Here is a 108,847-nt window from a genome sequence, read left to right on the forward strand (position 1 = left end):
GGACGGAAATTAGAATTAAATTAAAAAATCATAAAACAGATTTTAAAAAGTTTAAGAATATAAGAATGGCAATACTGGGTCAGACTAAAGGTTCATCTAGCTCAGTATCCTGTCTTCCAACAGTGGCCAATGCCAGGTGCCCCAGAGACAATGAACAGACCAGGTAATCATCAAGCGATCCATCCCCCTGTTGCCCATTCCTAGCTTCTGGCAAACATAGGCCAGGGACACCATCCCTGTCCATCCTGGCTAATAGCCATTGATGGACCTATCCTCCATTAATGTATCTAGGTCTTTTTTGAACCCTATTATAGTCTTGAACTTCACAACATCTTCTGGCAAGGAGTTCCACAGATTGACTGCATTGTGTGGGAATACCATCTGCTCCTGGTGACTTATTACTGTTTAGTTTATCAATTTGTTTAAAAACCTCCTCTAGTGACACCTTAATCTGGGACAGTTCCTCAGACTTGTCACCTAAAAAGAATGGCTCAGGTTTGGGAATCACATCCTCAACCATGAAGACCGATGCAAAAAATTCATTTAGTTTCTCCGCTATGGCCTTATTGTCCTTGAGTGCTCCTTTAGCATCTCAATCATCCAGTGGCCTCACTGGTTGTTTAGCAGGCTTCCTGCTTCTGATGTACTTTAAAAAATTTTTACTATTACTTTTTGAGTCTTTGGCTAACTGTTCTTCAAATTCTTTTTTTGGCCTTCCTAACTATGTTTTTACACTTCATTTGCCAGAGTTTATGCTCCTTTCTATTTTCCTCATTAGGATTTAACTTCCACTTTTTAAAGGATGCCTTTTTGTCTGTCACTGCTTCTTTTACTTTGTTGTTGAGCCACAGTGGCTCTTTTTTGATTCTCTTACTCTGTTTTTTAATTTGAGGTATACATTTAAGTTGAGCCTCTATTATGTTGTCTTTAAAAAGTTTCCATGCAGCTTGCAGAGATTTTACTTTTGGTGCTATACCTTTTAATTTCTGTTTCACTAACCTCCTCATTTTTGTGTAGTTCCCCTTTCTGAAATTAAATGCTACAGTGTTGGGCCATTGTGGTGTTTTCCCCACCACAGGGATGTTAAAATTTAATTATATTATGGTCACTATTACCAAGAGGTCCAGCTATATTCACCTCTTGGACCTGATCCTGTGCTCTACTTAGGACTAAATCAAGAATTGCCTCTCCTCTTGTGGGTTCCAGGATTAGCTGCTCCAAGAAGCAGTCATTTAAGGTGTCAAGAAACTTTATCTTTGCGTCCAGTCCTGAGGTGATATGTACCCAGTCACTATGGGGACAGTTGAAATCCCCCATTATTATTGATTTTTTAATTTTAATTGCCTCTCTAATCTCCCTGAGCATTTCACAGTCACTATCACCATCCTGGTCAGGTGGTCGGTAATATATCCCTACTGCTATATTCTTCTTATTTGATTAATTACATTTATTAATTAAATAAAACTGCCTTAAATGTTCTGGATACATAAGAAAAAAATACATTTATCAAAACATGTCTTGCATTTAAAATTAACTAATTTATTCACCAAAGGAAGTATTATCTGTTAGTGAATTGAACTGATTGTTTTTGGTCACAATGTCTTTCAAGATTTTAGATCTAGTTTTCATCTCCTCATATCTCATTTTTATCTGTAGACTGAGAGAGGAAAACCAGCTTTCCTGTTTTTATTTATGTCTCAGTCAGTTTCTCGACTTTGAATGAACTAGTCATTAAACTGAACTAGTTGAATAAAGTAAAGTGAGGAAAATATTCTCCATGTACTGCAGAAGAGGCTACTGCTGTCCAAAACTGGTTTAGCACATCAATAAACTTTGTTCCAAGTACTTAGCCAGGGACTCCCCCAGTTCAGTGACTAGACTGTCTTTAGAACTTTGGCAGAAAACTTGTTGCTTGAATGTTATGTTTTATTTAATTTAAATGATGTTAATTGACCATAGAAAGTTTAGATCTTAATATAGGTTGTCATAATTTCATTTCAAATAGGTTTATTTTAAAAAAGAATAATGTAATTAAAAAAAATCCAATATTTTTTAAAAATAGCATTTTTGTGTGCTGCATGTGTGGGACCAACAAGCAGCCCCCAAGGTAAGGCGGAGGATGATTCTCCCCACCTTCAGGCATGGTAGCAAGATGTTTTAGGTTAACCTACCTGCCTTTCAGCTTTGAACAAACAGGTGCATACCGTGCAAGTAAGAGTCTGAAAATCTGGCTCAGAACCAAAATTTGCAAAAGTGGCCCCTGAGTTTTGGTATTTTAATGTTTGGTACGAAACTTGAAATGCTTGAATGTGACTATAGTCAGGTGGTGGCACCATTATAGAGACGAGTGGAGACTAGTTCACTGTTCAACAGTCAGTTTTTCTCAGTGCAAAATCCACAAGTGCAGATTCAGATTTTCTTTACAAAACTTGACATCTTCAGCGGGATCTCGAATAGCATTAATGGTCCAAACTTGAGGTCATTTGAGACAGGGGTTCTAAACATACAGCACCCCTAAAATAATCATGTGACATCAAAATGTTAGTTATTACTTTTTTTTGTCCACACTTGAGGTTCAAACTCCAGCTCTGATCCTTTCCAAATTGGAAAGTCTCCAGTAATACACTGCATCCACTACCCCTCTGAGGAAGCAACACGGTAAAAGTTGGACTTCCATTGGGGCCCAAGCCACGCTGAGGAGCCAGTGAAAGTCATTTGCATGGGAACCAGAGGATGACTGGGGCTCTAAGCCAGAGAGTTCGTGGACAACCTGACACCAGAGTCAATGAGTGGCTGAAGGTGGCATACTATGGCCATTGAACCTGCCCAGCACACAGGCACTGCATGAGTCCTGCCCTTCACAGCTCTCTGAGGATGTGTGTTATGCACACTAGTTGCTCTCTGCCTCTGTTCTGCAGGGGCTCATTCTAGAAGTTTTGCTCTGACAGCAAAGCTTCTGGGTTAAGAAACAATATTTCAAAGTGCTCCCCACATTCCCAGATTTTGTATTACATGTTTGGCCAAGGCAAACAGCATTAATTAGAGGAGGGATGAAAGATTCTAGGAAGCAGAAGTGTTCAGGGGCTATAATTATGCCTTGTGCTCCTTCCTCATTTCCTGAACAATGGGACTGAGTGTGATAAAAGAAAACCAAGTAGCTGCGACTCATCAGAGTTGGCTTAATCACACAGGTTGTTGAGCAACAGAAAATGTACCCAGAATAGAGAGCCCTATTGTAACTGACGCAAGGTCAACATTGACTATAATGAAAAGGAGTACTTGTGGCACCTTAGAGACTAACAAATGTATTAGAGCATAAGCTTTCGTGAGCTACAGCTCACTTCATCGGATGCATTTGGTGGAAAAAACAGAAGAGAGATTTATATACACACACACAGAGAACATGAAACAATGGGTTTATCATACACACTGTAAGGAGAGTGATCACTTAAGATAAGCCATCACCAGCGGGGGGGGGGGGGGGGGGGGGGGAGGAGGAGGAAAACCTTTCATGGTGACAAGCAAGGTAGGCTAATTCCAGCAGTTAACAAGAATATCAGAGGAACAGTGGGGGGTGGGGTGGGAGGGAGAAATACCATGGGGAAATAGTTTTACTTTGTGTAATGACTCATCCATTCCCAGTCTCTATTCAAGCCTAAGTTAATTGTATCCAGTTTGCAAATTAATTCCAATTCAGCAGTCTCTCGTTGGAGTCTGTTTTTGAAGCTTTTTTGTTGAAGGATAGCCACTCTTAGGTCTGTGATCGAGTGACCAGAGAGATTGAAGTGTTCTCCAACTGGTTTTTGAAAATGCATCCGATGAAGTGAGCTGTAGCTCACGAAAGCTTATGCTCTAATAAATTTGTTAGTCTCTAAGGTGCCACAAGTACTCCTTTTCTTTTTGCGAATACAGACTAACACGGCTGCTACTCTGAAACCTGTGGTTTTTGAATGTTATAATTCTTGACGTCTGATTTGTGTCCATTCATTCTTTTACGTAGAGACTATCCAGTGTGGCCAATGTACATGGCAGAGGGGCATTGCTGGCACATGATGGCATATATCACATTGGTAGATGCGCAGGTGAACGAGCCTCTGATAGTGTGGCTGATGTGATTAGGCCCTATGATGGTATCCCCTGAATAGATATGTGGACAGAGTTGGCAACGGGCTTTGTTGCAAGGATAGGTTCCTGGGTTAGTGGTTCTGTTGTGTGGTGTGTGGTTGCTGGTGAGTATTTGCTTCAGATTGGGGGGCTGTCTGTAAGCAAGGACTGACCTGTCTCCCAAGATCCGTGAGAGTGATGGGTCGTCCTTCAGGATAGGTTGTAGATCCTTGATGATGCGTTGGAGAGGTTTTAGTTGGGGGCTGAAGGTGATGGCTAGTGGCGTTCTGTTGTTTTCTTTGTTGGGCCTGTCCTGTAGTAGGTGACTTCTGGCTCTGTCAATCTGTTTCTTCACTTCAGCAGGTGGGTATTGTAGTTGTAGTCTATCATGCATTCCTACAACTACAATACCCACCTGCTGAAGTGAAGAAACAGATTGACAGAGCCAGAAGAGTACCCAGAAGTCACCTACTACAGGACAGGCCCAACAAAGAAAACAACAGAACGCCACTAGCCATCACCTTCAGCCCCCAACTAAAAGCTCTCCAACGCATCATCAAGGATCTACAACCTATCCTGAAGGACGACCCATCACTCCCACGGATCTTGGGAGACAGACCAGTCCTTGCTTACAGACAGCCCCCCAATCTGAAGCAAATACTCACCAGCAACCACACACCACACAACAGAACCACTAACCCAGGAACCTATCCTTGCAACAAAGCCCGTTGCCAACTCTGTCCACATATCTATTCAGGGGATACCATCATAGGGCCTAATCACATCAGCCACACTATCAGAGGCTCGTTCACCTGCGCATCTACCAATGTGATATATGCCATCATGTGCCAGCAATGCCCCTCTGCCATGTACATTGGTCAAACTGGACAGTCTCTACGTAAAAGAATGAATGGACACAAATCAGACATCAAGAATTATAACATTCAAAAACCAGTTGGAGAACACTTCAATCTCTCTGGTCACTTGATCACAGACCTAAGAGTGGCTATCCTTCAACAAAAAAGCTTCAAAAACAGACTCCAAGGAGAGACTGCTGAATTGGAATTAATTTGCAAACTGGATACAATTAACTTAGGCTTGAATAGAGACTGGGAATGGATGAGTCATTACACAAAGTAAAACTATTTCCCCATGGTATTTCTCCCTCCCACCCCACCCCCCACTGTTCCTCTGATATTCTTAAGTTTCAGAGTAGCAGCCGTGTTAGTCTGTATTCGCAAAAAGAAAAGGAGTACTTGTGGCACCTTAGAGACTAACAAATTTGTTAGTCTCTAAGGTGCCACAAGTACTCCTTTTCTTTCTGATATTCTTGTTAACTGCTGGAATTAGCCTACCTTGCTTGTCACCATGAAAGGTTTTCCTCCTTTCCCCCCCCCTGCTGCTGGTGATGGCTTATCTTAAGTGATCACTCTCCTTACAGAGTGTATGATAAACCCATTGTTTCATGTTCTCTGTGTGTGTATATAAATCTCTCCTCTGTTTTTCCACCAAATGCATCCGATGAAGTGAGCTGTAGCTCACGAAAGCTTATGCTCTAATAAATTTGTTAGTCTCTAAGGTGCCACAAGTACTGCTTTTCTTTTTGCGAATACAGACTAACACGGCTGCTACTCTGAAACCATTGACCATAATGTAGCACCTGGGTCCTGTCCTCAGCCCAAACAGTAATTTATGTTTGTCATGAAAAGTAAACAAAATAATTTGCAGCTTTTTACAATAATTAATCCCATCTACACAAACCAAAGGGTCATGCCTCTGCATGGCCCCCTCAAAATGTTGGAGCTTCTGGGAGTAAGGGTTTGAATGAAATGTTAGACTAGAACAATGTTAGTGATGTGGAATGCATGCAGGTACTTGGGCATTGCAACGCTGAGTGTCACTGTGCCTACACAATCACAGGAACGACAAAGCCTGAGTTAGGTGCTCAGGCTCCTTATACAATCAATGAGGAGAGAGAGGCACCTGAGAAGGTGATCGACAAAGCCAGCACACTGGGCAGGGAGCTGCCTAAGCTAGCCAATCAGAGGGGGCATCCCTCAGAGACAGGTGCTTACTTCCAGGTGGTAGGGAGGCATCTAGGTCTGCTAGTGAGCCATGAACCAGGGGAAGAAAGGAGTCTGGATGAAGTGAGCTGTAGCTCACGAAAGCTTATGCTCAAATAAATTTGTTAGTCTCTAAGGTGCCACAAGTACTCCTTTTCTTTTTGCGAATACAGACTAACACGGCTGCTACTCTGAAACCTGGCTATCTATGTTGCATGCCGGGCCTGAAACAAATGGCTGGGGGTGGGGAGAAGCTTTCCCTTGCAATAATTAGCACAGGGGATGAGGCACTCAGCCAGGATTACACCCAGTTCAAGTCTCCCCTCCTCCTCCTGAGGTGGAGAAGGGGTTTGAACAAGGGTCTGACCACTAGGCTTTAGAATGAGTTTAACTCTTTCTCTGGCCCAGTTAACATCGATTTATTCAATTGTTTAATTAAAGTGGAATGATTTCAATAGGTGAGATTGAGAGAGACCCATATTGGACTACCCCGTAGAGCCGTGTGGGCACTCACCTGCGGGGGCAGATCACTGCTCAAATCCTTTTGCTTCATCAGGAAGAGGGGGGACTTGCCCTAGGGTCTCCCATGTGCAGGGTGAGTACCCTAGTCATTCAGCTAAGGGTTATAAGGAAGGGCCTCCTACAGCAGCCCTGCCCTGCAACCTTAACTCTGCCCTTTGCCTATTAATGGCCTTGTCATCACTAGATTTTACCTTGTGTTAGTTACCATGTAGCATTAGCGAACACGACATAAGAACACCTCCTGTTACCTATGTCTGGCCTCGACCACTTCACCACTCTGCACAAAACTGCCCTGTGTTCCCACTCCTTGTCCTAAGGATCCTCTTGAATAGCTTCCCTTCAGTGCACTGGCATGGCTCCCACTGTTACAATGTACCCATGACCACTGACCATTGTGCTCCTCTCTTTGCACAACCCACATAGGTCAGCCCAGACCTGCAGGGGGCCAGGTGCAGATACCCCACTTTTCACATCGCAGCAAGGCCACCTACTGCAAGCAATCCCTGACCAATCACTGCAGCCATCCCTAATGCAGCAGGGGACATTTGGAATGGCTGCAGCGAGAATATGCCCGTGGGGCACACATCAAGGGCACATTTCCTCTGCCTTGTTACAGGGCAGCGCATGCAGGAGCCCACATGCGGTACATTCCCTGTGGCTCGGGGCAAAGTGAAGGTTGCAGTGCAGGGCTGATGTACCAGGTGTGATGAAGTTGGGGATTTTTGTAGTGTTTTACATGAATAGTGTGTGTGCCTCAGTTTCCCTTTGTGCTGCATGTTTAACAAGGTGGTGGGAGAGGGTTTGTTGTTGCAGAGGACCAGGTGTGACCTCACCTAGCAGCTGGGGCCCCGGCAGTCAGTTCTGGCCAGTGGGAAGACAATGGGCTGAGGAAAAAAGACTCCAGTGACCTCACCAACCAGGTCCAGCAGAGGAGGAGAGAGGGCCCCAGCAACCTGTTTACCTGGGGTGGAAGACAAAGGACAGGGGAGGAGCGGTTGGGGCCAGTGATATAGCATGCCTTGGCTGGAAGGAGGAGGCTTCTGGACTGGAGAGAGAGCAGCCAGAGCCCACCTGGAGGCTGGACAGACCTAGATGTACTGTGCTGAGGGAGGCTAGGCCCGAGGGTCCGGAGAGTTTCCTATGCTTTGTTCAGACGTTCAATAAGCCCTTCTGTTTTACGCTGGCTGAGAGTCACTCCGGTCTAGAGATCATGATTGCATTATTCCCTCTAGGTGTGGAGGCCTCAGGGGTTCAGAGTGAGTGGACTCCCCAAGGGGGCCCACGGCGAGAGACAGGTGTGCTTAGGGTTCAGAGAGGCGTGGTTCAAGGAAGTGGCGGGGCCTACGGTTTAACCCCCGAGACAAAGTTGAACCCCCAGAAGGGCTGTCCCTCTGAAGGGGGTTCCTCCCAGGGACGTATGCAGCCGAGAGAGAGCATGAGTCTGTGACATCAGGACTCAGTGTCCCCTGGGTTTCAGAGGGTTCAGGCTGGGTGCATTTGACATTCCAGACAGGTATGAGATGCTGCTAGACAACTCTAACTCTGCATTAATGAAGTTTCAGAGGTGCTGAGCACCCAGCTCTCCCATTGGCTTCAGCTACTCAACACCTCCAAAAATCAGGCTCAAGATTTTTCAAGAGGGGCTGGCAAAACCTGAGACTGCAAATCCAGCAACCAGCAAATCTGTTGCCTAAGGAGGTGGAGCAGCCCAGTTGTGCTCATTGTAACCACACGAGCCACTCCTGGACTTCTTCTCCCTCCATGTAGCATCTGCTCCAGTTTGAACAGAAATTCATTCAGGGGAGTTACGTGACCTATGTGAGGTAGGAGATCAGACTATATGAGCACAGTGGTCCCTGCTGGGCATAGAATCTATTAATATTTTGTGCCTTGTTCTAGATGGTAATGAATGCTTCAGGGCAGGGACTGTGTCCTCTGTGTGCCAGTACATAGCCCAGCCCCTTGTTCTCTAATGTTTTCATAGCACGGGCCATGTTTTAGTAGAGTCTCCCAGGGATCTCCCTGCCAGGGCCCATTCGGTGACTCCCTGTGGCAAGGGATTACTCTGGTAGAAAAAAAGAACAGGAGTACTTGTGGCACCTTAGCGACTAACAAATTTATTTGAGCATAAGCTTTCGTGAGCTACAGCTCACTTCATCGGATGCTGTAGTTCACAAAAGCTTATGCTCAAATAAATGTGTTAGTTTCTAAGGAGCCATAAGTCCTCCTTTTCTTTTTGCGGATACAGACTAACACGGCTGCTACTCTGAAACCTGTCCTTCTGGTAGAAAAGGAATGGTAGGAAAGCGCTTGCATATTTTTAGATTCTTTTAATGCAAATTTGTAGCACCTGGAAACAAAATGGGAAGTTGTGGCAGAACCATGTCACCTGCCTCCTCCCCTGGCCGGACCGTGTCACCTGCCTCCTCCCCTGGCCGGACCGTGTCACCTGCCCTGGCCGGACGGTGTCACCCGCCACCTCCCCTGGCCGGACCATGTCACCCACCTACTCCCATGGCCGGACTGTGTCACCCGCCACCTCCCCTGGCAGAACTAGTCACCCGCCTCCTCCCATGGCCGGACTGTGTCACCTGCCACCTCCCCTGGCAGAACCATGTCACCCGCCTCCTCCCATGGCCGGACTGTGTCACCTGCCACCTCCCCTGGCAGAACCGTGTCACCTGCCTCCTCCACTGGCCGGACCGTGTCACCCGCCTCCTCCCATGGCCGGACCGTGTCACCCGCCTCCTCCCATGGCCGGACTGTGTCACCCGCCACCTCCCCTGGCAGAACCGTGTCACCCGCCACCTCCCCTGGCCGGACTGTGTCACCTGCCACCTCCCCTGGCAGAACCGTGTCACCCGCCTCCTCCCATGGCCGGACTGTGTCACCTGCCACCTCCCCTGGCCGAACCGTGTCACCCGCCTCCTCCCCTGGCCGAACCGTGTCACCCGCCACCTCCCCTGGCCGGACCGTGTCACCCGCCACCTCCCCTGGCAGAACCGTGTCACCCGCCTCCTCCCCTGGCCGGACCGTGTCACCCGCCACCTCCCCTGGCCGGACCGTGTCACCCGCCACCTCCCCCTGGCCAGACGGTGTCACCCGCCACCTCCCCTGGCCGGACCGTGTCACCCGCCTCCTCCCCTGGCCGGACCTTGTCACCCGCCACCTCCCCTGGCAGAACCGTGTCACCCGCCTCCTCCCCTGGCCGGACCGTGTCACCCGCCACCTCCCCTGGCAGAACCGTGTCACCCGCCTCCTCCCCTGGCCGGACCTTGTCACCCGCCACCTCCCCTGGCCGGACCGTGTCACCCGCCTCCTCCCCTGGCCGGACCTTGTCACCCGCCACCTCCCCTGGCAGAACCGTGTCACCCGCCTCCTCCCCTGGCCGGACCTTGTCACCCGCCACCTCCCCTGGCAGAACCGTGTCACCCGCCTCCTCCCCTGGCCGGACCTTGTCACCCGTCACCTCCCCTGGCCGGACCGTGTCACCCGCCACCTCCCCTGGCAGAACCGTGTCACCCGCCTCCTCCCCTGGCCGGACCGTGTCACCCGCCACCTCCCCTGGCCGAACCGTGTCACCCGCCACCTCCCCTGGCCGGACCGTGTCACCCGCCTCCTCCCCTGGCCGGACCGTATCACCCGCCACCTCCCCTGGCCGGACCGTGTCACCCGCCACCTCCCCTGGCAGAACCGTGTCACCCGCCTCCTCCCCTGGCCGGACCTTGTCACCCGCCACCTCCCCTGGCAGAACCGTGTCACCCGCCTCCTCCCCTGGCCGGACCTTGTCACCCGCCACCTCCCCTGGCCGGACCGTGTCACCCGCCTCCTCCCCTGGCAGAACCGTGTCACCCGCCTCCTCCCCTGGCCGGACCGTGTCACCCGCCTCCTCCCCTGGCCGGACCTTGTCACCCGCCACCTCCCCTGGCAGAACCGTGTCACCCGCCTCCTCCCCTGGCCGGACCTTGTCACCCGTCACCTCCCCTGGCCGGACCGTGTCACCCGCCACCTCCCCTGGCAGAACCGTGTCACCCGCCTCCTCCCCTGGCCGGACCGTGTCACCCGCCACCTCCCCTGGTCAGACGGTGTCACCCGCCACCTCCCCTGGCCGGACCGTGTCACCCGCCACCTCCCCTGGCCGGACCGTGTCACCCGCCTCCTCCCCTGGCCGGACCTTGTCACCCGCCACCTCCCCTGGCAGAACCGTGTCACCCGCCTCCTCCCCTGGCCGGACCTTGTCACCCGCCACCTCCCCTGGCCGGACCGTGTCACCCGCCACCTCCCCTGGCCGGACCGTGTCACCCGCCACCTCCCCCTGGCCGGACCGTGTCACCCGCCTCCTCCCCTGGCCGGACCTTGTCACCTGCCACCTCCCCTGGCAGAACCGTGTCACCCGCCTCCTCCCCTGGCCGGACCTTGTCACCCGCCACCTCCCCTGGCAGAACCGTGTCACCCGCCTCCTCCCCTGGCCGGACCTTGTCACCCGCCACCTCCCCTGGCCGGACCGTGTCACCCGCCTCCTCCCCTGGCCGGACCGTGTCACCCGCCTCCTCCCCTGGCAGAACCGTGTCACCCGTCACCTCCCCTGGCCGGACCGTGTCACCCGCCACCTCCCCTGGCCGGACCGTGTCACCCGCCTCCTCCCCTGGCCGGACCTTGTCACCTGCCACCTCCCCTGCCAGAACCGTGTCACCCGCCTCCTCCCCTGGCCGGACCTTGTCACCCGCCACCTCCCCTGGCAGAACCGTGTCACCCGCCTCCTCCCCTGGCCGGACCTTGTCACCCGCCACCTCCCCTGGCCGGACCGTGTCACCCGCCTCCTCCCCTGGCCGGACCGTGTCACCCGCCTCCTCCCCTGGCAGAACCGTGTCACCCGCCTCCTCCCCTGGCCGGACCGTGTCACCCGCCTCCTCCCCTGGCCGGACCTTGTCACCCGCCACCTCCCCTGGCAGAACCGTGTCACCCGCCTCCTCCTCTGGCCGGACCTTGTCACCCGCCACCTCCCCTGGCAGAACCGTGTCACCCGCCTCCTCCCCTGGCCGGACCTTGTCACCCGTCACCTCCCCTGGCCGGACCGTGTCACCCGCCACCTCCCCTGGCAGAACCGTGTCACCCGCCACCTCCCCTGGCCGGACCGTGTCACCCGCCACCTCCCCTGGCCGGACCTTATCTCCCGCCACCTCCCCTGGCCGGACCGTGTCACCCGCCACCTCCACTGGCCGGACCGTGTCACCCGCCTCCTCCCCTGGCCGCACCGTGTCACCCGCCACCTCCCCTGGCCGGACCGTGTCACCCGCCTCCTCCCCTGGCCGGACCGTGTCACCCGCCTCCTCCCCTGGCCGGACCTTGTCACCCGCCACCTCCCCTGGCGGAACCGTGTCACCCGCCTCCTCCCCTGGCCGGACCTTGTCACCCGCCACCTCCCCTGGCAGAACCGTGTCACCCGCCTCCTCCCCTGGCCGGACCTTGTCACCCGCCACCTCCCCTGGCCGGACCGTGTCACCCGCCTCCTCCCCTGGCCGGACCTTGTCACCCGCCTCCTCCCCTGGCAGAACCGTGTCACCCGCCACCTCCCCTGGCCGGACCGTGTCACCCGCCTCCTCCCCTGGCCGGACCGTGTCACCCGCCACCTCCCCTGGCAGAACCGTGTCACCCGCCTCCTCCCCTGGCCGGACCTTGTCACCCGCCACCTCCCCTGGCAGAACCGTGTCACCCGCCTCCTCCCCTGGCCGGACCTTGTCACTCGCCACCTCCCCTGGCCGGACCGTGTCACCCGCCTCCTCCCCTGGCCGGACCGTGTCACCCGCCTCCTCCCCTGGCCGGACCTTGTCACCCGCCACCTCCCCTGGCAGAACCGTGTCACCCGCCTCCTCCCCTGGCCGGACCTTGTCACCCGCCACCTCCCCTGGCAGAACCGTGTCACCCGCCTCCTCCCCTGGCCGGACCGTGTCACCCGCCACCTCCCCTGGCAGAACCGTGTCACCCGCCACCTCCCCTGGCCGGACCGTGTCACCCGCCACCTCCCCTGGCCGGACCTTATCTCTCGCCACCTCCCCTGGCCGGACCGTGTCACCCGCCACCTCCACTGGCCGGACCGTGTCACCCGCCACCTCCCCTGGCCGGACCGTGTCACCCGCCACCTCCCCTGGCCGGACCGTGTCACCCGCCTCCTCCCCTGGCCGGACCGTGTCACCCGCCACCTCCCCTGGCCGAACCGTGTCACCCGCCTCCTCCCCTGGCCGGACCGTGTCACCCGCCACCTCCCCTGGCCGGACCGTGTCACCCGCCTCCTCCCCTGGCCGGACCTTGTCACCCGCCACCTCCCCTGGCAGAACCGTGTCACCCGCCTCCTCCCCTGGCCGGACCTTGTCACCCGCCACCTCCCCTGGCAGAACCGTGTCACCCGCCTCCTCCCCTGGCCGGACCTTGTCACCCGCCACCTCCCCTGGCCGGACCGTGTCACCCGCCTCCTCCCCTGGCCGGACCGTGTCACCCGCCTCCTCCCCTGGCAGAACCGTGTCACCCGCCACCTCCCCTGGCCGGACCGTGTCACCCGCCTCCTCCCCTGGCCGGACCGTGTCACCCGCCACCTCCCCTGGCAGAACCGTGTCACCCGCCTCCTCCCCTGGCCGGACCTTGTCACCCGCCACCTCCCCTGGCAGAACCGTGTCACCCGCCTCCTCCCCTGGCCGGACCTTGTCACTCGCCACCTCCCCTGGCCGGACCGTGTCACCCGCCTCCTCCCCTGGCCGGACCGTGTCACCCGCCTCCTCCCCTGGCCGGACCTTGTCACCCGCCACCTCCCCTGGCAGAACCGTGTCACCCGCCTCCTCCCCTGGCCGGACCTTGTCACCTGCCACCTCCCCTGGCAGAACCGTGTCACCCGCCTCCTCCCCTGGCCGGACCGTGTCACCCGCCACCTCCCCTGGCAGAACCGTGTCACCCGCCACCTCCCCTGGCCGGACCGTGTCACCCGCCACCTCCCCTGGCCGGACCTTATCTCTCGCCACCTCCCCTGGCAGAACCGTGTCACCCGCCACCTCCCCTGGCCGGACCGTGTCACCCGCCTCCTCCCCTGGCCGGACCGTGTCACCCGCCACCTCCCCTGGCCGGACCGTGTCACCCGCCTCCTCCCCTGGCCGGACCGTGTCACCCGCCACCTCCCCTGGTCGGACCGTGTCACCCGCCACCTCCCCTGGCCAGACCGTGTCACCCGCCACCTCCCCTGGCCGGACCGTGTCACCCGCCACCTCCCCTGGCCGGACCTTATCTCCCGCCACCTCCCCTGGCCGGACCGTGTCACCCGCCTCCTCCCCTGGCCGGACCGTGTCACCCGCCACCTCCCCTGGCCGGACCTTGTCACCCGCCTCCTCCCCTGGCTGGACCGTGTCACCCGCCACCTCCCCTGGCCGGACCGTGTCACCCGCCACCTCCCCTGGCCAGACGGTGTCACCCGCCACCTCCCCTGGCCGGACCGTGTCACCCGCCTCCTCCCCTGGCCGGACCTTATCTCCCGCCACCTCCCCTGGCCGGACCGTGTCACCCGCCTCCTCCCCTGGCCGGACCGTGTCACCCGCCACCTCCCCTGGCCGGACCTTGTCACCCGCCACCTCCCCTGGCAGAACCGTGTCACCCGCCACCTCCCCTGGCCGGACCGTGTCACCCGCCACCTCCCCTGGCCGGACCGTGTCACCCGCCTCCTCCCCTGGCCGGACCGTGTCACCCGCCACCTCCCCTGGCCGGACCTTATCTCCCGCCACCTCCCCTGGCCGGACCGTGTCACCCGCCTCCTCCCCTGGCCGGACCGTGTCACCCGCCACCTCCCCTGGCCGGACCTTGTCACCCGCCTCCTCCCCTGGCCGGACCGTGTCACCCGCCACCTCCCCTGGCTGGACCGTGTCACCCGCCACCTCCCCTGGCCGGACCGTGTCACCCGCCACCTCCCCTGGCCAGACGGTGTCACCCGCCACCTCCCCTGGCCGGACCGTGTCACCCGCCACCTCCCCTGGCCGGACCGTGTCACCCGCCTCCTCCCCTGGCCGGACCTTGTCACCTGCCACCTCCCCTGGCAGAACCGTGTCACCCGCCTCCTCCCCTGGCCGGACCTTGTCACCCGCCACCTCCCCTGGCAGAACCGTGTCACCCGCCTCCTCCCCTGGCCGGACCTTGTCACCCGCCACCTCCCCTGGCCGGACCGTGTCACCCGCCACCTCCCCTGGCCGGACCGTGTCACCCGCCTCCTCCCCTGGCAGAACCGTGTCACCCGCCACCTCCCCTGGCCGGACCGTGTCACCCGCCTCCTCCCCTGGCCGGACCGTGTCACCCGCCACCTCCCCTGGCAGAACCGTGTCACCCGCCTCCTCCCCTGGCCGGACCTTGTCACCCGCCACCTCCCCTGGCAGAACCGTGTCACCCGCCTCCTCCCCTGGCCGGACCTTGTCACTCGCCACCTCCCCTGGCCGGACCGTGTCACCCGCCTCCTCCCCTGGCCGGACCGTGTCACCCGCCTCCTCCCCTGGCCGGACCTTGTCACCCGCCACCTCCCCTGGCAGAACCGTGTCACCCGCCTCCTCCCCTGGCCGGACCTTGTCACCCGCCACCTCCCCTGGCAGAACCGTGTCACCCGCCTCCTCCCCTGGCCGGACCGTGTCACCCGCCACCTCCCCTGGCAGAACCGTGTCACCCGCCACCTCCCCTGGCCGGACCGTGTCACCCGCCACCTCCCCTGGCCGGACCTTATCTCTCGCCACCTCCCCTGGCCGGACCGTGTCACCCGCCACCTCCACTGGCCGGACCGTGTCACCCGCCACCTCCCCTGGCCGAACCGTGTCACCCGCCACCTCCCCTGGCCGGACCGTGTCACCCGCCTCCTCCCCTGGCCGGACCGTGTCACCCGCCACCTCCCCTGGCCGAACCGTGTCACCCGCCTCCTCCCCTGGCCGGACCGTGTCACCCGCCACCTCCCCTGGCCGGACCGTGTCACCCGCCTCCTCCCCTGGCCGAACCTTGTCACCCGCCACCTCCCCTGGCAGAACCGTGTCACCCGCCTCCTCCCCTGGCCGGACCTTGTCACCCGCCACCTCCCCTGGCAGAACCGTGTCACCCGCCTCCTCCCCTGGCCGGACCTTGTCACCCGCCACCTCCCCTGGCCGGACCGTGTCACCCGCCTCCTCCCCTGGCCGGACCGTGTCACCCGCCTCCTCCCCTGGCAGAACCGTGTCACCCGCCACCTCCCCTGGCCGGACCGTGTCACCCGCCTCCTCCCCTGGCCGGACCGTGTCACCCGCCACCTCCCCTGGCAGAACCGTGTCACCCGCCTCCTCCCCTGGCCGGACCTTGTCACCCGCCACCTCCCCTGGCAGAACCGTGTCACCCGCCTCCTCCCCTGGCCGGACCTTGTCACTCGCCACCTCCCCTGGCCGGACCGTGTCACCCGCCTCCTCCCCTGGCCGGACCGTGTCACCCGCCTCCTCCCCTGGCAGAACCGTGTCACCCGCCTCCTCCCCTGGCCGGACCTTGTCACCCGCCACCTCCCCTGGCAGAACCGTGTCACCCGCCTCCTCCCCTGGCCGGACCGTGTCACCCGCCACCTCCCCTGGCAGAACCGTGTCACCCGCCACCTCCCCTGGCCGGACCGTGTCACCCGCCACCTCCCCTGGCCGGACCTTATCTCTCGCCACCTCCCCTGGCCGGACCGTGTCACCCGCCACCTCCACTGGCCGGACCGTGTCACCCGCCACCTCCCCTGGCCGAACCGTGTCACCCGCCACCTCCCCTGGCCGGACCGTGTCACCCGCCTCCTCCCCTGGCCGGACCGTGTCACCCGCCACCTCCCCTGGCCGAACCGTGTCACCCGCCTCCTCCCCTGGCCGGACCGTGTCACCCGCCACCTCCCCTGGCCGGACCGTGTCACCCGCCTCCTCCCCTGGCCGGACCTTGTCACCCGCCACCTCCCCTGGCAGAACCGTGTCACCCGCCTCCTCCCCTGGCCGGACCTTGTCACCCGCCACCTCCCCTGGCAGAACCGTGTCACCCGCCTCCTCCCCTGGCCGGACCTTGTCACCCGCCACCTCCCCTGGCCGGACCGTGTCACCCGCCTCCTCCCCTGGCCGGACCTTGTCACCCGCCACCTCCCCTGGCAGAACCGTGTCACCCGCCACCTCCCCTGGCCGGACCTTGTCACCCGCCACCTCCCCTGGCAGAACCGTGTCACCCGCCTCCTCCCCTGGCCGGACCTTGTCACCCGTCACCTCCCCTGGCCGGACCGTGTCACCCGCCACCTCCCCTGGCAGAACCGTGTCACCCACCTCCTCCCCTGGCCGGACCGTGTCACCCGCCACCTCCCCTGGCCAGACGGTGTCACCCGCCACCTCCCCTGGCCGGACCGTGTCACCCGCCACCTCCCCTGGCCGGACCTTATCTCCCGCCACCTCCCCTGGCCGGACCGTGTCACCCGCCTCCTCCCCTGGCCGGACCGTGTCACCCGCCACCTCCACTGGCCGGACCGTGTCACCCGTCTCCTCCCCTGGACGGACCTTGTCACCCGCCACCTCCCCTGGCCGAACCGTGTCACCCGCCTCCTCCCCTGGCCGGACCGTGTCACCCGCCACCTCCCCTGGCCGGACCGTGTCACCCGCCACCTCCCCTGGCCGGACCTTATCTCCCGCCACCTCCCCTGGCCGGACCGTGTCACCCGCCTCCTCCCCTGGCCGGACCGTGTCACCCACCTCCTCCCCTGGCCGGACGGTGTCACCCGCCACCTCCCCTGGCCGGACCGTGTCACCCGCCACCTCCCCTGGCCGGACCTTATCTCCCGCCACCTCCCCTGGCCGGACCGTGTCACCCGCCTCCTCCCCTGGCCGGACCGTGTCACCCGCCACCTCCACTGGCCGGACCGTGTCACCCGCCACCTCCCCTGGCAGAACCGTGTCACCCGCCACCTCCCCTGGCCGGACCGTGTCACCCGCCACCTCCACTGGCCGGACCGTGTCACCCGTCTCCTCCCCTGGCCGGACCTTGTCACCCGCCACCTCCCCTGGCAGAACCGTGTCACCCGTCTCCTCCCCTGGCCGGACCGTGTCACCCGCCACCTCCCCTGGCCGGACCGTGTCACCCGCCTCCTCCCCTGGCAGAACCGTGTCACCCGCCTCCTCCCCTGGCCGGACCTTGTCACCCGCCACCTCCCCTGGCAGAACCGTGTCACCCGCCTCCTCCCCTGGCCGGACCGTGTCACCCGCCTCCTCCCCTGGCCGGACCGTGTCACCCGTCTCCTCCCCTGGCCGGACCTTGTCACCCGCCACCTCCCCTGGCAGAACCGTGTCACCCGTCTCCTCCCCTGGCCGGACCGTGTCACCCGCCACCTCCCCTGGCCGGACCGTGTCACCCGCCACCTCCCCTGGCCGGACCGTGTCACCCGCCACCTCCCCTGGCCGGACCTTATCTCCCGCCACCTCCCCTGGCCGGACCGTGTCACCCGCCTCCTCCCCTGGCCGGACCGTGTCACCCGCCACCTCCCCTGGCCGGACCTTATCTCCCGCCACCTCCCCTGGCCGGACCGTGTCACCCGCCTCCTCCCCTGGCCGGACCGTGTCACCCGCCACCTCCACTGGCCGGACCGTGTCACCCGTCTCCTCCCCTGGACGGACCTTGTCACCCGCCACCTCCCCTGGCAGAACCGTGTCACCCGCCTCCTCCCCTGGCCGGACCGTGTCACCCGCCTCCTCCCCTGGCCGGACCGTGTCACCCGCCACCTCCCCTGGCCGGACCTTATCTCCCGCCACCTCCCCTGGCCGGACCGTGTCACCCGCCTCCTCCCCTGGCCGGACCGTGTCACCCGCCTCCTCCCCTGGCCGGACCGTGTCACCCGCCACCTCCCCTGGCCAGACGGTGTCACCCGCCACCTCCCCTGGCCGGACCGTGTCACCCGCCACCTCCCCTGGCCGGACCTTATCTCCCGCCACCTCCCCTGGCCGGACCGTGTCACCCGCCTCCTCCCCTGGCCGGACCGTGTCACCCGCCACCTCCCCTGGCCGGACCTTGTCACCCGCCACCTCCCCTGGCCGGACCGTGTCACCCGCCACCTCCCCTGGCCGGACCGTGTCACCCGTCTCCTCCCCTGGCCGGACCGTGTCACCCGCCACCTCCCCTGGCAGAACCGTGTCACCCGTCTCCTCCCCTGGCCGGACCGTGTCACCCGCCACCTCCCCTGGCCGGACCGTGTCACCCGCCTCCTCCCCTGGCAGAACCGTGTCACCCGCCTCCTCCCCTGGCCGGACCTTGTCACCCGCCACCTCCCCTGGCAGAACCGTGTCACCCGCCTCCTCCCCTGGCCGGACCGTGTCACCCGCCTCCTCCCCTGGCCGGACCGTGTCACCCGCCACCTCCCCTGGCAGAACCGTGTCACCCGTCTCCTCCCCTGGCCGGACCGTGTCACCCGCCACCTCCCCTGGCCGGACCGTGTCACCCGCCACCTCCCCTGGCCAGACCGTGTCACCCGCCACCTCCCCTGGCCGGACCGTGTCACCCGCCACCTCCCCTGGCCGGACCGTGTCACCCGCCTCCTCCCCTGGCCGGACCTTATCTCCCGCCACCTCCCCTGGCCGGACCGTGTCACCCGCCTCCTCCCCTGGCCGGACCGTGTCACCCGCCACCTCCCCTGGCCGGACCTTGTCACCTGCCACCTCCCCTGGCAGAACCGTGTCACCCGCCACCTCCCCTGGCCGGACCGTGTCACTCGCCTCCTCCCCTGGCCGGACCGTGTCACCCGCCACCTCCCCTGGCCGGACCGTGTCACCCGCCACCTCCCCTGGTCGGACCGTGTCACCCGCCACCTCCCCTGGCCGGACCGTGTCACCCGCCACCTCCCCTGGCCGGACCTTATCTCCCGCCACCTCCCCTGGCCGGACCGTGTCACCCGCCTCCTCCCCTGGCCGGACCGTGTCACCCGCCACCTCCCCTGGCCGGACCTTGTCACCCGCCTCCTCCCCTGGCCGGACCGTGTCACCCGCCACCTCCCCTGGCCGGACCGTGTCACCCGCCACCTCCCCTGGCCGGACCGTGTCACCCGCCACCTCCCCTGGCCAGACGGTGTCACCCGCCACCTCCCCTGGCCGGACCGTGTCACCCGCCTCCTCCCCTGGCCGGACCGTGTCACCCGCCACCTCCCCTGGCCGGACCTTGTCACCTGCCACCTCCCCTGGCAGAACCGTGTCACCCGCCACCTCCCCTGGCCGGACCGTGTCACCCGCCTCCTCCCCTGGCCGGACCGTGTCACCCGCCACCTCCCCTGGCCGGACCGTGTCACCCGCCACCTCCCCTGGTCGGACCGTGTCACCCGCCACCTCCCCTGGCCGGACCTTATCTCCCGCCACCTCCCCTGGCCGGACCGTGTCACCCGCCTCCTCCCCTGGCCGGACCGTGTCACCCGCCACCTCCCCTGGCCGGACCTTGTCACCCGCCTCCTCCCCTGGCCGGACCGTGTCACCCGCCACCTCCCCTGGCCGGACCGTGTCACCCGCCACCTCCCCTGGCCAGACGGTGTCACCCGCCACCTCCCCTGGCCGGACCGTGTCACCCGCCTCCTCCCCTGGCCGGACCTTATCTCCCGCCACCTCCCCTGGCCGGACCGTGTCACCCGCCTCCTCCCCTGGCCGGACCGTGTCACCCGCCACCTCCCCTGGCCGGACCTTGTCACCCGCCACCTCCCCTGGCAGAACCGTGTCACCCGCCACCTCCCCTGGCCGGACCGTGTCACCCGCCTCCTCCCCTGGCCGGACCGTGTCACCCGCCACCTCCCCTGGCCGGACCGTGTCACCCGCCTCCTCCCCTGGCCGGACCGTGTCACCCGCCACCTCCCCTGGCCGGACCGTGTCACCCGCCTCCTCCCCTGGCCTAGCGGCAAGAGCTAGTCCGACAACTTGTCCTCTGCAGGAGCCTCTGACCTAGCACCTACTCAAAGCCAGTGAACGGAATAAAGCTGGGCCCCCCGGGCCCTCCCCGTAACTCACCGACGGGCTCCCCCAGGGCAATGGGATCAGACGAGCCCCGCCGGGACCGGGTCCCAGACGGCGGGCGCTGCAGGGCCCTGGGCTTGGGACTGCTCCGGGTGCTCGCCACGCCCACGGCCGGCCCGGGCCCCCCGCGCTCCTGGCCCTGGCACCACGTGTCTGTCGCTTCTGGCCGAGCCGCGGGCCCCAGCTTCCGGCGGCCGGGGGAGAGTCGGCGGCCCCCGCCCGGCCTCTGCAGGTGGCCGGAAGCGCTGGCGAGCCGGGAGCCGCGGCGGGCGGGTGGCCCGGGGGGGGGCGACGCCGGCGCTGGCGGGTAAGGCCAGGTTCGGCCCGAGCTTCCGCCCGCCCGCCCGCGGGGCGCGAGTCCCACCGAGGCGGGGGCGCGGGCGCCCGGCTGGCGGGGCAGGGGGGCTGGGGCGGGGCCCGGGCCGCCTTGCCCAGCGCGGGGCTTTCCCGTTCCACGGGGGATGAGCTCACCAGGGCCCGTAGCCAATGGGGCGGCGGCCGCCGGCGGAGCCGGGGAATTCCAGAGCCGTCGCCTCCTTCGCCGCCTCCCTGCCTGGGCCTTTGGGGGAGCGAGCCCAGCGCGGGGAGCCGAGCGCCAGGCCCCGCCATGCGGGACACCAGGGGACGGCAGCCGCGGCCGGAGGAGCTGGCTCTCCCGCGGGGTGAGGGGTCGGCGCTGCCGGCGGCTCCTGCCCGCGTTGGGGAGGGTCAAGGGGGGGATTGCGGCTTGGCCCCGGGCGACCCTTAGGCCTGGGGAGGGGGGCAAGCGACCCCTGGGAGCGAGGGGGGCGTGCGGCAGGCGCCCCGGGGGATGGGGAAGGCGCGGGGGCGACCCCGGGAGGGCGCTGGAGACGGTGCCTGCGGCTTTGCCGTCCAGCGCAGCCTCCCTCGTGTGAGCATCTGGGACCCTTCAATCGCTGCTTGGTGCCACCGGGCTGGCTTAGGCCCTCGCCCGCTCTGCCTGGCGCCTGGGACCCGGTCCCTAGCGCTGGGCTCTCTGAGTTGGTGCTTGGCTGGGGTTAGGGTCTCTGCTCACGGCTGGTGGGTGGGGGTTGGGGGTTGCCTCCTTCTGGGCCAGGTGCTTGCAGAGCTCAGTCTTTCTGGAATCTCCCTAAGCACCTGCCACTGCTGCAATCGGCAGGAGCCACCTGCTGATTCCCCTGCCAGGTGCTGTGTGGGGCGGCAGTGGGCGGGGCACAAGGCTAGTTGCTGTTGGTTGATGGGGTAACAATGTGTCCTGTCTTTTTAGGTGCTGCTCTTCCAGACCCCGGCCTGGTCATGGCACATACAGCACAGGCCTCTGGTAAGGGAGCTGCAATCTCAGATGAAGATAATCCCCTTCCCTGCTAAAACTGATAATGCTTCTGCCTTGGCTAGCGCTGTCCGTGGTCCGGGCATGGTACAGGAACGAGAGCATAAATCTGTCCAGCAGCCCCATCGCATGGGCAGCATCATTGCCCCCATTTTACCGATGGGTAAACTGAGGCACAGAGAGGCCAGACCCCCATGTGGGAGGGGATGGGGGGACATGGTGGCAAAGCCAAGTTAGAACCCAGGAGTCCAGGCTCCTGGCCCCGGGCTCGTTTATGCCAACTGTACAGCCTCCCCGCTCCCACGTCTGTAGTCTCCTTCCACCATGCCTGGCTTGGGCCTGTTGGTGCTGCTCTTCCTCCCTTGATAGCATTGTCTCACTCTCTACCCTCTTCTCCCAAGGGGGCTTGTGGAAAACATGCATTGCACTCATGTCCCTACATTTCCTCCCACTCCCCCGCAGTGGGGAGAATCTTGCACAGCTGCAGGAGTTTTTGACTTCAGCACTGTCCCTTGTGCAGCTCGCTGGCTAAGGCAGTATCTCTGCAGCCTGGCATGGACACCTTCCCCCACCCCCCCATTCCTCTCATCTGCGTCGGCACCTGCTGCTCAGCTCTCTGTTTCCTCGGGGAAGGGGCAGCTCTTGCTGGTTAAAGGCTCAGTTTGTACTTTCACTGCAGGATGAGCGGTGCCAGCAATCCCACAGAGCTGAAATTTCCACATTGCTCCCATCTCCCTGGACCCCCTTGAAGTCGGAGCGCCCCCCCAGCATAGGGACCACCACAGTGCTCATGCACTTTCTCTGGGCTCTGCTGTTGTATGTCTCCAGCAGAGTGGATGGCAGCCTTTACTCAGCCCCTCTAGTGTGGGGAGGGGCTGGTTTGAGACGTAAACGTTTAAACATCTGAATTAGAAACACTCTTGCTTTCTTTTTCCTTTGCAGATGAATTAGGTGAGTGGACTCTGGGAAATGGGGATACAGCAACCTCAGGTAAGAGCAAGTGCTCTAGGCACATGCGAGTGCAGACTCTGTGCATAGGACCCTGGCTGGAGCAAAGGGGGCAGATATCATGTAAGTGTGGTCTGCAGGGGGAGGGGCAATGCAAGACAAATCCTGCAGTCCTTCCTCATGCACCCTCCCCATTAAGTCAATTCCAGGGCTTCAGCTTCAGCGTTTGGGCCCAAAGAGCAGATAAGGGAATACCTGGGAAATGGGACCACATACAAGCCAACAGCTTGCAGGCATGCCTCCTGCAGCATTCCAGGGATCCACCTGCACTCTTTCCAAACCGCCGAGGGGCCTGGCGGCCGGGAGAACAGTGAGCGTGGTACAAAGCTCACACAAAGCTGAGAAGAGTTACCATTCCATACATCCAACTTCTGCCACTAGGAAAACAGTGGGACGTCCTGGAATATTGAGAAGCAAACAAGTACGTTAAGAATGCTTGGCATTCACCTCTGCTCCTGGCTCCTCAGCCAGCTTTCTGGCCATGGTACGATGTTTGTAGCCAAAAAGCCACTGCCCTGAGCAAATACCAGCTTCGAGCTCATGAGAGAAAAGAGGCAGTTCTTTACCCTGGCACAGGCTGTCTCTTTAAAGCAGGACCCACAGTTAAGGGGGCTCTGTGAGACACTGGGTTAGGACTTAAAAAAAATTAAATGGTTAGTCTCAAATAAAGGGAGTTAGTAATGTCCCTTGAATGGGGGCTCTGACCTAGTGGTGAAGCAGAGTGGAAGGTCTGGCGTTGTTCTCTCCTTTTACGCTCTCTGAGGCTGATGCTTCTCAGGAAGGCCAGGTCCATATGCAGAGTTGCACCAGTTTAGCTGAAAGCGTGCCACAAAGTGCAGTGTTTGTGTGGGGACACTTATGTCAGGTTCTACCTGGTTTAGCTTGCACTGATGCCGGCCATGTTCAGACTGAGGGTGGAAGACGGTCTGCCCGCAGAGTTGCACTGATGTCTCTAACCTGATATAGCGTCACACCTTTACCTGAACTGGTGTGACCAAGACCTTTTTCATAGATTCCAAGTGCAGAAGGAACCATTGAGATTGTGTAGTCTGACCTCCTGTATACCACAGGCCAGAGACTACAAGGCGCCCAGGGTGCTAGGGCTGCAGGGAGGTTGGGCGGGCAGTTCTAGTGGGGGAGGTGCCTGAGTGTCAGGGCCATGGGGTGGGCAGGTGGGCAGGCCAGCTGATTGGGTGAGGGACCTGGGTGCTAGGGCTGGGCTTGGCAGACCTCGTTGGTAAAGCATCAGGGCAATAGGGCTGTGGGGAGGGTGAGCCCATCAGGTGAGGCACGTGGAGGGCGGGCTGATCGGGTGAGATGCCTGCATGCTAGGGCTGTGGGGAGGGTGGGCCCACTGGGCGAGGTGCCTGAGCACCAGGGCTGCGGGGAGAGCAAGGCCCATCGAGTGAGGCACCTGGGCATCAGGGCTGCGGGGAGGGCAAGGCCCATCAAGTGAGGCACCTGGGCATCAGGTGGCTGTGGGGAGGGTAAGGACCATCGAGTGAGGCACCTGGGCATCAGGGCTGCAGGGAGAGCAAGGCCCATTGAGTGAGGCACCTGGGCATCAGGGCTGTGGGGAAGGCGGGCCGACCTAATGTGTGAGGTGAGTGAGTGTGGGGCAGGGATGCCTAGGTAGGTGCTGTGAAGTACCTTGGCCAGATTTCCTGCTGCTTGGCACGTGAGCAGTTGCTGACTTCAGTGTAATGTGACCAAGTGTTATTCTTCAGTCAGGACCAGGGGGTTTCGGAGAGACCTGCTCTAGCTCGAACAGGAATGAATTCAGGGAAGCCCTGTGGCCTGTGGGAGGTCAGACTGGATGTGTAGGATGGTCCCTTCTGGCCTCACGCTCTTGGTCTCTGTGAAGGCGGGTGTGAAATACTCTGAGTTTCAGAGTAGCAGCCGTGTTAGTCTGTATTCGCAAAAAGAAAAGGAGTACTTGTGGCACCTTAGAGACTAACAAATTTATTTGAGCATAAGCTTTCGTGAGCTACAGCTCACTTCATCGGATGTATCTCTCAGAGTGGAGCAGGAGCACTCTGCCCTGGTGTGTCTGGTGCAAGCCCTGCAGGGCAGCGACGAATCGGGCCCATTGCTTTTTGGTATCACCTGTGTATGTCCACTGACTCGCACACGCGTACAGAGTCAGTTAAAGGGAGAAAGCTCGCAGTACAAACCTCTGAACCCTCCAGCCCTCGCCTGGGGATCTGCTGCCTTGTTTGCCTGGGCTGGCCCAGTGGTGGCCCTGCAGTGGATCCAATGGATCCTCTTGGAGGGTAACCTCTTCCTGCATGTGCACATGGAGACTGGGCATTCGGAACAAGATCAGTTTAGGCCTGCCCTTTCCCCGGGGCTCGCTAGGGCACTAGTGAGGGTGGAGGTTGGCCCGCCATGGCTCTCCTCCAGCCCGCTCCTAGCAGGAGGCCAGCCCGTCCCCAGCCTCACCCTCTGGCTCTGTCCCCGTCCTGCAGAAATCATTGAAGAGTTAATTAAGGAGGATGGATTCCAGCCACAAGCCCTACCCTTCCTCTCCAAGGCGTCTCCCAAGGGCACGGCCAAGCTGGTGCCCAGGGGTTCAAACCCAGCCGTGCCCACTGGGATGTTGAGGCTAATGGAGCCGACAGGACCTAGCCCACTGCAAGGCGGCTTGCCCTCCTTTGGCAGCTCCCATCCCGCCGCGGCTCACGTCCTGCCACTGGACTCTCAGCCTCCCCTGCTCTCACAGAGCCTCAGTAGCCTGCAGCTGACACCCAGGCTGGTGCCCAGGGGGACGACTCCACCCCCTGCCAGCCGGCCCAAGTGGCCTTCGCCCATGCGCTCGCCAAAGGAGCAGTTGGAAGACATGCTGGAGCCTCCCAGGCTGGTGATCACTGAGCAGCCGAAGCAGCGGGGGATGCGCTTCCGCTATGAATGCGAAGGCAGGTCAGCAGGCAGCATCCTGGGCGAGAGCAGCACAGAGGCCAGCAAGACCCTGCCAGCCATCGAGGTGAGTGTGGGGCAGGAGCAGGGGCCAGTCTCCTCACAGCAGGGAAAGGGGCCAGGAGAGGGTCAGGGCCAGCCTTGTGCTGCCTGTGCCTTGTGTGGCAGGGCCGACTGTTCCTCTATCTGTCCATTAGTGCCCCCCTCACAGGAGAGGCAGGGACCGGGGACTTGCCCCACTCCCCTCGCTCTCTTCCTGGTTCTTGGCGCCCCACCGAGGTTGGGGGGAGGGTGATGGGAGGGATACCAAGGGCCCTGGTCGCCCCTGCTGAGTGCCCATGCTGCAGCAGTGCCAGCACCTTTGGGCTTGGAAGGGCCCTGTGACTGCCAAACCCTGCCTCTCTCTGCACAGTCCTGGCCAGCCTAGCACCGCAGCTTGTGGTGGCCATCCTGGGCCCTTCGCTCCCAGTGGCCAGGCCCTACCTTTGGATTATCTCTGTGGGTTTTGTTACCATTTCACGCTGTGGCAGTCAGGATCTATGGCTGGAAAGTGGAGCTGGGCAGCCCAGCGGGCGCAGGGTTGCTTGCGGGCTCTGAGCCGCTGAAGGGAGCGGCCGTGCCTTGAGCCTTGCTTCCTGTGGAGAGGAGTGGGCAATTTACTGGGCAGGTTAATTACACATAGACCAGGCTCTGGGTTCACTCACCCCCATGGCGTGGCAGGGGAATCCCAGCGTGGCCTTGGCTCTGATCTCTTGCTCTTTCCCCAGCTGCTGAACTGCCAGAAGATCCCTGAGGTGAAGGTGATTGCGTGCCTGGTGTGGAAGGACTGGCCCTACCGCATCCACCCTCACAGTCTCGTGGGGAAAGACTGCAACAATGGGCTCTGCGAGGTCACCCTGAGGCCCCAGGCCAACCCAAAACACAGGTACCAGCTCCCTGCTCAGCACAGAGCCTCCAGGGCCATCGCTGGGGGTGCTGCTGCGGCCCCCCATGCAGTGCAGCGGGCATGGCAGCTCCTCTCCATGCATGGCTGAGACCCAGCTGTGAACTGGTGCTGACAAAGCTCACGTGGGGACAGGGCCTGCTGCTCGCAGCTGGTCACTGTGCTCCCCCTCGCCCTCTCTGCAAGGCTGAAGAGCTTTGAGGAATGCACGCACAGGTGCTTTCAGGGTGGCAGTTACTCCCCGGAGTGCTCCCCCCATGATCTCCCCCCCATGTGATCAGCACCCAGTGTCCCCTTGGGGCAGAGTGGGACATCTCAGGCCACATCAACTGAACCGCTTCGAACCTCTCAGTTACTTCCACGTAAGAACGGCCATACCTGGCTCAGACCAAAGGTCCATCTATGATGGAGTCACAGGTCTGATGCTCTGGAACTGCTCTGTATGAAGTCAGCCAGGACTTTGGGTAGCGTGACTCCACTCAGGGCACGCTGTCCAGGGCAAAGAAGCCCCCTCGACTATAGCCTTTCTGGTCTGACCTTGGAGCATTCAGCATCCCTGTTCACACCATACACTCCCCCTTGGCAGGTCCACCTGGACGGGACCCCTGGGGAAGCCAAAGGGTCCGGCACCCCCACTCCACAGTCAGCAGTGACTCTCAGCCAGCATGTAAAACAGAAGGTTTATTAGTCAACAGGAACACAGCGTAGAACAGAGCTTGTTAGCACAGAAATCAGTGACTTTCAGCAAAGTCCATCTTGGGGGGGACCCCGGGTCGGACGTCCTGGACTCCCCTCTCTGATTCCTAAACAGGAGACTGCCCAGCTTTCAGAGACGCCCCCCCACCTCCAACACACCCATTGCCCCTTCTTCGGTCTTTGTCTCGCTTTCCGGGCAAAGTGTCAGCTGGTCACATCCCCCGCCTGGGTCTCAGGTTACGAACGGCATCGGCCATCACTTATATGCAAGCAGCTGGAGCCTCTTCACCTGGCCCCGAGGGTCTCAGCAAAAGTCACACACCCTTATTCCCACCACCTAGGCATTGGTGCAATACGCAGGGAAACTGAGGCACACACAGTATTCATGCAAAACAGTAAGACTTGCATAGGCTCACATGCAACATGATAAAGGAGGAAAACCCCACTCTGTCACACCATCTATTCCAGTATCCTGTCTTCCAATAGTGGCCAATGGCAGGTGCCCCAGAGCGAATAAACAGACCAGGTAATCATCAAGTGATCCATCCCCTGTTCCCCATTCCCAGCTTCTGGCAAACAGAGGTTAGAGACACCATCCTAGCCCATCTTGACTAATAGCCATTGATGGACCTATCCTCCATGAATAGACACTGGTGCCCCTAAGCAGCTCGGTAACCTGATTGTGGCCAATGGGTCAGCTGAGGTGAGATCTCCCCACCCTATGTCTTCTGCCATTGTCCTGGTCTGGTGACAGAACAGTCCTCTCCCTGCCCCAGAGCCCACCATGTTGCCCCGCCCTCACCACATGGGAAAACCGACCCCTAGCACAGCAGTTCTCAACCAGGAGTCTGGGAGACCATGAGCAGGTTTCAGGGGGTCTGCCAAGCAGGGCCAATGTTAGCCTTGTTTGGGTCCAGGGCAGAAAGCCAAAGCCTCACCGCATGGGGCTGAAGCCTGGGGCCCTGAACCCCACCACCCAGGGCCCCATGCCACAGGGCCACCACCCTGTGGCATGGGGCCCCTGGCAATTGCCCTGCTTGTACCCCCTAATGCTGGTTCTGATTTTTATATGCAGAAAACCAGTTGGTGTGGCACAGGTGGGCTGTGGAGTTTTTAATAGTGTGTTGGGGTGGGCCTCAGAAAGAAAAAGGTTGAGAATGCCTGCTCTAGCAAACTGCCCTGGAGCTCGGGGGGAGACTTCATTCACTTCAGAGGAAGTTAATTAGGCATCTATACAAGCTAAGCCAAAGTGAGGTACCCTGACATGACACCAGAGAATCCACATGAGGACTGCTCAGATCTCAGTGAGCCATGTGCCCACAAGAGCACTATGAGGACCATTGGCACTGCCATGCAGGCATATCCCTCCTCAGAGTGGATGCCCTGATTCTGGGACAAGAGTGGCCTAGTCCTAGGGCAGTCACACCCAGAGCATCCTCTTGTGGCAGGCCCTGACACAAGTGCACCTGCTTCAGTTTCTCCTCTCCGGTAATCCAATAACTTCACTTCAGGCTTTTCTCGCTCAATAATACTCATCCTTGGGGCTAATCTATTACAAAAACCACAATTAGTTGAATCCCCAACAGAAATCCCATATTCCATTTACCATACCCCGGGGGGGAGGGGAGGGACAGACATCTGCAAGCCTCTGTCTCTGTTAAGGTTCAGGCCGCACCCTGCAGGCTCTGGACACCATAAGTGAGAGCCTAAGAGAAGCAGGGTCGTATCAATCTCCTGACCCCGATGGAAGGGTTGCTTTGGCTGAAAGGGGGGTGATGCCCAGGCCCTCCCGGGGCTGTGGTCCCAGGTGGTGGCACTTCCCGTGCAGAGGTGGGGTTCCTCTTGCATGGCCCCTGGCAAAGCGTTGCATTGGCCATGGCCTTAGCCCCAGCCTTGCCCGCAGCGTCCCCAACACGTCTCTCCTTTGGTTCCCGGCAGTTTTAACAACCTTGGCATCCAGTGCGTGAAGAAGAAGGAGATCGAGGCAGCCATAGAGAAGAAGCTGCAGCTAGGGATCGATCCATTTAAAGGTGCGTGGCCCCAAGGAGCCCTGCCCCCCCGCTAGCCAGGCAACTCCATTGTGGAGTTAGATGGGTCAGGTACTGGATCAGGGTGTGATGGGTTGTCACCCCTGGGGTGCAGGCTGGGAGCCATTGCACCCTTTTAACCTCCCGGCTTGGCTGCCCTTTCCTAAACGGCTCTATTGGTGACTCACAGCCTCTTCAGGCCCTGTGGTCACCCAACATGACAGGAGGTGGCGCCACACACCCAAACTGACTTACCTGAGAGCCTTGCTCAAAGACAGGCAGGGAACATCCGCCAGTTTCCCAGCTTCTTCACCCTGCACCCTTGCTGGAGTATAAATCTCAAATTGTATCGTCTTGCACCGCACAGGGATGTGTACAATGTAAGCTCATAAAGTTTGCTCTCCCCTCAGTGTGGGAAGGATATGCACAATACGCTTGTGTTAATGAAGCTGAGATTGTTCTCCAGACATTTCACTCAAAGGTACACTGGCTTAGATAAAGCAAAAGCAAATTTATTAACTACAAAAAGATAGATTTTAAGTGATTATAAGTGATAGCAAACAAATCAAAGCAGATTACCTAGTAAGTAAACAAAACCTCAAATGAAGCCTAAGATACTAGAAAGATTGGATATGAATTAGCAGTTTCTCACCCTGACTGATGATAAGCAGGCTTGCAGATTCTCAAGGCACAAGCAGCACTTGCTTTGCAGCTTGGGCTCCCCACCCCGTTCCAAGTCCTTTTCTTTTGGAGCTTCTCTCCAGGGTTGAGTTGTGGGGATGTGAAGAATGCCAGATGATGTCAATCCTTGCCTTATGTAGCTTTTCCAAATGGTGGATACCCTTTGTTTCAAACTTGGTTCCCAGACCAGTTTGTGGAAAAATACAGGTACCCAAAATGGAGTTCAGAGTCATGTGATCTGGTTACATGCCTTTGCAGAGTCATAGCAGCCATTACTTACAAGCTGGCCGAAATGTTTACAGGACGGCTAAGCTATTCCACAGCCCATTGTCTTTGCTGATGAGCCATTAGCACTGCCTGGCTTCATTGTTGTACCTGAAAGGCTGGCTATGGGTGTTTTCCAAAGTAACCCCATTTGAAATACAGATCCATAGTCAATATTTGTAACTTCAGATACAAAAATGATACATGCATACCGATAGGATAATCATATTCAGCAAATCATAACTTTTCCAATGACACCTCACATGACCTAACTTGTACAAAATGCATCATAATTGTGCCACAATCATATCTTAATAATATTACTATGATGAACATGGGATGCAGTGTCACACTCCGTGCCCCCTAATTCACGTGCCCAGGCTGGCCCCCAGAGCTGCCACCCCCAATGCTTGCTCCTGCCCCACCCCCAAAGCTTCCAGAGCTGCTCCCCCAACACGTCCCACCCGGAACACCCCCAAGCTCCTTCAAGTCCCCCAGGTTCCCCTCCCCAATGTACACACCCACCCTGCCCTGCCTGAGTCCCCCTGAGTCCCCATACGCACCCACCCACCCTGATTCCCCCCAAGTTCCCTCCCCCACACACACCAGAATCCTGCAGAGCCCCCCACCAACACTCTTGTTCATCCTGTCTCCATTGCCCCCAGAGCCCCCCCCACACCAAGTCCCCCCAGGGCCCTCTCCTCAAACACAGACACTCACTCTGACTTCCCTCCAGCCCAACCACCCCACTGTTTCCAATGGACTAAAGGGCTGTCACAGAGCCCCAGAATCAGGGTACACCCCCAGCTTTGGAACAGCCTCTTGGAGGAACCCGTCAGTGGGCTAGGCCCCACAGGGGTCTCCCTCATCCTCCAGGGCCAGCCATGTGGCCTCCTTGCCTCCGAGACGGAACTTCTGACACCCCCAGCAGCATTTGCAGGGATGCCTGGCAGAACAGTTGGGTTTATTGGTCCCTGGAGCCCAGCATGGGACATCCCCAGGTTATTGCCAAGACATGGCGCTTAAAGCATCGTCTGGCCTGGTCAGCCCAGGCCCAGCCAAACTGGAGTGATCCCCATGGCCAGGCTCTGTCTCTCTCCCCGTCTGATCTCCTTGGTCAGTCCCCAGATGAGAGCCCCATCTCCTTCCAGAGCCGGCTCTTACCCCCCACCTCACCATCCTTTGTTTTCCAGCTCAGGGTTCTGCTCAGCTCCCCTGCTGAGAGGTCGGGAAATCCAGCTCTCTCTGGGATGCTGGCTGTTAGGTATCAATGCCCTGATGACTGGATTTGCCATTATCCTTTTGGATTCTCCATTGATACAGAGTTGGCTTTAGCCAGTCCTTTTCCAATGACCTGTTCTCTGTGTCTCCGCAAAAAATAAACACCATTTTCCCCCCGACCCAGTTAACTATGCAGCATATAGGGCACACCCATTATTCATACAAAACATTATGAAAAATTCCCACTTTGTCCCATCTCTTCCCCTTAGAGACCGAACTGAGTGGGGTCACTGGCCAGTGACCTGGGGAAGTTCAGATACCTCTTTCAGTGACAAAACATCTGCTATAACATTGGCACTCCCACTAACATGAATCACTTCCTTATCACAATCTTGGAGGATCAGACTCCAGCTCAGAAGCGTGGCATTAGCCATTTTCATTTGATGTAGCCACGTTAGAGGACAGTGGTTAGTATACATGGTAAAGTGCCACGCAAATAGATACAACTGCAGCTTTTTAAGGGCCCATCCAATGGCCAGGCATTCTTTCTCCATGGTAGCGTAGTTCTGCTTCCAGGGCAGCAGTTTCTTACTCAGGTATGCAGTTGTGTCTCTCTCCCCCATAGCATTGGCTTGCATTAGCACCGCACCCAGCCCCGTGTCTGAGGCATCTGTGAACACCAGGAAGGGCTTGTCAAAGTCTGGGTTTACTAGAACTGGATTCTGGCTTAGAGCCTCCTTCAACGAACAGAGAGGTCCCTGGCACTGCTTGGTCCAGACCACCTTGTCTGGCTTACCCTTTTTTGCACAGTTTAGTGATGGGAGCTGGTAGGGAGCTAAAGTGGGGTACAAACCTTTGGTAGCACCCCATCATCCCAATAAAGGCCTGGGCCTGTTTCTTGGTTTAGGGAGCAGGCAAATCTCTGATCGCTTCCACCTTGGCCAGTTCTGGCCTTATGCAGCCACTCCCCACCTTGTGGCCCAGGTACAACAGCTCTGCCATCCCCACTTTACGCTTTTCCACTTTTACAGACAGTCCTGCCTCCTTGAGGCAGTCCAGCACCCTTTTTACTTGGGACACAGGTTCCTCCCAGGTCTGGCTCAAGACACAGATACCATGAATGTAAGCCAGGGCAAAATCCTCCATCCCCCTCAGTAACAAATCCACCAGGTGCTGGAAGGTGGCAGGTGCCTCCTTGAGGCTGAAAGGTAAGACCAAGATCTCAGAGTCCTATAGGGGTGATGAGAGCAGATTTCAACCTGGCATCTGGGTCCAAAGGCACCTGCCAATAACCCTTGGTGAGATCCATAGTAGTGAGGTAATGCCCCCCCTAATTTGTCTGAAATCTCATCAGTCCTGGGCATAGGGTAGGCATGAGACATGCTGATGGCATTAAGATTCTGATAGTCTGTGCAGAATCTGATTGATCCATCCTCACAAAAGATGAGGCTCATGGGCTGGTGGACCCTGGATCACACCTAGGGCCAGCGTGTCCTTGACCTCTCTCTCCAGGGCCTGGGCTGTGTTCCCAGTGACTGAACAGGGGAACACCTGATGGCAGGTTTGGCTCCTGTCTCCACCTGGTGGACCACTAGGTTAGTGAGCCCAAGTCTGCTAGAGAACAGCGGCTGATAAGAACACAGCACCGCTCCCATCTCTGCCTGCTGGGCCCGAGGTTAGCTGGTCAGAGAGAGGAATTGATTCCAGGCAGGAGGCTGGTTCTTGTCTCAGGGAAGAGATCCACCAGGGGATCGTCATCCTTCTCCCATTGCACGCACACGGCCAGTACCAACCTCTCCCTGTCAAAGTACGGCTTCATCATGTAGACATGGTACACTGGTGGCTGTTAGCCTGGTTGGACAGTTCCACCTCATTTAGCTGCTTGATGGAGCTTATTCTTCGGCACTGGGATGAAAACCATTCCCTGGTGCCATAGGAGTCAGCACACACTCTGTGGTTGTACCAGACCTCGTTTCCCTTGGGCCCTGGCTAAGTTCTCCCTGGCCAGACCCATCAATTCAGTGAACCTTTCCCTAGAGAGAGATAGGACATACTGCACCACCAGTTCTCCCTCAGGGGAGGCCTTCCCCTCCCACTCATCCCTCATCAAGTCCAGAGGTACCCTCACTCTCCTCCCATACAGCAATTCTAAAGGGGAGAACCCTGTGGCACTTCCCAGTACGCAAACAGCAGGTGGGGTAGGTACTTGTCCCAGATCTGCGGGTCCTGGTCTGTAAGTCCTCAGCATCATCTTCAAAGTCCCATTAAACCTCTCCACCACCAGATTGGATTGAGGGTGATATATAGAGGCCCAGGTGTGCTGGACCCCACATTTCTCCCACAAGCACCAGAGCAGGGCAGACATGAAATTGGACCCCTGGTCTGTAACAACCCCCCGGGGAACCCCACCCTGCTGAACATGGTCAGAAGCACATCTATCACAGTGTCTGCCTCGGGATAGCGAGTAGCGAAATCTACCACCACCAGAATGTATTTCTTCCCTGACTGGGTCACCTAACTGAGGGGCCCCATTATGTCCATAGCCACCTTCTGAAAAGATTCCCCTGTGAGTAGCAGGGGTCTCAAAGCTGCTTTACACTTGTCCCAGCCTTTCCCATCCTCTGGCTGGGCTCACAGGACCTGCAGTACTGCGTCAGTCTTCGGGCCAGTAAAAATTCTGCAGCAGCATTTGCTGGATGCGCGGGGTCTCCTGCTGTCACAAGAGAGGGACATCGTGGGCTATGTACAATAGCCTGCGGCAGTACTTCTGGGGGACCACCAGCTGCCTCCTGATGCCCCACGGTTCCACTTTCCCTTGGGAAGCCCATTCCTAGCATAGACGCCAACTTTTCCCAGCACCAGTACGTGCTCACCCCCGCCCCGGCACCACCCTGACTCCGCTCCTGCCCCGCCCCGCCTCCATTCCAACCCCTTCCCCAAAGTCTCTGCCCCAACTCCGCCCCATTGGACCCTTTCCCCAAATCCCGACCCCAGCCCTGCCTCTTCCCTGAGTGCGCCACGTTCCCCCTCCACCCCCCTCCCTCCGAGTGCTTGCCGCCACAAAACAGCTGTTTTGGGGGGCAAGCACTGGGAGCTAGGGGGAGAAGCGGAGTCGTGGCACGCCCAGGGGAGGAGGCGGAGCAGAGAGCTGCCGGTGGGTGCAGAGCATCCACCAATTTTTCCCTGTGGGTGCTCCAGCCCTGGAGAATCCACAGAGTTGGCACCTATGATTCCTAGTACAAGAATCCCGTCTCCCACAGGAATCTTTTCCTGCAGGACTCCTTAAGGTGGTTTGCAGCACTGTGGCCAACAAGGTCCCTCAGCTTCTCTAAGGAAGGATCCTTCTGCAGCTCAGTCTGAAATTCAGCTGCTGGGGAAGGGAGTGGAACCTGTCCCATCTTGCTCACTGGGGCTGACTGTGCCTCAGTTTCCCCATTTTGGGACAAAGCTCTTTCCCCGGTTGGAAGCTCCTGAGCCCCTTGCTGGGTAGTCTGCCTGGCACCAGGGCAGGGTGGCCCTCTCTGGGTAAGGACCAGGGCACTCTGGGTGCTGTCCAACCAGTCCTCCAAATCATTCCCCATCAGCACCTCCAGTCGTTCCCACATCAGGTCCCAGACAGCTAAGTGTCAGTCACACCTGGATTTCTGGAAAGAATAAACAGCCTCCCCCATCCCCCCAAAGTTAACCATGCAGCACAGGGGAAACTGAGGCACACAGTAGTCATGCAAAACATGAAAAATTCCCACTTCATCACAAATACATTTAAGAACTCAAGCCACACTTACAGGATAGGGGACTCTATCCTGGGAAGCAGTGACCCGGAAAAAGATTTGGGGGTCATGGTGGAGAATCAACCAACCATGAGCTCCCAGTGCGACGCTATGGCCAAAAGGGCTAACGCAATCCTGAAGTGCGTAAGCAGGGCATGTCGAGTAGGAAAGAGATTATTTTACCTCTGTATTTGGCACTGGTGCAACTGCTCCTGAGATCCTATGTCCAATTCCGGTGTCCACAGTTCAAGAAGGATGTTGATAAATTGGACCGGGGTCAGGAAGAACTACAAGAATAATTAAAGGATTAGTAAACCTGCCTTAGAGCTCCTTGAGTCTATCTGTTTAGTTTAACAAAGAGACGGTTAAGAAATGCTTGATCACAATCTATAAGTACCTACATGGGGAACAAATTTAATAATGGGCGTTTCAGTCTAGTAGAGATGGGTCTAACACGATCTGATGGCTGGAAGTTGAAGCTAGACAAATTCAGACTGGAAATCGGGGTATGTTTTTTCACAGGCAGGGTAATTAATCATTGGAACAATTTACTGAGGGGCATGATGGATTCTCCGTCACTGGCCATATTTAAAATCGAGATTTGATGTTTTTCTGAATAATCTACCCTAGGAATTATTTTGGGGCAGTTCTCTGGGCTCTGTTCTACAGGGGGTTGGACTCAATGATTGTGATGGTCCTGTCTGGTCTTGGAATCTAGGACTCTGACAGGTGGGACTTTAACTCCCCTCCCCCCAATCTCACAAGAGTTGGCAATCCTGATTTTGCCCCTCCCCATTGGCCATTGCATGGGGTGGGAACTGTGTGGGAGGAGGTCCCCGCTGGCCAGTGGGAATGCATCATTGGACCACTCTAGGCTAAGGATTGGTGTTGTTTGGTTCTACCTCCCCTGTGGTGAAACGGTGGCTGGAGGAGGGAGTCTCCATTCCCTAGCTGGCCTGGCTGTTTGTTTAGTCTTTGTTCTCCCATAATACCAAGGGGTCCCGGTCATACACCAGGAACCAGAAGGTCCTTCCCCAAGGACCTTGCAGTCTAAGTACAAGCCAAGAGGCAGCCTGTGGATACAGATAGACGGTGGAGCACAAGGAAATGATGAGATGCTGTTGGTCAGCAAGGCAGGCAGGGGTCTTTGAACACCCACAGCCTAATTGGTGTCCATTGTCTGTAGGCATCACGGCAGAAGAGGGATTAGCAGGAGGACAGTGAAGGAGCTTTGGGGATGTGTACAGGGACCTGCTCCCATGGGAGGGGGCAGCAGGCAAGAGGGTAGGAAGGAGTTTGTCTGAAGATGTCACCAGTTGGGGATGGAGGCTGGCATCATGGGCCGGTAGGAAGTGAGCATTGACAGCTCAGCAGTGAATGAGGGATGATAGTTGGGGGGGGGGGGGCAGGCTGGGAAAGGCCTTGGTGAAGACGAGCAGCATGTTGGAGGCCATAGAGGCAGCCGGTGGAGGGATGCCAAGAGAGGGGTGATGAGGGAAAAGCGATGGGCTGGGAGAATGAGCTTTGCAGCCACATTCTGCACTGCACAGAGCAGAGCGAGGATGCATGTGTCAAGGCCGGAGAGAAGGATGTTGAGGTGTTCAGGACGCAAGATGCTGAGAACCTGAAGGAGTTTTAGCTCTGGAGGGATGGGAAAAGCCGGATCTTCGAGATATTCTCCAGAAAGAATTGGCAAGACTTGGACGCAGCCTCGCTTGGCTCAGCTTGGGGCATAGCTCTGGGATGGCTTTCCAAACTCTGCAGGGGCGCCCTCCTCCTGGAGCCTCAGGATGCTGAATGCCCCACTCTCTCTCTGCAGCTGGCTCCCTGAAGAATCACCAGGAGGTGGACATGAACGTGGTGAGGATCTGCTTCCAGGCCTCATATCAGGAGCCCTCAGGACAGATCCGGCACCTCAACCCCGTCCTCTCGGAGCCCATCTTTGACAAAAGTAGGTAGCTGGGCTGTGGCATGAGAGGGTGGGGCGGAGCGGAGCGGAGCGATGCAGGGGGCCATGGTGATGCCAGAGGAGGGAACATGGCCAAGCCCACTTTCCCTAGGATAAAGTGCTGGACAGAGGGCAGGGTCAGCACTGCAGCTGTGTCCCTGCACATCTGGACACGCAGCCTGGGCTGGGGACTGTGGGGTGTTTCAGAGAAAAAATGAGGGAAAGGAGACTCACTGCAATAGCTCAGCCTGCCCTGGCTGAGTGAGAGAACAGCATCACTAGGCTGGAGCCTGCCAGGGTCCTGGCTGAGAGAACCAGGCTGGGCAGTCCAGCTGTGTAGGCTGTTTGTATTGCCATGGTGGGTGTGCCAGGTAACCTGCCGGACGGGCCATTTGGGACAGGGTTGGTATTGCAGCGGTGCCCTGGTAGGACTGGGCAGACCTGGGCCGGACGGGCCATTTGGGGCATTGTAAGCTTTCAGACTCACCCAGGGGCACATCCTGCTGGTCATTCTTGGGAATTAGCTCGATTTCCAGCCCAGAGCACCCTCTGCAGGCCAGTGATCCACCATACCACTGCCCCCCCCACTCCCACCAGGACCCAGTGCCCTTGCCTTAGGTGCTGCCCCCCTGGCAGTACCCCCACCCCCTGGGTCTCCCCACCCCACAGAACCCTCACCCACTATCCCCACATCACAGCTACTGCCAGTCACCATCTAGCCCCATGCCCTAGGGCCAACTGCAGTGTAAAAGTCAATCATCACAGGCAACAAGGGGTTTGGACTGGCTGCCTTTACCCACCCTCAGGCTGCCCCTCTGCAACCCCAATACCTATATGGGCCTGGGACTAGGCCCTACAGCTGGGGAGTTGCTGGCCTAGGGCTTCCCAGTTCCTGAGGCCTTTCCCCAGCCCTGCCTCACTCTAGGTCCCCCAGAGCCAGGCCTGTCCCTGTCCCTGTCTCTGTCTCTCTCTCTCTCTCTCTCTCTCCCTCCCCCCCTCCCTCCAGTCAGAATCATAAATATCAGGGTTGAAAGGGTCCTCAGGAGGTCATCTAGTCCAACCCCCAACTCAAAGCAGAACCAATCCCTAAACAGCCCCCTCAAGGATTAAGCTCACAGCCCTGAGGTTAGCAAGCCAATGCTCAAACCACTGAACTATCCTCCCACTCCAATCCTTCTGGCTTCCAGCCTTTATAAGGGCCAGCTGGGCCCTGATTGGGGTGTGGCCCAGCTGCAGCTACTTCCCCACTCAGCCCAGCTTCTAGCCCACAGCCCTCTCCAAGGGCTAGCTTTTCAGCCCTTCAGGGCAAGAGCAGGTGACCGTCCCACTACAGGCGTGGCTGGTATTGCAGCGGTGCCACGCAGGGGTTGGGAAGCCCTGTGCCGGATGGGCTGTTTGGGGGCAGGGCTGGTATTGCAGCAGTGCCATGCAGGGGGTGAGCAGCCCTATGCCGGATGAGCTATTTGGGGCATGGTTTGTATTGCAGTGGTGCCATGCAGAGGGTGAGTAGCCCTGTGCCAGACGGGCTGTTTGGGGCATGGCTGGTATTGCAGCAGTGCCTTGCAGGGACTGGGCAGCCCTGTGCCGGATGGGCCGTTTGGGGGTAGGGGTGGTATTGCAGCGGTGCCATGCAGGGACTGGGCAGCCCTGTGCCGGATGGGCAGTTTGGGGCCTGGCTGGTACTGCAGTGGTGTCATGCTTGGTCCTATATGGACCAGTAGGAAGAGATGGTGTCTGCACTTGAGAGCTCACACTAGGGATGGGACATGTGGAGGGGCTGGGAGTGATTGTTAGCGCCACATTTTACACGGTGTATAGGATCTGTTCCCAGTGGCCCTGGCCATCTCCTGTCCCCATGGCAGACGGGGGCTCCTGGGGGGATCTGAACAAGGAGACGGGAGTGGCTTACAGGCCAATTTGTGGGCAGCTGCCAGCCTATCCACTTGTGTGCATTAGTGCATTCTGCTTGGAGGATTGGTAGCCCACTTCCTGTGTGTCATGGGCCCTGCACTGCCAATGGCTGATGGAGGCTCTTGTGGGCATTCGGAGCAGGCTGCCAGCACCGTGTGGTTCTGGGTGACTGTGGGGTGCAACACAGTGACCATGTGAAGTCTGAGATGGCTGCAGATTTGTGACTGGCATAACCTAGTGCTTGCCTGGCAGCAGCACCATGTCTGTTCCCTGGCAAAGGGCATCCCCACCTGGCCCCAGAGCCGATACCACCCAGGTCAGGCAAATAACCAGAATGAATTTTTGAAAGTGTCAGCACAGCCCCATTGGCCTTTTCAGAGGCTGCGAGTCCCCCGTGCCTGCTGGCCAGCCTTGCATGGTAGGGCAGGGATGGAGGTGGAATGCCCCATTCCTGCCAGCCAGCCCTGCATTTTGGGGCAGGACTAGAGGGGGGATCCCCCATGCCTGGCCAGCCCTGTGTGGCAGGGGAGGGATGGGAGGGTCCCTCATGCCAGCCAGCCAGCCCTGCATGGTGGCGGGTAGGACGGGGTGGCTCCCTGATACCAGCTGGACCCATGTGGCTGGGGAAGGACGGAGCAGGGCGGGGAGATCTGTGCGGTGGCTGAACTGAGTCTTGGCATGTGCAGAATCCACAAACACATCCGAGCTGAGGATCTGCCGGATGAACAAGGAGTACGGGCCCTGCACGGGCGGGGAGGAGCTCTACCTGCTCTGCGACAAAGTCCAGAAAGGTAACGTAGGGGAAAGGGGTTAGCAGACTGGGGCAGTGGGAGAGGGTCTGCTAGAATGGGGGGTGGAAGGAGGCATGGAGCTCTGGTAGAAGGGGTGGGGGGGGCAAATGGGCTGGTTCTGAAGCGGTGCTAGATCAAGAGGCGAGAGGAGGTGATGGTGTGGGGCCTTTGGGGGGCACATGCTTACTCAGACGTTTGTAGAGCTCAAGGCCAGGAGGACCCATTAGATTAGCCAGTCTGACCCCCACATCGCACAGGCCATTGCATTGCATGGAACTGCCCTGTGTGGAGCCCAAAGACATAGTTACACCAGAGGGTTTCAGTCCTCGGACATTGTGCTGCTGACAGCCATGGGCAGAGGACTGGCTAGACCCAGGTGCCCCCAGGGCCCAGGCCCCTGCCACGGCAGAGAGTTGATGAGATGAGACATGGCCAGCAGATCTATACCTGTCAGCCGGGAAAGGCGAAATGCCCCAAGGTCCTGTCAGTCTCACCTGGGGGGAGGATTCCTGCCCTGCTCCAAACCTGGAGGTTAGCGTGACCTTGAGCAAGTATGTGAGACCCAGCAGCCAGACAAGTAGGCAGGGAATTCTCTGTGCTACCATACTGTGTGGGCCTGGAGTCTCCTCCCCTTGCAGCTGGATCTGGGCCCCAATCTGCCCTTCGGGGCTCTGTCCCCAGCTCCTCCCACCCAACCCAGTCTCCTGGGGCACCCCCTTGCCTGCCAGTCAACTCCCCAGCCCTCATCCTGCGTCCCCTGCAGAGGACATTGCTGTGGTCTTCCGGAGGGATGCATGGGAGAGCAAGGCGGACTTCTCGCAGGCCGACGTGCACCGGCAGATAGCCATCGTCTTCAAGACACCCCCGTACCAGCACCTGGACATCCTGGAGCCAGTGGAGGTGGAGGTGTATCTGCAGCGCCTGACAGACAGTGTCTGCAGCGAACCCTTCCTCTTCACCTACCTGCCCAAGGACCATGGTAACTGCCACCCCATAATGCCCTTCACAGCCCTTTGGGGAAAGGGGAGGTCAGGGGAGGGCCCAGAGCAGCCCCTCAGGGGAAGGGGCATCAGGGGAGCCCAGAGCAGTCCCCGCCAGACACAGCCCCTCATGGGTAGAGGGGTCAGGGGGCCCAGTGACACCCCTGCCAGTCACAGCTCCTGAGGGCGAGGGGGAGGACTGGTCAGTCCTTTGGGGGTAGGGAGGGTCAGAGGGGCCCAGCACAGCCCCTGCCAATTACAGCTCTGTTGGTGGGGAAAAGGGGTCATGGGACCCCAAAGCAGCTTCCGCTGCTTGCAGCTCTTTGGAGGGGACCAGAGCAGCCAACACCAATCACAGCCTTGTGGGGGGGGGGGCATGGGAGTCCAGAGCAACCACCATCAGTCACAGCCCCATTGCAGGGGAGGGGGAGAACAGGGGCCAGAGCAATCGCCACTAGTCACAGCCCCTTGGGGGAAGGGGGGCTCATGGGGCCCAGAGTAGCCCCTGCCGCATGCAGCCCCTCAGGGAAAGGAGGGGTCGCGATGTCCAGAGAGCCATCGCTGATTATAGCCCTCTAGAGAGGGTTGGGGGAGGGCAGAGCAGCCCCAATGGACACAGCCACATCGCATGGGGGAAAGGGCAGGTCAGGGAGCCCAGAGCAACCCCTGCTGCATGCAGCCCCTCAGGGAAAGGGGGGCCTAGAGTAGCCCCAATGGACACAGCCACATCGGGGAGAAAAGGGCACGGCAGGGGGCCCAGAGCAGCCCCTGCCGCACACAACCCCTCAGGGAAAGGGGGCTCAGAGCAGCCCCAATGAACAGTCACATCGGGGGTGGGAAAGGGGGGTCAAGCGGGCATAGAGCAGCCCCCACTGGTCACAGCCCCTCAGGGAAAGGAAGGACAGGGAAGCCCAGAGCAGCCCCCGCTGGTCACAGCTCCCAAGGGAAAGGGGGGTCAGGGGGGCCCAGAGCAGGCCCCACTGCACACAGCCCCTCAGAAAAAGAGGGGTTGGGGGTCCCAGAGCAGCCCCCGCTGGTCACAGCCCCTCAGGAAAAGGGGAGTCAGGGGCCCAGAGCAGCCCCTGCTGGTCACAGCCCCACAGGGTGGAGTAGGGCACGTGCCCAGCTGGTGTCAGGCAGGTTTTGGGAGCCTGTGGGCAGAGATCTGTGTCAGTTTCCCGTGGTTCAGGCCACACCCTCCTCTGCCTCAATCTCTGCAGACGTGTATGGGGTGCACGTGAAGAGGAAGCGGGGGATGCCCGATGTCCTGGAGGAGCTCTCAGCGTCAGGTGAGTGTGTGGGCCTCACACCAGGGCAGGCTGGGGGGCTGTGGGGATCAGGCTGGCCTGGGCCATGGCCCTTGCAAGAAGCTCTTGGCTCCTGGGCCGGCTCTGCCCATGCCAGGGATGACTGATGACTCCAGCCTGGGCGCTGGAGTTACCGGTGGGATGGGATGAGGGCCTAGGTTCCCAGCTCTGCCTCTGGCCGGCTGGGGAGTCACTCCCCTCGGTGTGCTCCCATCTGCAGAACAGTACCGGAGATCTGATTCCTTGGCGGAGCACTTGAAAAGGTAAAAAGAACAGGAGTATGTGTGGCACCTTAGAGACTAACAAATTTATTTGAGCATAAGCTTTCCTGCGCTACTGCTCACTTCATCGGATACATGCAGTGGAAAATACAGTGAGGAGATTTATATACACAGAGAACATGAAACAATGGGTGTTACCATACACAGTGTAACGAGAGTGATCACTTAAGGTGAGCTATTACCAGCGGGGGGGGGGGGGGGGACCTTTTGTAGTGATAATCAAGGTGGACCATGTCCAGCAGTTGACAAGAATGTGTGAGGAACAGTATGGGGGGGGGGGAATAAACGTGGGGAAATAGTTTTACTTTGTGTAATGACACATCCACTCCCAGTCTTTATTTTGCAAACTGGACATCATTAAATTAGGCTTGAATAAAGACTGGGAGTGGATGTGTCATTACACAAAGTAAAACTATTTCCCCACGTTTATTTCCCCCCCCCCCATACTGTTCCTCACACATTCTTGTCAACTGCTGGACATGGTCCACCTTGATTATCACTACAAAAGGTCCCCCCCCCCCCCCCCCGCTGGTAATAGCTCACCTTAAGTGATCACTCTCGTTACACTGTGTATGGTAACACCCATTGTTTCATGTTCTCTGTGTATATAAATCTCCTCACTGTATTTTCCACTGCATGCATCCGATGAAGTGAGCTGTAGCTCACGAAAGCTTATGCTCAAATAAATTTGTTAGGCTCTAAGGTGCCACACATACTCCTTTTCTTTTTGCGGATACAGACTAACATGGCTACTACTTTGAAACTTGAAAAGGTAGAGAGTGTTATTGCCTGCCACACACTGAGCAGATCAGTGAGGGTCGCTGCTGCCCCCACCCCCACTCAGTATGAAGTCTTGATCCCCCACATGCCCTCACATCAAATGGGGGTGGCTGATCCCTCCCCATCCACACTGCTCAGCATGACAGCCTGCTCCCCCCCACATCCACACCACTCAGAGTGACGACCTGATCCCCACCCCCATCCACACTGCTCAGCATGAGGGCCTGATCCCCTCCCTCCCCATCCACACCGCTCAGTGTGATGATCTGATCCTTCCCACCATCCACCCTGCTCAGCATGGCAGCCTGATCCCACACCCCATCCACACTGCTAAGCATGACGGCCTGATCCTGCATTCCTCCCCACCGCCGGCAATCCACACTGGAGAGCGTGATGGCCCGATTTCCCCCCCACACACACACACACCACTCAGCATGATAGTCTGATCCCTCTCCCCCATCCACTGGTGAGCGTGATGGCCTGATCTGCCTCCCCCCGCACCCACACGCTCAGCATGACAGCCTGATTTTTTTCCTCTTCTTCCCCCCCCCCCCCCTTGCACAACCACACTGCTCAGCATGACAGCCTGGTCCCACCCCAGTCCACACTGGAGAGCATGATGGCCTCATCTCCCCTAATCCACACTGCTCAGCATGGCGGCCTGATCCTGCCAATCTACATTGCTCAGCATGACTGTTTGATTCCTCCACCCCATCCACACCAGTGAGCATGACGGCATGATTTCCCCCCCCCGCAACCACACCACTCAGCATGACTGCCTGGTCCCCCACCCAGTCCACACCGCTCAGCATGACAGCCTGATCCCTCCCCATCCACACCGCTCAGCATCATGGCCTGATCCCCCCCGCACATACACACCGCTCATCTTGACGGCCAATCCCCCACATCCCCTGCTCAGAGTGACGGGGTCGATGGAGTGCAGCCTTCAGGCACCTGCTGTCTGAGGGGACGGGGGAATCCTGCAGGAGCTGCTCCCATCAGGCTTGCTGTCGCAGACATAGGCGGCTTTTGGCTCCTTTGGGTGCCCATTGTGGGGCTAGGTTGTGCCCGTGCTAGGGCACTGTGAAGTGCCTTCTCTTCTTGTCCCTTAGACCCTCATGGGATTGAAGCCAAGAAGAGGAAGAAGAAGCCAGGTTACATGGACCATTTCATCATGCCCCAGACAGCAGGTCAGTTGTCTTGTGTCAGGATGTGGATGGGCACGTGGCTGGCTGGTGCCGCTGTGCAGGGACCCCCCATATGGTGTATTTGTCTAGGGGGGTGCAGTGTTCCCTTCCTACACATGGGAGAGGAGCAGATGGGGCCCAGGGGTGCTATGACCCTCTCCACACTGGGCAGGAGGAAGGTGGGGGCATCCAGGGGTCATAGTGACTCCCTTCACATGGAGGGGCAGGTTGGGGCATCTGGGGTTGGCATAATGACCTCCTCCACATGGGGGAAGATGGGGGGAGCCTGAGGGGTCACACTGATCCCCCATGTGAGGACCTGGGGTGCAATGATTCCCACACTTGGGGGCAGTGGGGTTCTGTGGAGCCCCTTTTCATAGGTGGCAATGATGTCAGGGCCTCAGCTCCCAGTAGAGCCAATGTGAGCTGGGGTGCTCTGGCCTCCTGAGAATTAGCCCAAAGGTGTCCTGATCTGGGCCCCCTCTGCTGGAGCCCCCAAGGCATTGCCCTCTGCCTCCCCAGGCCTGCAGCACTGCAACCCAGCTGGCCAGGTACGTCCCCAGGAGCCCTCTAGTGACTACACTCCCATCGCTGGGGTCACTCCCCACTGTGACGGGATCCCCAGCGTGCAGGCTGGGACTGTGGGACTGTTGTGCCCCCTAACTCTCTCCAGCCTGGGTTGTCTCTCACAATGCTTTGCTAGCGACCAGCAGCAAACCCCTCCAGGCACTGTGATCACTCAGCACAACTGCATGTGGAGCCCCGACACCCAGCTCCAGTGCATGAATGCTCCCAGAGCCACTCATGAATCACACAGAGAAAGTCAGCAGCCCAATCCCCCCAGCTCCCAGAGGAGTACCTTGGGACTATACCATCTTGCACTGCTCAAGATGCTTTCTTGAGGAATGCAAGTATATTAATTAGTTCCACTCTTCATCAATGGAAAGTGGATATACACCAGCCTCTCTAAATCTGAGCAGATTTACCAAACACTTCAGGCAAATACACTGGTAAAGATAAAGAGTAAAACAAGTTTGACTACAAAAGATAGGCAAAAAGTCAGTTACCGAAATAAAATAAAATGTGTAAACACAGTCTAAACTCTCAACCCTATTAGTCTGGGCAACATCTAGATTAAGCAGTTTTTCTCACCCCACTGGATATTGCAGTTCATAGTACACAGATTTCACCTTTGAAGCTTGGGCCAGTCTCCTCTTTTGGAGTCTTCAGTCTTCTGAGAGTCCCTGTTGCTTGCAGCATAGGTAGGGGGAGGAGAAAGACCAAGCATGGTACCACTGTGTTCTGTTTTATGCCGTTAATCCATGTGCTTGGAGGACACAAGTGATGACTGCATGGCTGGTGGGCACTGCCGAGTCACCAGGCAAGGTTGAGCAATTCCCCTAGTGTGGCCTTGTGCAAGTGAGTCATTGCATTGTAGCTCCCTTACTGGACAATGGCTGGTAATGGTAATGTCTGGTAATGTCTGTTCAGAACCCCTTGGGTGTTGGTTACGTCCTTTGTCATTGTCTCTGGAGAGCTAGTATCTGGATGCTTCCCAAACCCGCAGCATATTTTAGTGAAAACCATACAAGACAATTCTTATAAATTTTATATGCATTAATGATACACACAGTTAGATGGAACAATGGGTTTCAGCAGGTCATAACCTTTCCCATGATACCTCACAATACCTGTTTTATATGAACTATGGCAGTTATATACAAATGATGAATATGAGGGTTACAGGATACTCCCCCAAGATATAGAGTGTCACACACATCACGTCCCTGCCTTGGACCAACTCCGGGTATTGACTCGCTGCAGCCCAGACTGGTGGCTGGACATGCTAGCAAGGTGCAGGCTGTTCCCCTTGGGGGGCCTGTCTGGCCACACCCCCACTGCCCACCCTCTGCATGGCAACCTGGCCTCCCGTCGCTCTTCCCTGTCATCCCCAAGGCAGCCTGGGCACCATGCTGCATTCCTAGGGGAGCAGGGCTCGCTAGCTGATTGAGCCATTCCTGTTCTGATTGCAGAGGAAGGCTTTGCCCTCCACCCCAGCCTGGAGCACATCACAGTGCCTGAGCCCTTTGATTTCTGCCTGGGCCAGGACTACACCCCCTACAGCTGCCTGAACCAGAGAGACATGCTGCCCGTCGCCTGCTCTCCCATGGAGCTGCCAGGTTGCCTTAGCCCAGAGTTCCTGTTGGATGCGTACAGCCCCGTGCAGAGCAGCCCTGCCCCGTTCCTGGCACCTGGGGACAACTCTGCGGGGGACATTGAGGGTACGGCCAGTCTGGTTGGAAGTAACATGTTCCCCAGTCAGTACAAGGAGGCCTATGAGCGGGCATAGCTGGGCATGAGCTTGGGAGACGTGTGAGGAGCAGTCGAGCCTCATTTCAGACCTGCCCTGGCAGGGAGCCCCTTGCTCTAGCCGGGCAGGGCCTGGAGATGGAAGGACTGGGCCACTTGGCTTGTTGGCGGAGCTTCCTGGGCCTCCCGGCAGCGAGCACAGAGGAGACTGCTTGTCACTGCAGGGCCCACCTCCAGAAGACCAGCCGAGACCAAGGGGCACGGAGAGAGAATGACAGCACTGCCCTCCCCTAAGAGGGTGGGCCCTGAGGAGTGTGGCTGCCTGGAAATGTTCCCCCTGCAACTGGGGGAGTTCCACATCCCAGCCTGTCTGATTCCACCTCCTAGCAGCCTCCTCACTCTCAGCATATTCACTCTGCAGTTCCCCTTGCTGAACTCCCTCCAGGGGCTGAGGTGCTGGCTTGCTGGGGCAGGGCCTGGCCAGAGGGGCTCTGCGGGGCACCGTGCCCAGGGTTTGACTGCATAGGCTGCTGCAGGGGTTCACGCTTTGCACTATATTTATAGGGGTTAGTTGTAGGCAGCACTTCCCTGCCATAAATGAGGCCACCTCAGGGCAAAGGCGGGGTGGGGCAAACAAATGTGTGTGGGGGGGTACATAGTCACTGTCTGGCCCCCAAATCCTGGCTGGTCAGGGCTGAAGAAAGTTAAAGGTCTGCTCCTGCTCCTGTTGTAGCCAATGGCCAGGCTCCCCTGGCCAGAGTGAGGACAGCTGGGCCCTTGGCTTTGCTATTGATAAGGGGACAGTTCAAAGATCTTCCTGAAGGCCATGCCTTGTGCAGGCTGGATGCCCCCTCCGCAGCAGTCCCTGCACCTGCTGACCTGAGGAGGGTGGGACTAGAGCACAGCCTCACACCTGGCAGTGCTGAGATGCCAGCTGGAACAGAGCCACTGGGAGCCAGGACACATGGCGTCTGTCCCCAGCTCCACCACTGACTCACTCTGTGGCCCTGGGTAGGTCACTCACCTCTCTGTGTCTGTTTCCCAAGTTGTAAAATGAGGGTGATGCCGCTCACCCACCACCCAGGTGCGTGGTGACGGATGGTAATAAAAAACAATACAAATACTTCTCTACTGACTCACCCTGAACCAATTTATGAGCCCATATATCACCTCTAGACGGGGGGGGGACATTGCTATCACTACAGTGCACCCAGCTCTAGGGTGCAACGCAGCAGACATCTCATAGCAACAGCATGTCGCAACTGAGGGCAGGACGTTATTTAACTGCGGGGTGGGGAGATATAGGGAGACCGAACAGAATTACCCAGGCTCTGGGCATTAATATTACTTATCTCACATGTCCTCCACCCAAGCAGCAGTAGTACAATACTGACACGGAGGGCAGAGTGCCCCACACAGAGCAATGAGGCCTGACACCACTCAGCCTGTGAATGCTGAGAAGCTGGCAGCACCAGGTGCTAAGTCAGCAGGTGAAGTGCCCAGAAACCCTATTGTAGCCCGGGCTAAAACTGGTCTGTGCCCCCGTAGCAGCTAGCTCACATATAGAGATTTGTGCTGCTGCTGGTCCTACTAGAGCACTTCCCTGCAGGCTGCTAAAAGTTGCATCATTGCCAACTGGGTACAACATTCTGCTCGATAGTAGCTAAGTCTCGTACTGTTAGCCCAAAGTGAATTCTAGGTGGCTTTCCCCAGTCAGAGCCATTAGAGGGCCTGCTCCCCCTGTCCTGGGGAAACCCGTGCCCACAGCTACCCTCTGGGACATGCCTGCAGGGAGTCTGTGACCACCCCCACTTTTCAACCTGGCTGCTGCCTCACTGCTCAGGTGCCATCTGGGGGCCCCATGGCCTCTCAAGCTGTCATCTCAGCTTTGACCAGCATCTACTGGGGCAGCACTGGCCCCCAGCATGCGCTCCTACCCTCCACCCATGGGCAGAGTGGCTCTGCCCGCCTCTCACTTCCCTTTCCAGCTGTGGCAGTGAGATGTAGCACAGGGGTGCCCTTTCACCAAGTGGCTGGTAGGTCTCAGTAGTGGCTAACGCTCTGCCTGCTGGAGCAGTCCATCCTCTGGCTCTGGCTCCTTCCAGAAGTCTCTAGGGCCACTCCATGATCCCTGGGTATCTGGATGCTTCCTACCAGGAGGAAACCTTTTGGATATCAAGCCTAGCTCAGGCAGAGAAGAGCGAGTTGTGGGCTTCCCACTGACAAAGCACCTAGCATCACAGTTACTGTACGGTAAGTACTTGCTCTATATTGGAGTCATTGTCCATGTGGCGCCCACTCCAGTGACTAGCTAGTAGCTCTCAGACTAACCAGAGGAGGGTGTGAGGAGTCCTGCAATCCTTATTTAGTCGGCTCTCGCTAGAGCTGTTCTCCCAAATCTGGCATCATAACTAGTAATCAAACCCCTGCTGTAATGCGTGGTGAAGGTGTGGACTGCACTCCATCCGGCTGCCCTGGAGATCTCCGAGAGGAATACTTCTGAGGAGGTTGCCTGAGCTCTAGTTGAGAGGGCCCTGCTGCCTGAGGCCAGGGGCACATCTGCTAGCTGGTTACAGATTGTAACCAATGGAGTGAGCTCTGAGAAGAGATGGCCAAAATAACCCACTGCTGGGCCCTAGACAAATGCGCACATCTGGGCCCCTGCTTTCTAATATGAACACCAACAGCCGTACAGGACACTCTCTGCAGCCAAACTTGCCTCGCTGTGGCTCTGCTGGGCCCGGCTGTTCATCTCACTGCTCACCATGATGGAGGCATAGCCTGGCCAAACCGGGGGGGTGCTACAACCCCGTTGGCCAGGTCACAATGCCACTCACCTCAAGTTTGACCCAGCCACCCCTCTGTCATGGTGAGCCTCACCCCAAGCTGCAGCAGGATGAGCAGCTGGTCCCAATGGATCCACAGCAAAGCCAGACCAGCCACAGGCAGCATCCTGTACAGCTGTTTGTTGGGCCTTCCCCTCCACACCCCTCACAGCCCCTACCTGCCTGGGTCCCAGGTACATGCCTACTTTGTCTATGTGTTAATCCAGCCCTGAGAAGAGATGGCCTGACCTTCCCCAATGCCAACAAAATAAATTAGGTGATTTCCTGAATGGCTCCATGCTGCCTAGAGCCCTCCTTGATTACTTGAAATGAGGAGCTTGGATTCTCCCAGGTTCAAGTGCAGCTTGGGGAAGAAAACGGTGGGGTTGATGGTTTGGTTTAAATGAAAAAAAATCAGACACCACCTCGATGAGGTGCTTAGGGTGGGGCCTCAGCCCCATCTTCTCCCTGTGGAAGACAGTATAATGGAGCTGCTATTAGTGCTTGGCTCTCGCAAAGCCCCCTAGCTGGGGTGACAGCCACCAGGAAGGCTGTTTGGATTCATAGATACTAAGGTCAGAAGGGACCATTCTGATCATCTAGTCTGACCTCCTGCACAACACAGGCCACAGAATCTCACCCGCTCACTCCTATGTAAAACCTCACCTATGTCTGAGCTATTGAAGTTTGGAGAGTGAGATGGTGAAGATGGTACCTGGATAAGGGTCAAAGGAAGTTCCTACCAGGCTCCAGTTTACTACATTAAGGGTCTAGGAAAGAGGGGCTCATGGACCAGGGTTAGGTGTGGACCAGTCCTTTTAGAATGTTTGAAACAGCCAGACAGGAGAATACCACACAGTCTTGCACTGGAGCATGGCTAATGGTGAGGTTCAATAGCTTGAGGTGAAGGATGTAGTCCAAAATCTTGGCATCTCATGGGCTGACATTGTAATGTGAAGGAAGCCCAGATAGAAAATCTCTCACTACTCTGATCCATAGACTGATTGTGTGCTTCCTCCTCTCTATAAGGATTTCTTGGTCTTCTTTAAAGCAGTCCCTGGCTGTAGTGCACAGCCAGTCCATTTTCAAGCCACGAGATATAAAGAGATTGGGTTTGGAAGGAGAATTTTCCTCTTCTCTGAGAGAATAGATCTGGAATACTGGAGCCTTGCAGACAGTGCAGTAGGTTTGTGAGGCATCACTGATGCTACAAGTATTACTGTGGTCACATCCTGCTTGATCTTTATGACCCTGGATAACAGAGGAATGGGAGGAAAGGGATAAAGGAGGCCCTGAGACCAGGATATGGGGGAAGCGTTCTGGAGGGAGCCTGGGCTGATACCAGCTCTGGAACAGAAGAGAGGGCATTTGCTGTTCTTGTTAGTGGCAAACAAGTCTACCACAGGGAAACCTCAAGCCTGTGTTCCATAGAGGGGAACAGAGACCATTGGTAGCTGGTTGAGTACTGTCATGGAGGAAATCCACCAGATTGTTATTTGCTCCTGGTTGGTGAAGGGCCATGGAAGTTTTCCTGTGCAGGTGGCTCTGTTTCCACAGTTGGATTCCCTCCTCACAGAGCCCCCCCGCCTGTTGATATTATACATTGCACGGGTGGCGTCTGTCAGGATCTGTACTGTGGTCCCTTCCAGCACGGTATTTCTGCTGCTACTACCAGGCATTTTGTGAACCCTCCTGGGGTATAAACAGGCTAGACGATCGTACCCAGTATCGGGTATTGTGTCCCACGGGAAACTGGAGATATTTTCTGTGGGCTGAATGAATCACTGTGTGAAACAAGCATCCTGAAGGCTGAGGTGGTAGAGACTGTCCTGTATGCCCTAGTGTGAGGGACACATGGACATGCAGGGCCCAGGCATGGACCCACTGGACACTACTGGTCAAAAGATTCCAATCTCACACATGCGAGATGCATATGCACCATAATGGATCCAACTGAACAAAATATCTATGTAACCCTTCTGCCCAGAGTTGGCAGCAAAAAGGGCTGGGTTCAGTATCTAGTGGTTCTGTTCCAATAACGCAATGCAAAACCGGCTTGAGCCCTCATCCAGTGACCTGGGATAAATATACCCCCCCCCCCCCCCGACGCCTCTAAGAGGCAATACTTCCACTCTTGCAAGCAGAGTCTGAGTGTAACAAAAGCCTTTTAATAACAGAGAGAAACAAACAATGTGGCATTATGTTAGGGAAACAGCACCAACAGGATTCATAACACAAACCATGAGCAAAAACACACCCCAAGCAAATTGGGCCGTGTCCTTTCCCTTTGGTTCTTGAGTCCAGCAACCCAAAAGTCATCCAAAGTCCCAAAAGTCCAGCAACCCAAAAGTCTCTGTCCTTGGTGAACTTTTGAACTCTGGATTCATCTACAGAGTTTTAACCCCACCATCACCTGTGCTGAAACAATGAAGAAGCAAAAGGGTACCTTACACGCTCCGCACTCCTCTCTGCCAGCTGTTCCTCCCTGGTAGCCATCCTGTGAGCCGTTCACCAGCTGCTCCTCTCTAGTAGTCATCCTGCAAGCCACTCACCAATATATCTTCACGCCCCCTACTATTTTTAAACATAGTACTCAGTGATTTCAGCTCATAGTAGGAGAGCCCCAGTACTGGTGCACCATTGACCCAAAGCAAATTCAGTTCTGCAATCTGTAATCAGACTCCTAAAGAAATCTAAATTAGCTCTGCTATTACATATTAGAAAAGATGCAGTTGGTATTTAGGAACCTTCAAAAGAACCCATACCACAAAGTGCCAATGCCTATTCCCAACCTCTCAATTCATTGGGTTTTGGAACCCATGACCCTTGCCTAGCGAGTGCTGCTTAGGTGATGGCGAGTCCCTCCATCATAACAAAAGGCCAAGTACAGTTCCACTGTCCTTGATTCATATAATCAGGACAACAGTTTATTTTTCCTGTCCCAATAAAAGAGAAACTGAGGCTCCTACAGCAGCCAAAGTCACCATCTAGACAGGGTGGGTGTGCCTATGCAAATGAGATCAGCCCCTGAAGTTCGTTTCCACAACCTGCCACAACTCTCTACCAGAGAGCAGGTCCGTGGCGGCCACCGAGGGGGCAGATCTCCTCGCGGAGCCCCTGCTACACAACCCCCAGCTCCGTTTGCAGGTGGCGGAGTCCCGCTCGGTGCGCCAGAGGTTGGTCCTGGCAGAGGTCACAAGAGTCGGAGACCTCCTGGACTATGACCGGGGAGACTGGCTGGATCCCCTAACCTTCGCTCAGCGCATGGGGCTTTCCAGACCTTGTACTCCCCAACGCATACTTCAGGAGGTGAAGGCCGCTTTGCCGCCCGCTGCTCGGGTTTATCTCGACCGGGTCCTGCACGAGGGCACGCCCCGCCCACCCACTACCCCAGGCCCGCCGGACCTTTTAATTGGACCCCTGCCCCGTGGACCCAACCGATCCCTTCACTAGAAGCCGGCTGCACGAGATGCAGCCGGTCTGTTTTCAAACCGCGCCAAGAAAACATCTCTACACACTCGTGCTTCACACCCTTCACGCCCACACCCTCGTGTCCCGCCCCGATACAAAATGGCGGGACCTCCTGCCACCTTTGGAGGGTGAAGAGCCCCGGTGGGCCAGCCTATATTCCATCTTAGTCCCAAAGCCCGCCGGGGATGTCAGTTGGCGGCTCCTTCACGGAGCCGTGAGCACGGGCATGTACTTGGCGCGGTTCACCACAATCCCAGACACCTGCCCCTTTTGCGGTGTGAGGGATACCCTGGCAATGTCTACTTGGAGTGTGCCAGGCTGCAGCCCCTATTCCGGCTCCTCACCAGTATCTTATTATGTTTTTGGTTGCACTTCTCCCCTCACCTTCTCATTTATGCACTCCCTATCCGTGGCCCCACAAAGTCACGAGATCTCCTGGTCAACCTCCTCCTGGCCCTAGCTAAAATAGCCATCTACAAAACCAGAGTGAGGAGGTTGGCCGATGGAGTCTCCTGTGACTGTAGGGCCTATTTCCGATCCTCGGTCCGTTCACGTATCCGGGCAGAGTTCCTCTGGGCGGCATCCTCTGACTCCCTTGACGCCTTTGAGGAGCAGTGGGCGCTGTCCGGGGTTCTCTGCTCGGTGTCCCCGTCCGGTTCCCTTCTTTTGACCCTTTGACCGCACTCCTGTCCCTGTTATTTTATTAGTTGTCCCCTGGAATTTTTTGGGTATCTAGGTCCTGTGGATCCCCCTTTTAGGCTGGGGGGGATCCTTTAGCAGTGGACGGGCTTCGCCCGCCCACTTCCCGGATCCCAATAAGACAACTCTCTACCAGATGTCAGGGTAGAGCTCATCCTGACTCTGCTTACATCTAGAAGAGCCCCACTTCCTGCAAAGGACAACAGAACCTCAATTTTACAAACACCAGCCTTGGGAAATGATCCTTTTCCTGACTAGGAAAAAAAATCTTCACATAACAAATGATGTTGAAGACGACTAAGTCAACATCCCTTTACATTCCAATGCCTTCAATGCACTAGAAATGGCTCTGTAGTGGCATGAAGGACTGGAAGAAAGCAATGTAGTGCCCTACATCACAGATCCACAGGGTCTGGTCTAAGCCCTAACCTGTAATCAGTCCCTTGGAGTGACCCTTTTAGAGTGTTGGGCCCCCAGCATCCACACACTTCCACAGGGGTAGGCCTGTGGACTCCATAACTGAAACTTGGTCTTTGGGTACCAGGGATCCCTGTGGTTCCCTGCTGCAAGTCCAGACTCTTGTGGGAGGCTTGTACGGTGTCCCTTCAAGACACCGTGCTCCCAGTAAGCATTACAATGACACCAGACAGCCTTTTCAAAAGAAGGTAATCTATTAGTCACCTGGCCTACAGAATCCGAGTCCTTAGAGAAGCAAAGGGTGGGACAGAGTTCAGCCTGGCCATCATCAGGTCTCTACCCCACCAAGCTGCTGTAAGATCCATTTTGACTCTGTCTCTGTCCCTTTGTGTTTGGTTCCACGTGCGTGTGCGCGCTGTAGGTATCTACGAGTTCAGCTTTTAACATGGCCACTGACCACTTTTCCCCTTTGTTCTCTTGCTCGGAGCCCTTGCTTGGCTTCCCTGCAGAGAGGTGAGGGGAATCTCCTTCCTCTTGCTAGTTAGACACTCGCTAGGTAGAAATGTCCTGGCCATTGGGGTTTCCATTGTCTCTTTCACTCACCCCTGTAGACTTTATTATTGACTCTGGTTTCCAACCAGGCTGCTGAATTAACACCTCATCCCTTCTCTTTACACTCAATGCAAGGTAATGTAAAGCCCAAGAGGAAACTGAGACACACATAGGTATTATAAAAATATTACCAAAATTCCCACATTTGTCACACTAAATACTGCCACTCATGCACCAGACTGACTCTTTTTGAGATATTCTATTTTAGGAACTTTTCAATCCCTGATTAGTTTATAAGAACACCCATACTGGGTCAGACCAAAGGTCCATCTAGCCCAATATCCAATTTTCTGACAGTAGCCAATGCCAGGTACCCCAGAGGGAATGAACAGAACAGGTAATCAAGTTTCAGAGTAGCACCCGTGCTAGTCTGTATTCGCAAAAAGAAAAGGAGTACTTGTGGCACCTTAGAGACTAACAAATTTGAGCATTAGCTTTCGTGAGCTACAGCTCAAGTGATCCATCCCGCATAGCTGATTCCCAGCTTCTGGCAAACAGAGGCTAGGGACACCGTCCCTGCCCATCCTGGCTAATAGTTCTTTTATCTAGTTCTTTTTTGAACCCTGTTATAGTCTTGACCTTCACAACATCCTGACTTATGAGGAGAGGCTGAGGGAGCTGGGATTGTTTAGTCTGCAGAAGAGAAGAATGAGGGGGGATTTGATAGCTGCTTTCAACTACCTGAAAGGGGGTTTCAAAGAGGATGGCTCTAGACTGTTCTCAATGGTAGCAGATGACAGAACGAGGAGTAATGGTCTCAAGTTGCAATGGGGGAGGTTTAGATTGGATATTAGGAAAAACTTTTTCACTAAGAGGGTGGTGAAACACTGGAATGCGTTACCTAGGGAGGTGGTAGAATCTCCTTCCTTAGAGGTTTTTAAGGTCAGGCTTGACAAAGCCCTGGCTAGGATGATTTAACTGGGACTTGGTCCTGCTTTGAGCAGGGGGTTGGACTAGATGACCTTCTGGGGTCCCTTCCAACCCTGATATTCTATGATTCTATGATTCTATGATCCTCTGGCAAAGAGCTCCAGGTTGACTGTGTGCTGTGTGAAGAAATACTTCCTTTTGTTTTAAACTTGCTGCCTATTAATTTCATTTGGTGACCCCTAGTTCTTGTGTTAGGAGTAAATAACACTTCCTTATTTACTTTCTCCACACCAATCTCTATCATATCCCCCCTTAGTTGTCTCTTTTCCAAGCTGAAGAATCCCAATCTTATTAATCTCTCCTCATATGGAAACTGTTCCACATCCCTAATCATTTTTGTTGACCTTTTCTGAACCTTTCCCAATTCCAATACATCTTTTTTGAGGGCAACCACACCTGCACACAGTGTTCAAGATATGGGCATACCATAGATCTATATACAGGCAATACGATATTTTCTGTCTTATTATCTCTCCCTTTCTTAATGATTCCCAGCATTCTGTTCCCTTTTTCGACCACCCCTGCCCATTGAACGGATGTTTGCAGAGAACCATCCGCAATGACTCCGAGACCTCGTTCTAGAGTGGTAACGGCCAATTTAGACCCCATAGACGTCGTTGGGACTGTTTTCCAACGTGCCTTACTTTGCCTTGATCGACACTGAATTTCATCTGCCATTTTGTTGCCCAGTCACCCAGTTGTGAGAGACCCTTTACGTAGCTCTTCGCCCTCTGCCTGGGACTTCGCTATCTGGACTAGTTTTGTAGCATCTGCAAATTTTGCCACCTCACTCACCCTTTCCTGAGGTGGTTTATGAATATGCTGAACAGGGCTGGAGCCAGGACAGAGCCCCCTCCCTCCCCCCGGGGGGGGGACGCTCCCCGGAGCCAGGACAGAGCCCCCGGGGGGGGGGGGACGCTCCCCGGAGCCAGGACAGAGCCCCCGGGGGGGGGGGGACGCTCCCCGGAGCCAGGACAGAGCCCCCGGGGGGGGGGGGGGACGCTCCCCGGAGCCAGGACAGAGCCCCCGGGGGGGGGGGACGCTCCCCGGAGCCAGGACAGAGCCCCCGGGGGGGGGGGGGGACGCTCCCCGGAGCCAGGACAGAGCCCCCGGGGGGGGGGGGGACGCTCCCCGGAGCCAGGACAGAGCCCCCGGGGGGGGGGGGGGGACGCTCCCCGGACCCAGGACAGAGCCCCCGGGGGGGGGGGGGGGACGCTCCCCGGAGCCAGGACAGAGCCCCCGGGGGGGGGGGGACGCTCCCCGGAGCCAGGACAGAGCCCCCGGGGGGGGGGGGACGCTCCCCGGAGCCAGGACAGAGCCCCGAGGGGGGGGACGCTCCCCGGAGCCAGGACAGAGCCCCCGGGGGGGGGGGGACGCTCCCCGGAGCCAGGACAGAGCCCCCGGGGGGGGGGGGCCGCTCCCCGGAGCCAGGACAGAGCCCCCGGGGGGGGGGGGACGCTCCCCGGAGCCAGGACAGAGCCCCCGGGGGGGGGGGGACGCTCCCCGGAGCCAGGACAGAGCCCCGGGGGGGGGGGGACGCTCCCCGGAGCCAGGACAGAGCCCCCGGGGGGGGGGGACGCTCCCCGGAGCCAGGACAGAGCCCCCGGGGGGGGGGGGGACGCTCCCCGGAGCCAGGACAGAGCCCCCGGGGGGGGGGGGACGCTCCCCGGAGCCAGGACAGAGCCCCCGGGGGGGGGGGGACGCTCCCCGGAGCCAGGACAGAGCCCCGGGGGGGGGGGGGACGCTCCCCGGAGCCCGGACAGAGCCCCCGGGGGGGGGGGACGCTCCCCGGAGCCAGGACAGAGCCCCCGGGGGGGGGGGGGGACGCTCCCCGGAGCCAGGACAGAGCCCCCGGGGGGGGGGGGACGCTCCCCGGAGCCAGGACAGAGCCCCCGGGGGGGGGGGGGCCGCACCCCGGAGCCAGGACAGAGCCCCCGGGGGGGGGGGGACGCTCCCCGGAGCCAGGACAGAGCCCCCGGGGGGGGGGGGACGCTCCCCGGAGCCAGGACAGAGCCCCCGGGGGGGGGGGGACGCTCCCCGGAGCCAGGACAGAGCCCCCGGGGGGGCTCCCCTAGTTACCTTTCTCCAACCTGGACAGCTCACTGGCCCGCAGCCCCGAATGGGCCGCGCCGAGGGCCTGGCGGCCAGGAGGGAGGCCTCCCCCCCCGGGGGCCGTCGTGCTCCGGCTCCCTCCTTTCCCCCAGGGCGCCCTCCCGCCTAGCGCTCCACACCTCGCCCGCCCGAGGCCCCTTGGAGCGACTGCGCAGGCGCCCAACAAGCGCCTCTCTTTTCCCGCCTCCTCCCGCCGCCTGTTTATCCCAGCCCGGCCCCACTCCGCGGGGCGGGCCCCAGGGGGGAAAGGGCAGCCATTGGCTGAGGAGGTTGAGCCACGTGATCGGCACCAGCCAACCGCCGACGGGCGAGTCTCTCCCTTTTCCGGTTCCGGGTCAATTTGCCGCGCCCCTTCGCAGGTGAGTGGTTGATGGCGCCGCAGGTAGGAAGCTTGGGTGGGGTGACGGGAGCTGGGCATGTTCCCCCCCCCCCCCATCTCCCGCGTGCGGGGTGGCGGGAGCTGGGCATGTTCCCCTCCCCCGGGTGGGGGTGGGGGCCGGGCATGTTCCCCCGCCCTCCCCTTGCGGGGCGGGCAGGCTCTGGGGCTAATGGTACCGGGATACGTGCGCACGTCCCCCACTCCCCCCCCGCTTGGTGTGGGGCAGGCTGAGGATGGGGCGATCCGTGGCGGGGCGGGGGCAGTACCGCCACAATGGAGGAGCTGCCTGGACTGGGCACTGGCTCCTGTGGGTAGCAGCCCAAGCCGCTGCTGTCACTGCTGCAGGTTCCTGGTAGAGCCCTGCAGCTCCACGGGTCTTATTTGTATCCACGGATATCCGTATTCACAGATCTAAATTTTGTATCCACGCAGGGCTCTAGATCAGCGTTTCTCAAATGCCACCGCCATGGCTGCATGTAGCTGCCAGGGGCTTTTGCGGCCACAGCATCCTGGGCAGGGATGGGGAGGGGGGGGCTTACTCCATTCTTGAGCCACAAACGCCGGATGAGCAGACAGCCGGTGTGAGTTCTCCGCCTTCCCAGTGCCGGTGGGGCTCAGGCTTCCAGCTTCAGCACTGGTGTGGCAGGCGGCAGGCTCCGGCCACTGGCTCTGAGCGTGAGGCTTCGGGCTCTCGGCTTTGGCTGCACAGCAGCGGGCTCCATCCCCTGGCCGCTGGTCTTCGGGCTCATCCCCTCCTTATCACCCCTGGCCCCCGCTGTTGTCTCTGGCCCCTCACCCATCCACCCCATCACTCCTGGCCCCCATTGCCTCCCTACCTATCTCCCCATCCAAGGCTTAATTTGTCCCCTGGCTTGCCAGGGCTGAGTAAGTCTGCTGTGAAAAATGATATTTGCATGTTTGTTAATGTCACTTTTCACTGTCTCCCAGCTAGCTAACAAGTCTGCTGTAAAAAGTGATATTAACAAACATACCAAGCAGGCTTACTAGGTAGTAAGTCTAAAAAAAAAAAAAAAAAACACGACAACCCAAAAAGCAAAGGAAACAACAACAAAAATACAAGAACGTGCAAAGCACCCTATCTGGGTTTCTACTCTCTAAAGAATAGAGACAAGTGTAGTTACTACTGAATCTGTAAAAAAAAAAAAAAAACAAAAAAAAAACACCTACATAAATAAATTACAATGATTTGGACAGGGAAATGTGCATATTTATTTGTTTTTTCCTAAAGTTAGTTAAGCATTTTACAAAAAAATGATCAAAGCAGCCACCAGCAAGAGTTGGTGGATGCACTCTGAGGCCACCAAAAAACGTGTTGTGAGAACTCCTGCAAGACATTAGGAAAAACTCCCTGTCAGTGTGGTTAAGCACTGGAATAAATTGCTGAGGGATGTTGTGGAATCTCCATCATTGGAGATTTTTTAAGAGCAGGTTAGACAAACAGCTGTCGGGCTGGTCTAGATCAGTGATTCTCAACCTATTTACCATTATGGGCCACATATGCAGCCCATAATGTGTTATGTGAGCCACATCCAATACTACCTGTATGGCCCTGAGTGTCACGTAGGCCACGGCTGTGTGCTGATTGGGCCGCAGGTTGAGAACCACTGGTCTAGGTAATATTTAGAGAGCCCTGGTGCACTCTTCTGATTTGTGTGTCATGTTCCTAAAAGTTTGTGCATCCGGGCTTCAGCCAGCTGCCTGCTGCGGTCAGAAAGGGATTTTGTTTTCTTCAAAGTATTCTGAGCTTTTTTTTTTTTTTTGGCCTCCTTCCTTTGATGCCTCAGGCATGGCTCTAGGTGGAGAGGGGCTATTTGGTGAGGTGACACTGAGCACACTCTCAAGTGCTTGGCTGGCTGGTTCTTGCTCACAGGCTTGGGGTCTCACTGGCTGCCATATGTGGGGTGGAGGAGGAATTTTCTCCCGGGTCAGAGTGGCAGGAACTTTGGGGGTTTTTTCATCTTCCTCTGCAGCATGTGGGTGTTGGTCACTTGCCAGGATTATCTGGGTGTATCTCACGGAATCATTTCCCTGCCATTGTGGGTGCCCCTTAGTCCCTTCTGTTCTCTACCTGTGACACATAATAGTCTCGTCTCCTGTGGACTGCAATGCTTAGGTTTAATTTCAGTTGTTAGGTTTTGTGGTGTGGGTGGTCTGTGACACACAGGAGGTCAGATTAGATCATCTGGTGGTCCCTTCTGCTCTTAAGCTCTATGGGTCCTGCTGCCCCCCTCCCACCAGTGTGGTGGGGGATGCAGGGTGCTGATATCTGGGCACTGTCTCCCTGAGTGCTGTGGGGCAGGGTAGAGGGAGTTGCCAGTGTGTAGGTGCTGCCTCCTCATGTGGGGCAGGGAATGGGGGGTGCTGGTGTTGAGGTGCTGCTCTCCCACCATGCGGGGCAGGGAATGGGGGTGCTGGTGCCTGAGTGCTGCCCCCTGGTGTAGGATGAGATGGGTGCTGCTGCTGTCTAGGTGAAAGCTACTCAGCTTTAACTTCTGCCCATCCTATGCCCTTTCCATGCAGGAGCTTGTCAGCTTTTTCAAAGAGAAGATCAACAAGACATGATGTAGCTGCTGCCTCTCTTGGATCGGGAATATTTCTTCAGTAGGTCCATTAACAGTGAGGAAAGCCTTCTGCCCTTAACCCTCAGGCTAGAGATGGCAAACTTGGAGCTCACAGAGCTGGGCTTCTCGGGGGGTTCCCGAATAAGCTTGGGGTAGAAGCAGCAGCAAAGACTGCTCTGCCAGTGGAGCTCCTGGCTAGCCTGACTCTCCTCATGTCTTGGCTGTGATATTGAGTGTGAATGTGTGGACCGGGGCTCATAGCAGAGACCTTTCCCTGAAGAGTTGGAAGAACTCCTAGCCCATTTCTGCGGCCCCCCCCAGGTTGGGGGCAGCGCACCTCCTGTTCTGTGCTGCGGTCAGTCAGGTGATTCTAGTGAACCTTTGTGGAGGACAGAGCTGCTCCTGCACACAGTATGTGTCCCCTTGAGGGAGGAACCCCCATGCCCCCACACTCGGAGACCTCTGGCCTTCGCTCTCTTTGTTGTAGCCCCTCTTTGTTGTGGTGTGCCTGCTCAGGTCGCTGACCTGCAGTGTTCTCTTTGTTTAGGCTCCTCTTCCCTTGGCTCATGGGCTGTGCTGAGTGAGCACGCGGCTGCTGCTCCCAGGTCTCCACGCTGCTGTCCTGTGAGTATCGCCCTCCTTCAGCTTGTGACTTCTCTGAGGTGTGTCTTGTGATTAACCCCCCACCCCTACCCACCCTCATTCGGCTGTGCGCTCAGAGTGTCTCTGCGGAAGGGCTGGGTAACTGTTCCGGGGGGAATTTGTGGGCGGGGAAAGGCCTGAACGTGTGGTGTGAAGTGGACTGGAAGGGAGCTTATGGGGCTTTTCAGTCCTTTGCCTCCAGCCCAGGGCTCTCGGGGCTTGTCCTGATGTAAGCGCAGCCCACGTCTGCAGGGTGTCTTTGGGATGCTCACAATGCAAGCACCTGTCTGGCTTGCTCTCAGCCTTCAGAGGAAGGATGGCCCAGCAGCTACAGCACCAGCCTGGGCTGTGGGAACCTTGGGGTCAATTCCTGCCCCATCACAAACATCCTGTGCGGTTCTGGGCAAGTCACTTATTCTCTCTGGGCCTCAGTTCCCATCTGTGAAATGGGGGTAATAATCCTGCCCTGCCTCACTGGGGCATGGGTATAGGTACATGAAAGACTGACATGCTCAGATGCCATGGTGATGTGGGTGAGCAGAGGGGTATCCTGGCTGAGTTGGTGTTCCTGCTGCCCCGCTCGCTCCCTCTTGTGGTGTACTTCCTTTGGAATAGCTATCCCTGTGCTAAGATGTTTTTCTCCTTTCATTTCATGCTCGTCTCTCTAATCTCTATGCATTGTCTCGCACCTCCTCTCCGGTTGGTGATCTGTGACTGCAGTAACCTCACTACAGTAACCTGACTGGCCAGTCTCAAAGCCAAGAGGCTGGTTTCTACCTCCTCAAGTACAGACCAAATAGACCCCTTGCTGCAGTTATTGCCAAAAGCTTGGACTGGACAACAAGGGATGGGTCAGTCAATAATTGCCTGTTCTGTTCATTCCCTCTGAAACGCTGGCATTAGCCACTCTCAGAAGACAGGATTCTGGGCTAGGTGGACCATTGGTCTGACCCAGTCTGGCCGTTCTTATGTTCAGCCCACTTGTCCAGGATGCTCTGACTCTCCTATTCATGGCCCTTGCCTGATGCTCTCCTCTGTACCCTTCTGCCTAAGACTTTGTGCGCTTGGAGTCTCTCAGGGTGGGTGCCATGTAGCCGATTTTTCCTTTTGATTATGATCTCTTACAGCCTCCTGGTCCTGGAATGAGGAGAGCAGTGTGATGCTTTTCTACCCTAGAATACTTGGCCTGGTCTACACTACAAACTTGCGTTGGTATAATTATGTTGCTCAGAAGTGTGGAAAATTCACACCCTTGAGTGACGAAGTTCTACTGACCAACCTTCTGGTGTAGGCAGAAGTATGTTGATGAGTGGGCTTCTCCTGTCAATGTAGCTACTACCACTTGGGGATATGGAGTAGCTACGCTGACAGGAGAATCTCTCCCATCGGTGTAGGTAGTATCTTCACTAAGTGCTTCAGCAGCGCAGCTGCACCGGTGTACGTGTAGACAAGCCCTTAACATCTGCATTGTGTGATTGGTCCCCTGGGGCTGAGGCTTGGGGGAGTGTTTGATTGTAGCTGTTGGTGATGGCTGTGGCATCCACTGTAGCTCTCTGCAACAATGTGTGTTCCTGACTTAACCCGTAACACTCAGTCACTGAGCTTGTTGGTGTCTGTGTGCAGAGTGGAGTCTGCGTTTCTCTCCTCGGCTGTGTGCACACATCCTAGAGTGCACCCCAGTCTCTGGGAATGCTGAGAGGTTGTTGCTTCCACTCAGTTCTGTGTTCTCTCCCTTTGACAGCTTGCAGACAGGAGGATGTGGCACGAAGCCCGGAAACATGAGCGCAAGCTCCGTGGGATGATGGTCGATTATAAGAAACGAGCCGAGCGTCGGAGAGAATACTATGAGAAAATAGTGAGTGCCCCTGCACAGTCCTAGCCCTGCCCCTGCCATCCCAGACTGTGGCCCTTGTGTCGGGTTGGGTACTGCTCCCGTTGTTTTCTGTTCCCATGTCTGGCTTTAGGCAGCTTTACCTATTGCTATTCAGTTGCAAAGCACACACAGGAAGCGTCCAAGGTGTGTGTCTGCTACTGCTGGGATCTTTGGCCCTTCTTCATTTCTGTGACTTTACTCTTGCATTAAGTTTTTGCCTTTAATGGTAGTTAGGCCTGGACAGTTAGTGCCAAGTCTGTTTGCCTCGGGCTAGAGACACCTCTGTGCTGTGGGGTTTTGCTGTAGGTCAGGTGACTACAAACCACATTATAGTGTCTCGCAGGGAAAAATTAAAGGGTCTCTGAAAGTATCGGCTTTCCCTGTGCACAGTGTGGGCCTGCACTCTTGGTGCTCTGCTGTGGCAGGTGCAACATTCATTGTGCCTCCCTCCAAAGCTGAGAAAGGAGAAATGGAACGAGGCCTTGTGGCAGCCACTCCTATTGCTTTGGGAGCTCAGCCCTCACCTGACAGCTGCAGTCCCCCTCTGCCTAAGTGAATTGATACATATTGAATCCCACACCAATGTCTGACTTCCTGAGCAACCTCTGTTTCAGCAGGCAGAACTGTCCCAGAGGTGCCGTGACCACAGAGCAGCATGCTCGGCTGCTCCAAGGAGAGGGATGCAGAGTTGTGATGCTGACTGGCAGGCTGTGTGGTTATCATGGTTTGTTGGCCTGCTGTGCTCTTGTGAGGCATTATGTAGAACTGAATTCTTGCAGGTTCAGTTTCCTTTCTGGAAGAACAGAGCAGGATTACAGGAAACACTCCACATGCAGGAGTGCCTGATCTGCAGCTTGACTCTTGGATCAGCTCTTTGGCCTGCTTCCCTGTGGTGTGTCCCTCTCTAAGATGCAGTCCTGCTCTGAGCCATATCAAGTCTGCTCAGTTTACAAGTAAAATTTTTTTTTTCTAGCTGCCAGCATCACAGAATTCACCTGGGATCTGTGAGCAAACCTTGATTCTTTTGTTGCACAGCAGCGCCAGTAACAAAGGTTCTGCAGGCCAAGCCAGCTCTGCTGTACCACTTGTGCAGTCCCTCATCCTTTCTTGGATGTGCTCAAGTGCAACTGCCTGCAGCGTAGGAAGCAAACTGGTTGACACATACGAAGGAATCGAATCCAGCTCCTTCCGTCTCAGCTGTACTGGCTCTGCAGGGCTAAGAACAGTGAAAATTTTTGTCAGTAAAGGCATCAGGCTTGACCCCGATAAGTGCATGAAGCAGATTCAAGTAAGCAGGGGCTGCTCCTATTGTGCTTTTCAGTGTAGCTCAGCACTTTAATTGCTGCTGCCTGAGATCCCCAGGATGTAACACCCCCCTGCATATGGTACTGTCAGACTCTCTGCTCTGAAGGGATTTCACTTGTAGCTTTAATGATTGCTTAAACCCCTTACAATGGCTTTGGATTCAGCCATTCAGTGTCTGCATAACTTGGTGCCTTGCTCAAACTGACCAGATCCCGTAAAATGCCAGCCTTATACATCTTGTTGTTTGTGCTTCTTCCAGAAAAAGGACCCAGCTCAGTTCCTCCAAGTGCATGGCCGGGCGTGTAAGGTCCACTTGGATTCTGCCGTTGCTCTTGCAGCTGAAAGTCCTGTCAACATGTGAGTAGCTTGAGCGGGCCCTGCCTGCTAGCTCCGCACTGACAGGCAGGGAGCATAGTGAAGCAGATGGGGATTGTGGCTGGAAGGCCCTCGAAGGGGCACCATCAACTTGCTCTCTCTTCGGTGTGTCTGTTGTACTGCTAGTGGGATCCCGTAAGGTGACCAAGTGAAGGAGAAGAGGGGGAAGGTCTGGAGCGTTCATGCACAAAAGCAGACAAACAGGGTCAGCGATGCTGAGTCCCTTCTGTGGCCAGTTTCTTCCCCTCATGTTCACACAGCACTGTAGAAATCTCTTTAAAAGGTGGGAAGAAATGGCTGTAAACCCCCCAGAATTGGTGGGAGGCTTGGTGCAATGAAGCTCCTTTGCTGTCTGCACTTCAGGCTGACTGTCCCTTGAGCATGCTACCTGTGAGCTCGACTATGCAAAGGTCAACGTCGGCTTGGCAGGGGCATGCCATCTTGTGAGTACAGTTCTGTACCCTAGGGAGTGACCTTCCCCCCTTTCCCCCCTATCCTCAGGGCATATGATCAGCATCTCAGCACAGGAACCTTGGGTCCAATCCCCAGAAACAGTGGAGACTGTGGAAATGGCTAGTTCTCCCCGTAATAAGTCAAGGTACATGAGTAGGGCCCTACCAAATTCACAGCTGTGAAAAACGCGTCACGGACTGTGAAATCTGGTCTTTTGTGTACTTTTACCTTATATTATACAGATTTCACAGGGGAGACCAGCATTTCTCAAACTGGGGTCCCGACCCAAAAGGTGATGGGCGGGGGGGGGGGGGGGGCGTTACAAGATTATTCTAAAGAGGTGGCAATATCACGACCCTTACTTCTGCGCTACCTTCAGAGCTGGGTGGAGAGAAGCGGCGGCTGCTAGCCCGGCACCCAGCTCTGAAGGCAGCACGGCCAGCAGCAGCGCAGAAGTAAGGGTGGCAATGGGTGGCCAGAGAGTGGCAGCTGCTAGCTGAGGGCCCAGCTCTGAAGGCAGCGGCTAAGAAGTAAGGGTAGCAATACCATACCATTCTCACTTCTGTGTTGCTTCTGGCAGTGGTGTGGCCTGCAGAGCTGGGCTCCTGGCCAGCAGCTGCCACACTCTGGCTGCCCAGTTCTGAAGGCAGTGCTGCCAGCAGCAGCAGCGCAGAGGTAAGGGTGGCAATAACACAACCCCCCGACAATAACCTTGTGACGCCCCTACTGCCCTCCTTTGGGTCAGGACCCCTACAGGTACAGCATCGTGAAATTTCAGATTTAAATATCTGAAATAAGGAAATTATGATTTTTAAAATCCTATGACCATGAAATTGACCAAAATGGACCGTGAATTTGGTAGGGCCCTATACATGAGGCAGGCAAGGCCTTAGCCAAACCTCTCTGTGGAGCTGGGGTCCTGCCGCAGGTTTGTGTTGGGGGATGGGAGACCACAGGGAGCTGTTCTCTCTGGCACAGGCTGACTGTTGGACAGTGGTTTGAGGGGAGACTGTCCAGGCTCAGACCCTCCCTCCTCATGGCTCCTTCTGACTCTTTATCCTCCCTAAGGCAAGTTGGCCTCTTTTCAAACTGAGGCAAGTTCAAAGCTGTCTCCCATTCCCCACCCCAGGAGTGGGGCAAGTGCTGCATCTTGGTGGATAGAGGTGCCTTCGAAACCATCCTCTGCCTGTTGTTTACCTTTAGAAGAAGCAGGAACATCCAGTCGGCTCTTCCCCATCTTGCAGGGCGCTCATTGATGGGTGGGCAGTCAGCTGGACTGGCTGCGTTCTCTGCTCTTCATTGGAGGGACGGGCATGAAGGATCTTTCTGCCAGCTGCCAAGTCTGAGTGAAATACACAGGAACAAGGAGTTCTGAGGTGTCTGGCTCCACCTCCTTCCCCTCCTGAGTGCTCAGTTTTCACTAGTGTTTTCCAGCAGAGAGCACGCTGTGTGGACAATTCCTAATGTTAATAATGAGCAGAGGCCCCTCCCTTGCACTTTATTTTAAAGGATCCCACAAGCCCCAGGAATTTCTTTTGGCAGCACCTCTGAGGAGATACCCGTTACACATAACAAGTTCATTGTCTTCCTCCCCACTGGGGTGGTGAGTAAAGTATGAAAGTCCAAGTGCACCAGTGTTTTTATGCTTGACTACTTCGCCCTGCTGAGGTGAAGAACAAGACTCTCAAAGGGATGGCACTAAGGCTCAGGGTAACAGGTGGCTGCTTGTATTAATTTAGGGGGAATAAATTAGTCAAAGAGTCAAAGACGGTCACGTGACCTGGTCAGAGTGTTAAACAAGGTTCAGGGTTTGGTATACAGAGACCTCAGCCAGCTTAGTGCCATGGCAAACATACAATTAAAAATCCCTCTAGCCTTTTATTACAGATACAGGAGAAGTAGAATCCGTTGAAGCATTCGAAATGTAAAGTATTAAGTAAGACTTTTATTGCAACAACATCCCTTGTTCCCTTTCTTTAGCTGGAGACCATTTTTAGAAGGGGAAAAAACCCTTGTGTGACAGTCTCTTAGATGATATCAAAGATAACTGTTCTTTTTGGGGAAAAGAGGGGCTGGAGCTGTTGTTGTTAAGGTCTATTCCTGTTTCCTAGAAGACAAAACAAACACTGCTAGAAAAACACAGGCCCCTTTAAGACCTGGCAAACTTGTATCAGCATCAGGCTGTTTAGGGCCGAGTCTTTAGTTGCCTGTCTGATCACAGGCTTACAGCGGTGTTTACAAAATATACAGTCTTCGCCTGCTAAGTCAGACTCTTATTAAATAGAAGGCAAAGGGAGAGGGAGAGGAAAGAGAAGAAATAAGGCAGAGAAGGACAAAGGTGCACATGGAGGTGCAGGATAACAATCTCGCATTCCAGATAATTTTCAGGATTTAGCCAGTGGAGGTGGCGCTGTCATCTGGGTCCCTCTCTTTGGCCTGGTTTGGTCTGGACTTCTCTTGGGATTAGAATGCCCAAGGCTTAGCAGTGGTATGGTGGATACCAATGTTTCAGAAGATGGTGGGGTAGCAGCCATCACTCCTCCTTGTTTTAGTCACCCAGCATTGTTCTTGTTGATTTTTTCCCCCCTAAAATCTTTCCTTTTGAGGATCCCAAGACAGAGTGATGGAAGGAATAGCACACTCCTTTGTTATTTTGTTCATCAGTTAGGCTTAGTTTTTGACACACCAGTTTGGGGTTATTGATTTCCGATCCCACGCTTTTCTGTTTACCAGGCATGATGTCCATCTCACATACTTGAGTTATATTAGGAGGTCTTTCTATTTAGACTCACTTAGTTTTTCTGTCTCATTTTGCCACCTTTTCCCATTGACAGTTATTGTTATAGATTATTGTGACATTTGATGAAGTTTTATCCACTTTCCTGCAGTTAGGCTTATACCTAGGGTAGGCCTACTAGGCTCCGATTGTCACTACACACTGGCTCTGGCTAAGAGCGTGTCCCATTGTGTACCATGCAGCAGAGCCAGTGCACAGATGTCACGGGACTGAACTGCGTTGGGTCTAGACTGAGTGCCCCAGCACCTCTGAGTTCCTCTTCATAGCAGCTTGTCTCTCTGGCAGGTCTGTCATTTGTATCCAATTGAAGTGCTAAATGACCTTGGTTTGTCTTTTGCTCTCTTGCTGCAGGATGCCCTGGCAAGGGGATACGAACAACATGATCGACCGGTTTGATGTGCGAGCTCACCTGGACTACATTCCCATGTACACCCCACCACTGCTCAACCCAATGTAAGCCATTTCTATGGAGTGCTGCTTAGGAGCAATGCTCCAGAAGACCCCAACCTCGTCCTTTCTCGCAGGGCATAGAGTGCTGGGTGATCAGTGCAGACCAGTGGGACTCGGGAGCGTTCCATGTTGTTGCTGTTGGTATCCCTTAGGACATAGGGTTGGTAAATGTAACCTGACCCCGACTTTCCAGGCTGTCCAACACTGGTGATGATGGGGCGCTGGAGAGGGTTCTCCAAGTGTGGATCTGCTTAACATGGCTCTGAAAGGACCCTGTGGCACTGGGATTCCATGTTTCTGATTGGTTCTGGGTTGAATGTGCTTGGCTTCCAAGTAAAAAGACTGTTTCCTCCTACCTCCCCCATCTACCGGCTCGCAGACCTGACCCAGGCTCAGAGTCATACCAGGGTCTCTTTTCACATGTCATTGCTATAATATTCTGCCAAACAAATAAGGGGCCCAGGGCAGCTCCATTGGCTTGCCCAGGTATGGCTGATGGGAACAAAGCAAGCAGGACTTCTGTGGTTGAAGCCTTTGCTCTATTGGCTCTGCAACCCTAAGAAATCCAAAATAATTGATGAGGGGAGGCCATCGGTTCACATATGGAGCAGAGCTAAGTAGAAAGATCCATTTACAGAGTCCATTTTGGAACAGAACTTCACTAAATGGGGTTTTCCCTTGAACATCTGATCTCTGGTACTTCCAGCTCTGACCCCAGCACTAAAGGGAGCTGGGATCTCCCTTAGTTTAAAAATTTGGTAAGAATTGCCAAGGCAGTTGACTCTGGAGTCTGCCAGATCAAAGGAGCAGGTTCTGTCCCTGCACGACTCTGCCCATGTGGCTCCCTGCTTCCCATCCTGGTGTAGAGAGAGCTGCATTGGGTGGACTGGACTGGAGGTGGGTTTATTTGGGAAATGGCCAGGAGACTTCTAGATGGGTTCCCTTCCTGCCCATCCCCTCCATCTGCCGCTCCTCCCATCCAGATTCTAGACTCTGCAAAGTCTCTACTGAATCCTGCAGAAACAGCTTCAATAACTAAATTTCACCAGCCAGCTCTCCCCTCTCAGAGCTCGTCTTCTCTGAATTTAATGTTTCTAAGCCAAGTCAGCTGTAAGTGGGGACGACCCTGCATATCTCCCAAGCACACCAGATTTCCAGGCATGTTGGCCCCTGTGAAACTTTAGGCCAACTGGGTTTCAGGGGAGGGAGAGTTGCACCAGGTTTGTAAAGGAGAGCTAGCTTCAGCCTTGCCTATGAAGACTCCCGTGCAGCCTCCTGCTGAGCTCTGTTAATAGCCCATGGAAGTCATTGATGCACGGGGATGGCCACCAAGGGGTTAATGTCGTACTATTTGAACAGTGGAGTTAGCAGAATGCAGCCGCAATTGCTTTAGAGTCCAATTTCCATAAGTGTTTTGCTGAGATTTGACATGGGAGCCTGAATCTCACAGGAAGTCACTTGTGGAAATGGGCCATGGGCTGCTAAGTCACTGAAGTGCTTCTGAGCTGGTCACCTTTAGTTCTGTCCTGTCTGCCCAGTTGTCTCCTGGTGCCAGTGTGTGTTCTTGCTTCTCAGCTCTCCTGAGCAGGAGTCGGATGAGAGGAAGTGTAACTACGAGCGCTACAGGGGTCTGGTGCAGAACGACTTCGCTGGCAGTAAGTGTCTGTTGGAGACCACTGTCCTCTGGGGCACGGAGACATCCTTGGGGGCGATGCTGTGAGGAGAAACTGGCTCTGGTGAGAGGTATCAGCTGGCAACAGCAGGGCATAGTTCCTGACACCACTCTGTGAACTTCTGCTCTTCTGTGCTCTGCCAGGAGGAAGGGGAGGAGGAGGGACCCTCCCTCCCCCTCATGGCCCGTTCGACTCTTGGGTTCTCTGCCAAGAATAACACTGAGGGGGCAGTTAGAGCACTATTTGGTAACTTGCACATGTCACCTAGCCCTTCACCTAGGAGTCCTCAAGCAGTCATCAGCTGGTAACAGCTTTCAGCTGCTCCTGGGCAAGGCTGCATTCCAACCAATGACTTCTAGGATTCAGGATCAGCAATCCATCCCTGTTCCCCTACGCTCTCCCGGCTCTTGAGCAGGGATCCTGCTCTGCTCATGTGGTTTGATGATGCATACAGGAGAGACTCCCTCTTACCTGTGTCACCTCGAATGAGCCCCGTCACTCAGCTGTAATCAAGGCCTGTTGGCATTGGTGTTTGCCCTCAAGCTGGCATGTAACTCCCTTGTCTGTCTGTCTCTCTGTCTGAAGTCTCAGAGGAGCAGTGTCTCTATCAGATCTATATTGATGAGCTCTATGGGGGACTCCAGAAGCCCAATGAGGATGAGAAAAAGAAGTGAGTATGGGGGAAAAGAGGGTCGGTGCTGGTCCCCAGTGGCGTGCGTGCTGAGCTGCCCCTCTAGGCATGCTTTTGGAGGAGACAGAAGTGAATGCATTTGTGCCCCAGGTTGGATCAGAATGAACAACCACTGCCCCCTGAGCCCCATCTCCCCGGGCCTGCAGGGCATCAGTCCTTCCTCTCTGCCCTGCCTCAGAATTAGGCTTTCCAGGGAGTGTGTGAGTGGCTGATACCTGATGCTGCAGAGGAAGTCCTTCCCTCCTCTTCCTGAATAATAAAGCTGCTGGACAGGAGTAGCATTGGGGACAATTCCTTCCTGACCCTGCGGTGCTCAGCTTGTCCTGAAGCCTGAGACTGGGTTATTTCTGCCTCGGTGCCAGTATTCCGACCAGTCAGACTGCATGCGTAGCACCGCCCAGCGGTTGGGAGAGATGGAATACGAAGAAAGGGAGCCCTTTTTCCTTGTGCTCCTCGCCTGGTGCCTCAGCACGGCTTCAGAGGAGGGCAAGGTGATGTGCTTATGTGTCTGGGGCCGGGGGGAGGCTTACAGGGCTCTTTCTGTAGTGGTTCTCAGTTAACTATGCTTTGGGTTTTCAAAGGTAACTGAGGCAACGTGGGGGTCAATGAGAGAGCAGGGAAAGCTGGTGCTGCAAGACTCCAGGGACCTTGGGTGGGTGCCCTGTGCCCTTGCCCTGGCAGTACACGTTTACAGACAGTGTTTGTGCCCAGGCTTGCGGAGAAGAAGGCATCAATTGGCTACACATACGAGGACAGCACCGTGGCCGAGCTCGAGAACTCCTTGGAGAAGCGGGGAGACGAGGAGGATTCTGAGGAGGACAGCAACACAGATGAGGATGAAGTCATTCCGGATATCGGTGTGTCTTGCTTGCCCAGGCAGTCCTGCCTCGGGATATCGCCTGTGCAGGCTGTGTTTGGGTAGCCTCCCCCCGACCCCACACGCACAGACTGGCTTTCCCAGACCTTGTGCTTACGAGTTCATCCTTCAAGTGCCAACTCCCCAGTGTGTTGGGCACATATCTGTTTTATGTGGTGCCTGTGTGTATCTCTAGGGGAGGGGTGTGGGGGAGCAGTGTGTTGCAGTGCAGTTGCTGTGGGGAGTCCTGCCTAACATGGCCAACCCTTCCCAGTCCCCTCCTCCCTTCATGCATCGGTGGGTGCTTGCAGGGGTCTTGGATGCTGGCTAGGGTTGTGTTCTCTTCCCCCACCATCACCCATTGCAGACCTGTCCCCTGCTGCTGCCTTAGGGCTTGTAAACAGCTCCTGGGGAATGGGAGTCTGGTGGCTGACCTCAGAGCCCTGGGTTGGGCGGGAGCTGCTGTCCCTGCTTCCCCAGCTGAGCTCAGGTAAAGCTGCTGCCATGTGTTCCAGTGGGGAGGGTGAGAGGGGCTGCTCCCCAGCTCTACCCTCTCAATCCTGTGAGCAGTGGGTGGAGGACCATGTAGGGGTGGAGGGGGCATGTTCACTGAGCTCAGCACCAGAAACGGGACTCCTGAAAGGCCCAAGAAAGTCCTGTGGCCCCCACATTTCAAATCTCAGTTGCACTATGGTGCAGCAGATACTCCAGCAACACCCCAGCTGGCTCCGGGGCAGCTGGAGAGCAGCCCAGCTCAGCTGTCTGCCCTGAACACTGGTGAGGCCTGCAGGCACGCTGACACCGGTACTCTGCTTGCAGATGTGGAAGTTGACGTGGATGAGTTAAATCAGGAGCAGGTGGCTGACCTGAATAAACAGGCGACCACATACGGGATGGCTGAGGGGGACTTCGTCAGGTACGGCCCGCGTGTGAGCCAGGGCTCAGAGCCGAGCTCAAGGCACACCACCAGGTGCTCTGGGGGGTTGGATTGCCATAGTCACGAGCCACATAGGGGAGCTATAGCTACTGAGGGATGTAGGGGGCAGATGTACCCACTGTGGCTTGGTGTGGGAGCTCTCATGGCAGCAGGCCTTTGGCAGCCCTGGCTTATGGGAAGTTGCTGCTGCCCCTCTGCCCACATGCATGGAGAAGGTTGCTTTGGGGCAGATGTGTGCAGCTGTCTGGATGCTGCAGGTATCGGTGAGAGGCTGGTGCAGCCTCAGGGCAGCCCCATGTGTTTGACTGGCTGCCTGCTGCATCACCTACCATACATGTGAAGTGCCAGCCCTCGGTGGGGAGGAGCGTCCAGCTCTGGCATCAGCACTGCTCCAGTCGAGGGGCAAAGCATCTGACCCAGGTGGCAGGAGAGCCAGGGAGAGGTGCAGAGTTAAATGCAGCTCCTCTCTTCACTGATGCACCTGGGAGAGCAGTGGCTGCTTAGTTAATTTTAGTGTAAGACCCTTTGGATGGCACCCGTCCTGCTTTCCGGGGCAGCCCTGACGCTGCTTCTGTGGACCGCTCCAACTTGGAGCTTCCTCCCGTGTGCCCGTGACACCCTGGTACCACTGGTACTGGTCAGTTTTAGACCCAGCCCCAGCTTAGCCCCTTGACTCTTCCGTTGAAGGCCCAAGTGCTCTGGTAGCAGTCCCTGTGCTAGAGGCAGATGCTGGGGCTGCATCAGGGTAGAGGCAGAGCAGAGGCTCTTGCTTGCCAGCACTTGTTGTGGTAGTGAAGTCCCTTTGTCACAGTGCATCCATGCCCCTGCTCTGTGTACCGCCATCCAAGGGCTGAGCAGGGCAGGCTCTGGAAGCAGCCACACTTAGCCAGCTTTCTTTCCTTTTCCGGAAGGATGCTGCGGAAGGACAAAGAGGAGGCAGAAGCCATTAAACACGCCAAAGCCCTCGAGGAGGAGAAAGCCATGTACTCGGTAAGGCGCAGCCCTGGGGAGGGCTGTCCAGCCAGGCCTCTTCCCAGCCCTGCTCTGATCTGCCTGTATTTCCCAAGCCTGACGAAGCCACTTTCCCCATGGGTCAGCGGTGCCCTCTGGAGAGCTCTTCTGCTTTCCAGCTAGGCCCTGCTTCCAGAGGGTTAGCAGTGGGATGCAGAGGAGGTTTTAAAAGACCTGGCCATGTTAGCCAGGACTCCCCACAGCTGGCCTGTACCTAGACTGGGGCAGCTCAGCCCAGAGGAGCTCGATGGGACAGACTGTCATTTCCCATCTCCTAGTACTGGGGTAGAGCAATGGAAGTGCTGAGCCATGGGCTGGGTGTTCCTGGTAGGCTTTCTTCCACCGCTCAGTGCTGGGCCTTTCTCATCTAGGGCCGTCGCTCTCGCAGACAGAGGAGGGAGTTTAGAGAGAAGCGCTTAAAAGGAAGAAAAATCAGTCCTCCCAGGTAAGGCGATGACGATGCAACGTCCCCCTGCAGCACGCTAGTCAGCCAGAGGGGCTGGCGAGCAACAGGGTGCTGGGGCGGGGCCTCTGGCACTAGTTGTCCTGGGCGCAAGGACTCGTCTCCCATGTCTGGCCCCTGCTGCAGTGTCAGGGCAGCTCCCCCAGCCCTGAACACAGCGACTCCTGGAATCATGGTTATTTCAAACAACTGGCTCTGAAAAGGCTCTGTCCACATGGATTCTGCTAGTGCAAGCTCGCCAAGGGGCTGGGCAGTATGATGCTTTCTTTGGCCAGGGGTCTGTGTGTAAGGTAGGGAATCCTCTGCTCTCACACGAATTTATAAGACAGTGATCTGGTAAATTCACTAGCTCTGTCCCTCAAGGTCTAAGGGCGGCTGGCTTAGCTCCAGATGTTCCATGTGCTTCCATCTCTGCCTCTCCTTGTCTGGACTCCTCTCCTCTGAACCCCTTTAGCAGGGAAGCTGGTGTCACCATTTGTTCGTGGGTCACAACTGAGAATACCAAATGCAGGACAAACTTCTGAGAAATAGGGCAGACACACCCCAAAACTGGTGGTTATTCTCCTATAAGATATACCAAACCAGCAACAAAAGTAAACTTTTTCACCACACTGGCTAACAGTCCTTGTATCACCACCAAAAACACTAAACTCAATGAGTGGTTATTTAAAATTAATTCCATCAAACAAAGGGCTCTTTACCCAATAGTCACACTGTTGCCAATCCTTTAGTATCTAAAATCTAAAGGTTTATTTATAAAAAAGAAAAAAAGAAAAGTGAGCGTTAAAATTGGTTAAAGGAATCAAATACAGTAATTGCCAAGTTCTTGGATCAGGCTTGTAGCAGAGATGGAATAAACTGCTGGCTTAAGTCAAATCTCTGATTGCTTCCAAATCATTGGAAGGTCCTCGATCCCTTGGTTAGAATGCTCCCATTAGTATAAATTCATAGTCCAGAGGTTTTAGCAGGAAAGAGGCAAAATGGAGATATTTCTAGGGCCGTTTATAGCTTCTGCCAAGTGAAGGGAAACCCATTGTTCTCACTGGAAAATTACAGGGAACAAGATGGTGTTTGGAGTCACATGGGCAAGTCAGGTATCCATGCATGCTTCGCTTAGTCATAGTAGAGGCCATCACAGGAAAAAGAAAAGGAGTACTTGTGGCACCTTAGAGACTAACAAATTTATTAGAGCATAAGCTTTCGTGAGCTACAGCTCACTTCATCGGATCACAGGAAAGTCCATTAAGTGTAGCTAGGCGTCTTCTACTGTGAGTTAAGTGTTCTTTGATGGGCCATTCAACTTGAATAGTTTCTTCACAATGTGCTGGCTAAACACCTTGTGGGTGTTTTCATATGAGCAAACATTTTGAAATACAGGTACATAGTTAATATTCATAACTTCAGATACAAAAATGATACATGCATACAAATAGCCTAACCATACTCAGCAAATCATAACTTTTCTTTTGATACCTTACTTTGACACACTTTGTGTAAGATCTGTTGCAATTGTATAACGGTAGCAACAATGATCTACGTGGTCATATTTTAATCAGACAATGTCACACCTCCAACGCAAAATTGATGCAGGAAGGGGTGTCCCAGACACTGCCGAATGCATCATAGGGGCTTCCCATTCTTGGTTCTATATTTCTACAGCTTCTGACCCAGAATTAGAAGTATCAGTGTATAACAGAAAAGATTAATCAAAATCATGTTTGGCTAAAACAGGCTTTTTCTTTGTAAGGTTCATTATGGAAGTAACAATATTATTGAATTCTTTTACAAACCAAGGTAAAACTTGGTTAGATCAATAGTGGATTGGATGTGCTCTTGCAGCATAATTTCTGCATGTCTCTCATGATCTTGCCATGAACTAATGAAAATAGTTAATTTATCCATGCAAGCTCTGGCAAATGTTTGGAACCCAATTAACATCAAGTCAATGTGGATATTAATGTTCTCCATAGTGTAGGAATCTTGGCATTTAGCCAGGAAAGCAATAGGGTGGTGTGCCTTAGTTTCCCTTTTCATACAGCACATTATGTCTATAATGCTTTCTCTGATGTGAAAAGTTTTAAGACTGGTTACAGGCACTGGCTGTGAAATATCAGTATCACAAGATCTTTTAACATAAAGTGTGTTGTCATGTAAAGAAACAGTAACCCATAAAGGCTTCTAGCACATAGTGAGTTCTTATGCACCACTCCCAAGGGTTTTTCCAAAAGATCATGCACACTGTACGTTTTTACAGTTTTTGGTATCCGCAACAAACTAGTCACAAGAGTTAACATTAGCAATAATATTAACATCATATCTGTCCCAGGTGTACATTTATAAGCATTTTTGTCCTGCCATACCTCTGGCTCAGTACTGTTGAGGTTTTGGCATTTTAGGGCTAACCTGTGGTTTCCATTAGCAAGATGAAGTTTTTCCCTTCCTCCCTGTCCTGAAGGGTCAAAATCTGAGCTATTTTGTGTAACAGAATCCATTGGCTGGCTAGGTGTGTCCTTTTTGCTAACAATTATGGTATGGGTAAGTCTTTTCTTCCCCTGTCAGTCAGATAATCTGCATCAACACAGACACTAGTTTGTTTACTAGTTTTCAGATTCTTAACCATTACCATCTCCAAGGCTGGACTCTGTCTTAAAGAGATACCATCCATTTTCACTAGCACGTTAGACTCAAGGTTCTTTTGTCCTTTAATTACCAATCTCTGCTTCCACATGGAATCAGATGTCAAGTCCACTAAGAGGCTACAAGTCATATCAAAGTATCTAGGAGTGAAAGTTTGCCTGCCATCTCCTGTATTCTCAAGAGATAACTGCACAGCTGTCCTGCTCTGTAGATTCAACTACTCAGTCCTCCACTGAACCTGAGACCCAGACTGTTCACTCACAGAATCAGTATGGAGACATTCATGTTCCAACAACATCGTCTTCCCAACAAGCTGGTCAAGCGCAGCCACTTGGTCATCACCATAGGGCTGTTCCAATTCCCTGACAATTTTCATTCCATCTGACGCCTTCTCTAAGTTATTCACACTGGGTCTTTCTAAAACAAAGTCAGTGGATCCATTTTCAACAGAAAAATTCTGGCTGTTAAGAACTGAAACAAATCTCTCAATCAACTGTTGCCTTCTACAGACAGGTTTCAGAGTAGCAGCCGTGTTAGTCTGTATTCGCAAAAATAAAAGGAGTACTTGTGGCACCTTAGAGACTAGCAAATTTATTTGAGCATAAGCTTCCGTGAGCTACAGCTCACTTCATCGGATGCATCTGATGAAGTGAGCTGTAGCTCACGAAAGCTTATGCTCAGATAAATTTGTTAGTCTCTAAGGTGCCACAAGTACGTCTTCTACGGACAGAAATTCATCTTGATCTACCTCAGTTAATTCACTTCCACACCCCTCAGTTACAGCAAACTGCTTGCAAAAACTACCATGAGGATTCTTCTCCATAGGAGCATCTTTAAGCAACAATTGACGTTTATCTTGCTCCACAGAAGCATTGCTCTGCAGAGCCACCACCACCTTCTTCTGAGTTTCACTTACACTCAGAATCACCGCTGGCCCATTAGGAGGATTTTTACACAACCCCCTTTTAGGCAAGCTGCTAGACTCCATAGTTAGAGGCATTCTCCTTCCCTTTGCAGCTTTCCTCACTGGCAACATGGCTCTACACACAATAACTTAGTTACAAGTTTCCACACACTGTCAGTGGGTGACGCAGTTAAATCACTTTCAGGCTCTCCTTGTGCCCTGGCTATGATATCGACCTGATTAAAGAGAGTTGTCATATCTTTACTCAGCAACACACTAGCAACAAGTAAAAGAGAAGCACCAGTATCGCCTGGTCCCTGGGACTAACTGGATGCAACCTAGTTACAACGTCATTCTCCCTAGCAGACACAAACTTAGGAACATTTCCTTCCTGGGCTTTAGTTAAATCCAGAATCAATTCTGATGCAACTGATAAATTTTCAACCATCATAGGCTGACAGGCTTCTTTTGTCTGCGTCACAAAGAGCTGGAGCAGCAGTTCTCAACTTGCGAGGACGCATGCGGCCCAATTAGCACACAGCTGCGGCCCCGCTCAGCTGTTTGCTAAAGGCCGGCCCGCGTGCCGGGGTTATGCCAGGTTCCCAGCTGCCCAGCGTGGAGGGGTCCGGCCAGGCTGCCCTGTGGGTCCAGGGCTCGCAGCCCCACCTCTCGCAAGCCCCGAGGCTGCCGCTGCCCTGCCACCTGGCTCCTACAGCCCAGGTAACGCATTGTGGGCCACCGCTGGTACCTCTGTGTTCTCACCTCCATGTAGAGCCAGTACAGGCCACGTGCACCACTTCCCTCTCTAGGAGAGGCTTCTGCTCCATTCAGAGGCCTTTGGCTCCCTCACTAACCCTTCTGCTTGTACCAGCAGATGAGGCCTGGGGGGGCTGCAACCCTGGTGGGGTGGGTTAAACCCAAGAGGAGTAGCTCTGCCCTGCTTCCTGCACTGAGTGGGGCACTCGGGAGGGTGAGCGGCATGGCTGTGCAGCCAGCTGGTCACTCCACAGGGCACCTGGCTGCTGGCCACATGGCAGGTTGTGCTCCTTGGATCTCTCTTTGGCCATTGCCACAGGCTTTCCCTAACGTGTTCTCTCTTTGCAGTTATGCGAGGAGAGACAGCCCCACATACGATCCCTACAAACGGTGAGTGCTTGTAGCTGCTGGGCATGGCTTGCTGGGCATGGCAGGAGTGATTTGGGGGAGAGGCCACTGCAGCGACAGTCTCTGAGGGGGATTCTTGTAGTTGACAGACTCTGGCTGTTTCTGAGGGGCCCTTGGGCTGGGGAAAGGTCACCCCTGCTGGACGTGCTGGGTCTGCTGCAGCCCTAGGGAGGTCCAGCAAGGGTCCAGAAGCTGCATCCACCCCAGCGTGCTGCCCCCCCTGGGGGAGCTCTTGGCAAATTCCACCTCCCACAGTGAAGCAGCCCTCCTGTTCTCACTTTGTTCCCAGGTCGCCTTCAGAATCCAGCTCCGAATCCCGCTCACGCTCTCGCTCGCCTTCCCCGGGCCAAGAAGAGAAGATCACGTTCATCACCAGTTTCGGGGGCAGTGACGAGGAAGCTGCTGCTGCTCAAGCCGGAGGAGTCCCCGGGAAAGCCGTCTCCCTTGGCAAGCCGCGCTCCACCCAAGTGCATCAGGGCAGCGCTGCAGCAGGTCATAGCGCCTCCTCCCGGTCGGTAACTCCCCCGTCTGGCTCGCTTTCCCAAACCTTAACACCAGAGACTCAGCAGGGGCTAACGGCCCATCTACGCGATTGGCCTGCACTCTCTGTGCCCCTGATGGGCACCAAGCCAAGCTGCCCCTGCTTGGAGACCCTGTCCAGTGGGACCTCTTGGCATCCAGTCCTTTCCAGCTGCCATTTTGTTCTCAGCCCTGCCCGCAGGCTGGCAAGGTGCTGTGTGGGGTGGCCAGTTGGGGGCACTGTCCAGGAGACTGAGCAAGAGGCCTGTTTGGATAGACAGTGCCTGGAAGGCCCTGAATAGTCAGATTCTCAACCTATGAGGGGAAGTCCGGGGGCAGCTTGTCCTGGGGCCCAGGGAAGGGACCTGGCATGTCAGTGAGGGAGAGAGATTCTAGGACATGGGGGATTTGGCAGCTGGAAAGGGGCAGCTCTCCTACTTGCCCACAATATCCCTTCCTCTCCTCTCCTCGCGTTCCCTGACCCCCACCCCCAAATTGCTGTACTTCCCCTCCCCTCCTGTGCCCAGGCACTTCCTGGCCCTGTTCTCTGCGTACTGGCCTGTCCCAACTCCCTCTCCTGACAAGCAGGGCATTTGAGTGCAGGCTGAGAGCTCACAGGGTTGTAAAGTGCCTTGTATGCACCGTATAGACCAAGCTAGTGCCTGGCCTTGGGGATATGGCTGCATCATTGCCATTGTGTGTCTGTGGCTAACTAGCTTGAGCCAGAGGCTCCACCTGCACCCTGTTGGCCAAGGCTGTGTAGGGAGACAGAGCTGTAGACATTCTGCAGAGCCCCTGGCTGGTGCCCTCAGGTGGAACTGCATGTTCTGGCATTTTGGGGTGGCACTGGCATTGCCTAACATTACTGCCCCTCTCAGTGCCTCCCTGCAGCATTGCCAGGAGCCAGAATCCTGGTTGGCCCCGGTAGCTCTGCCCCATTGGAGAGTCCTCACACATTTGAGCCTTCCCATGGCCCACATTGCAGGAGGTGAAGGTCCACTCCCTCAGCCCTCAGGACATGCTGAGGGCTTTGGGGGCTGCAAAGCCACTTGTCTGTCTTAGGCAGTGAGGCCATGGGGGGGCTGTGAGAAGAGCCCAGCATTCCCGACGGTCTTCCTCAGAATCACTTTCCTCCTAACTCGCTGTGCCAGCCAGAGCTGAGCCCGGTGTGGAGCCTGTACCTTGCTGGACGCCTTGTTGAAGGACCCAGGCATGGGCATGGTCTGAGTCCTTAATGGGGAGGGGAGTGATAAGACTTCAGGCTTTTCCCCAGCATTGTGGTAGGATGGTGTAACCAAACCCGCATTGAGCCTGTACCATCACAATTGGGTTTCCCCTGCCTGCTCTGGGACCATGGAAGTCGCTGCAAGCCCTGTCCTCTGTAGAGTCTTCTGGGGCAGACGGGCAAGACCAGAATGGACTTTCTAGCCTAACGAGCCTTCACAGCCTCTGGCTGCACAAAGGCCTGAGAGCATTACTGTTCTCCCTGCAGCCTTCCTTTGGGAGCCCCCAGAGGAATGGATGGTAGAGGAGTCTGGTAGCGGAAGGATAGACATGAGTTACTGAACTGCTAGCCCCTCCTGTTGGGGGGGCTCCCCCTGTCAGTGAGCCATGGACACCCCCAGATGCTCTCATACTGTGCACGAGTAAATTGGGCAGCAGGCAGTTGCATTGCAGCCACTGATGTGCAAGCCCTGCCCGAGGACTGGAGTGGAGCTGCTAGCCACGGAGGGGTGATGGTGCAGAGTGTGAGGGACTGGTCCACAGGGTCCTCTCCACAGCTCAAGCACAGGGACCCTGCTGGGGGAGCAGGGGCCACTGAACATGCTGTTGAGTCATTTGGGGGTACTGCTGACCTTTTCTTAGCCCTCTCCTGGGCCAGTGTGCAGGGATCCTGGCGGCAGTGAGGGGGAGGTTGTCTGATGCCTTCATGTGGGCCCACAGTCCACTTGCCGTTGTCTCCTGGCTCTGAAGAGCTGCTGTATTGAGAGTGTCTCGGAGCTGGACTGGGGGAAGAGCTGGTAACAACCATCACAATGTGCTTGTTCCTCCTTCATGCCAAGCCTTGCTTCTTGGCTGGCTGTGCTAGCTGGGGGCAGAGGCCAGAAGCTGAGTCTGCCCAGTGCTACTTAAGAGGAGGGCAGGGCTCTTGGCGTGCCATGATGCTCCAGTTCTTTGGCACCCCCTGTGTCACATCTCTGCCCTCTGCGTGAATGGCTTGTGTTGTCTCTGATCCTCTATAGGAGACGCTCCTCCTCCTCTTCTTCATCCCCGTCCTCCTCGTCCTCTTCGAGCTCCCGCTCCCGCTCCAGCTCCCGCTCTCACCGAGCCAGTGGGCACCACCACCGGTCCAGCCGGTACCGCCGCTCCCACAGCCGACGGTATTCCCGCTCCCGCAGCAGGAGCCGGCGCTACTCTGGAGGAGGCTCACGGGATGGCCGCCGCCGCTCCAGATCACACTCGCCTGATCGGGGCCGCCGGTACAGCTCCCGTCGCAGGTCCAGGTAAGTCCTGCCCGGAGCTGTGCAGTGAGCCGGGTGGGGAGAGTGGGGGGTTGCAGGAATTTCCAGGCATGGCGTGTTCACCCTGCAATGGGACCCTGTGCTGCTGTGGCCTGCAGGAAGGCGCCTCTGGAGGAGAGGTAGCGACAGGGCTGGGTGGGGCGTGAGACGGCAGCTTTACAACCCTGGGTTCCTCCTCCCTTCTCTGTCCCTCGAGGAACCGCTCCAGCCCTGGCCGGAAGCCACTGACCCTCTGGATGGGGCTATGGTGGACAACGGCACTTCCCGCAGTTATCCGCAGCTGTGGGATTGGCAACCTTAATGCCATGCTACTGCCTCACTTCTAGGGCATGTGCGGGGGGGAGGGAGGCGGCACGCACTGTGGCATAGGGAAGGCTTGGAAGCCTGCGGTCCTTGGCTATGTCCTTGGCACTCTTAGGAGCCATTCCCGGTCTGGGGAGCGCTATCGACGGAGCGGCCGAGCGGGGAGACACTGGAGTAGCAGTCAGAGCAGCACGAGTCCCAGCGATTCACGAAGCCGCAGCAGATCAGCTTCTCCAGCAAGAGAGAAACTTCTGAGGCCTGCAGCTTCCCCAGCCGTGGGGGAGAAACTGAAAAAGTGAGTGAGTGGAGCCAGGCCCATTCAGGGAAGGCCACCCCTGTTCTAGTTCTTTCCCTGGCCTCCCTTCTGCATGGCTGTGTTTGGCCCTGAGCCCTGCAGCAGAAGGGGCTTCTTCTGCCCCCGCCCTGGGGAGCTCTGGCACCCGGGAGCGTGGGTACAGGAAGGAGACTAATGCCGAGCTCTACGTGAACTGCCTGGTCTGCCCATGTCTGAGGGGGGAGGTTAGTGCTGGGCCTCTCACTCTCCCAGACAAGTACGTGGCATCCCATCGGCTCCACAATGCTTCTGATCACAGCTCTTTTCCCCCTCTAGGGCTGACACTGCTGGTGGTAAAGAGACAGGAGCTGCCAAAGTCAGTAAGAATTTAACCTCACCTGTTTAATTCACATCACTGCAGAACAAACTAAGGGACCCCGTAGTTCACGGGAGTGAGGAGATGCAGGGACTTGTCTGAATGAAGGGCTCCTTGACTGCATTTGAAACCCAAGTCCCCTGTCCCTGGGCTGGAAATCCTGAGCCCTCTCCTCAAGATGCAGGCCCGCCAAGCCCTGTAGCTCCTTAGAACTGAGAATGGATGGCAGCCAGCATAGGCAAGTGCCAGCATCCCTGCCTCTGGGCGACAGGGTTAATGGAGCAGTCTCAGCTCTGAGTGACATGTGGGGATGGGTTTCGGATCACTGTCCCTTTCGCTGAATTCCTGGGAACAGAAGACACCTTCCCTTCTCCTGGCTCCACAAAGACCCCGGTCCACTAGGTAGTAGCCAGTCCATAGTGTGGGGGGTGGGGCTGGCAGGTACAGGGGCTAACCCAGATCCCCCACCTTCAGTGACCCCTGTAAGCGGATGAACCTATGTCCTCTATTGCACTGACTAAGCTAGAATGCAAAAGTGCCAAGCTTTGGGATTACTGCCGTCCCTGGAAACGAGCCTGGTGCTTCAGTCCCCCTGGCAGCTTAACACCCACCCCTCCCTTGCGAGCTGCGCTCTCCAGACCCTGTTGGTCTGGGGCTTGGGCCGGTCTGCAGCAAGTGCCTTGTGATTGTGCTTCCACTGGCTGCCTCTGTGCAAGTGCACAAAGTAGTAAACAAAGCGCCGCCAATAGAAGCTTTCGGAGACTTATTGACAGGAGAAGGTGCTTTGAACTGCCAAGGGGGCTGGGGCCAGGACACATCCTCCCTTCCCAGCTGTTTGGTTCCTGGAACAAACCTCCTGGTGCTTTCGGACTCCGGGCCTCGCAACTGTGGGATCTCTGCATCGTTCTGGGTCCTGCTACCCGTTCCTGTGTGGCAGGTTGGAGCACCTTGACCTAGGGTTAGGCTCCTGATCTAAAGCATGACCCTCCCAGCCTGCATGGCCCTGACTCCAGATGGAGCCCCTAGGAAGGAGTTCCAGACATGGAAGGAGAGGTAGAAGCAGGGGGCCTTTCTGTACTCTGCAAGGCCATTTCATGGCCAAGTCAGCCGGCAATGCAGAGAGGCACTCTGTGTTCTGTTGACCCTTGTGTCCTTGAGATCCCAAATAGGAAGGGAAAGCACGCTCACTGCATTCCTACCTGGGATCCAGGCACACACTGGCTCTGCAGGAATGGGCAGCAGGGTGTTGGCTTCCCTCCATATGTCTGGGAAGGAGTGGCACCCAATGAACTCCTGATGGTCTAGATCCCAAGACTGGGCCCCTAGGGAAGCAAGGTGCCTGTGTGGGGGTGTGCAGTGGGATCCTCTGCAGAGCAAATATATTTGAGCATAAGCTTTCGTGAGCTACAGCTCACTTCATCCGATGAAGTGAGCTGTAGCTCACGAAAGCTTATGCTCAAATAAATTTGTTAGTCTCTAAGGGTGCCACAAGTACTCTTTTTTTCTTTTTGCGAATACAAACTAACACGGCTGCTACTCTGAAATCTGCAGAGCAAGAGAGGGAGTGCCCTTGGAGTTACCCTCGCCTCCCTCTGCCTGCCACTCTGCAGGTCATCTCCAAGCCACCACCACCATGGGGAGCCTTTGTGTGACCCGTAGGGCTCAGGCTGTCAGATGGATGCTGTCTGTCAGAAAGGAGCGAGGGAGGGGTGTATATAGGCCAGCCACCTTCTTGATATGATTTGAATGTGGGCAGCTGGTTCTAGCCCCAAGGCAATTGTCAAATATGTTTTCTTGTCTGCTTAATACGCTGGGCTAATCGATCAAATTTGCTAAAGCACTGGGGAAATGTCAATCAACATGGCTGACGGCCAACAGCAGCAATCCATACGCTCAGTCTTGGTGGACTAACTTCTTGCATTCAGAGAATAAGACTTGGGGACGAGCTTTTGCATTTCCGCCAGTGGGCAATGGAGGTGAAGCCCTGGCCAGCCTGGCCCTCCATAAATGGAGCTGGGCTAGGGTGGCCAGGGCTCCCCAGCACTGCAGGTGTTAGACACATTCTTCCTTGGCTAGAATCCCTGCGAGAGATCAGTGCTGTCCCTAGAGACATGGAGCTGCTACATGGGTTATCTCTGATCCTACCTGTGCTAACTCTTGGGGCCAATGGTCAGGAGAGCACTAGGCTGAGCATAGCAGTAATGTAGCAGGAGTCTAGTATCAGCTGCCCCATTGAGGGTTGATCTGGCTTGCCATGGGAGCGCTTCCTTGGCCCTACCCTGAAGGGACTGCAGTGATCCCATGCCACTGGCAGATTGGGGGTCAAAGCCTGGGCACACTTCTGTGGCAGTGGCATCTTGAGTACTGGTCTGTAACCTGTAATTTAAGGCACGTTAAAGCTGCCCAAGTCATATTTCCGTGTGGGGTCGGAGAGTGTTAAATCAGAGGAGTGCTCCAGGGGTTGGTTTCTTTTGCTCCAGGCAGCCCAAACTGTGGCCCTAAGGCTGCTAGCTGGCCATGAGCTCCAAGGTTTCCCTTAGCTGGTATTGAAAGCTGCACGCTCTAGCAAGCCCCTGGAGTATTGCTGGTGCTGGTCTCCTCCTGGCTGCATGAACAGACATGGCTGCCTGGGCTGAGTTTCTCCAGTCCCCAAGCCCTTCCTGTGGCTGTTAGAGGAGCAGCAGCCTCTGCCCAGCTCCCCCTCCCATCTATGCTAGAACCAACTGGAGAGTGGCCCTCGGCCCCTACCTTGGGTGCCCCTGCCTGCCTGTGAGTGGGTCCCTGCTGGCCTAAGTTGAGTTGCATATTCTCACCAGTGAAGCCTCTTGTTTCTGGCTGCCTGTCCACAGGGCAGCTCCCCAGAGCTGAGAGGCCCAGCTTGAAACACACAGCCTGAGAGTGCTCCCAGAAAAAGGCAGGAAAGTACATTGTCCTCCCTCTCACCCACCTTGGAGTGATGTAAATGCGGTGTCCAGTCAGGCCAGAGACCCGGGCACCATTGCAGGCAGCTCCAAGCGGAGCCCTCTTCAGTATGCTGCTGCAGCCAGGAAAGCAAACCAGGGGCTAGGGTGCAAAGGATCGGATAGAGATTAACAGGGATGCAGACTGTATGCAGACTGGTCACCCTATCTCACACAGGATACCCTAGAACAGGAGGTTCAGAGGAGCGGGGGACTTGACACAGTTTACAAGTACCTGTGTGGGGAACAAATATTTAATAACTGGCTCTTCCATCTAGCAACAAAAGGTCTAACACGGTCAGATGGCTGGAAGTTGAAGCTAGACAAATTCAGACAGGAACAGTGCGAATCATTATCCATTGGAACAACTTACCAGTGGTCATAGTGGATTCTCCATCACTGGCAATTTTTAAATCAAGATGGATGGTTTTCCAAAAGCTCTGCTCTAGGAATTATTTTTGGGCCGTTCCCTGGACTGGGTTATACACAATGGTCCCTTCTGGCCTTGGAATCTACAAATCTGTAACAATGGTCAAAGGCCTAGAAAAACTCTTGGCTGGAGAGAGTGAAAAGATTTGGCTTTATTCCCTTAGGGTATGTCTACACTGCAATTGGAAGTGGGATTGCAGCATGTGTAGATATACCTGAGGTAGATTTGATCTAGCTATCTTGGACCCTAGGAGCAGCTGACCTATGCCTCCATCCTTCTGCTGTGACTTCAATGCTATTGTTACTTAAGCTAGCTTTGATCAAGTTCAACCAAAGTTAGCTCGAGTATGTCTACAATCTCACCTCCTGGCTGTAGGGTAGACATTCCTCTAGAGGATGTGAATAAGAGGTGACAGGAGAAAGTCTATGAATTACTGACTGGTCAAGAAGGGAGATTGGGAGCTTCTCCCTGCCTCACAGCATTAGAAGGGGACATTCCACGAAATTAGAAGGTGAAAATTCAAAACTGATGAAGACATACTTTTGAACAAAATATGAGAGTCAGTCTGTGGAACTCATTGACACAGGATATTGCTTAGGCCAAAAACTTGGCAAGATGCAGTAAGGGACTGGCCATTTCTGTGGCTGACAAGAATATCCCGAGTTCTCTAGTCAACACAACACAGAACATTGGAAGTGGGGGGGGGAGGGGAGAATCTCCTTCTTCAGGGCCTTAACCCAATCTCTAGGTGTCAAGGATCTGGATGAGACCTGCTGGGGCAGATTGCTCCCCCATCTGTCTGCTGCAGGGTTTCCTGTCTCTTCCTCTGAGGCATCTGGTGTAGGAGATGCCCTCCTTGGCAAGAGTGCCTCCGGATCTGATCCTGTCTGGCAGTGCCGATGTCCCTGTGCCTTCCCTTAACATGTCTCTGTTTAACTTTCCTCGTAGCCAAAGTTGACTCCACAGGAGAAGCTGAAGTTGCGAATGCAGAAGGCTCTCAACAGGCAGTGTAAGCAGGACCAGTTTTATTATGCAATTCACTTGCCGCTCTGGCCTGGCCTTGTGGCAGCTGCTTAAAATCTCTCTCTCTGTCTCTCTCAGTTAAAGCTGACAAAAAGGCAGCACAAGAGAAGATGATGCAACAGGAACATGAAAGGCAGGTACGTGACCCTGCTGCACCCTGACATGGGTCTGCCTCTGCTTCTAATCACTGAGCTGTGCCACTACTCTCATTTCACACCCCTGGGTGGAGTGTCTGGCCATTTGGAATGTCCTCTCCCTGCAGACCCCTCTGTCTGGTTAGGAGCGCTCATGGATTCGTTACCCGAGAGTAGAGCTAGCATCCACAGCGTGATGGTCCAGGGACTCAGTAGGCAGGGGTGGGGAGTGAAGTTGAGGGAGCACTGCTGTGCTGAGGGGAGTGTGTGTGTGTGTTTTGGGGTTCACACTGAGCTTGGCTGATCCGTGCCTCTCTCTTTCAGGAGCGAGAAGATGAGCTGCGAGCCATGGCCCGGAAGATCCGAATGAAGTAAACTCTCTTGCTTCCCCTGTTGTTTTCTGGGCGTGTTCTCTGCAGGTTGTGCGCTAAGCCCTCTTGTTTCTCTGCAGGGAGAGAGAGCGGCGAGAAAAGGAGCGGGAAGAATGGGAAAGGCAGTACAGCAGGCAGAGCCGCTCCCCGTCTCCGCGATACAGTGAGTACCCGCTGCTTGGCACCGCCCGGGCAAGTGATTCCTGTGCTGTCAGAGTGGGGCAGGCACAGACTTGGGGGCAGGGATTGTGATGGGTTCGGTCACAGAGACCCCCCCCCCCCTTGGGACTGTCACCTGATGTGCTGAAATTACCTCTCAGCCCGTTTTCCCTGCCAGCTTGGGACTCCAGAACCCTGCCTTGTTGAGCCAGACACGCTAGCCTCCTGCAACACAGACCCAGGGTCTGAACTGTGCCCCCAGAGCTGCAGCCTTAACTGAAAACTGCTCAGCAAATACTCCTGTCTCCCTCATCCAGACACCCAGCTCCCAATGGGATCCAAACCCCAAATAAATCCGTTTTACTCTGTATAAAGCTTATACAGAGTAAACTCGTAAATTGTCCGCCCTCTATATCACTGATAGAGAGAGATGCACAGCTGTTTGCTCCCCTGGCTATTAATCACTTACTCTGGTTTACTAATAAAAGTGATTTTATTAGTATAAAAAGTAGGGTTTAAGTGGTTTCAAGTAATAACAGATAGAACAAAATAGGTCACGAAGTAAAATAAAGCAAAAACGCAAGTCTACGCCTAATACATTAAGAAACTGATTACAGGTAAATCTCACCCTCAGAGATGTTTCACCTTAGAGACTAACAAATTTATTAGAGCATAAGCTTTCGTGAGCTACAGTTCACTTCATCGGATGCATTTGGTGGAAATAGAGGGGAGATTGATATACACACACAGAGAACATGAAACAATGGGTTTATCATACACACTGTAAGGAGAGTGATCGCTTAAGATAAGCCATCACCAGCAGCAGGAGGGGGAAAGGAGGAAAACCTTTCATGGTGACAAGCAAAGTAGGCTATTTCCAGCAGTTAACAAGAATATCTGAGGAACTATCCTTCAACAAAAAAGCTTCAAAAACAGACTCCAACGAGAGACTGCTGAATTGGAATTAATTTGCAAACTGGATACAATTAACTTAGGCTTGAATAGAGACTGGGAATGGATGAGTCATTACACAAAGTAAAACTATTTCCCCATGTTATTTATCCCCCCACCCCACCCCACCCCCCACTGTTCCTCTGATATTCTTGTTAACTGCTGGAATTAGCCTACCTTGCTTGTCACCATGAAAGGTTTTCCTCCTTTCCCCCCCCACTGCTGGTGATGGCTTATCTTAAGTGATCACTCTCCTTACAGTACTTGTGGCACCTTAGAGACTAACAAATTTATTAGAGCATAAGCTTTCGTGAGAAGTGAGCTGTAGCTCACGAAAGCTTATGCTCTAATTTGTTAGTCTCTAAGGTGCCACAAGTACTCCTTTTCTTTTTGCGAACACAGACTAACACGGCTGCTACTCTGAAACCTGTCAGAGATGTTCCAGTAAGCTTCTTTCACAGACTAGACTCTTTCCTAGTCTGGGCCCAATCCTTTCCCCTGATACAGTCCTTGCTATTTCCAGCAGCCATCTCAGGTGGTAACTAGGGGTTTTCTCATGATTGGGACCTCCCTTGTCCTGCTCCACCCTCTTTTATAGCTTTGGCACAAGGCGGGAATAGTTTGTCTCTCTGGGTCCCCACCCACCTTCTAAATGGAAAAGTAACAAATTTAAGTTGGATTTTATTATCATGTGACATGGTCGCATGTCCTGTGAGACCCCAGCCTCCATTCTTCCTGGGCTGGCCCACTCGTACACAGGAAGGTTTGCAAGTAAACAGAGCCGTTTACAGTTCATTGATTCTGAAGCACCCTTAATGGCTTCCACTTAACATATTTACATCAGTAATACAAGTTTATATCATCTTCTCCTTGCTCCAGACATAGAAATAACACATGACAAACAAATAGGATGACCCCACTCAGTAGATCATAAGCTCTGTAATGATACCTTACAAGAGACCTTGTGCATAAAGCATATTCCAGTTGCAGCATATTTTCATAAAGCATATGGAGTCCAGTGTCACAGGGAGCAGCTGCTGTCTGGGAGCTAGCTGTCTGCAGAACTGGAGAGAGAGCTGCTCCTTGCTCCAGCATTCCCTGTGATCGTGCTGCAGTGGCTGTGGGCAAGGCTGGGAGGTGACTCAGTGCTCCATGAGTCCAGCAGATGTCACTCTTCATCCTCAGCATGTGCTCTGGACACTGGCTGGGTTCCCAGAGATTAGGGCCTAAATCTTCAGAAGTGGCCAGTGATTTTGAGGCCAGTGGGAGACCCCTACTCCCACTTCCCTCAAGGTCAGTCTCCTGCAGTCCCTCAGAGCAGCCTCTTTAGGGGTCCAGGTGTCTGTGTGAGGGGGAAGTGTGGTGTGCGGTGTTCTGGGGGAACAGTGCCATTTGCTAGCTTCCAGCCTCACTAATGGCTCATGCCCCTGGAGAGCCAGCACCCGAGTGGGAGCCTGCTGTACTCAGAGCTTCGTTTTTCACCAGGGGTTAAGAACATAAGAATGGCCATACTGGGTCAGACCAAAGGTCCATCTATCCCAGTATCCTATCCAACAGTGGCCAATGCCAGGTGCCTCAGAGGGTAGAGCTAAATCAAGATTAATAAGACAATCAATATTTTTTATTATGTGCAAGTTTAAAAGTGTAATTAGCTTGTTCTGTTTCCATCTGGCTAGTAGGACTGTGAGAGTCAGGTTACCCTCCCCAGCTTTCAGGGTCAGGCCTGTACCATTCAGTACGTCCTTTCCCCAGAGCAGTTGGCTGATCTCCCTATCAGCCAACTGCTTCCTGGTTCGTCTCCGGTTCCTGAACTGGATGGCTCATGCTTGACTCTGCAGTTTGCTAACTGTTCAGAGAATTTTAGAGCTTACATAGCAGTTTTTCTACTAAGATGTGTCACTCTCAAAATGCTCATCTGTTCTGAGAGAGACGAGTCCAGGGCATCGTTAACATCCGTTCTGAAGTCACGTGGGAGCTTCTGGGAATCCCACCTTGGATGCCTAAAGGTGGGCTGAAAGGCTGCACTTTAGGCTTCTACTTCTGAAAATATTGGCCTGGTATTTTAAAAAAAAAAAAAAGTTCTCCAGGCTGTGCTGCTCATGTCAATTCCAATAAGGTGTGTGCGTGCTGCGTGCAAGGCAGCCGGAAGATTTTTCCCCGAGTGGTATCCGTCGGGTTGGCCTGGGCACCCCCTGGGGTTGCACCTTCGTGGCGCTCAATACAGGGCCATGCTGACCCATCGTCCCTTAAGTTCCTTCTTACCGTCAGTGATGGTTAGCCGGAACGTCTTTAGCTCTTGCTTCAGCAAGCGTCTCCACTCTTGCAGTGTTTTTTTATAAATTGTGTATATAGTTATCATAGTTATTGTGGTAAGTTAAATAGGTAGTTTCTTCGCTAAGTTTCATTTTGGGGGTACTCCTCCCCCCCAACGCTTTCCCAGCACTGGGGCATGCCTCGATCCCTGGGTTTTAAAGCCTGCAAGGACTATGGCAAATCTATGCCCAGGAGCAACCCACACAATTTGTGTCTGAAGTGTTTGGGGAGAGCCATCAGAACTCTTAAAGACCAGGACCAGTGTCTCAAGATCCTCCTGATGGAGGCTGCGCTCCACCCTCAATTGGACCCCGGCTTGGCAGAGCCAATCCCGAGCACCTCCTCGTCAGTGTGGAGTGCGCTGGCACACAAGCTGCTGCCGAGGAAGGGCTCTTTGAGAGACCCTCTGCACCACCATGGCTGTGCCCACAAGGCCTTGGCACAGGCCACAGGGAGGCACCAATCTCGGTCTCCAGTGCCCCCAAAAGAAGAGGAGGCCGGAGAGGAGCCACTCTCCTCCAGCTAAACCCAAGGAGCGGTTGGGTGTAAGACCCGTGTCGGGCCACGCCACCTCAGTCCCACCGCCAACCATTGTCATGCCGACTCCTCCCTCATGGGGATCCAGTCGAGTCCGGACCCTCATCGCTCACTGGCCCACCACAGCCGAGAGCGGCAGCTCCCCTCAACAGTAGAGGCGGCAAGGGACCTGCTGGAGCTAACAGCGCCATCCTTTCTTGGAGGGGAGGATGGCGCTAAGTCACCAGGGCCAGTTCAACCCTTGATGCCGTTGAGGGGCAAGCCGGTGATGATGGGGCGGCAATCACCATCTCCTGCGCATTGTTCCCCGGCACCAGCTACCCATGCCGGGGAGCCACACCGGTCCCCCGGCACTGATCACCGGCACCAATGGGCACCACTCCTCTGTAGTCCTCCTATATGGAGTCCTCGGGGGTGGAGTTGTATCACTCCAGCCGGAGCAGAAGATCCTGGCGCCATCGGCAGCCCTACCCGCCACCATGGCCGGGTCAATGGCAGGCTCCACTCCAGTGCCATTCTGGAGTCCTGGATATTCCATCAGAGCCGGGACAGAGCCAGAGGTCGCATTCCAGGTCGTCATCGGTGGCCTAGGCATCAGTTGTGCCATCATTGACGCTGTCGGCACTGGGGGCATTGGCTGTAGCGACCACTGCAGTCAGCTGCCATGGCTCCGACGTCGGCAGCTATGGTATATGTGGCACCGGCATCCACAGCATTGACTTCCATGGCACCACCTGTTGTGGCCACACCGTTCTTCCCATCGGGGACTGCACCAGGACACCGGATGCCACAAGACCCCCTTGACGCCGAGGGCAGGGAGCACGACCCACTGCCAGACAGGCTTTTGTCTTCATTCTCGCCGGATGAGGCAGTGATGCACACATCAACGGCCCCAGCCCTGGAAGATAGCAGGGTCTTGCAACAATTGCTTAGGGGGGTAGCACAGAACCTAGGGATCCAGGCGGAGGAAGTAGTAGAGGACGCGGACCCTATGGTCAACTTTCTTGCCCCTCCGGGCCCTCCTGGATTGCCCTGCCACTTATTAAAACTATCAGTGAGGCCATTAAGATCTTATGGCAGACCCTGGCGTCTTTACCTCCCACGGCAAAGAGGAATGAGCAGAGGTACTTTGTTCTCTCAAAGGGATATGAGCACCTTTATATGTGCCCTCCACCCGATTCCCTGGTAGGGACGCGGCTAACCCTCCCCAAAAAAACAGAAGGTGAAGAAATTAGATGTTTGTCAGGAAGGTCTATTCAATGGGGGGGTGCAGCTCTGCATTTCAAATCAACAGGCCATCATCAGTAGATACAGCTACCGCACCTGCGGAGTGATGGCCAAATTTGAGGAGCTGCTGCCACAGGACTTCTGCACAGAGTTGTCTGCGCTGGTTGAGGAGGGCAAGCTCATCGCTGGAGCCACCCGCACGATACAAGGGGGGTAGCCATGATGAGGAGCTCCTGGCTGCAAGTCTCTGGCCTTCCCTGTGAGGTCCAGCAGACCATCCAGGACCTCCCCTTTGAAGGCTCGGCCCTCTTTTCAGAAAAGACAGACACAAGGCTCTATAGCCTGAAGGACTCGAGGGCCACACTCAAATCCCTTGGCCTGCATACCCCTGCTACACAGCAGAAACATTTCAGGCTGCAACCTCCGCCGTGGTTCTACCAGCCACAGAACGGACGGGATGGCTCTTGGCGGAGGAATAGGAATGACGGGAAGAGGCCCCACCCTTCCTCACACCAGGGCTATGGCCAGTCGAAGCAGTCCTCAGACCAGAAGCAGACCTTTTGAAGGCGCGCTCGAGGATGGCGCACCGGCACGGACACTAGATCCACCCCTCTTTACCTTCTTGAGTAGATTGTCCCCTTTCTACCCTGCATGGACCCATATTACATAGGACTGCTGGGGGCTCCGCACGATGCAAGGGGGATACTCCCTCCAATTCTTGGCCCTTGGCCTCTTCAGCGACCCTTCTTGCAAGCAACTCCTGATACAGGAAGTGTATTCGCTGTTATCGCTGGGGGCAGTGGAAGAGGCTCCTCAGGAGCTGAAGGGCAAGGGCTTCTATTCCTGGTATTTCCTAATACCAAAAGCCAAAGGCGGCCTCAGGGCCATCCTAGATCTGCAAGAGCTTAACAGGTTCATGGAAAAAACTGAAGTTTCGCATGGTCTCCATTATCCCTTCGTTGGATCCAGGGGACTGGTATGCCGCCCTCAACTTGAAGGATGCGTACTTTCACATCGCAATCACATTGTCCCACAGAAAGTACCTCAGGTTTGTGGTGAACCACAGTCACTACCATTTCACAGTCCTCCTGTTTGGTCTCTCAGTGGCGCCTTGAATGTTTACCAAATGCATGACAGTTGTGGCTGCATTCCTGCACAGGTGACAGGTACAGGTTCCATAGCTCAACGACTGTCTGATCAAGGGCTGCTCCAGAGAGCAAGTGGAGGCCCAAGTTGGTTCATAACTGCAACTTTCGACGAACTGGGCCTTCTTCTGAATGTGCAAAAGTCAACTCTGTCCCCGGTGAATAGAGTTCATAGGGGCGGTATTGGACTCCATGCAGGCCAGGGCATGCCTCCTGGAATCGTGGTTCCAGGCCCTGGGCAACATTATGTGAAATCTCAGGCAGTTCCCTACCACAACTGCAAGGAATTGCCTAAAGCTTTTGGGACACATGACCGCTTGTACCTATGTGGGTACAGCAGGCTCAGACTCCAGTCGCTCCAATCGTGGCTGGCCTCGGTATATCGGCTGGTTCAGGACAATCTGGACAAGATCGTCACCCTGCATCGTCCAGCCCTTGACTCCCTCCTGTGGTGATTCGACCCACAGGTGGTATGTGGGGGGGTTCCCTTCACCAGACCTCAGCCATCCCTCTCGCTGGTGACAGATGTGTCAGCCTTGGGGTGGGGTGCACATCTGGGAGACCTCAGGACACAAGGTCTCTGGTCTCAGGCAGAGCTCACTCTCCACATCAACGGCAGAGAGCTGAGAGTGGTCCGCCTAGCATGCCAGATGTTCCAAGTTGATCTGGAAGGGAAATGTGTATCAGTTATGATGGACAACACCACAGCGATGTTTTATATAAATAAATGGGGGTGCACGCTCTTCTCCCCTTTGCCAGGAAGCCCTCAAGCTGTAGGACTTCTGCATAGCTCATTCAATACAGCTGGAAGAATTGTACCTCCCTGGAGTACAGAACGAGTTGGTAGAGTATCTCAGCAGGTCGTTCCATGGCCACAAGTGATCCTTGCGCCTGGATGTTGCACACTCCATCTTTCAATAGTGGGGGTTTCCCCAGATATACCTGTTCGCCACATGATGCAACAAGAAATGTCAGCAGTTCTGCTCCTTCCTGAACCACAGCCTGGGCTCCATCACGGAAACGTTCTTCCTTTCCTGAGAGGGCCACCTTCTTGTATGCGGTTCCCTCCCATCCCTCTCATTCACAAGATGCTCCTCAAAGTTCAGAGGGACGGGACCTCAGTGACATTGATAGCTCCAGCCTGGCCCCGTCAACACTGATACACATCTCTCCTGGAAATGTCTGTGGAAGCCCCAATCACCTTGCCACTCTTCCTGGATTTGATAACTCAGGATCATGGCTGTCTCTAGCACCCGAACCTTGAATCGGTGCATCTCACGGTGTGGAAGCTCCATGGCTGAACCCAGTGGAGTTTGCTTGTTCGGACCTGATCAGACAAGTCCTTGGCAGTAGGAAACCTTCCATGAGGGCTACCTACCTGGCTAAGTGGAAGAAATTTTCAATCTGGTCGGTGCAACACCGTCCGTCTCCAGCACTCATGCCCATTCTCCTCATACTGGACTATCTGCTCCACCTCAAACAATAGGGGCTGTCCATGTCATCAGTAAAGATTCACTTGGCTGCCATTTCTGCCTTCAATCCAGGTGCAGAGGGCCAGTCAGTCCTTGCCAACCCCATGGTCAATCGTTTCCTGAAAGGTCTCAACAGGCTATATCTACACATCTGACAGCTGGTCCCGGCCTGGGACCTCAATCTGGCCTTTCAAGACTAATGGGGCCACCTTTTGAATAGCTGGCGACATGTTCTCTGCTGTACCTCTCATACAAGGTGACGTTTCAGGTAGCAATAATAGCCAGGAGGGAGTCTGAACTTAAGGCCTTAACATCAGAGCCTCCTTACACTGTGTTTTGTAAGGACAAGGTTCAGCTCGGGCCACAGCTGGCTTTCCTTCCTAAGGTTGTCTCCCAGTTTCACGTCAATCAGGACATCTTTCTCCCAGTTTTCTATCCTAAGCCACACTCAAAGCAGCAGGAAGCAGAAACTTCACTTGCTGGACATTGGCATTTTACATTGAATGAATGAAACTGTTCCAGAAGTCCATTCATCTGTTTGTTGCCGTAGCGGACAGAATGAATGGGCTTCCAGTCTTCTCCCAGAGGATCTTGTCATGGATCACATCCATGCATCCAGGAGTGCTATGGCGTGGCAAAGGTACCTGCCCCTCTGCTTACAGCACGCTCCACCAGGGCACAGGCCTCATCAGTGGTGTTCCTGGCACATGTTCCAACCCAGGAAATATGCAGAGCAGCGACGTGGTCATCAGTACACACTTTCACTTTGCATTATACAATTACCCAACAGGCCAGAGACAATGCAGCCTTTGGTAGAGCAGTGCTTCAGTCAGCGAACCTATGACCTCCGACCCCGCCTCCAAAACTTAAGGATAGGATTCGCCTAATTGGAGTGGACATGAGCAATTACTCGAAGAAAAAACAGTTATTAACCTTCTCGTAACTATTGTTCTTCGAGATGTGTTGCTCATGTTCATTCCAATACCCACCCTCCTACGCCTGTCGGAGTAGCTGGTAAAAAGGAACTGAGGGGATGGTGGGTCAGCATGGCCCTATATTGAGCACCATGAAGGCATGACCCCAGGGGGTGCCCAGGCCAACCCGATGGATACTGCTAGGGAGAAAATCTGGCTGCCATGCATGCAGCATGCGTGCACCTAAATGGAATCGACATGAGCAACGCATCTCAAAGAACAACAGTTACGAGAAGATTAGTAACCGTTTTTTCCCAGTCCTTACGTTATGTAGCCAGCCAGTGCATGAGGCTTTGGTGTTCACACAGAACCGGTTGTGGTGTTGAGTGACACTGCTAAGGTAATGAAATTGCAGCCATAGCCCGCCGTGCTGCAGACACTTGCATGTTGTTTGCCTTGGCGCTCGCCAGTGATCGCATAGGTGTCAGTGGAACGGTAAGAGTCAGGTGACCCTCCCCTCTTGCAGGGTCAGGTCGGTACTGTGCAGTACGTCCTTTCCCCAGAGCCGCTGGCTGAATCCCCTGCATTTCTCACTTAGTTCACAATAAATCAGCACAAGTTTTGAGAGATGCCTCCCCCAGCCTAAAGCTGCTGGAAAGGGCTTTCCCGCTTTCCAGAGCAGCCAGGTTACCCCTCTCCTGACAGCTGAGCTATTCTGCCCCCAGGGCAGCTGCATCTCCTAAACCCCTGCCCACCAGTACAAAGGCTTCATCTCCAACTTGTAACCCTTGCTCTTTGCTTTGCAGGTCGGGAATATGGTTCCTCCAGGAGGTAGGTTCAGTCTCCCCTCATCTGGGATGGGGTAACCAGCCACCTGCAGCACCCAGCTGTGGCCACGGGGGAGCTATGAGGGCAGCCAGACCTGAGCCTTGGGGCGGGTGGGCACAGGGAACACACGTCACTCAGGACCCCGTCCCCACATCTTCATAGACCTGGCGTGCCCTGCTGGCCCTGCTCGCGCCCCTAGCCTGGCCCCTGGCACTCCGTGGGCTCCTCCAGTCGCTGCCTAACATGCTACTGGCCCTGCTCACACCCTTGGCTGTTCACCTGCATGCCAAGGCAGGGCGTGTCCTGGCTCTCCAGCAGGGGAGGACAGGGCTAGCTGTGCTGAGGGCAGGCTCGGGTGCACTCAGCCAGCTGTGTCCATGACAGCTTGGCTGCCCTGTGCAGAGTCGTCCTGCATGGGCGGGAGAAGCGAGTGGCCCAGTCCCTGTATGCAGCGGGGGCCCACTTGTCACCTCTGGGTTCAGCAGGTGGGAGGGAGTCAAATGCAGTGAGGCCGGGTCAGGCTTTTTCTTGGACCAGAGAGGTTGATGTAGCTCTGCTGCACCCTATAGGAAGGGGGGCAGTGCTGTGCGACTGCTAGTGAGCAGCTAGAGGCCCTGCAACTGGGTGCCCTCCTTGCCCCAGCCTGGCCCTACCTGCCCCTGCTGCACATTCCCCTCCTTGCTTTAACCAGCCTGTCTTCTCCCTTTGCAGGCGTTCCCGCTCCCGGTCTAGAAGCCCTCACTACCGCCATTAGAGCGTGGGTCCCAGCGCAGCCCTGCTCTCTGCCCCCTGTGGTGTGGTCGGCTCAGCAGGCCCCGCTAGCCCTGCTGTGTAGCAAAGCTGTACATTGCTGTTCTGTTTTTAAGATGCCAGTATCGGATAATAATAAAAAAGCCTCCTTAGCCCTTGCAGGAGCCTTAAACTGGACATATAGGAGGAGGCCTCAAATCGGTCTCTGCAAGGACCTGCACCCAGGGTAACTGCAGAGCTTTCCTGTGACGGGGAAGGGGAGGGGTGGAGCTGAGCAGTTTGACTTTGTGAGAAGGGGAGTGGGTCTGCAGTGTAAAGCAACCAGCTCCCCACCCTGGAAATTGGGGTTGGGGACAGTAGCTGTAAGCCTTGCCCTTCCCCTTGGAATGGCTGTGGCCTGCCACTGCAGACAGCAGAAGGAATAAGGCTTGGAGGACACAGGGTGACTTAGGCTGTGGCTTTCCAAAGGAAATGTCAGATTCCTCCACCCCTAGGCCCTCTCTGCTAGATAGGCTTGCATACCCTAAGAGCACCCACTAGCCCAATGTGCTGAGAGGGGAGGCTCCTTCCAGCATGTTAGAGAGCTTATTCCTTCACCCTCCCATTCCCCTGGTCCTTCTCGCATGAATAGAGAGCACTAATACCCAAAGTCCGAAGGTGCAAACAATTTGATGTTTATTGGCGTGAACTTCCAGCAAGCTTAAATCCAAGTTCCTTTTTCCTTATTTTTGAATCCCAACTTACTTCCTGTTTGCCCCCAATTTATATAGTAATAGTCTCAGCTATACCTTAACCAATCTTAACATATCGTAACATGATTAGCTAACCAACTATATCCCACCACCTTAATTAGCTTACACCCAGCAAAATTAATTATACAGCAGACGAACAATCACAAAACCAGACACTGACCATGCAAATAAACAATAGCAAAGTGGGAACTATGACAAAACAATACAGAAGTGAGGATTTCACAACTATATCTATAAAGATATAAGGGTTTCCTAACTATGTCTATTGATAAGTGACTTCCTATCAAACAGGAAACTATCAAACTAAGTTTTCTTTTACATATTCTAGACTCTTCCCTTTATCTGGAGGTGATAGATCGGATCATCTTTCTAACAGCCCCAGATTGCCTTATTTCAATATGACTAGTTTGGAATGTGAGCATGACACCATACACTTCCCAGCTTATGGCTGCCTCTGATGCTTAGCCAAAGGCCTTAGCCTAAGAACAGGGCCTCAGACTGTCACCGTAAGAGAAGGCCCTTACGCCGGCAGACAGTGATTTTGATTCTTTCTTTTATACCTCTAGAACTAGCAAAATGATAAACATATACCTACATTCTTAAAGTATAGGCTGGGTTAGGCAACCTGTGCACGTGTGCCAAAGGCAGCATGCAAGCTGATTTTCAGTGGCCCTCACACTGCCTGGGTTCTGGCCACCAGTCTGGGGGACTCCGCCGCTGGCCCCTGCTAGCCGGGGTTCTGGTCATCGGCCCACTGCTGGCCCCAGGTCCCAGCCACGGGTCCCAGGGGCTCCGCTGCTGGCCTGAGGTGACGGCCCACTGCCACCTGGGGTTCTGTCCGCTGGCCCCCACTGCTGGGCCCAGGTCCCAGCCATTGGTCCGGGGGGCTCCACTGCTGGCCTGATGTACCGGCCACCGGCCCGCTGCCAGCCAGGGTTCCATCTGCCAGTCCTGGGTCCTGGCCACTGGTCTGGGGGGGCTCTGCTGCCAGCCTGGGGCTCTGCTCCTGGCCTTGGCCCAGGATTCTGCAGCTACCCCCAGCTGTGGCCCTCTGGCCCCAGCCTGGGGCAGTGAGGGGTGCAGACAGGGCCAAGAGGGGGCACAGCTCAGCATGGATCGCATGGATTCTTATTACTGGCATGCGAAACTTTAAATTAGAGTGAATAAATGAAGACTTGGCACACCATTTCTGAAAGGTTGCTGACCCCTGGTATAGGCCTTTACAGACAGGCTTAAATATCTATATCCTAACACGGGGCTATGAGGTCTCCATGCACTAGCTTGGGCTTTTTCTCTGGAAAGGTTCTGTTCCAGTTGGGTATGGACTTGTGGCTACTAAACCTGTACATGGCAGATGCAAGCTCACCTGCTGTAAGTAGGGTTTAAACTGATGGACATGTTAAACCAGAACAACTTATGTGCACGTATGGGTCAGAATCCAAACCAAGTGCCTACTGTGGTACCTGCAGCATGCCATTATCTAGCTCTTTAAATGCCACTACACCACTGCAAGGAGGCTGGATAACAAAAGAAGAAGAATTGCAATTCATAGAATCGTAGGACTGGAAGGGACAGCGAGAGGTCATCTAGTCCAGTCCCCTGCACTCCTGTCAGGACTAAGTATTATCTAGACCATCCCTGACAGATGTTCATCTAACCTGTTCTTAAAAATCTCCAATGACAGAGATTCCACAACCTCAGTCGGTAATTTATTCCAGTGCTTAACTACCCTGACAGGAAGTTTTCCCTAATGACCAACCTAAACTGCCCTTGCTTCAATTTAAAGCTATGGCTTCTACTCCTATCTTCAGAGGTTAACAAGAACAATTTTTCTCCCTCCTTTTTGTAACAACCTTTTATGTACTTGAAAACTGTTATGTCCCCTCTTTCTTCTCCAGACTAAACAAACCTAGATTTTTCAATCTTCCCACATAGGTCATGTTTTCTAGACCGGTGGCTCAAAACCTTTCTAGACTACTGTATCCCTTTCAGGTGTCTGATTTGTCCTGTGTACCCCCAAGTTTCACCTCATTTAAAAACTACTTGCTTACAAAATCAGACATAGAAATACAGAAGTGTCACCACCCTATTACTGAAAAATGGCTTACTTTCTCATTTTTACCATATAATTAAAAAAATAACAATTGGAATATAAATATTGTACATTTCAGTGTATAGTATATAGAGCAGTATAAACAAGTCATTGTCTGAAATTTTAGTGCGTGCTGACTTTGCTAGTGCTGTTTATGTAGCCTGTTGTTAAAGTAGCCAAAGAGCTAGATGAGTTGCTGTACCCCCTGGAAAACCTCTGAGTACCCCAGGAGTACACATATCCCTGGTTGAGAACCACAATTCTAGACCTTGGATCAGTTTGTTGCTCTTCTCTAGACTTTCTCCAATTTGTCCACATCTTTCCTGAAATGTGGCACCTAGAACTGGACACAATATTCTAGTTGAGGCCTAATTAGCAGAGTAGAGCAGAAGAATTACTTCTCGTGTGTTGCTTATAACACTCCTGCTAATTTGATCTGGTTGGTATCAGTGAAACCTGCGGGAATGATCTGCATGCTTAGGATATTACAAATCAATGGTTATAACCTATTTAGTAGGAGGAATAAAATGGGCAAAAGGGGAGGGGAGCTTGATGTCAAAAAGGGCATTAGCTGTTTGAGACGTCGATAACAAAAGAAAGCGATGGTGAACGCTTACAGATCAATGTCTAACAGATAAAGCACAAGATGGGATATTAGTTGATATCTGCAACAGCCCACCACACACTAGGGAACAGGCTGACTGGCTCCTTACACACCCATCTGTGAAATGTAGGGAAAACGCTGATCATGGGAGACTTCAAGTAGAGTGACACATGCTGGGTCTCATGCTGCCTGCATTAAAAATCCTTGTGTTTCAGGGGGCACAGCTTGCTGCTTGGCCCCTCTTGCTCTTTAACATTTTTATTAATGACCTGGAACAAAACAAAATCATCACTGAAAAAGTTTGCAGATGACACAAAAATTGGGGGAGTGGTAAATGAAGAGGACAGGTTGCTGATTCAGAGCAACCTGGATTGCTTGATAAACTGGGTGCAAGGAAACAATGTGTGTTTTAATACAGCTCAATGTAAACCTAGGAACAAAGAATGCAGACCATACCTACAGGATAGTCCCCCATCTTGGGAAGCAGTAACTCTGAAAGTGGTGGGTTTTTTTTTTGGGGAGGGGGGGGGGGAGAATAGTCGGCTGAACATGAACTCCCAGACTGATGCTGTGGCCAAAAGAACTAATATGACTCTGGGATGCATAAGTAGGGGCCTGATTTTCAATCTAAGTTACCTTAAAGGGGCCTGATCTTCAGAGTCCTCTGCAGGTTCTGAAAATCAGGTTTATCTAAGACATCTCCCATTGGATTCCTAAGGAGTGCAAATTGAACCATTAGTCACTACCAAAAACCTTGGCCAATTAGCTCATTTCCAGGTCACAGGAGTGAGCCCCATGGCAGCTTCCAGAGCAGAGAGTTGAAATCCCTGCTCCACCGATGCCAATTCACAGAGCACATTAGCTTGCCAAGTTTCATCTCAAATGGCTAAGCTCAACCGCTCTCTGTCCCACCAGGCCAATAATTCATGCAGCCACAAGAACCTGTAGCCTCCCCCTGCAAGCCAGTGGGGTCCTCTTGCCCTTCTGAACTAGCCAAAAGGAAACAGGGAGATCAGATATTAACTACAATCTGAAAGAAATTGGAGCTGGAAAATCCTACTGCATCTAGTGGGCTGCCCCTCTGCAGACTTCTACCAGCTTCCCCGGGAGACCAGAACACAGCCTGAGACCTTGCTCCTGGCTCACATTCATCTGAGATTATTGTGTGCTCCGCTTCATCCTATTACTTTTCAGCCTCACCTCAATCACAATCCACAAGGGCCGACATCTTCTAACACTGCCTGGGCCGTCACAGTGGCACAGGCCTCACCTCTGTACATCCCAGCTCTGTGTCTCAGGTCTGCTCTGCACCCTGCCCCACACTATGTTCTACACAGGCCCCGGGGGCTGGTAGTTCAAACCTTACAGCAGGCAGAAACAGGGAGACTTTGATTTTACTGCTGCAATATCCATCCCTCCTCTGATATTCATGGATCCCACACTGGGCCGGGTGTCTGGACAGAAGGGAGGGGAGGGGTGCAGCAGTGATAGACAAGGCTCCTCAGGTTTCTTCCCCTATTTGAATAGGTGCTCATAGTTACTCACAGCCAACAACAAGGATGCCAGGTGCTCACTGAGCCACCCAGACTGGTAATCTTCGGTGAGCAGATTTGGTGATCATGAGCTATTTGCAGAATGATCATTTTGGCCTCTGTGCTCCAAAGTGATGGAAACTTTTAGGTGTTCTATTCAGTGGGGCAAAGCAGATTATCCAAGGGAATGGATATCTTGTTTCCATAACTAGCAGATAAAAGAAACAGAGATGAGTTGTGCCAAATAGATGCAGCTCCATGCACCCCCAGCCCCCAAGCTCATTTCCACTCCAATTCAGGGCCATCTCCAGAGCAACACAAATGGGTGGAGGGGAAGCACCACTTTCCAGCTATGATGCTGGGGCCGGAAAATTCACCTCCACTCTGAAAGGCGAAGAAAGAACTCTGCAAGCTGTACCCAAGTGTGTTTTTATTAGACAGCAGGACAGGTGGGGGGCAGGGTGCCTGTGGCAGTCACAGCTCGAAGGTGTAGGAGATGATGTCCGAGCAGCGGAGCAGCGCCTCCCTGTGCACACCCAGCGGGGTCTGCAGGTCGGACACCTGGAAGTTCAAGATGTCGATGTCTGAGGCGTCGAAGAAGGCCGAGACATTGACTCTCTCGTACATTGTGAAGTGGATGGTGCGGCCAACCATGGCAAACAGGCTGCGCAGGTACCGTTCCCGCAGAGCCACGCGTCCCTGCTGCTCCCGCTCCAGATCCGCCTCGTTCCCACAGCCCACAGGGGAGATGCTGATGGGGCTCAGAGCCTGGTACCGAGGGGAGTTGGGGTCAAAGCCGCGGCTTGTGCCATCCGGCCCACGGGGCAGGCGGATCACGCTGACTGGCACCTTCATGGCAGGCTCCTGGGGGCAAAGGCAGCAACATGTGAGCTGGCAGCACAAGTGCCGTGCTAGAGCAAAGCCTTCCACAGACTCGGGATATAAACAGCCGTTAAAAAAAAAGTAACCGGGCAACCGATTACAATTTTATCGGTTACGCGTTTAACTGGGGAACTAGCGGTGCAGGGGGTGCTGCAACACCCCCACATTTTACATGGGGCCCGAGCGCCCGTGCCTGGGGATACTGGCCCCCGGGCCCAGGGGTCCCGGCTGCTGCCCCCAGGACAGCAGCAGCAGCATCCTGGGCTCCGGCCAGCAGCAGAGTTTAACGGTTAGACTGATGCTTACCGGTTAACCGGTCAAACTTTTACATCCCTACCGCAGACCTGCTTGGGAAGGGCAGGCCCCCGGCTGCCACCCACCCCCGCCCTCCCCGCGGAGTTAACCCCTAGGGGCAACCATCTTCATACACCAACCCCCCAGCCGCCACTCCCCCCTCCCCCCAGAGATTCCCCTCCAGCCCCCCCCATGCCCCCCGAGTCACCCACCCCCAGCGGCCACCCCCCCCGAGATACCCCATCCCCCCAGACCCCGAACTCCCAATTACCGCCCCCGAGCCCCCCCCACTCCCCCGAGATCTCCCCGCCGGCCCCCAGGCGATACCCCCGCTCGCACCCCGGCCGGCCCGCGTCAGACCGGGAGGCTCCGGCCCGGCCTCACCCTGCGGCGGGCCGGACCCGGGCGGCTTCCGGAGATCGGGGGACTCGGTGCGGCAGCGAGCAGAGCCCGGCCGGGAGCACGAACCGCCCGGCTGGTTCCGCGGCCCCGCCCAGCTCCCCCCGGACCCCCCCGCGGCTTCAGACCCCCCCTAGACACCAGCCCCCCCCCCCCGCTCCGATGCCCCCGACACCTGCCCCCTGGGCCTCCGCCCCGGGCTCCCTCCGAGATGTGCCGCCCGCCCTGCCCCCCACGCCTCCGCCCTGCTCCCCCCGACCCCCCGACCATTCCCTCCCCCACGCCTCCGCCCTGCCCCTGCTCCCCACGCCTCCGCCCTGCTCCCCCCGACCCCGACCCCTGCCCCCCCGCCTCCCTCCCTCCCCCACGCCTCCGCCCTGCCCCCCCGACCCCTCCCTCCCCCACGCCTCCGCCCTGCTCCCCCCGACCCCTGCCCCTGCCCCCCCCGACCCCTCCCTCCCTCACGCCTCTGCCCTGCCCCCCCGACCCCTGCCCCTGCCCCCCCCGACCCCTCCCTCCCTCACGCCTCTGCCCTGCCCCCCCGACCCCTGCCCCTGCCCCTGCTCCCCCCCCCACGCCTCCGCCCCGCCCCCCCGACCCCTGCCTCCCCCACGCCTCCGCCCTGCCCCCCCGACCCCTGCCCCTGCCCCCCCACGCCTCCGCCCTGCCCCCCCGCCCCCTGCCCCCACGCCTCCGCCCCGCCCCCCCGACCCCTGCCTCCCCCACGCCTCCGCCCTGCCCCCCCGACCCCCGCCCCCCCCCCACGCCTCCACCCTGCCCCCCCGACCCCTCCCTCCCCCACGCCTCCGCCCTGCCCCCGCTCCTGCTCCCCACGCCTCCGCCCGCCTCCCCCCTCTCCCTCCGACCCCTGCCTCCCCCAGACACCTGCCCCCTCTCACCTACGCTGCCCCCTCTAGCTCTAAGTCAGCTCCCCAGAGGGGCCCTACCCCAAGCCGTAGGTCACCTCCATAGGCGGGTGTGGGGGGTGTGCCCGGGCACACCCTAATCAGGGCCGCCCCAAGCGCAAAAATGGAGCTGGGAGGGGCCCCGGCCCGGCTCCCCTGCGGGACAGAAGCTTGGTGGGGCTGCGGCCCCGGGCTCCGTCCTGCTGCTCCGCGGCAGCCGAGCTCCCGCCTCTTCCCGCGGCCCGCTGCGGGCTCGCCCCCGCTCCGCTCCGCTCCGCTCCCTGCCGCCGGGCAGAGAGAGGGAGAGGGGGAGAAGAGGCGGGGGAACCGGGGTATACCCCCTCCAGCCCCCTGCTGTGAACCGCTCAGGGCAGGGGGCTGGGAGCACCCCCACCACCCCTCCTGCCCTGCACCCCCCTCACACACACCTAGCCCCCTGCCCTGACTCCTGCACCCCCCAACCCCTGCCCTGACTCCTGCACCCTCTTACACCCTCCAGCCCCCTGCCCTGACTCCTGCACCCCCCAACCCCTGCCCTGACTCCTGCACCCTCTTACACCCTCCAGCCCCCTGCCCTGACTCCTGCACCCCCCAACCCCTGCCCTGACTCCTGCACCCTCTTACACCCTCCAGCCCCCTGCCCTGACTCCTGCACCCCCCAACCCCTGCCCTGACTCCTGCACCCTCTTACACCCTCCAGCCCTCTGCCCTGACTCCTGCACCCCCCAACCCCTGCCCTGACTCCTGCACCCTCTTACACCCTCCAGCCCTCTGCCCTGACTCCTGCACCCCCCAACCCCTGCCCTGACTCCTGCACCCTCTTACACCCTCCAGCCCTCTGCCCTGACTCCTGCACCCCCCAACCCCTGCCCTGACTCCTGCACCCTCTTACACCCTCCAGCCCTCTGCCCTGACTCCTGCACCCCCCAACCCCTGCCCTGACTCCTGCACCCTCTTACACCCCCCAACCCCTGCCCTGACTCCTGCACCCCCCAACCCCTGCCCTGACTCTTGCAGCCCGCTCACGCACCCTGCCCTGACTCCTGCACCCTCTTACACCCCCCAACCCCTGCCCTGACTCTTGCAGCCCGCTCACACACCCTGCCCTGACTCCTGCACCCTCTTACACCCCCCAACCCCTGCCCTGACTCCTGCACCCTCTTACACCCTCCAGCCCCCTGCCCTGACTCCTGCACCCCCCAACCCCTGCCCTGACTCCTGCACCCTCTTATACCCTCCAGCCCTCTGCCCTGACTCCTGCACCCCCCAACCCCTGCCCTGACTCCTGCACCCTCTTACACCCTCCAGCCCCCTGCCCTGACTCCTGCACCCCCCAACCCCTGCCCTGACTCCTGCACCCTCTTACACCCTCCAGCCCTCTGCCCTGACTCCTGCACCCCCCAACCCCTGCCCTGACTCCTGCACCCTCTTACACCCTCCAGCCCTCTGCCCTGACTCCTGTACCCCCCAACCCCTGCCCTGACTCCTGCACCCTCTTACACCCCCCAACCCCTGCCCTGACTCCTGCACCCCCCAACCCCTGCCCTGACTCTTGCAGCCCGCTCACGCACCCTGCCCTGACTCCTGCACCCTCTTACACCCCCCAACCCCTGCCCTGACTCCTGCACCCCCCAACCCCTGCCCTGACTCTTGCAGCCCGCTCACACACCCTGCCCTGACTCCTGCACCCTCTTACACCCTCCAGCCCTCTGCCCTGACTCCTGCACCCCCCAACCCCTGCCCTGACTCCTGCACCCTCTTACACCCCCCAACCCCTGCCCTGACTCCTGCACCCCCCAACCCCTGCCCTGACTCTTGCAGCCCGCTCACGCACCCTGCCCTGACTCCTGCACCCTCTTACACCCCCCAATCCCTGCCCTGACTCTTGCAGCCCGCTCACACACCCTGCCCTGACTCCTGCACCCTCTTACACCCTCCAGCCCTCTGCCCTGACTCCTGCACCCCCCAACCCCTGCCCTGACTCCTGCACCCTCTTACACCCTCCAGCCCCCTGCCCTGACTCCTGCACCCCCCAACCCCTGCCCTGACTCTTACAGCCCCCTCACGCACCCTGCCCTGACTCCTGCACCCTCTTACACCCTCCAGCCCCCTGCCCTGACTCCTGCACCCCCCAACCCTTGCCCTGACTCTTGCAGCCCCCTCACACACCCTGCCCTGACTCCTGCACCCCCTTACACACCCCAGCCCCCTGCCCTGACACCTGCACCCCCCAACCCCTGCCCTGACTCCTGCACCCCCCTCACACACCCCAGCTGGGGACCAATCCTTCCCCCCCCCACCATGCCCAGCTGTTAGGGTGGATAAAAATCAATGACTTAAAAAAAATCAAAAATATTGGATTTTTTAATATTTAAATTGGGTTTTTGAGGAAAAAACATATCGAAAGATAGTTTTAATTAAGATACATTATATCTCAACATGGAATAGGGATTATAAATTCTAATTCTATAGTATGAGACAATATATTAATGTAATGTTTAAGAAAAGTTTTGTAAATGAGTTCTAATAGTTCATGGATTAGGGACCCAATTTTATGGGGTTCCACAGACTTCTGTATAGATTATTTAGGTTAATCTTTCTATCTACCCAATGGGACTCAATGCTCAGTCTAGAAGATGCCATCAGAAATGCTCAGTTTTGCAGTTGTATTATGTTGTACTATGCAATAAGTGCTGAATTGCATAATATAGATGTTGTAGAAATGTATAGAAAGCCCACGTTCGCTCACAGCATGCGTCCCCACTACTGCGGCACCGTATTACCGTTGGTCCTCCCCTCTCCCTCCGACTACTATTCTAGATAATTCTTTGACCTATATAAGCGGCCGCGTCAGGCGTGCCCAGCACAGTGACTACAGTGTTTGTAA

The 108,847-nt window shown here is 55.7% G+C and overlaps 3 protein-coding genes and 2 long non-coding RNA genes across 19 annotated transcripts; 3 read left to right on the plus strand and 2 right to left on the minus strand.

The window, feature by feature from the left end:
* The first annotated feature begins 20,939 nt into the window (after positions 1–20,939).
* RELB (RELB proto-oncogene, NF-kB subunit) lies at positions 20,940–48,157 on the plus strand. Of its 5 annotated transcripts, none has more exons than XM_038381575.2 (12): positions 20,940–21,008; positions 21,951–22,004; positions 22,956–22,964; positions 25,490–26,004; positions 26,705–26,862; positions 29,515–29,606; positions 37,359–37,490; positions 40,085–40,189; positions 40,953–41,168; positions 42,390–42,458; positions 44,650–44,727; positions 46,758–48,157. In XM_038381575.2, exons 2-12 carry the CDS (start codon positions 21,980–21,982, stop codon positions 47,072–47,074), a joined length of 1,716 nt encoding a protein of 571 aa, XP_038237503.1. In that variant the 5' UTR covers positions 20,940–21,008; positions 21,951–21,979; the 3' UTR covers positions 47,075–48,157. The 5 variants fall into 5 exon arrangements, with proteins under 5 accessions (XP_038237503.1, XP_043357647.1, XP_043357645.1 ...); XM_043501712.1 differs by having other exon boundaries at positions 20,990–21,008; positions 21,951–22,031; XM_043501710.1 differs by lacking the exon at positions 20,940–21,008 and adding an exon at positions 21,150–21,363 and having other exon boundaries at positions 21,951–22,031.
* On the minus strand, positions 31,227–58,243 carry LOC119847122. Its single transcript, XR_005290065.2, has 3 exons — positions 58,068–58,243; positions 35,723–35,826; positions 31,227–34,482 (listed from the first exon to the last, which is right to left on the minus strand). It is a non-coding gene; the product is annotated as an uncharacterized LOC119847122 (long non-coding RNA).
* Positions 58,244–58,402: 159 nt separating this feature from the next.
* On the plus strand, positions 58,403–98,677 carry LOC119847023 (CLK4 associating serine/arginine rich protein). 6 transcript variants are annotated; one of them, XM_038381378.2, is made up of 23 exons: positions 58,404–58,459; positions 61,021–61,101; positions 61,609–61,685; positions 63,445–63,558; positions 65,141–65,238; positions 68,858–68,959; positions 70,532–70,611; positions 71,215–71,299; positions 72,032–72,177; positions 72,996–73,092; positions 74,025–74,103; positions 74,496–74,569; positions 79,233–79,274; positions 79,582–79,803; positions 82,055–82,315; positions 82,752–82,931; positions 83,247–83,286; positions 87,625–87,685; positions 87,778–87,836; positions 88,158–88,204; positions 88,285–88,367; positions 97,729–97,753; positions 98,462–98,677. In XM_038381378.2, exons 4-23 carry the CDS (start codon positions 63,460–63,462, stop codon positions 98,502–98,504), a joined length of 1,923 nt encoding a protein of 640 aa, XP_038237306.1. In that variant the 5' UTR covers positions 58,404–58,459; positions 61,021–61,101; positions 61,609–61,685; positions 63,445–63,459; the 3' UTR covers positions 98,505–98,677. The 6 variants fall into 6 exon arrangements, 5 of the variants coding, with proteins under 5 accessions (XP_038237307.1, XP_038237306.1, XP_043357071.1 ...); XM_038381377.2 differs by having other exon boundaries at positions 58,446–58,482; XM_038381379.2 differs by lacking the exon at positions 98,462–98,677 and having other exon boundaries at positions 58,403–58,459; positions 97,729–97,757.
* LOC122457240 lies at positions 75,968–78,018 on the plus strand. The gene is made up of 2 exons (XR_006276717.1): positions 75,968–77,737; positions 77,955–78,018. It is a non-coding gene; the product is annotated as an uncharacterized LOC122457240 (long non-coding RNA).
* Positions 98,678–103,895: 5,218 nt separating the features above from the next.
* On the minus strand, positions 103,896–106,215 carry GEMIN7 (gem nuclear organelle associated protein 7). 6 transcript variants are annotated; one of them, XM_038381381.2, is made up of 2 exons: positions 106,020–106,215; positions 103,896–104,344 (listed from the first exon to the last, which is right to left on the minus strand). In XM_038381381.2, exons 1-2 carry the CDS (start codon positions 106,023–106,025, stop codon positions 103,955–103,957), a joined length of 396 nt encoding a protein of 131 aa, XP_038237309.1. In that variant the 5' UTR covers positions 106,026–106,215; the 3' UTR covers positions 103,896–103,954. The 6 variants fall into 6 exon arrangements, with proteins under 6 accessions (XP_038237309.1, XP_038237314.1, XP_038237312.1 ...); XM_038381386.2 differs by having other exon boundaries at positions 106,003–106,209; XM_038381384.2 differs by having other exon boundaries at positions 105,955–106,067.
* Between the last annotated feature and the right edge of the window lie 2,632 nt (positions 106,216–108,847).

Source organism: Dermochelys coriacea, chromosome 23 (assembly GCF_009764565.3).
Source record: "Dermochelys coriacea isolate rDerCor1 chromosome 23, rDerCor1.pri.v4, whole genome shotgun sequence".
NCBI classification, from domain to species: domain Eukaryota; kingdom Metazoa; phylum Chordata; order Testudines; family Dermochelyidae; genus Dermochelys; species Dermochelys coriacea.

Bases quoted from the DNA above. Each gene is read 5' to 3' on its own strand.
- RELB (XM_043501710.1), top strand. From the start codon at position 21,309: ATGCGGGACACCAGGGGACGGCAGCCGCGGCCGGAGGAGCTGGCTCTC. The intron at 29,607-37,358 runs GTGCGTGGCCCC...CTCTCTCTGCAG, and splicing joins AGGGATCGATCCATTTAAAG to CTGGCTCCCTGAAGAATCAC. The intron at 42,459-44,649 runs GTGAGTGTGTGG...CTTGTCCCTTAG, and splicing joins GGAGGAGCTCTCAGCGTCAG to ACCCTCATGGGATTGAAGCC.
- LOC119847023 (XM_038381378.2), top strand. From the start codon at position 63,460: ATGTGGCACGAAGCCCGGAAACATGAGCGCAAGCTCCGTGGGATGATG. The intron at 74,570-79,232 runs GTAAGGCGATGA...CTCTCTTTGCAG, and splicing joins AGAAAAATCAGTCCTCCCAG to TTATGCGAGGAGAGACAGCC. The intron at 79,275-79,581 runs GTGAGTGCTTGT...CTTTGTTCCCAG, and splicing joins ACATACGATCCCTACAAACG to GTCGCCTTCAGAATCCAGCT.